At 47.6% G+C, this 125,736-nt stretch overlaps 8 protein-coding genes across 15 annotated transcripts in view; 3 read left to right on the forward strand and 5 right to left on the reverse strand.

The window, feature by feature from the left end:
- Positions 1–4,998: 4,998 nt before the first annotated feature.
- On the reverse strand, positions 4,999–7,320 carry MFSD5 (major facilitator superfamily domain containing 5). Its single transcript, XM_054590756.1, has 2 exons — positions 7,150–7,320; positions 4,999–6,561 (listed from the first exon to the last, which is right to left on the reverse strand). Exon 2 carries the CDS (start codon positions 6,541–6,543, stop codon positions 5,191–5,193), a length of 1,353 nt encoding a protein of 450 aa, XP_054446731.1. The 5' UTR covers positions 6,544–6,561; positions 7,150–7,320; the 3' UTR covers positions 4,999–5,190.
- A 5,055-nt stretch (positions 7,321–12,375) lies between these two features.
- Positions 12,376–12,891, reverse strand: LOC129084559 (sperm mitochondrial-associated cysteine-rich protein). The gene has a single exon (XM_054590757.1). It carries the CDS (start codon positions 12,889–12,891, stop codon positions 12,376–12,378), a length of 516 nt encoding a protein of 171 aa, XP_054446732.1.
- A 12,576-nt stretch (positions 12,892–25,467) lies between these two features.
- RARG (retinoic acid receptor gamma) lies at positions 25,468–41,681 on the forward strand. Its single transcript, XM_054591051.1, has 8 exons — positions 25,468–25,651; positions 36,697–36,845; positions 37,084–37,225; positions 37,879–38,039; positions 38,240–38,416; positions 38,806–39,010; positions 39,444–39,602; positions 40,439–41,681. The coding sequence occupies exons 1-8, from the start codon at positions 25,468–25,470 to the stop codon at positions 40,636–40,638; spliced, it is 1,377 nt and encodes a 458-aa protein (XP_054447026.1). The 3' UTR covers positions 40,639–41,681.
- A 6,956-nt stretch (positions 41,682–48,637) lies between these two features.
- Positions 48,638–57,202, forward strand: ITGB7 (integrin subunit beta 7). Its single transcript, XM_054591052.1, has 15 exons — positions 48,638–48,841; positions 50,500–50,701; positions 50,805–50,975; positions 51,697–51,938; positions 52,317–52,475; positions 52,758–52,853; positions 53,004–53,093; positions 54,124–54,270; positions 54,558–54,751; positions 55,092–55,315; positions 55,542–55,761; positions 55,897–56,105; positions 56,392–56,552; positions 56,820–56,905; positions 57,021–57,202. The coding sequence occupies exons 1-14, from the start codon at positions 48,641–48,643 to the stop codon at positions 56,898–56,900; spliced, it is 2,397 nt and encodes a 798-aa protein (XP_054447027.1). The 5' UTR covers positions 48,638–48,640; the 3' UTR covers positions 56,901–56,905; positions 57,021–57,202.
- Positions 57,203–59,476: 2,274 nt separating this feature from the next.
- On the reverse strand, positions 59,477–67,333 carry ZNF740 (zinc finger protein 740). Of its 4 annotated transcripts, none has more exons than XM_054591058.1 (7): positions 67,197–67,333; positions 65,992–66,306; positions 63,258–63,407; positions 62,855–62,944; positions 62,258–62,381; positions 61,846–61,964; positions 59,477–60,110 (listed from the first exon to the last, which is right to left on the reverse strand). In XM_054591058.1, the coding sequence occupies exons 2-7, from the start codon at positions 65,998–66,000 to the stop codon at positions 60,090–60,092; spliced, it is 513 nt and encodes a 170-aa protein (XP_054447033.1). In that variant the 5' UTR covers positions 66,001–66,306; positions 67,197–67,333; the 3' UTR covers positions 59,477–60,089. The 4 variants fall into 4 exon arrangements, with proteins under 4 accessions (XP_054447033.1, XP_054447031.1, XP_054447034.1 ...); XM_054591056.1 differs by having other exon boundaries at positions 59,477–60,821; XM_054591059.1 differs by having other exon boundaries at positions 59,477–60,821; positions 63,258–63,439.
- CSAD (cysteine sulfinic acid decarboxylase) lies at positions 66,886–92,706 on the forward strand. Of its 3 annotated transcripts, XM_054591054.1 has the most exons (16): positions 66,886–66,941; positions 67,942–68,101; positions 82,696–82,832; positions 83,100–83,226; positions 83,306–83,396; positions 83,748–83,854; positions 84,301–84,416; positions 84,922–85,001; positions 85,302–85,356; positions 89,571–89,687; positions 89,763–89,827; positions 90,114–90,195; positions 90,629–90,828; positions 90,974–91,025; positions 91,159–91,248; positions 92,162–92,706. In XM_054591054.1, exons 3-16 carry the CDS (start codon positions 82,707–82,709, stop codon positions 92,333–92,335), a joined length of 1,482 nt encoding a protein of 493 aa, XP_054447029.1. In that variant the 5' UTR covers positions 66,886–66,941; positions 67,942–68,101; positions 82,696–82,706; the 3' UTR covers positions 92,336–92,706. The 3 variants fall into 3 exon arrangements, with proteins under 3 accessions (XP_054447029.1, XP_054447028.1, XP_054447030.1); XM_054591053.1 differs by lacking the exon at positions 67,942–68,101 and having other exon boundaries at positions 66,893–66,941; positions 92,162–92,705; XM_054591055.1 differs by lacking the exons at positions 66,886–66,941; positions 67,942–68,101 and adding an exon at positions 82,366–82,437.
- An 18,418-nt stretch (positions 92,707–111,124) lies between these two features.
- Positions 111,125–120,978, reverse strand: SOAT2 (sterol O-acyltransferase 2). Of its 3 annotated transcripts, none has more exons than XM_054591060.1 (15): positions 120,671–120,978; positions 120,155–120,210; positions 119,534–119,670; positions 119,173–119,232; positions 118,732–118,839; positions 116,792–117,068; positions 116,285–116,354; positions 115,663–115,747; positions 114,874–114,919; positions 114,544–114,673; positions 113,513–113,610; positions 112,984–113,082; positions 112,342–112,477; positions 111,730–111,875; positions 111,125–111,472 (listed from the first exon to the last, which is right to left on the reverse strand). In XM_054591060.1, exons 1-15 carry the CDS (start codon positions 120,744–120,746, stop codon positions 111,320–111,322), a joined length of 1,677 nt encoding a protein of 558 aa, XP_054447035.1. In that variant the 5' UTR covers positions 120,747–120,978; the 3' UTR covers positions 111,125–111,319. The 3 variants fall into 3 exon arrangements, with proteins under 3 accessions (XP_054447035.1, XP_054447036.1, XP_054447037.1); XM_054591062.1 differs by having other exon boundaries at positions 111,349–111,523; XM_054591061.1 differs by lacking the exon at positions 119,173–119,232.
- Positions 120,979–122,018: 1,040 nt separating this feature from the next.
- IGFBP6 (insulin like growth factor binding protein 6) overlaps positions 122,019–125,736 on the reverse strand; it is a 4,716-nt gene continuing 998 nt past the window's right edge. The window contains exons 2-4 of the mRNA XM_054590758.1: positions 123,188–123,327; positions 122,907–123,026; positions 122,019–122,337 (exon numbers count right to left, since the gene is read on the reverse strand). Of these exons, the coding sequence (XP_054446733.1) occupies positions 122,215–122,337; positions 122,907–123,026; positions 123,188–123,327 (383 nt within the window). The 3' untranslated portion in view covers positions 122,019–122,214. The remainder of the gene's footprint in view (positions 122,338–122,906; positions 123,027–123,187; positions 123,328–125,736) is intronic.

The following is a 125,736-nucleotide window of genomic DNA, read 5'->3' on the forward strand; positions in this document are numbered from 1 at the left end:
CCAATCAGCAAAAGTTGCGCACCTCCGGCGGGCCGCGCGGCGCACTGGGAGTTGTAGTTCATTCGCCGGGCTGCATCGTCACGTGACGCGCCCCAGACGGGGCCCGTTTCTCCCGGCCTTAAGGCCTCTTGGGGGCGCGGGTTTCCCCACTTTTTCCGGTTAGTGTAGAGTGCCTCGGCTACCCATCGGTTAGTAGCTATCGGGAAGACCAGCCCTCCGCCTCCTTTTCACCCTTATCTTCAGAGCTCAGAAAGCATTTAAATTTCAAGGGAGGAGGAATAGGTTCAACAACAACAAAATTGGAAACTCACGCGATTTGGTTTACTAGGGAAAAACGGCATAGCCTTTCATGGAATTCTTTAAAAATGCAGTTTCTTGGGGCGCTGACATGAGTACCTTAGCGACTTACAGCTCTTTGTCTCTTTAAGCCTTCCAACCTTGCTCTTTCCATCAATTGGATTATGTAAGGAAAACAGAGGCTCTAGCGCTCCTTGAGGGAGGCATGGAATGGGGTTGTGGGTGGTGGGAAGAAGTAGGAAAACTCATTCACCGGGATATTTCATAGTTTTTAATGACATATTTGGTTAAGTACTACCTATTCCAAACATATAGAAAAAGCAGTTGGCTCTGCTTTTTCCTTCCTCCACCAAAGAATTCAAAACTAGCCCTCGCAGTTAGCTTTTTCCTGATGAATTCTATTGAATAATTCATCTTTCTCTATCAACGTCTTCCTTCATCGCCATCAACTTCTTTTAGGAGCTGAGGATCTAGTAGGGAAGACTACTTAAACAAACAACTACGACTTTCCCAAAGATTCTCAGCACCGAAATGGTAATATTAATGCAGGTGCTAACCGTGTGTTATAGACATTACACACATATCTCTTGTACAGTAAGGGAACCCAGCAGAGTTCATAAATGATCAATGAATATATCAGTTCTCTCAGTACTCAGTTCCTCTTGCTTACTCTTTAGCAATCAGTGCTTGTTTACATGTTGTATAGCAAGTGTTCTAGGACTTTTTTCCTATGTGTTATATTTGATTCTAAACACCTCAAGGGCACAGAACTTACGCCTTTTTATCCATCTTCTATTTACAAGAATTAGAAAATTCTGTTAAGTATCAGGGCTTTAGACTTGAGTCTGGACAAAGGAGCAGCTTTCTAGTCCCAGCTCAATTTGTTACTCAGTCTGTGAGACGGGGACTCTAACATCAAGCCTCACTACCTCCTAGGGATTTTGCTAGTCTCAAATAGGATAGACTTGCAATGCTTTCCAAAGGCCCTAAAAATGCTTTACAGCTATTTAAAAAGCATGTCTTATATGTACTGACATATAAAGATGTCAGAGATACATGAATGATTGTTATAGTCTTCCTGTGAATTTTAATTGTTTTAAAGAGAAAAACAAGATATACTGTTATATTAAAAAAAAAGTTATGGAACAACATGAATAATTTAATTTTTGTTTTAAAAAAACAAAAACTAGCCCTGGCTGGTGTGGCTCAGTGGATTGAGCACGAGCCTGCAAATAAAAGGGTCGCTGGTTCGATTCCTAGTCAGGGCAGATGCCTGGGTTGTGGGCCAGGTCCCCAGTAGGGGGCGCGCAAGAGGCAACCACACGTTGATGTTTCTCTCCCTCTTTCTCTTTCCCCTCCCCTCTCTCTAAAAATATATAAATAAAATCTTGAAAAATTAACAATAATATTAATATATACCATTTAACAATGGTATGAAGAGTGGAATTAAGGGAACCTGTCATTTTGCATTTTATATTTCTGTATGTATATTTATGTTTATGTCAATATAAATATATGTATTTTGATTTAACATTATATAAACAGATTTACATTTATACAATCTTATTAAATATGTATTTCTATATGTGCATTTAACTATTTTACGATTCCCATATAAATTTATTGTTAAAAAAAAACAAAAAAACTTAGAGCAAATGTGAAGTATTTTTATAACATTAGATCTGATCCCAAGCGTGACAAACTTGTTTTATAATTCTCTTCTGTAGTTCTGTGGGGAAGTGGTGGCAAAAAATAATAAAAGGGACAGGGAGACCCATGGGATTAGGGTTAGGAGAAGAGAGATGGGAAATGGAACCTATAACCAGCCAAAGGGCGATGGCCATTAGCTGGGAAACCCCCTCCTCTCCCTGAGCAAGGACTGAATTTCCAGAAAGAGGTCATCCTCCAAGCTTCAGAATCTAGTACAGTCCTCATGCCCCAGTTCTCCCGCTTCTTGTCCATTGGCTCCTGGTTCTTTGTGATGTTTCTGCCCTCCTCCGGGTCATTTAAAAGCTGCAAATCAAATAATCATGTGTCCAGCTGGATGCAAAGTTAAAAAATCAGGAGCCTCTTAGTGAAAGATGGTGGTGTGTATCAAGTCTGACACCAAAATAGCCTTCCCACTTGAAGAGGAAATGAGTTCAAGTGGAACATACTAACAGTCTATTCAGCTGCTCACATACCCCAAAGCAGAAGGCCTTTCAGATAGCTGGATACTTCTATCTGGACCAGAATCAAGGATAAACACTGCTGAGAATCACCCAACCACTGGGATACATCGGACAGTTATATACACCATTTTATAGCCCCATCCACTCATTCTCACACCCAAATCTGGATGGGCTCAGCTGAATTGAAAAAGTTAAAAAGTAAAATGTAAAAGCAAACACTCATGTAGTGCTTACACTGTGGGCTAAGTACTATTCTAAGCACTTAAATATAGTAATGAATTTAATTTCACAAAAGTGCTATAGGGTAGGTAGAAATGACATTATCATCCCCATTTTACAGATGAGGAAACTGAGGCTCAAATTTGCTCTGGTAGTCAGGCTTTGGCTCCATGTTATTAACTAGTTCCCTATGCTGCCTCTTTGCAGATTGTCCCAAGTAGCATTTTGCAGGCTGCTGAACCAATCCCTCACTTGACCGATATAGACAGAAACCAAAAAGTAGACCAGGTGGCCAGGGCAAAAGGCTCCCACTCTCTTGCCCTTCTTCAGGGACAGGGCTTTGGATAAGGGAGCAGGGCCAGAAGGGGAAAGGCAGGTAGGGGAAGGCCCAGGAGAAAGAAGTAGTGTATATCATAGAAGGGGCACGAGGCAAGCAGTAAAAGGCAAGGTTTAGTTTTGGCTTTACCACTCATTTGCTACATATCCTTTCTTTAAGGGAACGATCCTCTTGGTTAAAAAAAAAAAAAAAAAAAAAAAGTCACCAGCACCTAGTAATATAATGCATGGCATATAGTAGGTGCACAATAAAAAATATACTTAAATCCAAATGGGCAATCTCTAAGATGCCTTTGAGCTCTTAACACCCTGTGAGTCTGATAGGAAAAAACCCTCCCCACTCCATGTCACCAGTCCCTTTGGAGAAAACTCAGCAGGGACAAAGTTAAAGGAACCTCATTAGTCTGCCTTCTCTACCCTCCAACTTCCTTATCGCTTAGGAATATGGGACCCTCTCATACCTACATCAGTAAGTAATTACTGTCATCCAAAACACCAAATCATTAACGAGGCTCTAGATTCTAGTCTAATCGCTGCTACAAGGGCAGCTCTTAAAAAGCCAGGTGTGAGCAAGCCCATCTCCTCTCCAGGCATTCACTGAGCACAGGCAGAGGCAAAGCACCCATTTGTGTATATGCCCAGGGAGACAAAGGCAAATAAGACATCATTTCCTCCTATCCTCAAGGAGATCATAGTATGGTAAAGAGAAACAAAATCTACAAATAACTATAAAATATATCTATGTACAGCTCAACAGGGCAGAAATAGGATGTGGAGTTATTGCAACAGACTCTGTATTAGCCTCAAAATGGGGGAAGACACAGGTATCTGTTTTCCCATACTTAACCTCAACTTCTTTTCCCTGCAGCCTGGGTGAGGAAGTGTGTTTGTGTTTTTTGGTTTTTTTCCCCTAAGTAGGAGCCTGAGACCACCATCCATTCATCCCCCTCAACCTCACCCTACAGAAGCCCATCCCCGCTGCATTCCTCCAGCACCAGCTGATGTTATCTTTCCACACAGGTTGGGACTTGCAGGTCTTGGAACATCTCGCATCTTCCTGTCTGGAAAGTAGTCTGGGACCCAGGGAAAAGTCGTCAATTCCTTTCCAGAACAGGTGGGTCCCCCGTGCCCATCTCAAGCACATTCCAGGACACACCCTTAAGCCTACCCTCCCTCCATCCCCACCCTTCTTAAAGTTGGCTCTGCTTCCCCTGAGAAGCCCAGGTGCTGGTGGGAGGAGTAAAGGCAGATACCATCAGAGGTGAGGCAGGGAGGGACCCACAGAACTGGTGTTCCCACTGGTACTGTTTCCTGCCCTGATGGCTCCCTCACCCTCACTCAGTCTGGGTGGGGGAGTCAGGTGGAGACAAGATGTCCCAGTCCCTCGGCCATTCACTGCTCTCACTCCTTGGCAGCCCTTTATTTAGGTTTCATGCCAGAACACAGGACCTGGTGGTCCCAGATGATGCTAGACAAATAGTGCATTTACAGCCACAGAGGCAGAGGGCAGGTAGCATGCATGTGCTGAGCTGCAGGCTTCTTCCTGTAGGAAGGCCCTGAATTTGCCCCAAGGGGTGGTCACAAAAGCAGCTCAAGCCCCTGGAATCTTTGCTCAGGGGCTTAGGCATTCACCCCACATGCTCCAGAGGTTATCTCACCCTGGACCGTGGAGCAAAGGTTTTACTTGGCAACTAGGGAGGATGTCTGTCCTCAGGGTAACAAGATATGGAGGACCCAGGAGCCTCATGCATTTCCCACCCATTTCTGCTGAGAGAAAATTCCACAACTCTCACTTTAAGCGGGATACAGTCTTAGGCTAGAAATACAGACCTTCTGCTGGTAACCCTCTCTCTATCCTCAAAACCTCCAGCTGCTCACCTACCAGAAACTACTAAGGTGGGTACAGGTCAAGATGAGTAAATCAAATCAATGATCAGTTAAAAGTGTTTATTTTTAAATGAAAAGGGAAAAGGGAGTAACATAGAGGCAACTTTTGGCACCTTCTTTCCTGGCCCCATGTGCTCCCCAACCCAAAGCACTGGCAGGAGAGGCCTCAACGACAAGCTGAGGGGCCAGAGAGTCGCAAAGTCAGTCACAGAGAAATCTGTACAACCCTGGAAAGGTGGGATTCAAGAGTCTGTCCCAGCCCCCTTGTCCTGTAACAGGGTTAGAGCTCAGGGGCGTAGGGCTCCCCAGTCGGTGAGGACACCCGCAGTTCGGCATCATGCCTTACCACAGTGAAGAGCCCCACCACTGCCAGCAGAGCCATCACCATGACAGCGGAGCATATGCTGAACATGTTCCGAGTGCCTGTTTTGCGATCACTGTCATGGAGGACTAGGAGCCCCAGGCAGGCCAGTAAGTGCAGGGGCACCCGGAACCAGTTGAGTACACCAGCTTGTTCTGTCTCAGGGATCACCTTCCTCCGCAGGAAGCTCATGCTGGGAAAGTATAGCCCACAGGCCAATTCGATAAGTAGGAAGGCTATGAAGGACTCCACGGGACTCTCCTGGCCTGGACTGGTGGAGAAAGTCAGCATGAAGAGGGAGAAGACGACGATGAGGACAGCAAGGGAGAGTAGATGCATAGGTTGAAGGTGGTACCTCTTGGAGGTAGCGATGCGATACAAGGAAGAGCCGAGCAGGCTGGCTGCCATGAAGCTGGAGAAGATGATGCCTAGTGGGGCCCCATGTGGGTCCAGCACAGGTGTCCAGAGGAAAACAAAGATGAAGATGACGCTTTCAAACAGGGCCTGTATGGTACCTAGCAGCAGCACACGGCGGTCTGAGAGGAGGCAGCGCAGGCCCGCAGCACAGGTCCTTGAGAAGGCACGCTGCCGATCATAGTTCTCTCCCCAGTTGTGAAGGGCCAAGGCTCCAGCCAGAGCTAAGAGAGGGATGGCAGCCACAAAGGGCGCTACAGGCCCCAGTCCCATCCAGCAGGCCACAGCTTCAGCTGCCACACCTGCCACTACAGCGAGCACGTTGTTCCAGAAGGCAGCTCGGGCAAAGGTAGCTGGGATCCACTCAGCTGGGAAGTCATGGCGCTCCACATGCTCATGGATGTACCAGGCCTCGAAGGCTGAGAAGAGCAGAGCGGTGGACAGCCCACCAAGTGCTCGCCCTACCAGCAACACAAAGTAGTCCCGAGAGAGTTTGGTTAAGCAGCACAGAGAGTAAGTGAGGGAGAAGAGGACACAAGACTTTTTTCGACCCAGCCAGTCCACAAGGGAGGAGGCCACCAGTCCAAACAGGACTGTGGAGGCAAGGCCACAGACATAGAGGATGGCAATTTGACCCTCCAAAAAGTGGTAATGCTGATAGAGTTTATAGAGGTAGGGGGCCTGAAGCCAGTCAGCTGCCAGGGCCAGGAAGTAAACCTCATAAAAGTCCAGTTGAAACCGAAGGAATGACGGATTGCTGCAGGCCCTTCCTGGGGGCTTAGCCCGGCATCTTGACAGTTCCAACCCCAAGCAGGAAAGCAGGAGGACCACAAAGACGAGGTAGGCAGTCACCAGCATGGCGGGCCCCCGGACGACCTGGGAAAGAAGGGGCTTTCAGAGTCATATCCATTGCTCAGGCAGCACTGTCAAGGAGCTGGCTGTTTAAGCAGAAGGCAGCTCCACCCTACCCCCCTGCCAACTGCACTTCCCCACCCCTCAAATCCACTCCCCCAGAACTCAGACCTGAGGGACCAGTTGGGTGGGTGGGAGGAGTGGCCCGCCAGAGCAGTCTCCTACGACACAGTGGGGCAGGGAAAAGGTAAGAGGATCGGGGAGAAGACTGAGCATTCTCCCTAACCTTGCCTGACACGGCAAAGAAGTCCCTTCAATAATCCCATCCCCTTGAATAAAGGGACTTCTGCCCTCTTCCACAACAGCTTCTGCATATTTCCTCCTATTACTTCCCATCCTCTCTGGGGAGCCCGTTTTAGCCCTAAAAGTCACATCTTCTGTACCGGGCATCCCTCCCGCCGGCGCAGGCCTCTAGAGTTGTTTCAGGGTCACGCGCGTTCATCTCAGATTCCCCATCCTCCAGGTCACGGGCACCCCCTTGCGCCCCCTAGCCCTGGCCCAGCGCCCCAGGGCCGCCACGCCCGCTCGCACCTTACCCAGACCTCGTCTCACCTGTTGCCCCGGTCTGCGGGGACGCTCCGGACACGTCCGGCTCCAGGCCGCCCGCTGCCCTGCCCGCTCTACCTCCGGCTCCGGCCCCGGCCTGGGTTCTAGCAGCGTGCCCGCCCCTCACAGCCTGCTTCCGGGAGCCGGGTAGGCCTCCGGTTGCCGCCATGATGGTCGCGTCACGTGATGGGGGCGCGCCGCTCAAGCCCCGCCCCTGCTCCGCCCCTACCCTCAAGCTCCGGATGCCGGCGGCGGCACTAACAGATTGGAAAAAGGCTGCTTTTTTCAGTCCGGCCTTGTCTGCCGCCTTCCCGTGACACCCGCTCCTTTGATTCCTGTATACCTGCGGGGCCAACCCGAAATAAAGGCCCACTTAATCTCTCTTTCAACAGGCTGTAGGTTAGAGAGCGCGGCTCTGACGGGGAAAATGCCCGCAGTCCCGCAGAACCGGGGGCTGCAGCTTCCCGGGGAACACCGCTGCCTTAAGCGGCGATGGGCTCTTCTGTTCTCCCCTCCTTCACTGTAGTGACCTCTAGGCCAGAAGTTAGTATGGTCCAGACACCCGAGGAAGGCTCTGTGGTGTGAAGGACTCCAACTCCGGCTGCAGACAAATGCTCAAATCCCACCCCTGTCACTTAACCACCTGTCTGGCCTCGGGCAAGCCACAAAATTGCTCAATGTCCCAGTTTCTTCATCTGAAGTCAAAGGAGAGCAGTGCACAAGTAAAAAGGCTAAGGTTCAGCAGCAGCAGAGAGTTAAGAACTTCAGCCCTGGAGCGGACCCCTCACCTCCTGCTACCTACCAACTGTTACCTTGGAAAATTTTAGTTTGATTTTCAGACTCTCCCCAATGGCTTCCCATCTCACTAAGCATAAAAGTCAAAATCTTTATAGTGGCCTACAACCCCCCCCCCCCCCCGCCCTCGTCCTGTTCTCTACTACTTCTCTGACCTCATCTCCTACCATTCTCCCTCCTACTCCTACTCTGTCTATACTGGCCACCAGCAGGGCCTTTGCACATTGTGCCCTGTAAGGTTCTAGTTCTCTCAGATACCCACATGGTTCCTGCCCTCAGTGTCCCAATTCTCTGTTCAAATGTCATTTCATCAGAGAGGGCTTTCTTGGCCATCTGTTTAAAAGAGCAACAACACCACCTCCATCCACCACAGTAATCTACCTGCTTTCCTTCTAACTCTCTGTGAGGTCTCCTTGCTGCATTTTCTCCATAGCACTTAACACTATCTGGCATACTATGCATTTTGTTTATTTATTTACTATCTCCTCTCCCTACAGGTTTTTATCTGTTTTGTTCACTTGTATTTCCAATACCTAAAACAGTTACTGGTACATTAAAAAAAAAATTCAATGAATATTTGATGAATAAGTTAATCCATGTAAATTACTCTAAATGTGCTGGCCTGTATTAGCTGTTAACACTTATCAGTTATTAGGTACCTAAGATCTATTTTAAGAAGTCCTGGACCAATGGCTATAGGTGAATTATCTCAGTTAACTGTCAGAACAACTCATAAGGTCAATACTATCCTTATTACCCAGAGTTGGGAAGGTTAGGTATCATGTCCAAAGTCACATGGTAAGAAGTAGAGTCAGAACTGTGACCCAGATCTTTCAAATTCCAAGTTCATATGGTTTCTGAGAAGATTAAGTAAATTCATTTAGTTGCACAGGTGATTGGTACATATTGGTTTTCTTTATACTGAAGTTTGGAAGGTACAGAGACGGTGGGAGGATCCAGGATTACATCTCAAGAAATTCCTATGATAAAGGAAACAGCTGAGATTTATAGGCAAGCTCCAAAGTGCTTTCATCTCTAATTGGCAAACTTCTACAAGAGTAGAAAGTGTTAGTGGTTCCCATGCATTCATGTAGAAACGCTCAGAGTCAAAAATCGTGATTTCGCTGAGGTCATTCAGTGAGTGACAGCATGAATGACCCAAATGCCCTCCGTCCTAGTCTGGGACTGAAGCCCCTTGAAATCATGATATCCAGTCTCTCAATTCTTGGTGGTCTTTTCTTTGAGGGTAGAGGTCACTCTAAAAAGCAGGGAGTGGGACAGGATGGCCTCACATTTCTTGCCTTGTGCTTTCCAGGACTAAGGCCAGTTTTCTCCCATTACTGAGTTGCATTTTGTTTCGAAGCACCTGACAGAGAGACACTTAAAGCAAGATTACATTATTTTGGATTATTTTTGTTTATTTTAAGAACTATTCACGATATGTTTATTCTTTACAGTTCCCTGGCCCTTCATAGCTGTGAGGCACAGCTGAGAAAGAGCTAAAGAGGAGGAATGTGTAAGCAGAGGACTGGAGGGGATACAAGGCATACAAGGCAGCCTGGGAGCACAATGCATCTCTAGTACCTTCTTCCAGTAGAGGGCAGGGAGAGCTGGGGTCTGTGTGAGGAGTCATACTTGGGAAGTCTTTGAGAGCAAATGTGGAGGATGTTCTGGGAGTTACTAGGAACCATGTTTACCAGAGGAGCATCATTTAAAATTTTTACTACAAAAAGGTTCAAACATACACAAAGGAGGAGAACATAATTCTGTGAACCTCTGTATACTTACTTCAACAATATTGATTTTGTAACGTTGTTCCTTTCTTTCTCTTTATTTACCAAAATATTTAAAATTAAATATTTCACTTCACTCCATACTTAAGTATGTATCTCTAGAAAAGAATCTTTCTTTTTTTTTACATGACCCCAAAGCCATTTTTACATCTAGCAAAATCAACACTGATTCCTTGGCATCACAAATATCCCATCCATAATTAACTGTCCCCGACTGTGAAAATGTCTTTTTACAATTGGATTGTCCAAATCAGGAGCCAAACGAGGTCCTTATGTTCCATGTGGTGGTTGTCTTTTTCTGTCACCTCTTACCTTTTCCCCTCAGCCACTGAGAAGTTGAAAAAATTGGGCCAGATTTCCTTTAGAATATCCCACGTTCTGAATGTGTCTTCCTATTTCCTCACTGTGTAATTTAATTTGTTCTTCCATCCCCAGTATTTCCTGTTAAATGGAGATTAGCTCTGGAGTTTTGAATAGAATCACGTTCAGGGTTTTAGTTTGGCAAGAGCCCTTCAGAGGAGGAGCTGAGTGCTTCAGAATGCATCACAATGGGAGCTATACAGTGTGTGCTTGTGCTCCTTTTAGCAATGCTAAGATTCTCCAGGGGGTCAGGTGGTGACAATTCGATCCTTCCATTGTAAAGTTCTCCATCAACCATGATCCTTGTTTCATCCATTGAAGATTCTTGCTTTGATCAATTATTTCATGAAGGGTTGCAAGACAGCGATTTTTCTGATTCCATAGTCCTTCCATATTAGTTGAAATTTTTCTGTAAATAAGAACTTTTCTCCACCACTTACAGTTATTTGGCTATCCTGAAATATTGTTTATACAGGAGAGGCAGTATAAATGCTTAATTTTTTTTCTTTTTAATTGCCAGTTTTCAGGATAGGAAGTTGGGACAAGCATTATTTTTTAAAAATTTGGGGCTTAGAGCTGAATAGGGATGGATAGCCTGGATAGTGGGTGAGGAAAGGAGGGACTATTTTGGCAACTGTATCCAGCCTTCACTCACTCCTTCCAGGGTTTGGGGTGTGTAGGGGACAGACAGATACTATAGTGCTTGGTGTCTTGGCCCTTGGACAGCAATAGGGTGGGCATGAGGCAGGCCTAGTGTGCAGGGTGCTACAGGGGGTGGGAGGAAAGAGATGGGGAGGCAGAGAGAGAGGTAGGAAGTAAAAAAACAGCTAGACACAGAAGACTGGAAGAGAGAGAAAGACAGAAAGGGAAACAAATGAGAGATCATGAATGAAATACACCCAGGAGCAGAGTAGGACAGAAAAGTGGAGCGATGTCAGGTACATTAAAAGACAAAAAACTTAGATATGAAGACACAAATTGAGACAGGAAAGGGGGAAAGAAAAAGATGCATTTTTTAAATTTTAAATTAGTATACTTATTAGTATATTTTCCCCTTCTAATTTAAAATATACTTTGGAGGGAGAAGTATACTTTGGAGGGAAATGGAGGGAGAATTAGAGATATAGAGAGTGAAGAAAACACATGTCAAGACACAAGGCAGGTGAAAGCAGAATGCCCCAGTAATAGAAGAAAACAAATGGAGAGAATGACCTAAAAAGATAGAAGGAAGGATAAACTGAAAGGTGAACAGAGATAGAAAGGGGGAAAAAAATACAGCCCAAAGGGTCTCAGAGAAGGAGGCTGAGAAAGAGAAGATTGAAAAGACTAGTGTTAGAGAACTTGAGAAATGTAGAAGGGGGCTCAGCGGCTCTCAGTTTAGGATCCATTCCTGGGCAGATACTGGATTCTCACTTCCAGCTTTCTTTTGGAGTCTTTTTCAAACCCCTAGGCACACCCCCAGGGACAGGGGACTTATGCCTAGCTATGTGTGGATGGCATCATTGGGAACTTCAGTCAAGGGTTCCTAGCTTCCTTCACCTGCATGCCAGATGAGCACAGAGGTTGCAGATGGGATTAATCCTGGAAGATTGAGGTCAGGAGGCTGGGTGAGCACTCAGAGATCTGCAAGACAAGACATTCAGGCAGAGAGCGCCAGATTCCTAGAAGCAAAAGACCATGTGTGATGCCATAATATCCAAGGGAAGGGAGGAGCCAAAAACACTCTGCTCAGCCTCCTCTTCTGGTCCAAGAAGAACTGATCATCTTTGCCTGACTCAAGAGGAGAGCTAAGGGGTCCAGAGACTCTTGGATCAGTCAGAGATATGGGTGAAAGTCCAAGGGGCAAAAAAAAAAATCGCCCCTGGACAAAGGATTCCCTACCACCTCTAGAGGAAGAATCTATCTTATCTATGTGAACTGCAGAGAAACCAAGAAAGGTCTTCAGAAGAGGTTGAAAAGAGGGGGAAAATGTCCAATTTGCTCACCTTCAGGGGCCTTGGAAGAGGCTCTGAGCAGAAGAGTTTCCATTCCAAAAGTTGCAGAAGAGGAGTTTCTGGAACCAGCAGGAACATGCCCAGAAACTAATTTCAAAGCAGATACCTGCTCTCACCCTCAGGACTGAGGAGGAGGCCAGGGGCTCTGAGCAGCCTTCTGCCTGTACCTGCTGGGGGAGGGGTTTAGGGGAGCCCTCTCACTCCACCTGGTGCCTCTGCCTCCTGCCTGAGGAGGCAGCTACAGAAGTGCTCCGGCAGACTGACAGCCTCTCTAGGGAGCAACAGCCCACCTAGACTATCAGACAGTGCCCCTGAGAGGTGCGCTTTCCCGTGAAGCAGCAACTGCAGTGGCCAAAGGAGCCTGGAGGCCCCCAGGTAGACCCGTGGCCACAGCCACAGTTGTCACTGTAGTCCAAGCAGGAGCTGGGACAGGCAGATCGACCCTTGGAACAAGGGTAAATGGGGCAAGGTGAGGGATGGCAACAGGTCAAATGAGGACCAGAGCATGGGACACAGGAGCTATGGGGACATGTTGAGGGAGGACAGGCAGGGCAGGGAAGGCAGGTGCAAGTGCAGGGTGGGCCAGGGAGCCTGGGACAGGAGGGGCAGGTAGTTGTGTAAGAGGGATAGGCAGTGCAGGAGGAGGTGGGAGGAGGGCAGCCAGGGCAGGGACAGGCGCAGGCAGAGGAAGGACAGGATATACAAAGAGAGGCAGCTGGTGGGCTGTGCACAGAGGGCGCAGGAGGTTGTTGGTGGGTGGCCTTCTTGTTTCGAGGCCCCAAACGTAGGCCCAGAGAGAAGTCCATTCAGCTGCAGGAGCGGCCAAGCTGGGGGTTGGGTAAAGGGGAGGGCATGGGAAGATTAGAAGGGGCAGACTGAAGGGGGCAGAGGTGGGGGCAGGATTAAACCTAAGACACTGCTGAGCCTTGCTGAGCCTTCAGGGAGCTCAGACCTCCGCAATCAGCCCTCCCTTTCCAGGCCTGCCCAGCGATGCTCTCCTGTGGCCCTCCTCTCTGTTGAAAACGCTCCAACTGCACCAGCCCAGAACATGTTCTTCGAACATGACGTGCACTTTCATGCCTTCAGTCCTTTGTTCACGCTGTTCCTTTGGCTTGGAGTGCCTTTTCTCTTTTCTCTACCTGCCTAGGTCCTATAGTGTCTGAAGTCTTCCTCTTTGTTCAAAAAGTATTCCTTGAGTTCCAGGCACCTGACATCTGCCCGGGTAAGGACCCCAGCCTATGACTCTTCAGCCCTGGTGGCCAGAGCGGCTGCTTCAGTCTCCCAAGCAGTCCCCCAGGGGTACTTAGGGAAGCAGCAGCGGCAGCAGCAGTAGGAGTGGCAGCCGAAGCAACGCTCTGAGACTGAGTCAGAGATGCTGGTGGGAGGTGGCATTGGAGGGTTCTGGGTGACTCCAGGAGGGGCAAGTCCCAGGTGTAGGTATGGGGATGCCCAGCTGTCTCTGGGAGAGTGACAAGCAGCCTGAATAAGACAGCTACAGCTAAGTTTCCTCTCTTACGGAGCTCCCATAAAAGTGAGGAGTGACGTGAGATGGAGACTAAAACCAAACAGGTAAACAAAAAAAATACATTAGCTTATTTCAGAGCATGCAAATGGCAATGAAAAAAAAAAAAACCACCACCAGGGTGCTGTGAAAAAAATGTGACTCAGAGAGGTGGATTCATCAGACGGAGTGGCTAGACAGCCCCCAAATAGTCAGGTAGGACAGCCCCTAAGGGTGTAGGGGGAGATAAAGTCTGTCCAGCCCTAGCTGACCATAGGAGAGCTGCCCGAGGCAGAATGGAACTCAACTGTCTGGGCTATGGGGAAATACAAAGCTGAGAAGGAGATAAGCAGTGCTGGAGATCGCAATCTAAAATTGGGTGGTCAGGGAAAGTGCCATTGAGAAATGTCATTTTAGCAAAGACCTGAAGAAAGTGCCGGAGTGAGTCATGGAGACATCTAGTGGAAGAAAATCCCAGAGACGGGAGATAGCGAGAGCAAAGAGCAAAGAGGAGTCATGGCAGAGGTAGAGAGCAAGGCAGAGGCCTTGGGAGTCACAGTGGGGGCTTGGATTTTATTTCAAGAAAGAGGGAAAACCACTGACGGTTTTAGGCAAGAAAGTGTATGGGTCTTCTTGATCCTATGCCTGCTCCCGGTTAAAATGTTTTGCTTCCTGAGAAACTGGCACAATCATTTTGGAAAAATGTTTGGCCTTATCTGATAAAACTGATACTGCCTGTACATATACTTTTAGTTTTACAGCCTTGCAAATCTCTTGCGTGTGTGCACTGGGAAACAGGTACAAAAATGTTCTTAGCAGCATTACGATAGTCCAAACTGAAAACAATTCAAACATCCAATAGTAGAGTAAAAAAATATACTGGCTACTATGGCAAACAGTATGAAGGTTCCTCAAAAAGTAAAGATAGAACTACCATGTGACCCAGCAATCCCACTTCTGAGTATTTATGCAAAGAAATCCAAAATACTAATTTGAAAGGACATATGCACTCCTATGTTCATTACGGTAGGCAAGATGTGGAAGTAACCTTTATCTCCATTGATAAAAGGATGGATAAAAAAATATGTGGTATATATATTTTTATATATACTATATATAAATATATATTCTATATATACTATAGAATATTACTCAGGCATAAAAAATAATGAGATCTTACCATTTGTGACAACATGGATGGACCTAGAGGGTATTAGGCTAAGTGAAATAAGTCAGACAGAGAAGGACAAATGCCATATGATTTCACTTATATGTGCAATCTAAAAAACAAAATAATTACACAAAGCAGAAGCAAACTCAGATACAGAAAACAAACTAAAGGTTGCTAGATGTGAGTGGGGTTGGGGGACTGGGTGAAAAAGAAGAAGGGATTAAGAAGTACAATTTGGTAGTCACAAAATAGTCACAAGGACATAAGTACAGCATAGGGAATACAGTCGATAATACTGTGATAACTATGTATGGTGCCAGGTGGGTACTGGACTTATCAGGGGGACCACTTTGTAAGTTACATAAATGTCTAATCGCTATGTCCTACACCTAAAATTAATATAATAATTAATGTCAACTGTAATCAAAAATTTAAAAATAAATAAATAAGTAGATCGTGGACTCGTAATGCAACTGAATGTTATGCAACAATGCAAAAGAAAATTACATGCAATAACTTGGGTATATCTCACGAACAAAATAAGACACAAAAGAGTAATACAATACCATTCTATCTATATAAACCTCAAAAATAAGTAAAGTTACACAATATTGTTTAGAGAGGTATATACAGATGCTAAAACTATAAAGAAAGGCAAGGAAATAATGATCACAAAAGTTAGGATGATGGTTACTTCTTAGGGGAGGGAAGGAATTATGGAAGGGACACATGGGAGCTTCTGAGGTATAGGAAATACCCTTTCTTGGGTAGCAGTTGAACAGGTATTTATTTTATTCCAATTTATTCTGTACACTGTTCATAATATATTTATATACTCTTTCAGAAAGAGAAAATAAAAGCACCGCTTCCTCTTCTGCTCCATGCCATGTCATTCAAATCGTTATGTTAAAGTTAGATATTCCTAGTCCGTATACCTACCCTTCCCACTTGATCTTGAGGATAGAGACTTTTCCTGTATTTCTGGCATCTGTCATTGCCTGGTATGTAGCAGATGCTCAATAACTGCTGAATTGGATCGAGTTGAATTCCCCCAAATCTCTCATCCGATGGAGAGGCGAGCACCTACAGAAGAGGAGGAAGTCTGCTGTGGTGAAGGAAACACAGGATCCCTAAGACCTGGGTTCCCATCTTAGCTCTGCCACTTCCTAGCTGTGAGATATTGAACAAGTCACTTAACCTCTCTGATTCTCAGCTCCCTCTTCTATGAAGTGGATATGATAATTGCTACCTTTCTGGACTGCTGCATGGTTTAAGCGAATACTGCACATGCCCAGCACAATGCCTGGAACACTTAGGCGCTCAACAAAGGACAGCTTCCTAACCCTCTCCCCGCAACATCACATCTTTTCTTCAAAAGAGTCCACTAGAAGGGGCACACAAATATCAAAAATGATCCCAGAGTGTGGGCCAACATCCTCGGGGCCCTTGGGGCTAAGGCGTAGATGTAGTCTGGTCCAGAGCTGGCAGATAGGGCAATCTGATTGAAGCCGAACAGATCCCAGGCAGCTGGTGGGAGCTTGCAAGGTTGGTAAGACTAGGGTCTGGGAATTTCCATTTGGGGAAGTCCCAGTTATGGGTGCAGGGGTGCCAGACTGGCCCCACCCAACACCCTGGCCTCAGGAGATGTGGGCACAGGGAGGAAAGTGGGTCAGAGCAGGGCTGGAACTTAACCCCATTGGTCCCATGACCTCTTTGCCAGTTATGGAGGAGGCACAGCCACAAAGAAGCCTGTTCCCTCCTCCAAAGAGCCCTCAATTGCTTTTCTTCAGAAAGGAAGAACTTTGGAACCTTGGCATCTGAGCAGAAGCAACTGGAACACCAGCCCCCAGGAGACAGAGGAAAGATAATTCCCTAATCCCTGGATGGAGGTTCTATACAAAATAGACTGTTACACCCACCCACATGGTGACTGGCACACACCTGGAGTGCTCACCTCACTCTCCAGGCAACTATGGAGGCAAATATGCTCCTCATTCCAGGAGGAGAACAGGTTAGGGCTGGATCAGAGAGGGGGGTGGGGTACATGGTAGAACAGCTCAGTGGAGCCTCTGGTAAGACTCCAGCTGGGCAAACTCACCCTGAGGGCTTTGCCAACAACGTGGGGCCTTGTTTTCTGTGTATAATCTCAGGCCTAAACCTAGGGATTCCTTTTCCTTATCTGTGTCTCTGTTTCTGTTTCTGTTTCTGGAGGAGGAGATGAAAGGATGGATGGAACCAGGGCAGGGTCACCAGGTGTTCCAGGGTCCTCCTTTAACCATTAGGAGGTGCTTTGGCCAACCCTCATTTGTAGCATACCAAAGCAAGGTGGGGAGCAGGAATGAAGGGTCCCTTCTCCTTCTGGGGCAGCAGGATGGCTGGGAGCCAGGACCCCAATTCCAGGGCCTTTGTACATACTCTTCTGCTGCCCTCTCTTCTCTCCTCTCTCCCTCTCACTCTTTCCCAGAAACGTTTTCTGATCTCTTTGGCTGGGGGAAAATTCCTGTTACTGTCCATTCTCATAGTACCTTATACTTCTCCATGCTGGTTATCACCTGCAATTTTGTGGATTATTTGGTTGACATCTGACTCCTCCCCCAGCCTAAGAGTATGCAAGGGCAGGGAAGATAGGTTTGCAAGGGCAGGGACCAAGGGCATTGGTATTCCTGGGCTTATACAGTGCTTGTCATACAGTGGATACTTAATGAAGATTTGTTGAATTCACGAAAGGTGCATGTTTGGGGGAGTAAAGGGAGAAGTTTCTAGAGCTGTTTAGTTCTTAAAATCCTGTGTTCCGCAATCAAGGCCTTCTTCTATGTGGGATCTGGGCAGCACTGAGGCTGGTAAGGGCCATCCACGCACAAACTCATTCACCAGCAGAGCCAACAAACTGGCAAGCAGCAGATTAGACTTGGTACAAGAGGTAACACTGAGCAAGTACATCAGCCATGGCACAAAGCAGGCCTTGGGGAGGAGCAGGAAGAAGGGGAGAGGAAGGGAAAGGAGAAGACATGTTATACAAAACATGTTTTCATCACACTCTCCCTGAGTGCCCTGGTCTCCAAGCCCCAGTGGCACTTCCATGCCTTAATGATGTCCTTGGGGGTTGTAACAGAGCTCCCCCAACTTCATCGGCTAGCCGCCTCTGAGCATGGCATAGGACATCTCCCTACCCCCAGCACCAGACTGGGCATAGGAAAATTATCTAAATGGAAAATTATCTATTTAGTGTCTTGATGCTGGCAAGGAGGTAGTGAGGGTGACAATTTGGGGTTGGGCAACATAGCAAAGTCAGGGCAGGTGGGACAGATGTCTGGATCCTTTCCCTCTCACCACCTCTCCTTCTGGTCTTTGGGAAGAGCAGTATAAAGGAAGCCCAGTTCTAGGGCCCCTAATATACCATTTCTCTAATTAGCCAGGGTGACCAAGTGGAGCCACCACAAACAGAACAGCACCTAGACGACTCAACAGAAAGAGAAATAAGGGGAGCTCTCTCCACCAGTTTCTGGAGTGGGAGGCCTTTTTCCCAAGCTTCCTCCTGGAATCCCTGGGTAGATTGGCTCTACTGCAAGACAAAGAGAAGAATCTGAACCCTTCACAATGCCTCTCTTCCTTGTTCCTTAGTTCTGTATAGGGTTTTTCGTTTGACTTCCAGACCGCTGAAGCCGCCAGACAGATCCCAGTCACTGGGCCATGGGGAGGGTGGGGGAGGAGGCAAGGCAGTCCCGAGGGGCGGAACCAGCACAGGGCGGGTCTTCTTGGGCATCGCCCCCTGGCTACGATCCCTGGCTGGGGACTGAGAAGGCTGAAAGAAGGGCGGAGTCATTTTTACCGAGACAGATGGATGGACAAACACCCACCGGAGACAACGACAGGGGCAGACTGACAGACAAACCAGGACAAAGGGGAGAGTAAAGACAGATGGGAATTCCAGATCTGCTCTGTCTTTCCAGGCTACTCCAAGTATTTTGTCCCCCATTTTATCTTCCCTGTCCCCCATCTGCTATGCTAACTGTACAGCCTTAGAACTCTTGGTCTGGGGACCAGGCCCTGAAGCCTTCTAAGAGGTAGAAGGGGAAATGCTGAGGGAGGGGAGACCCGGCAGGGAGAGCGTCATGGGGGTGGCGCCTGGTTCTGTGTTAGGCCGCCTGGCCCGGGCCCTGGGAAGGAGTGGTGCCCTCACCCAGTTCCTGAGGACAGGAGACTCATTCACTGTAAACCAAGTACAGATGTGTCGGGAGGGGGCAGTGGGTGGGGAATCAGGGCCACATTCACAAACCACAGCTAGGCCCGCCCTCTTTCCCCCAGCCGCCACCCCTAGGGCAGGAGGGGTTAAATTTGCAGCCTCCTGGCAAGATCCCTGCCACACAGGCAGGGCGCCATCCCACCCCAGCCTGGACGCCTGGGTCCAACTCCATGACACCCACCCCTCCCACACGCTCAGAGCAGCTCCCAGGGTAACCAAGCAAAGTCAACAGCAGCCAGGCCACCTGGGGACGGGACCCTGGAGTACCTATTCCCAGCTCTTCCCACCCCTGGAGTGAAAGGGAGGGCCTTGTCTGCGCCCCCATTCACGTCTCCTGTTCTCCAGAGATAACTACAGAATGCCCCTTCTTTTCCTCTTTCCTTCTTCTGGCTGTGGCTACCAAAAGTGGTCTCTCTCTGGGAGGGAGGACACCTGGTCCCTAGGGTGGCAGCGAGGACAGAGCAGAGTAATTCCAGTATGGAAAATGTGACATGAGCAAGAGTCTATGTCCCCAGCGCTGTCCACCCTGGGACTGTCGCTGGGGAAGGTCCTTTGGGTGCATCTCTGCAGCCTAACACAGCTCCTGCTACTGCTCCCGTTCTGCACTTTCTCGCTTCTACCCTTAATGCCTGTGGGAGTGAATGGGGTCCATGTACAGAGCTTGGACTCCAGACCCTTTCCTTTCTCTTGCTCTGTCCTCCATTCTAGGAGACTGATACCCTGGGTTCCCTCCCACTCTAGAACTGAGTCTGTGGTGGTCATGATGGAGTCAGAGAATGTCCCCATCAGACACTAACACTGACTCTGGGTGAGCATGCACACACGTGCAAGTGCGCGCGCGCACGCGCACACACACACACACACACACACACAAACCCAGAGTCAACCACATTCGTGGCGCATCTACCGGGCAGGCAGGCACTGGTTAAGGCAGACACACACCCTCTGCTTGGGCTTTCTCTCTCATGCTCAGACCAAGACTCCTCCTACTCCCAGCACAGTTCCTCCTGCCTTCCTCCCTAGCCTCTCCCACTCCAGATCCGAGCCTAAAGGTGGGGATTGGCAGCCAGAGACCCAGTTGCCCCAACTCCCCTAGTTTACTGAAGGCAGGATGAGAGGGAGGCGGTCTTTGAGCCCGGGACTCAGAGCTGCCCCTCCCCACCCTCCCACCTCCCGCCTTCATACTCCCTAGTTAAATCAGTTTGCTCCTTGGTCCCAAGGACCATCTGGGGTAGCCAGGGGGAAGAAGAGACTATTTTGACCTGCAGGAGAAGGCTAAGCAAAGGGCTAAGACTGGCATCTGTTCTAGCACACTCCTGCTCCATCACTCCACCCCTGGGAACACGGGGATACAGCTCCCATTGCCTACCCTGGGGAGGTACCAGAGAGTGGCCTCATTGAACCACAGCCTGGCCAGAAAACTCAACCAGTCCCCCTAGATGGCTGGAAGGGGGAAAGTGCCAGAGAGCAAGGGTGGCATCATGGGCCCAGGACACTGACCTCTTCTGCCAGCCTTGCCCGGCCTCCCGAGGATGGAGCCACGGAAGCCCAGCAAATGGGAGGGGCAGAGACCCAGGCGCTCCGGCCGCCTTCGCCCAGCCCCCCTCCCACCCACCCTCCGCCCCCCAGCCCCAGGGCACCGAGGAGGGAGCTGGGCAGGGGCAGGCGGCAGGGGAGGGAGGAGCGAGGGCGGGAGGAGGAGGAGGGAGCCTGGCTGGGAGGGAGGTGGGGGGGGTGGGGAGGGAGAAAAAGAAAGAAAATATTTTCCGTGTCCCCGCCTGCAGAGTCAGTGTGCGGTTTGGGAGAAAATGTGTCGGATATTTTGGGGCGGTCACGTGGGCGGGCGGGCTCGGAGAGGCCCCGGGACAGTCCCAGCCTAGAGCCGGTGCCCACCCCCCCCAAAGCCCCCCAGTACCGCGCCTCTGACACTGCGACGCTCCAACCCCGCGACCGCCGGACGCCGGGACCTCGGGGCTCCGCGGCCTCCCTTCCTCCTCCCTTCCCCTCCAGGTGAGTCAGTCGGGGGAACAGGCTCGCCCGCTCAGGACGCCCGGTTCCTCCAGTGAGGTGGGCTGGGGGCGGGCGCGCCGAGAAGCGATGCCGGCTCCGTCTGTTCCAGGGCTGGTCAGGCTGTCCCGAAAGGTTTGAGGGGGACTTCCTGCCCCGACTTGGGGGTTAGCCCTGATCTGGGAAGGGAGTGGGGAAGATTTGAGACAGGCTGGGGCTGAGCTAGTCTTTATTGCCCCCTCATCTCGGTGAATAGCGGGGAGAGCATTTGGGGAAATCTTCAGCCAGGGGGCTTCTAGCCTACTTTTATGCTTGGAGTGTGAGGGAAGACAATGTTCCCTCCTGTGGGGAAAGACCACTGCCGGCCCTCCCTAAGGCTTCCCCTGGAGGGTCTGAGGGGTGGATTTTTGGACCAAGCTGGTCTAAGTTGCTCCTTCTCCTGTGGAATGGCACAGCTTGGACATCAGCAGGGCAAGGAAAGGGTCCCTACCAGAGTGATCCTGGCCCTCTGGGTCCAGGAGTTTGGAGGGACAAGTGGACGGGAGAGGGGCCTGTGAACCCCAGTTCAGGATTCCCTCTCTCATATCCCCAGCCAAGGGTGTGAGTCTTGGCTCCCTCCAGCTAAGGTGAGGGGCCTCTTGGGTGTATTCTTGGGGGATGCCAGGCGAAACAAAGGAAGAGCAGGGAGACTGGGGCAAGGACCCAGAAGTCCTAGTCCGGAGCACCATTGACACTGCCTCTCTGTCTTTAGCAGTTACAACCCAGTCCCCTCAACCTGACCCAGTATGTAGGAGGGAACCTCTGCAGGTGGCCAGAGGGTAAGAATGTGCACGGTTGGGAGGGGGGAGGGGACAGGGGAGCCCCAGGAAGGGTCTGTAGGGCAAGAAGTTGAGATGACTGTGCCCCTTCTGGGCCCATGTCTGGGCATTTGCAACCCCAGTCCTCAAGTCTGAGGCTCCTGCCTTTGCTGTCAGTCCTCAGAAGCTGAGTTGAGGTTGAGGACCACATGCAGTGTCCCATATCCATAATACAAGAAGAGAGAGGAGAGGGGAGGGGGCAGGGGGGAGTGTGTCTGCACCGTGGGTATCCCAGTTAGACACAAGCACACACTCACACACACATGCCACACTCTGGCTTACAGACTGGTACGCAGCACAGGGCACACCCCCCCACCCGGCACACCCCCACCCCTGGCTCAGAAAGCCACCTAACTGGCACCTCCAGTTCCCCCCTCTGCCCCACCCTGTCCGTGCCCTCCGTTGCCCACACACATTCCACTGGCATTGCCTGCCTGCCTGCCTCCTGGGCACTGCCCCTCCCTGGGGCCAGTGGGGTGGAGGGAGGGCACCTGGGGATGAGAGGTGGAGACTCAAGGGTCTGCACTCCCCCCCAAGGGTGGCACAAAGCCAGAGAAACCCAGCCCACCACTGCCTCCTGGGGAGCAGGCTGGGGGCCCGGGCTAGAGCAGAGGATGCCTGGGTTCTCCGCCCAGGCTGGGGATGGGGTCATGGAAAAAGGTGGTCGTGTTTATACAGAGGGGAGGGGGGCAGCGGGTGGAGAGCAGCCGACAAGAGCAGCTTTGTTCCAGGCTCTGGAGCCGGTAGGGCAGCAGGGAGACGCTCCCCCCCTCCATCCGGCAGCCCCCTTCATCCATGCCCTCCCCTCAACTCCACCTCAGCTCTAAGAGAAGCAGCTTTTGTATGGGCCCCTTTCCCCTAGTCAGCTCCACCTCCATCTGAGGTGGCATCTTGGGAGGAGAGAAGTGCTCTCTCCTTTCCACAGGTCCCCCAAAGAACCAAGGCACCTAGGTTGCTAGTTTAGGATTTTATTCTCACTATTACTCTCTTCTATTCCTTGGTCCCTTGCTCCACTCTGGACTTAAGACCTTTCCCTTCCCCTTTCAGCCAAGGCAGAGAAACCAAGGCTCAGAAATGGGATGAATCTCTCTCTGTCCCCTTCCTGTTTTCACTCAACTCTCAAGTCCCTTCACTGAGGCAAAATAGAAGGATGGCCAGGTAGAGCTGGGCTCTTCACTCCTTAGAGCTCCTTCCTCACTAAGGACCAAAAGTTAGAGGCATGCCTCACTGGGACCCCCCCCCCACCCTTACCCAAGCCCTCCTGCCACACCCTCAGTTCTCTGTTTATCATCTCTAGGTGGGAAGCAGACTAGGAAGCCTGGAGCACAGAGCATGTCTCAGTCTAAGTCTGTCTGAGTGAAAAAGATGGGGTGGGGGGAGCCTTAGTAGCTTCTCACCCTTGGCATTAGAGAGGTTAATCCACCTGGAATGTGGCCCAGCCTGTTGAGCTATGGCCCAGGGGCCTCAGGGGCCCCGGACTCCTGGCTCTACCTCGGCTTAACTAGGGGTGAGGATTTCTGGGAATAGTGGAGGGAAGAGGACAGGGACCCTGGGGGCTTAGAGCTCAGACTTTTAGAGCCTGGGGGGACACTGGGCTGAAGAGTCTGATGCTGTTGGGGATGTGAGTGGTGCCTAGTGAGGGGCAGAACTGCTTCATGCCTTGGGACTGAGTGAGGTGTGGTGGCGTTGGGGTCTGAGTCCATGGAACCTCCATGACAGCTTACCCTCAGGAGCTTGAAGGCCAAGGGAGATGAGAGATAGGAAGAAAGGAAGGAAGGAAGGAAGGAAAGGAGGGAGGGAGGGAGAAAGGGAGGAAAGAAAGGAAGGAAGGAAGGGAGGAAAGAAAGAGAGAGACGGTTTACAAATTGAGAGATGTTGACCCTTGAGGGAAAGATGCAGAAATTCCTATCACCTACCTCTGGGCCAGACCGCCCTGTGGTTTCCATGTGTGTTCACTTTCTCTTGGTCTTTCTCCACCCATTTGCACCTCAGTTCATTATGGTTCTGGAGGGCAGAGGAGGTACCCAGGCTGGGGAGGCTTTCCTTCCTCAGCCCCTAACTCCCTGGAGAGGTGGATGTTTGGGGGGCTCCAGGGAAAGCCAACATTCCCCTTGTCAGAGCATCAGGAGAGGAACTACCTGCCTAGCCTTAGGATTCCCTTCTCCTCTTTCCTTCCTTCTCCTCCCTCTCCCCTGGTCACAGGTTAAAAATCTCCCAAGAGTGTGGGCAGGCTACATTTGAAGAGGGGAAGATGCGGGGAGGGCTTCCTTGAAGCAGAGGGCTCAGAGAAGAGAAAGAAAAGGAGATTGAGAAGCAAAGTAAGCTGAGGACGAGGAGAGGAGAGGAGGGGAATTCTCTGGCATCATACCTGGTCCACAGTGGGGCTTCCATCAACATCTGTGGATTTGAAGAAGAGGGTGCAAGAATGGTTAAGGAGTGAAGGATAACTGGAAAAAGAGAAAGAATTGGGAGGGAAAACTAAAGAGGGCATATTGAGGAAGATAGAGAAGGAAATGTTAATTAAAAGAGAGGTATGGCCCTGGTTGGGTAGCTCAGTTGGTTAGAGCATTGCCATGATATGCCAAGGTTTCATGTTTGATCCCTGGTCAGATCACCTACAAGAATCAACCAATGAATGCTCCAATAAGTGGAGCAACAAACTGATGTTTCTTTCTCTCTCCCTTCCTCTCTCTAAAATTAATAAATAAAAAATTGAAACAAAAAAAAGAAGTATGGAGGAGGAGAAGAAAATAATGAGACACTTATAAAGCATTTAGCATGTGCCCTGTATTATTCTAAACACTTTACATGTTACATTTTTAACCCTCACAACACCCTTATGAAACAGGTACTATTAGTATCCCAATTGACGAATGAGGAAAATGAGGCACAGAGAGGTTAAAGTAACACACCCAAGGTCCCACAGCTCAGCTAACAAGTTGTGGGGATGTTTCAGGTTGTCTGGCTCCGCAGTCCGTGTTCCCAACCAGGGAGGGGAAAGAACCCCAAAGTTACAACAGAGACATTTGCTTTCTCTAGGATGGCAGAGAGTTTGAGACCTGGCTCTACCCCTTTCAGCCATGTGACCTTAAGCCAGTCACTTAACCTCAGTTTTCTCATGTGTGAAATGAGAATCATAATTCCTACCTCACAGGATTGATGTGAAGGTTGAATTAAGTGCCTGGTGCAGCTGTACTTAATGGTCCCTTCTCAGCTTAGGAGTCTTCCCTGCCAGGAGTCCTAAGACTCTCGTTCACCTTGGAAACTCAGTTTACCCTTCCCTGGAGAGTTTCTCTGAGCCTGCCTAAGCGGCTGCCCTGCCTCCTCCCCTGTGGGCCCTGAGCTAGGGCAGTACAAACCCTAGCAGCACAGACTTCAGCTGAGACAGGTCCATTGGCTTGGAACATCAGAGTGATCATTCTCTCATCCCTTCTTTTCTCCTTCCTCCCTAGGACTCTTGGAGACCCAGTGGGCAGGCCACCAAGGGCGGGCACGGAGGCTCGCAGGCCTTTTAGGCAGTGGGCATGGGCGGGGGCTGTGGCTGAAGACCACCCCCGCCCACTGCAGACCCCAGGGGATTCAGCCTCGCGCACTGCAGCTGCCATGGCCACCAATAAGGAGCGACTCTTTGCCGCTGGAGCCCTGGGGCCTGGATCTGGCTACCCAGGGGCTGGCTTCCCCTTTGCCTTCCCAGGGGCACTCAGAGGGTCTCCACCGTTCGAGATGCTGAGCCCTAGCTTCCGGGGCCTAGGCCAGCCTGACCTTCCCAAGGAGATGGCCTCTCTGTGTGAGTCTCACGGATATTGGGGATGAGGGAAAGTGGAAACAGGAGGACATTTGGAGGGTGGGTGACATAGAAAATTGGCAGGGATGGGGGTTTGATCTAATGGAATAGCTGACAGGGTGGCTAGGAAGGGGTGTTTACAAATGAGTCCTCCTGCCCAAATAGGATGGGAAAGTAACATGCCTAAATTTAGGGGGTCTAACATTGCCTCCTGAGTGAGTCAACTAACAGGGGAGAACACCTTTGTACATGCAGCCAGGGGGGGTTCTGCTGAAGCTTGAGGGTGCTACCAGCATGTAGTAGAGGGTGTGGAAAGTAGAGAGGTCAGGTAGCTGACTTCGTGATCAGGAGGTGAAATTGTTCTGAATTAGGGGAGGCTGCAAAAAGAGGAATGGAATCCAGTGCCAGGTGCCCAAAGATGTGTGGGGTCAGGAAACTTTCCTTGTTGGTCTGGAAAGGGTGAAAACAGTCAAAAAGAAGGTGCTTCTTCACTAGAAGTAATACAGGGGGTGTTCCAGAAGTATCCTGTCTTCCAGCCATATGGGTTCTGGACTCCTCCCCTCCCTCGAGGTCTGGCTTAGTGCCCACATGCTGTGCAGATCCCTACTTGTCCCTCAAACTTGCCCTCTTCAGGTTAAGCCTTTGAGTGCTGACAGCTGGCCAGCCTTAGGCCTCTCCTTTTCTCTCTGGGTCCCCTCTCTCCCCACTGGGTAGTTGTTCTTTCTGACCGGGTCATTGTAGGAGTGGGTGCCCATGAGCTGCAGGGCTGAGATGCTGAACTTTGTGGGTTAAAGGGTCAGCATGTGAGCCGGTGCAGAGGAGGCCTTACCTAGAAAGAAGGGGAGGTGATGGAAGGAGAGACAGAGAGAGGAGCAGTTCCAGAGAGACAGAAACAGAGACAAAAGGAAAAGACAAAAAGGTAAAGATACATCCTTTATAGCTCCACAAGCTTGGGAAGAGAGAAACAGGTGGAAAAGAAGAGGCCGTGCCTTCAGGAGGGGGCAGTTGGAGGGCTGTGTGTATGTGAAAAAGGGTGAATAGACAGGGCCGGCTGGCAGCTCTACTGGAAAGAGTGTGCTCATCTGGAGAAGGCGTATGTGTGCGTGTGTGTGTGTGTGTGTGCGCGCGTGCGTGTGTGTGTGTAGACCATATGCAGTTGTGTGTGCACAGCATATCCCTCAGACTCTGCTCAGATACAGAATTCCAGTGTGTGCAACAAAGAGTCAGTGTGAGGAGTGAGGCTGGATTTAATAGGGCTGCTGACGGTGTGTCTGGTGTTTGGTGAGGCCTGCCGGTGGCAAGTCTGTAGTCCAACAGGGGTTATTTGGGTGGTGTGCAGGTGAACAAGAGAACACAAAGCTCCCCTTTTTGGAAACCTCAGCTGGGCTTCCCCTACCTCATTTACAGCCCATGAATCTGTCCCGAGGCCTGGGGAGGTGGGAAGGAACCACCCTTCCCACATGAATGTACTTCTTACAGAGAACCATACAGCTCAATCCCTTGGTACTTGATTTTCCCAGGTTTTGGGAGAGGCAACTAAAGAAGCAGGGGTGAGGAGGGACAGTAGAAACAGAGTGATAGTGGGGAGAATGCTGAGAGTCATAGCCAGTCACCGGTGAAGTTCGCCTTGTGCCCCTGTGCTCTGGACACATTAAGATCAAGGTCAAGGTTCAAAGTGAGGTCAAGGTAGTGGCAGGGGTCAAACTGGGCTCTATCCCCAAAGGCTACCCTGAGGAGGGAGGCGGAAAGGAAAAATCCAAGGGAGGAGCCAGAACCAGGACAGGTAGCTGGGGAGGGTGTGGCCGGCAGCTGGGGACAGGCCTGGGCAGAGAGGCGTGATGGGGTGGGGAGGAGGTGAAGGCTTGGGTTCAGACAGCTTGCATGGGAGTGGGGCATGGAGCACCTAGGGTAAATGAGAAGGTGGCAGAGGGAAAGGGAAGGCATCCTAGAGTCTGGGAGACCTCCCTCAGTGGCAGATCACCCACAGGGGGAAAGAGAGTGGTCTGCCATTTCTCTGAGCCCTTGTTCCTTTTTGGCTAGGGCCAGTTAATGGAGAGGGATAGGAGGACAAAATCTGATGCCAAAGCTGCGCTCACCTTGAGCCTGTGTCTTTTTCTTCACTCTCTTGCCTCTTAGTCTATGGGAGGGAAGGGTGCTCCATGAAAGAGTCTGGAGCTTCTCCCTGGGGCTGGCTCTGGATCCTATGCTGGGTCCCTAACACCTTGAAGACCTCTTTTTGGTAAGGGAAATCTTGTTCCACCTCTTGGGGTTCTCCAGAGGCTTGAGTGGGTGAGGCAGGCATCTCAGAACCCTGTGGTGCAGGAGGGGAGAGGGAAGGGAGCATGTGCTGCTGAGACAAGCACAGGCCTGTGTGCACGTGAAAGCAGAGGTGGGTGTGCTTGCTCACAGATGTGCGTGAAACTCTGGTGTCTGTGTCCCCACTGTTGCGTTGTATCCTTTATCGAGACGGCAGGGAACAGAGTATGGTAGGAGGGAAAGGAAGCTTTGCCCTCCTCCTCTCGAGGTGGTATCTGTGGTTCTGAACACCTGGCTTTCTTTGTTTGCTGAATCTGGTGACAGTGTCCCTGGGGCAAGGAGCCCAGACTACCACATTAAGTCACATGGAGAAACTGAGGGCAGGTTGGCACAGGAAGTAATCAAATTCTACTGAAAATAAACTGAAAAAGAGAGACTGGGAGACCTAAGCAAGATGAGAGAGAACTACACAGGCCAAAAGGCACAGACACAGAGAGAACCCAGACACTGGGAGAGAAAAGGGGGAACAAGCAGGCAGGTAAGGATGGCAAGCAGGAGGCAGCTAGTCCTTCTCCAGGAAAAAACCCCAGCCGGCTGCCTCTTTCCCCTCCCCTCCCGGTCTCTTCTGCTCAGGCTCGGGCTCCAGCTCCAGGCCGACACAAACGGGGCTTTGATTGCAACAGGAAACCTCTCTGGTGTGTGTGTGGAGGGGGAGCTGGGCAAGCCGCCGCCGCTGGGGCCCAGGCTGCACCCCCCTCTCCTGGCCCCCTACCCAGTCCCAGCCCCCATCTTGCCAGCACTTCTTATATCCCTGCTTTGGGCCTAGTCCCTCATTCACACCTCTATTCCATCCACTCTTCTGCAGCCCCCTCCTCCAGGGACACCTCCCCCGCCCCCCCCCCCGCCCCGCCCCGGCACTGCCCTTCAGGTGGGACTCCTATGTTAGGACTTACCCTTGGGGCTGGAACTTCTTTGCTTTGAGATGCCCCCTCTTCTGTTTTTTTGAGGAAAGATTTTGGAAGAAAAGGCGAATTTAGCATGAGGAATTTAGAACCAGTTATCCTCAAGCCCCATCCAGAAGATGGCAGGAGCGGGGAAAGGAGGGGTGCATAAGAAGTTAGCTGTCCCTCCCTCCACAGTCCCTCGTTGGCTAAACTCATGCTTGTCAGGGTGGTAGAGGCTCTGAGGGGTGACCATGCAAGACTCTGAGTGCTAATGGCCTGGTTAGTGGGGGAGGGATGCCCTTCTCTCGGACTGTGCCTTTGTGGGGCTTGAGCTGGGAGGGGTGTGCCCGCTGTGGTGGTGGGGATCATAGGGAAGGGGGTGAGTCAGGCAGCAGTGTTCCCCCCACCCCATACTCCCACCAGGCTGGTGGAGAACATCTGTTTCCCATGAAATGCTAGAAGGCTAATGGGTCTAATTGCTGCAATAAGGGCTGGGGAGACTTTGGGGAAAAAAGGGGGCACTAGATTCCCCCATTCTCTTACCTTCTCCTCAAGGCCATACTAAGACTGTCTAGAATTGAGGGGGTTGGAGTTGATGGCAAGGATAGGTCTGGCACCTTAAGGCCTGGTCCCTTATAAGGCCCCCTCTCTAAGGCCCCCTTCTCTGTTCAATGCCAGGGAAACACACAGATGGGGTGATGAGAAGTGGGGTGCATCTGGTGAAGAGAAAGGGGGGCTATTCAGGACTCATGACTTCCTGGAGCCCTCCCCCAGCTCCTCCTGTGCCCCACTCCCCCCCCTCCCTGTGGCCTGGCCACTTCTGGTTCTAATTACCAACCAGGCAGGCCTGACTTAATTGGGACCTTTCAGATTTTGGAGGGGGAAGGGTGGGTGGGTGGGGACTGACAGCTTGGAGTTGACTAATCAGGGCTCTTTTCCCCTTGTTTTTGAGGTACTCCTCATTTTGCACTTAATTTTTATTTTATTTATTTTTATATTTATTTATTTTGCCACTGGCCAGATTCTGATTCAGAAATTTCAGTGCAGGGATGGCTGGATTAGAAATGTGGTATTTGGAGTTGGGGGCAAGAACAGGGAGCTCACACTGGGTTGGAAGGAGCACCGCATGCCCCTTCATCCCTGTTTCAATCCCCTCGGTCAGCCCTGCCACCTCGCAACACCCCCATCCGCAGGCCAGGCTCTCCCTCCTGGCCCTGCCCCCCCTACCCCTCAGTCCCTGGCAGCCACCCGGGCCTCTCCTCAGCTCCTGCCTTCCCTTCCTTCGCCTACTCTGGCACCCATTCCTGCTCTTTATTCTTTCAAATTGGCGCCCCCCTCCTGCAACACCCCAGAGCGCCCCCCACCCAGTACAAGAGATTCTTAGAAAAGTGCGCCCCGCCCAGACCCAGCCACAGCCGCCAGGCGAGGAAGGGGTCGGGCCGGGCGCCGCTCCCGCTTCCCCGGCGCTCCCCGTTTGAGCGGCGCTGACAGAGCCGGCTGGGCCGGCCCGCCGGCCGGCCGGCCAGGCGGGCCGCGGGCGGGGCGCGAAGGAGGGGGCGGTTTCCGGGAGTCGCCGCCGCTGGCGCTGTCCCGGGGCCAGGGTTCCCATTCGGCCCGGCCGGACGAGGGCAAACTCTTGACGTGGCCAAGTCTCCGCCCCCTCACCCTCTTCTCCGCCGGGCGAGGGCGCTCAGTGCTTGGCAGGGGCAACCGAGGAAACAGAGAGGCGGTCTTTGGAGATCTGAAGGACACAAAGTGTGGCACTGAGGGGAGAGGGGACGGGTTATTGCCAATGGCGGGGATAGTTAATAGGAATGAGAACAGTTAATGACCAGACTCACAGTTATTGCCGAGAGTGACACTTGGCACTTTGGGTCAGTTGACATACTAGAAACTCTAAGAGAGGGGAATTAGTACTCAGGAGGGCAGCTTCATCTGAGGCGCAGCTGGCTCTGTAGGAACAATGTGGGGTGGTAGTTTTGTGCTCTAAAAGTGAAGTTAGGCACTGATCAGCGTGGCTTAGTTGGTTGAGCATGGTTCTACAAAAGTGAAAGGTCGAAGGTTCGATTCCTAGTCAGGATGCAAGCCTGGCTCGCGGGCCGACCCCCCGTTGGGGTGTGCGCGAGAGGCAGCCGATCGGTGTTTCTGTCTCGCACATTGATGTTTCTTTTTCTCTCTCCCTCCTTTCCCCTCTCTCTAAAAATAAATAAATAAAATCTTTAAAAAAATAAAAGTGAAGTTAGGGTCGAGGAAGGGGCATTGAGTTAGGCAGTGGAGACGTTTAAGGAGTGTCTGCCGCGGGATGGGGCTTCGGGGACTTGGAGGGAGGCGGCCCGGGACGCGGCGGAGGGAGGACAGCCCCGGCTAGAGGAGGGGTAGACTCCAGGCTTCGCTGGAGGGGGCGGGGGGACTCCGCAGCGGCGCAGGCGACTGCTTGGGCGGGGTGGGGCGGGGCCGGGTCAGGAGGAGGTGAGCGCGCCCGGCCACCCGCCCCGAGGGGGGTTCCCTGAGAGTTCAAGGCGGGAGCGCGCTCCGGCCCTTCGATCGGGGGCGGGGAGGACGGGAAGGAAGGAGGCCGAGCAAGCCGTGCCGCAGGAATGTACTGTTGGGCTCAGGAGCGCGCGCGGGCGCGCGCGAAGTAGAGGGAGGAGCCAGGCCTGGGAACCGCGGGGTGGAGGTAGTGCAGGTCCCCAGGCTCTGGAGAACCGCCGGGCGCTGGGAACCTCCGTGTTCGCCGCTTCCCAGTCATCCTTGACACCCTTGCCTGTATTGACTTGTGTGAAAAAGGGAGTGTTGGGGGAGGGGGGAAACTCGGAAGGAAATGCCTTTGCTTGGTTCCTGCACTCCTTCCCCCACCCTCGACCCGGGCACGCGCCTAAGTGCAAATGCCTGCAAAGCCTCCGTGTGAAGAATGCTTGCAAGCATTCTTGCAAGCCAGGTGTGCTTGCACAAACGTGTGCGCATCTATGATTTTATGTGCGTGCAGATATGAATGTGCACTATTGCATATGTGTAAATCGTGTTGCCCGCCAGGATAAATGCATGCACGGATGTGTGTCTAAACAATCAAGCAAGCGCGGTGCGAGTGTGTGTATGTGTATGTGTATGCACTCCACTCCCAGCTCTGCTCTTCTTGGTGCCCGGCCCCTTTCGCTCTCCAAGCCCCACCCCCCACCCCTCAGGCTTCGCTTTTACAAAAGGTCTCCCCAGTGCTAGCCGCCGGGACGCCCAGAGCGAGCCGGACCGCTGCGGGAGCGGCTGCCCCAGCTTTGCGCCCCGCCCAGTCTCTTTCCCCTGCTGGGGATCCCCTTCTTCCCCGCCCACCCCATACCCCCCATGCAGCCCGGCGCCCTATGCTAGCCCACCCCCTCCCCCCCTCTAGGAGCGGGGCGCCGCTGGGGGAGGAGGGGGAATCGGCTGCGGGTTCTTGGTGTTCCTAGCACCCAGCTTCCCTCCAAGCCGGGTCTCGATGTACGACTGCATGGAAACGTTTGCCCCGGGTCCGCGACGGCTGTACGGGGCTGTCGGGCCCGGGGCTGGCTTGCTGCGCAGAGCCACCGGCAGCTCCTGTTTCACCGGACTTGACTCTTTTGCCTGGCCGCAACCCGCCAGTCTGCAATGTAGGTACCCGAGCCCCGGGGCGGGGTGTTGGGGTGTGGGGTGCAGGAAAGGCGGCGGCTCACTCTTCCCTTATGTATAAGGTGGAACTGGGGTGCAAGCGGAGATTGACTCTATGCGAGGGGCGGGTGTGCAGGAGAGATACTGGCCCTTTAAACGTGGGGGCCTCACGACTCCTTTGAGTGAGTGCAGTAGTGTTTTCAGTGTGTGCGGTTTTTATGGTGGGTGTTTAGCTACGACATGTGGCTAATGCCACTCCAGAGTTCCTGGGGATAGGGAGAGACCGAGGTGTGTTGGTAGTTTGTGCCCGCAGGTCCGTGGCTCAGGAGGAATATGGCACCCAGGACCATGGGTGGCGTTTGTAAAAGTTCATGTGGAAAGTTGGGAGTGTAAAACTATTATTCGCAGAGCGTGTGAATTGCAAGAGTGTGCAGCACCCTTGGCTAGGTGGTGTGGGTGTGAGTCTCTCCACGCAGTGTCGCCCACCGACAGCGTTGGCAGGTCCGAATGGCCCTGTATAGTGATGTTTGTGGCGTGAGGCCGGGAGGGCGTGTGCCCTTGCGTGGCTGCGGGGGCGGCTTTGGAAAGTGCTGTGTTCGAGCGTGCATCCTGTGTGTTCTCTGTGCAGGGTGGAAGGGGTGGTGCACACAACCGGGCCAAGGCTGTGTTCTGGCGCCCCCCCCGCCCTGTTTTATAAAGAAATGTTTGGAAATGTGTATAGGGTTGTATGCAGAGAGATGACTTTTCCCTTTGGCTCCAACACATACAACTCCAGTAGAAAGCTAAAAGTTTAGAACAAATTTTGTGTGTGGGGTGGGGGTGGCCTGGAGGTGGCAAAGGCCAGGGTGTGGGGCGGGTAGCGGGTAGTAGGACTACTGGGTCCCCAAATACCCATCTTCCTTCTCTGTGAAATGGGAGATGCCAGACCTGGGGCCCTGGAACCCCTTTCCAGAGCGGTAATAAAAAGCTGGGGACTGAGAGGCAGTAAAAATGAAGTCCAGATGAGAGGCGGCTTTGAAGCCTGGGCCCAAGTGCCTGGCGGGGGTGGGGTATGGGGAGGAGCCGGGAGGGGAGCCTGGAACCCCCCTCCCCCTAAATTTACCGGGGACTGGGATCGCGCTCGTAGCCCGGTGCGGACGCTGGGGCGGGGGTGGGGGGGCGGGAACGAGGAGTTTGGGGCACGCTAGGAACGGGCGGGCGGCGGGCGCTGGGGGAGTGCGCCCGCAGGGTCACGGAGCCCCCGCCAACGCGCCTCGCTCCTTGGCACTCTGCAGCGCTGTTTACGAGTTCGGCTCCCACCCCCCCCCTTTTGGTTCCAGGGCAGAACTGCTGAGATTTAACAACCGGGAGACTGGAAGAGGGAGGTGGCAAACAGGAGACCGTACTTTGGGGTGGGGAGGGAGGAGAATTAAAAGTGTGGCATTCGAAGGGCGGAGAAAGCATGGAACTACTGCTTTGCACCAAATTCTTGTGAATTCTTAATCTTCCTCTCATTGCCCAATAGGATGCCGATTTGGGGTATGCTGGCAGGGGTGTTGAGGTGGAGAAAATCTCCCAGGAAGAGTTTTGTGGGGGCTGTGCAGGGACCCCCGTTTTTTTCAGGCCCCTGAAGGCCCTTTGCACTTGGCTGGCAGTTTGTTTTTGCGTTTCAATTTGGATCAATAATTCTGGCCTCTAGGATTTTGGTGGGCTTCATGCCTGCTCCACACACTTTCAGAGAGAAAGTCTTTTAGACCTGGGTGTGTAAACCAGGGAAGGAAAGAGGTCCTTTGAGGGGAGGGCTGCATGGTATGTTTGTGCATGTTTGGCGGCTTCAGAGTCCTGGTGCTGCATTGGCAGACCAGGGTGTTTGTCTGGTAGCCGAGCTGCTGGCTTGCAAATGTGGAGTGCTGGGTGCTGTGTGTCCGCTTTATGACTTGTGCGTCCACTTGCACAGGATGGCTGGAGTCAGTGTGCCCTTATGCCGCCTATGTCAGGATCCAGCTGTGAGCCCACTGATGCTATGCCTGCTTCAGTGCCCTGTGTGTTGTTGATGTGTGAGTGTGTGTGTCTACAAGGAGGTATGTGGCAGATTGTGAGTTCGGGCTTCTCAGCTCTGGGCCTCGCAGCTGGGAGCGTTTACAGCCGGTTATAAAGAGTTTGTTTGAAGCTCCGCTCAGCCTGGCCAGGAATTTCCTCAATTTCAGCAATTTGGGCTTTAAAAGGAAAAAAACCCAGAGCCCATCCCCTCCTCCCCAGCAGGGGCCCCAGCCTAGCCCAGGAGCAGCATCCCAATGGTGGGGGCTCCGCTCGGGCCGGGAAGGGGATCTGTACCCAGTTGACCCAGTTCACTTTCCGTTGCCCTTCACCCACTGGGTTGTACTCTAGGGTTCAGGGGATGGAGGTGTGCCAGAGGGGTGCCAAGAAGAAGTGACAGTGCCACATAGATGGGAAAGGGCTTGTCTCCCTTCGGCCCCCAGTCTTACAGTTGGCTGGCACTGCTCCATGCCAGTCTGACCACACCCAGGGCCTTTCACAAGAAAGGAAATGAGGCAGCGCTCTGTGGGCTGGGAGCAGTCAGCACCACCCCACACAGTGGCCTGTGGCCTGTGGCAGCACTGGTGCCCTCAGAGGACACCAAGAAGGGTCCTGGAAGGCATTCTAGCCCATCCCACATCTCTCAGCCCCAGGCCCTCCTGGAGTCTCCTGTCCATCTGAGACTCCTCTGTACCCCCTCCCCCCCAATCTGAATAGACTCCAAGCACCCTTCTTTCCTCCCCTCCTCTCTCCTTTTCATTGGGGACTCTTCCTCCGGCAGGATTCTTATGTTAATTGAGTGCCTCTGTGTTGGGGGGCGGAAGGGCTTCCCTCCTGTGGGGTGGGTGGAGAGAGAGCCCAGACTGGCATCCTGGGCCATCCTTTTGCCCTTCTGGGCCATGGGGTGGACTTCTGACCAGGTGGGCTGCCGCAGGTTAGAAGAAGGAAGGTGTTCATGAGGTGGGTGCATGGGATACTCCTTAGGGAGGGTATTAGGATTTTCTTGGATTGCTTGGGCCCTCCAGCTTTGGGCAACAGGTCCTACAAGTTGAGTAATTTATAGATTTTTCCAGCCTCTGAACATCAGCTACACACCCTAAAAAAGGTTTACTTAGCAGCCTGCTGAACAGAGGGTGTTCTCCCCATACACTCTGTGTGGCGTGGGCCGAGACCCACTTTGAGCTGCAGCTGGGTATTTGTGGGGAAGTTTAGGAATGAAGACATAGGCTCAGAGAGGAGCCAAAGATAGCTCCCCTCCCCCATCAGCCCTGTTTACTTAGTGTCACCTGACCTCTTTGGTTTGCTACACCCCCTACAGCTTCTAGACCTGAGAATCTGAGCAAATACCTCAGTCTCTCCTTCCCAATTTCTGTGACCCTCAGCCAGGCCACTAAGAGCTAGTCAGAGGACCTGAGAGTCTTGGCTCCATTGTCATGTGGCAGTGGGGCACTGGGCTGGTCACTTCCCTCCGTTGGCCTCAGTTCCTTCAGGTGTAAAATAAGGTTGTTGCATAGCCTTTAACCTACTTTCCTGATACCTGTGTCCTATTTGCTCCACTGTCTCAGTTGTTTCTGGGGAAAAGGACATTGGCGGTTATTTGTCAGGCAGTTTGAGAGGGGAGAGCCTGAGGATTATCTACCCTCTACTACTTGAAAGGAAGTGAAGTCCTATTCTACCTACTGAGTATCCTAGCAGGTTATTTAGCCAGGTGCCAGCTACAGGTGGTTTGTAATTGCCTATCACCTCCTGATCTATTGCCTCATAAGGAGGAGGATGGTGAGAGGCCTTGACAAGGATCAATTGATGAGACACGGAGTGACAAGGAGAGTTCAGAGCCATGGGCCATAACCCCTCCACCTACTCACTTTATAGCCGGGGAAACCAAAGCCCAGAGAAATTAATTTCCAGGATGGCCTTGACCTGGAATTTGGAGGCTTGAACTGTGTCATGTGAGCCTCTGGCTGGCATTATTGTTGGGGGAGATGGCCAGACTGTGGGAGGTGCAGTAACAGTAGTTGTTTGAGGGTTTCTGGATGTGTTTATTGTGGGGCTGTCTTAGTTTGGGGCACTTTAAATCACTGTGGTGGTGATGATGTTGTCACTGCTGAGCAGGAGGAAGTGGGAATGGGTATATGTATATGATGAGGACACCTGAAGATCTGAGGGATTCTTCTCCCCCAAACCTCATATCACACTGCTTCCCCCCTTCCCCAGCGGTGGAGACGCAGAGCACTAGCTCTGAGGAGATGGTGCCCAGCTCACCCTCACCCCCTCCACCTCCTCGGGTCTACAAGCCATGCTTCGTGTGCAATGACAAGTCCTCTGGCTACCACTATGGGGTCAGCTCTTGTGAAGGCTGCAAGGTTTGTATGTGGTGGGGGTGGTGGGGGTGGATGCATTTGGGCATCTGGAGTTACCTGATGAGATCAGAGACCAGGGCCCAGAGCAGAGGGGTGAGACGCTGTGTGTGAGTAGGCATCCCTGTCTGAGGTGGGAGGAGTTCATAGGGTGGGTCAGGCCTGGGGCAACCTGCAAGGCCTCTGAGAGGCTAGTGTTCCCAGTATCCTGCTTCACTGATGCTCTCCCCACCCCCTACTCCAGGGCTTCTTCCGACGCAGCATCCAGAAGAACATGGTGTACACATGTCACCGAGACAAAAACTGTATCATCAATAAGGTGACCCGGAATCGCTGCCAGTACTGTCGGCTACAGAAGTGCTTTGAAGTGGGCATGTCCAAGGAAGGTAGGCCCCTAGCCCTGGCCTGGGCAGAAGCACTCCTAACCTAGCCTGTGTTTGCTACCCTCTTTCTACTTCTCTGACTTCTGAGGTGTAGCTTTTCCTGGGGTGTTACCTTCTTCCTAGCCTGTCCTATTTGATTAGCTGTATTCGCCAGGGAAGCTCTGCCAATTTTCCCCTCTCAGCTTAAATAACCCTTAAGTACATGGTGGGGCGTTATCATCTCACATTCCCCTGTTTCATGGAGAAATGAGGGGGGCTTGCTGATCCCCTCCCCTGCTCCCAGGACTGAGCCTGAGGTGGATCTGGGGTGCCCCCCCCACCCCCGCCATTGTGCTGCCAAGGCTATAAGTGGATATCCTGCCGCTTGCATATCCTGCCCCCCCCCCACCTCAGCTCCTGCAGGGTGACAGGAAGGGCAGGATGGAGCTGAATGGCCTGGGGAGGGAGCAGGGGCTGTAGGCCCTGGGTGGGGCTGGGGAGGACCAGCTTGGAAATGGGAGCTGATGTAAGAGATGGGGAAACTGAGGCACTGGTTAGGGTTTCAGGGTGAATAGATGTTCATGACCAGGATGAAGTACATTAAATCAGGGTGAGAGGATATATCCAGAGGGAGGTTCTGAGGGTCCTGACCCTCTTCTTGCTCCTCCACCCCCAAGCTGTGCGGAATGACCGGAACAAGAAAAAGAAAGAGGTGAAGGAAGAAGGGTCGCTTGACAGCTATGAGCTGAGCCCCCAGTTAGAAGAGCTCATCACCAAGGTCAGCAAAGCCCATCAGGAGACTTTCCCCTCGCTCTGCCAGCTGGGCAAATACACTACGGTGAGGAGTGGGCAGGGCCTCAGTAAGGGCAGGGGACTATTCACTTTGGGAAATGGGGAGGGGTTGCATTGGAGGCCATGGTCTGATGCGGAGGACAAGGAGGGCATCAAAATGCAGAGGGGAGAGCTTGGGGTATTGGCAGGAAGAAGACGGCTTGCAGAGCAGGTCTTAGCTTGCATTCTCATCTGTCCTCCCTGCAGAACTCCAGTGCAGACCACCGGGTGCAGCTGGATCTGGGGCTGTGGGACAAGTTCAGCGAACTGGCCACCAAGTGCATCATCAAGATTGTGGAATTTGCCAAGCGGCTACCCGGCTTTACAGGGCTCAGCATTGCTGACCAAATCACTCTGCTCAAGGCTGCCTGCCTGGACATCCTGGTAAGTTAATAACCCTATGGCCTGTCTTCCGCCGCAGCCTCACCCTTATATGAAACCAAGGAATTGGTCCACACAAAGATTTTGGTTCTCCTTCCCTCCAATCTGGGACTCCTCAGAACTCCTATAAATTCCAGCCCTTTTTGTCTTAACCACTGACCCTAAGACCTGATCCTAGACTTTGGGATGCCCTCCCTCCTTCTGACTTCTCTTTCCTCCCCAAGCTTCTGATCCTGCACACCTCTCTGCCTTCCTCCCCAGGCTGCTTCAGATTGTCTTCCTTTTGGACCGAACTTTCTCACTTTCCACATGCACCTCATCCCTTCTTTGCCTCACCCCCAGATGTGCCCCTCTCCAGAGACAGCATTAACCCTCCCTTCACCTACCACTAGATGCTTCGGATCTGCACAAGGTACACCCCAGAGCAAGACACCATGACCTTCTCCGACGGGCTGACCCTGAACAGGACTCAGATGCACAATGCTGGCTTTGGACCCCTCACAGACCTCGTCTTTGCCTTTGCTGGGCAGCTCCTGCCGCTGGAGATGGATGACACAGAGACAGGGCTGCTCAGTGCCATCTGCCTCATCTGCGGAGGTATGGGTGCGCCCCCTGGTGTTTTCTTGGGTTTCTTCCCTGCTATACCTCCTAACTGATCTCTCACCAGGCTGGAGACCTTTGTCCCTGCCCTTGGGATTGTTGTACTTGGCCCCATCCACAGACTTCTTAGATCCAGTGTAAGCTCCCTGAAGCCTGGAATATGGGACAAAAAGGGGCAGAGCCAGGGGGAGCTGTGGAGACCCTAGATACTGGTGCTGAGATGGTGGTTGGGCAGGAGTGATTTATCAAAGCAAGCCTCTTACTGAAGGGGAGAAGGTCCAACGAGGCTTGGGTGCGGTTCAGGGATATTAGGGGAAGGGCTGATGGGACAAAGGTTGTCATCTGGAGGCCCATAAGGCAGGCCAGTTGGGGATCAGCCATATGCCACTGTCTGCACCTCTTCCTTACTCCACTGTTTTTGTCCTCATAGACCGCATGGATCTGGAGGAACCTGAAAAAGTGGACAAACTGCAGGAGCCACTGCTGGAAGCCCTGAGACTATATGCTCGGCGGCGGCGGCCCAGCCAGCCCTATATGTTCCCAAGGATGCTCATGAAGATCACTGACCTCCGGGGCATCAGCACCAAGGGTTAGTCACGACTGAACCTCCCCTCTCTCTTCCTAGAGGACCTTGTCTTCCAGGTCACTCAGATGGACAGGTAGAGTACAGGTAGAGGCAGCAACAGAATGGGTGAGAACCAGGGAGCCTACAGTGGAATCTAGATCTGCCACTTGCTGGTGGGAAGTGAGACTTTGAGCAAATACCTTTACTCTGTATGACTTGTTTTCCTGTTTGTAAACTGAGCTATACTTATCCCTACCTCATAAGTTATTGTGAGGTCTAAATGAGTTAACACACAATGGGCTTTAAACTGCACTGAATGAAAAACTCAGTTCCTCAGTGGCAGTAGCCACATTTCAAGTATTCAGTAGCCACATGTGGCTACGCCTACTATACTGGTAGGTCTGTATACTGGTAGGTAGGTATATACTGGGTGGAGTAGATATTTCTGTCACTGCTGACAGTTCTTTTGGACAGTGCTGGGTTAGAAGGATGCCTGGCAGATAGTGTTTGCTAAATAATAAGTATTATTAAGAATAGGTATACATTAGAGGGTGGGATCCCTGGAGAATGGGGCTGGATGTTGGGCACTGTGTGATCTTTGAGAAGCCTGAAAGAATGGGATGAATGGGCAACAGCCTGGCGGAGAAGAAAGGGAGAGGCTCCAGGCAGAAAAGTGGCCCCTAGGAACCTTAAATTAGCGAGAGGATAAGCTGGGACAGAGAGGTGGCAGGCCTGTGCTAGGAGAGCCCCCGGAAGGGAGTCATATGTTAGTCATAGGTCACAGTTAAGAAAGGTTAAAGTGGTGGCCTCAAGGGGCATGCACCTTTGCCCCCCTGGAACTCTTTGCCCCCTCATTGCAGGAGCAGAAAGGGCCATTACCCTGAAAATGGAGATTCCCGGCCCGATGCCTCCCCTGATTCGAGAGATGCTGGAGAATCCTGAAATGTTTGAAGATGACTCACCGCAGACTGGTCCCCACCCTAAGGCCTCTAGCAAGGATGAGGTTCCAGGGGGCCAGGGCAAAGGGGGCCGTAACCCCCAGCCTGACCAGGGCCCCTGACTTCCCTGGCCATGGGGGTTGGGGCTCCAGGCAGCAGACTGACCATCTCCCAGACACCGCCAGTGACTGGGGGAGGACATGCTCTGCCCTCTCCCCACCCCTTCCAATGAGCTCCTTGTTTTTGCCAAAGTTTCCAGGGGTGCCTCTGTGTTCATCCCCTTCCTGCTCTAACTGGCTCCGTTTCCAGTCTTGGGGGCCTGCCCTGCTCCCTCCAGGAGAGAGGACAAAGAGGGTCGAGCCTGGGTTTGGACTGTAAAATCTCAGCACTGCCCCTCAGACTCCAGGGTCCCAGGCTTCCCAGGGTAGGAGGAAGACCCTGCCATTCCACAGCCCCTTCCTCTGCCAGGTGCTTAGGCTTCTGGGAGCAAACAGGAACACTAGAGACCAAAAGGAGGATGTAGGGGGAGGGCTGAGCCCACCCTCTTACCCGCTGTCCTTGGTGCCTAATGCTGCGTAATGCACTTGGTGGGTGCATGCTACCCTCTGTGACCCATCCTGTGCCAGGTCAGGGTGGGGCAGGCCAGGCCCTGCATTTCTGTGGAGGGCCAGAGGGTAAAAGCCACAGATGCAGGCCCGTTCTGCACCTCTTTGCTTGGGCCCAGAGTTTACCTTGTGCCCTCCATTATAAGCCCCTCCCCAACCCTGTCATGTGCCTTGGGCTCCCCCTGCCCCCCATCTCAGCCATGGGGTAGGGACCCTCCTACACTACAGAGGGACCAGGGGACCCCTCTCCCTCTAGTGCCTTTCCCTCTGACCTACCAGAGCAGCTTGGCCCAGGGAGGGGATGGGGGGGGGTGCTGCTTAGCTGATCCTGCCCTGACCCAGAGGAAGCCTCTATTTATTTATTAGCTTTTGTTTACACCCTGGAATTGACCCCTTCCTCTAGGGGTCTTGGGAGGGGAAGCCCAGGGCCCCTGTGACCCCTCCCTTCTTCCTCCAATTCCCAGTTTGTATTTAGCTGCCAAATAAGATTCCCACTGGCTCCCCTTTTTCTCTGGGGGGTCAGGGTGCTGTCCCCTCCCCTCTGTTTACATCTCCCCTCCACCCCGCTGTATCGCATATTGCTGAGTTTTCTATTTTTGCAAAATAAAGTGATGGAAACTCATGAGTTGTGGCTCCCTTGAGGAGGTGTCTGTGGGGGAAAGGACCAGCTGACCTGAAGAGGGGCTAGGTGAAGAGGGCAAGCTCCTAATCTGCTGGATTTTTCAGCTTTCTCAGGGGAACCAAGAAAATAGGATGTAATGTGCCTGGGTGGGAGGGTGGTGGGGAGGACAGCCCACAGAGCCCACCCTGAGTGTCTGGGCCTCCCATAGCCACCAGTGTGGGCCCTCAGATCTGACCCCGTGGACCTCTGAGGAGGCAGAAATGGGCCTCAAAGGTCTTTAAGCTGTCCCCACCCACAGTTACCTATGTGTGCATCTCTGCCCTCAGGGGAGGGGTTTATTGACGTTGTATTTAGTTTTCATGAGGGTCTCTGGCCCCAGAAGAAAAGACCCACAGCCTGTATCTAAGTTACAGTGTTTATTTCATACCCACCCCTCACTCCATGAGCTCTCCCATCCTTTATGACCCCACTCTAATCTTAAGAGTCCCTCCCTCTGTCCCATCTGACCCCATTCTTCACCCCAGGACCTCCACTCAGCCGTCATGGACCCTATGGCTACCCTCTGTCCTAATCCCTCTGCCCCTGCACGTCCCACCCCACTGCCTTGGGCCTCTGCCGCCGCACCCCTGTCCTCCCTCAGCGGCACTCCTCCCACCCTCACCCCACTGTGGCCCACCTTCTCCCCTGGGGCAGAGCCTTGCCTACCTTGTTCCCGGCTTTCTTCCCTGATGACCTGTGCATATGGGAGAGAGAGGTGGAGGGTGTGGGAGTAGGGGAGGAGAGAACAGCGGGGAGAAGCAGAAGAAGGAAGTGAAAGAAGCGCTGGAGGAAACCACAGGACCTATGGGGTCGGGGTGGGGGGGGTCATTGTCATGGTAATCTCTGGCGGTGGGGGAAGGGTAAAATGTCCCACAGCCAGAGGCCGGTGGGAGCCCGCCCAGAGAGGGGGCCCCTTCTCCCCAGTTGCTCCCCCCAAGCAGCTACACTCCTACAATCCACCTGCCATTTACTGGGCAGCACTTTGCTAGGTGCTGTGGCTTCGGTTAGTCCTGCCCGGAAGGGGTGCTCCTTCTGATAAAAGGAGACATACCTGGGAACACAGACCTCTTGTCCAGTTCCTCCTCGAAGCTTCCTCTGGTCAAGTGTGTGTGTGGGAGTGAATATTTTGCACAACCCTGTCTTCCTTCAGGCTTCATCTTTGCCCTGCCTCCAGCTCCAGCCGCCATTCCTGTACTCTGCGACTCTTAGGCGGCTCCTCGCACCCTCTTCCCAGGCTCCAATGCAGTCTTGCCTACTTGGCCCAGTCTGACTCTCTGAGCATAGAATTGTGCCTCTCTCAACTTCCCAGCTGTCTGGGCCTTGAATTTCTCAAAGCCTCTCCACTTTCCCCCCCATTACTTCTCATTCAATGATTCTCTCATCAAGCCCTTGGTATGTGCCAGGTTCTTTTCTAAACAATTGATATGAATTATCTCATTAATTCTCAACAATTCTATGAATTCCACTTGACAGATGAGGAAATAGCCACGGGACGGGTAAATAACTTACCTAAGGTCCCACCACTAACCAGTGAGTGATATAGAGCCAGAATTTGAACTTGGGCAATTTGGTTCCAGAACCAGTGTTGTTAAGCACCCACTAGGAGACAGTGTGCACTGGGTTTTCAAAATGAACAATGGCCACTCATTTCCCCTTCTCTACAGTACTTACTGCCTCCATATTTCTTCCTTCCTATCATGCTCCTATATAAGGAAGTGGAGAGATCATCAACTTGGAGGCAGGCAAACCTGGATTTGAATCCCAGATCAGCCAGTTACTAGCAATGTGACCTTAGGTAGTTTCTCTTTCTTACCTCTAAGCCTCTTCATGTGTAAAACTAGAGAGGTTGGGGAGACAGTAATACCTACGTCTTGAGGTTCCTTTGACAGTTAATTATAACATCATGATACACCCAGCACCTATTAGGTGCTCAATAGATGACCTTCCACATCCCTGTATTATCAACTCCCTTGGCCCCGTTCTCCCCCTATCTGCTCTACTTTCTAGATCAGTCACCCCCACCACCCCCAAGTCTCCCCCACACCAGCGGGCGTGTCACTTCCTCTGCAGTCTCCCAGATCAGTACACAAAGCTGCCTCTGCCGCCGCTGCTGCAAGAGGAAAGACTGCTCTGCTCGCACCTGTGAGTACCAGGGCACCAGCCCTCCTGCTTCTCCTTCCTAGTCCAGGCCCCAGCTGGTCCCAACCTCTCCGGGGAGAGGGTTCTGACCTGAAGACACCCAGGATTCAGCTGAAACTTGACAAATGCTCTGAATTCCTTTCTGCATTCCAATTTCCCATCTTGTTCCCCCCTCCAGTTTCATAAGCTCTCCTCTCAACCTCTCTCTCTTGCATCAGTTTCCCAAGAAGGGGGCTGAGGGAAAGGATAAGTGCTATCATCTGAGTGCCTGCCACTTGCCAAAGATTATGTCAAGATATTCCCCAATGTTACTCCCCAGCCATCCCTGCTGCTTAAGGAGCTCATGTGGGGGTTGGGGGGTGCTGCTCAGCTCAGGCCTCCTCTGTGGCATCTTAGCCACAGATCCCACACTCCCAGGAAACTGTAGCCAGTGGCTCAGTTCTCTTTCCTCCTGAAGACTCCAAGTGGGCAGCAGAGGACTCTGCTTGACTTGGGAAGATCTGAATGGATTGGGAAGCAGCTCTGTCCCTCAGCTGCTGAGGGAATAGTAGGGTGTGTATTGCTGTCAGAATTGAGTCCAGGAATGGGACGACCACGAAGGAGAGGGGGGCTGCCAAAGAAGACCTCCCCTCAAGGACAGAGAAAGGGATTAGGTAGGGGCTACTTTCAAAGATGATGGTGCTCAGGTTGGAGGAAAGGAAGGCAGTCAACCAACCACAGGGCCCTACCTGTCTCAGTCTCTCTTCTACCTCTAGTGCACAGTGTGACTCTGAGCAAGTCACTGACCACTCTGGAATTCAAGTTTCTGTTTGTAAAAAGAGGGAATTGAAGTAGAAGATTCTGCCATTCTGTAGTTAGGATCAGAGAGAAAAAGAAGCAAAATAAAACTTCTAAAAAAGTAGAGAAGAGAAAAGTAGCAGATTAAGAGAAGTGGCAGGTCATGCTTCCATAATGGGGGGAGAGCAAGTAGGAGGGGAGAATTAGGAGAAGGGGGTCGGGGTGGACTGTCCAGGAAGTCCCAGGGCTCCCTTTAGAGGAAATGAGTGGGGCTTGAAATTTCTGTGTTTGTCCTATCCATGGAACCAGTGTGCCATGGGGGGCCCCTACTTGTGAGAGATGAGTCAAAAGTGGGCTTACTGCTAGAGCATCTCCAACCTCCCTGACCACAGGCGTGCAGAGCAGGCAAGGCTGAGGTTACACTGAGGCTGAGCCCTTGGCTGGCCTCTCACAGGAGGGTGGGGCCTCGGTTACATGTACATTCTATGCCTGAGGTCACAGGTGGCGGGGAGCAGGACAGGGTGGTCAACGAATTGGCACCCCACCCCTTCCCGACGCTCTGTGCAGAGTATCAGGATTTGAGTCTAGGTCCAGGCTGAGGAGGAGGCAGATGCTTCATAGCAAAGAGTAAGCTGGCCTTTTTCATTCACCACTAATGGGAATGTAAACTGGCTTAGTCCCTAAAGAGGTTATGTTGGCAATACTCAGCAATATTACAAGCGATACTGATTTATTGATCTTACAAATCCTCTTCTGGGAATTTATCCTGCAGATTCACTTGCACACATGTGAAGTAATGAATATATGAATTTTCACTGCAGCATTATTTACACTAGTGAACAATTAGAAACAATTAAAATCCTGATCATAAAAGACTACAATATATTCATGCAATGGAAAACTATATGGCTGTAAAAATGAATAAAGAAGTTCTTTATTTTCTTGGGTAGCAGTATCTCTAAGAAAAGTAGTTAAAAGAAAAAGCCCTGGCTGGTGTGGCTTAGTGGATTGAATGTCAGCCTGCAAACCAGAGGGTCACCAGTTTGATTCCCAAATAGGGCACATGCTAGGTAGCAGGCCAGGTCCTTAGTGGGGGATGCGTGAGAGGCAACCACACATTGATGTTTCTCTTCCTCTCCTCCCTTCTCCTCTGTCTAAAAAATAAATAAATAAAATCTTTTTTAAAAAAAAGGTAAGATGCAAAACTGTGTCTTCTACCATTTGCAGAATTCTATCATTTGATTCTTCCATTTGAAGAGTACATATACATATACACACGTGTTTGTATATGTTTGTATACGTATAAAACAATCTCTAGAAAGACTAGAAGCAACAAAATATAGTAATAAATGATGGTTATTTATTTGGAAACGGGGATAGGGGCTGGGACTGGGAGATTTCTAATTTACCTTTGATTTTTTTTATTGTGGTACAATACACATAAAATTTGTCATTTTAACCATTTTAAATGTACAATTCAGTGGCATTAAGTACACTAACGCTGTGCAACCACATACTATCTAGTTTCAGAACTTGGTATTCACCCCAAAATGAAATACCCATTAAACAGTTTTTCCCGATCCTTCCCTCCTCTCCCCCATCTGTGAACCACTAAACTATTTTCTGTCTCTTTGAATCTGTCTAGACAGGGTATTTCATATAAATGGACCCATACAATATGTGGTCTTTTGTGACTGGTTTCAGCATGTTTTCAAGGTTCATGAATATTGTAGTATGTGCCAATATTTCGTTCCTTTTTATGGTCAAATGATATTTTATTATATGGATGTACCAAATTTTGTTTATCCATTCATTAGCTGATGGACATTGGGTTGTTTCTCCCTTTTAGCTATGAATATCCATGTGCAAATTTTTGTTTGAAAACCTGTTTTCAATTATTTTAGGAATATACCTAAGAGTAAAATTGTCAGGTCATAGGATAATTCTATGTTTTAACTTATTGAAGAATCACCAAACTGTCTTCCACAGTGGTTATACCATTTTACATTCCCACCAGCAACAATTAAAGGCCCATTTTCTCTGCACCCTCATCAACACTTATTTTCCATTTTTTTGATTATAGCCATCCTAGAGAGTTTAAAGTGTTACCTCATTGTGGCTTTGATTTGCATTTCCCTGCTAATAGTGATGAGCATCTTTTTATGTGCTTGTTGGCCATTTGTCTATCTTCTTTAAAGAAATGTCTATTTAAATCCTATGCCTATTTTAAAAATAGAGTTGTCTTTTTGTTTTGAGTTGTAAGAGTTCTTTATATGTTCTGGATCTTTATTAGATATATGATTTGCAAATACTTTCTTTTTTTTTTTATTTATGGAATTTAGAAAGAGAGAAAGAGGAAGGGAAAGAGAGAAACATTGACTTATTCCACTTATATATGCTGTCACTGGTTGCTTCTTGTTTGTGTCCTGGCCAGGGATCAAACCCACAACCTTAGCATATTAGGACAACACTATAACCGACCTGGCCGGGGCCTGATTTGCAAATATTTTCTCCCATTCTGTGGCCTGTCATTTCACTCACTTGATAGTGTCCTTTGATCTACAAAAGTTTCAAATTTTGATGAAGTCCCACTTATCTATGTTTTTCTTTTGTTGCTTGTGCTTTTGATGTAGCTAAGAATCCATTGTCAAGTCCAAAATCACGAAAATTTACCCCATATTTTCTCCTAAGAGCTTATACGTTAAGCACTTTTTTTAGACCTTTGATTCATTTTCAGTTAATTTTTGTATGTGCTGTGAGGTAGGAGTCCAGCTTCATTATTTTACTTGTGGGTATCCAGTCATCCCAGCCCCATTTGTTGAAGAGTATTTTTTCCTTGTTGAATGATTTGGCACCTTTGCTGAAGATTAACTGGCCATAAATGAATGGGTTTATTTCTAGACTCTCAATTCTATTCTATGAATCTGTGTCTGTCCTTATGCCAGCACCACACTGTCTTGTGACATTGGGAAGTGTGAGTCCTCCTAGTTTGTTCTTTTTCAAGATTGTTTTGGTTATTCATGCAATTCCTATGAATTTTAGAATCAACGGTTCCATTTCTGTTTAAAAAAAAAAAGGCCATTGGCATTTAACTTTTTGATTTTTGAAGCATGGTAATGGATTGCCTATTCAAAATTTTAATTAACAATTTTTTTTTAAATCAGGAATTTCCCTTGTCTTCCCTAGAGGTCAGGCCTTCAGGCTCGCTTGTTTCCTCCCGCTAGGTGCCCTTTGCGTAAAAATTTTACCATCCTCTACTCTTCCTTCCTCCATTATCCCAGACCTTTAGAAAGTTCTTATGATCTAGTCTCTATTCTACATGCTACCATATCAGTCAAGTACAGTTAACCTTCCCTGCCTCTCTCCCCTACTCCCTCATCTGCTCCATCTTTCTTCCTTCCCATTCTCACTCCCTGACTTCCCCCCTTATTTAAAGCCTCTGACCCTCTTCCCTCATATAGAATCCAAGATTATAAAAGCTACAGGAGCTGTCAATTGATTATTCATTGTCCTCACTTTACAGATGTGGAAACTAAGGCCCAGAGAGAGTATGACTTGCCATAGAGCCAATGAGTAACTGAAGCAGGACCAGAATCTGGTCTGTTTCCTATTTGGTTGTATTTCCACTATGGCTTGGAATCTTGGTGAACAGACTTGTGTGTAGACCTTAATACCTTCAGGCCCAGTCCCCAGACTCTTGGTTAGGCCATTTTGCTCACCTTGGCCTCTTGAAGTCTGCATATAGGAGGGACGTGTCTTCTCCAAGGTCCCTACCATGGCTTGGTACTTGCTCTTTCCTGCCATTTTGAATCCACTAGGGGAAGTGAAACTATGAGGGGAGGTAAACAGTTGGGGTAGAGTTTTGAGGGTGACAACCACAGGTTATGTTTAGAGGTCCTCCCTAATGACTTGTGCGTCCCCCTTTATGTCTTATTGCAGACCATGATGGCTTTGTCAATGGTCCTTGTTTTCCTGCTGGTTCTGAGCAGAAGTGAGAGCAAATTGGATGCAAAGATCCCATCCCCAGGGGAGGCCACAGAAAGAAGGGATCCTGATCAGTCCCTGCCAGGACCCTGCCAGCCAGCCCCCTCCTGCCAGAAGTGCATCCTTTCACATCCAAGCTGTGCGTGGTGCAAGCAACTGGTAAAAATGGGCCTGTGGACTTTGAGCCACGTGTAGGTGTATCTGCAGCCTGGATATATATGTATGATTGTGTGGGCACATATGTGATTTTTCCTGGGTGTACTCTGCAGTCCTGTGTGAGACTGACTTTGTGCACATAGGATCCTTGTGTCTGACTATATGTGTGTGTGCCTGTACACTTACGTCCATACTGTGTATTTGTATATATATGGACACAATTTGTGACTATGAATTTGGAGGAAGTATGTTCTTGTTGGAACTCATTCCTGTGTAGAGGCAGAGGGACCTATTATGCATGTATACATGTGAAAAAATGTCAACTTGGGCTGCTGTAACAAAATACCACTGACTGGGTGATTTAAACAACAGGAATTTATTTCTCACAGTTCTTGAGGCTGGAAAGTCCAAGGCCTAAGTGTCAGCAGATTTGGTTTCTGGCGAGAACTCTCTTCCTGGCTTGCAGATAGGCTGCAGATAAACTCTTGTGTCTCTTCTTATAAGGGCACTGATCCCATCATGAGGGTTCTACCCTCACGACCTCATCTAACACTATAATTTCTTCCAAGAGGCGCTATTTCCAAATACCATCACACTAGGGGTTAATTCATAACAGAAAATGCATGACAGGGTCTCTGACTCGATGTTGGGGGTGGTGGGTTTGTTCCTAAGTATGTATCAGCCTGTGCCTAGGAAGGTAGAAGGGAAGGAGTTGGAAACCTGTGGGTTTGGGTGAAAGGCATGAGCTACCTCAGTAGCCAAGAAGGATCTTGGGGAGGAGGTGTCTCTCTAGCTGGTCAAACAAGGCTGTTCTTTATTTACATCTTAAAGAGACAGGGCTCATGGAGTGGCAGAACGTGAGAGGTGTCTGAGATGAGATGAGGTAGATTTAAAAAAATGGAAAGTTAGGTAAGAGTCAAGGGCAAACTCACTAGGAGGCAGAGCAGCAGAGGTTGAGTAGGCCTGGGAGAAGGGCACACAGTGAATCCGAGAGGACTGTCTGCAGTAGGCAGAAACCAGAGGTGCCAGGCAGATGCTCTTGGGACAGTCTGGTATATATCTACATCACCTAATCCACAGACCGGAGGCTGGCACCTGGGCCAGCTAAAAAGCCACTCTAACCATTTCCTTCCCCTGCGGCTTCCCAGCCAGTCCCAGGGGTATCAGACATATTAAGGGGAATGGGGTTTCCTTTTCTGTCCCTATCCTTTCCCCTTCCCAGGAACTGTGGGTCTTCACCTGCTCCTCTTCCCATTTTGGCCTGATCAAGCAGGGGAGGTTGAACTAGGAGACAGGGTTCCCCCTCCCTCCCCTCCCTTCCCCACCTCTCCCCTCCTCTTTTGTGGTAGTGAGGTCCCTGAGATTTTTAAGAGAAAGTCAGTCTGTGGCCCTAGTGGAAGGGAAAGGGTAGGTGGCTGGGGAAAGAGGGGAGTGGAGATAAGGGAGGAGAAGGGAGGGACCTATAGGAAGTAGGCTCTGACAAGGAAGAAAGGGCCAAGGGTTCAGGGATAGCTGTAGAAGGAAGGGGAGGGGAGGAAACCAGGCAGGCTCAAGGAGGGGAAGGGTTAGAAGTGGCTAGTATTGCAGGCTTGGAGCAGGCCTGGGGGGTCTACTCGGTGGTGGAGCGACGTGGGGGGACTACCTCTACCCTTGCGGTGCAGAACTTCACGGCATCTGGCGAGGCGGAAGAGCGACGCTGCGCCACTCGTAAGGAGCTACTGGCTCGGGGTTGCCCCCCCGAGGAGCTGGAGGAGCCCCGAGGCCAGCAGGAGGTGCTGCAGGACAAGCCGCTCAGCCAGGGCATCCGGGGCGAGGGGGCCACGCAGCTGGCCCCGCAGAGGGTGCGGGTCACACTGCGTCCGGGTAAGTGAGGGGAAGCAGGATCGGCGCATAGGTCTAGATGCAGATCGCAGATCAAATTCGCCCTGCTAACCCTTGGCCTCCCCCACCCTTGCCCCGCCCCCAGGGGAGCCCCAGACCCTCCAGGTCCGCTTCCTCCGGGCAGAAGGATACCCTGTGGACCTGTACTACCTTATGGACCTGAGCTACTCCATGAAGGACGACCTGGAGTTCGTGCGCCAGCTCGGGCACGCCCTGCTGGTGCGACTGCAGGAGGTCACCCATTCTGTGCGCATCGGTGAGCGCAGCGCGGCCCCACCACCTGCTAGCTCTCTGCTTCTAATTTCAGCTGCCGCCTTAGCCTCTGTCAGTGAAAGTTCTGGACACACAAGAGCCCCACCTGCCCTCTCCCAGTTTTTAACAGGCCACAGGTTGCTGACGTCTCTCCCCAAAGACATTTTCTAGGTCAGACTTGGAAGGGATTTGAGAGACTGTCCAATAGGACCATTCATTTTATAGGAAGGGCAACTGAGGCCCAGAGTCTGGAAAGACTGTGTTCAGACAGCTCCCAGGAGTCAGGCAGTACCCTGGACCTACCAGCTCAGTTACTGCCCTGATGGCACTGTCTAAGCCCTGTGTCTCTTGGACAAGGTCTAAATGCCACTGTCCCTGGCTGCACATTCTGTGCTCATCTTTTCTATTCACAATCCCTTCCTTTTGAGTTGCTACTACACCCTACCTCCTTCCTCAGCTTTCAGGAAACCCCTGCCTGACCCCCATCATGCCCTCCTCTTAATTCCCTCCATTTCCCACTTCCCTGAGCTGGTGGATTCAGCCCTTTGCCCCTGCCAGGTACTGGGTCCCTGCCCGTTAGCAACAGCTGGCTTCCATGACTCCCTTAGGATCATCCCCCAACTCCCCGTGGTTTCCTCCCCTCCTAGCCCTCAGCAGTGGCCCTGCCATCCCGCTGCTGCTGTCCAGTGACTTCTGGCACAGTTTTCATGCCTCCCTCATCCCAGGCTTTGGCTCCTTCGTGGACAAAACGGTGCTGCCCTTCGTGAGCACAGTGCCCTCCAAGCTTCGCCACCCCTGTCCCACCCGGCTGGAGCGCTGCCAGCCGCCTTTCAGCTTTCACCACGTGCTGTCTCTGACCCGGGACGCTGAGGCCTTTGAGCGGGAGGTGGGGCTCCAGAGTGTGTCTGGCAACTTGGATGCACCTGAAGGTGGCTTTGATGCCATTTTGCAGGCTGCACTCTGCCAGGTGAGGAGGTGGGGCAGGAACCTGAATCTGAAGGACTGTCTGGGGCAATGACTGCCACCTGTGGTTGTGCAGTACACAATTCTAGGCGGTGCCATTTGTGTTATAGTCACTGTAGTCTGCATATTTATTTTGACAATTTCTTAGTAAACTGGAGTGAAATATCTTGAGGAAGAGGCATGTTTTTCTAATTCATATAAGGCTTCCACTAGCAGCAACCCTGCTTGTGGGCAAGGGAAAAGGAGCAGGGGAGCTGGAGGCTGAGGTAGAGGCAAACTGACTCAGAATGAAGCTAAGTCCTTAGCGCCCTTGGCTGGCTGGGGTGGCTCAAGGGCCACGCCCAGGTGCACAGCCTACCTTCCACCCCACCCCGCGCTCCAGGAGCAGATTGGCTGGAGAAATGTGTCTCGTCTGCTAGTGTTCACTTCCGATGACACATTCCACACAGCTGGGGATGGGAAGCTGGGTGGCATTTTCATGCCAAACGATGGGCACTGCCACTTGGACAGCAATGGCCTCTACAGTCGAAGCCCAGACTTTGTGAGTCTCCACCCTCCTCCAAGCCCTCTCCATCTGAGCCACACCTCCTTTCCTCCCAGGATCCCCACCCCCAGCCTCATTCTCCTTACTGGTCACCACCCGGCTGTCTTCCCCAGCAGTTCCACCCCCACTGCTCAGACTCCCTAACTCCTCCCTCCCTTGCCAAGCCCTCAGGGCACCTCTAGCTGGTGGAACCCCAGTTCCTAGATTTCCTGGGCTGAGGTTGCCTTGCATGTTGTGGAGAACCTGTGGTGCTTCCCTTGTTCCCACTCCCTGCTCCAGGACTACCCCTCTGTGGGCCAGGTAGCCCAGGCTCTCTCTGCAGCAAACATCCAGCCCATTTTTGCTGTCACCAGACCCACGCTGCCTGTCTACCAGGTGAGAGCTGTCTGAATGTCAGGCCCTCCCACCCTGAGCCTTCCTCAAAGACCCATTCTTCTCTCCCCTACCTGCCCTCCTTCCAGACCCCCAGAAGCCCGTTTTTCTGAAGTTGTGACCCACCACTTCCCTTAACTTCTTATAATTCAGGAGCTGAGTAAGCTGATTCCTAAGTCCGCAGTGGGGGAGCTGAGTGAGAATTCCAGCAATGTGGTACAGCTCATCATGGATGCTTACAATGTGAGGGGCCAGGGTGGGGGAGAATGGCGAGGGCAGGCATTGGGAAAGGCGGGAAGGGGCCCTCAGAAGGGGTGGCAGAACTAAGAGGGAGCAATCACTTTTTGGGTAATGCTCCACAGCTCCTACCTGCAGTTTGCATATGGCTGTCATTAAAATATTCATTCAGTCTCACATTCATAAATTTTAAGTGTCTGATTTGTGCAGAGACCAGAGCCCAGCTCTGGGCAAGGATGGAGAGTAATGTTCATGGAGCTTTTATTATATGCCCAACACTCTCCTAAGTGCACATACTGTTTGCTATCTCAATTAATTTCACTAAAACCCCTGCTTGGTAACTATTACCATCCTAATTTTAGAGATGCAGACACAGATACATGGAGGCTAAGTGACTTGCCCAAGGTCACTCAGATAAAAGACAGAAGGGCTGGGATTTGTCCCCTAGTCAGGCTGCACATAAAGAACGTAACATCTGGAGTCTGCTTTCATTAAACTTATAAACAATTCAGATATTCTTCACAGGAACCACAGAATTTATAGGTGGAAGGAACCATAAAAATTCCTAGGGTGTTTCTTGGGTTTAGGTCTTATCTCTGTAACAAGACTATAAGCTTCTTGATGACAGGAGCCATGTCCTAAAACCATGGTGAGAAAATCTGAGACAGTACCAAGTTTCCCAGGACAAAGTCTGGGAGAAGTGTCCTTCAGACCTTGTATGTACACAGGCTGCATGTCCTGATTTGGAATTTGAAAACACAGCCACAGCACGTATACAGCTCCTGACCAGCCCCTGACCCCCAGCAGGCCCTTGCTGCAGCTGCATTGAAATACCATTAGAGGCCTTGGATCCCCCTGTATTCCCCTCAAGTTTCTCACAGGTTCTTCCTCCCAAAATACCTCCAGAGTAGGCAGAGTGGAAGGAGAACCAAGGTGGGCTGAGGGCAGGGTTCTGGCAGAATTTGGAATGACTGGAGGGGGCCTGAGGTGGGGTCGGAGTCCTACCTTCATGTGGTTACTCATTCTCTTTCCATAGAGCCTGTCATCTACTGTGACCCTTGAACACTCTACACTCCCTCCTGGGGTCCACGTATCTTACAAATCTTATTGTGGGAGTGATGAAGAGAGGGATGGCGAGGCTGCGGACCGCGGCCAGTGCAACCATGTCCGTATCAACCAGATGGTGAGAGCCAGTCAAGATCAGCAGAAGGAAGTGGGCGTGGGAGTGGGAAATTGTGGCAGGCAGGAAAAAAATAGGGAACAGGCACCGAGAGTAATACAAAAGCATTGGGTAGTCCTTCATCCATCCTTTCGGAAGGGGCTTAGTGAATGGCTTCCTCAAGCATGTTGCTAGGAGGGTGTTAGCATGACCCTGTCCCTTAATTTACTAAGGAGTAGGGTTCTGGATAACGATGGGTTTGGTGTGTGCACGTGTGATCTTAGTCTGATTTCTGCTCATTTTGTCCTCAGGTGAATTTTTTGGTTACTCTCCAAGCTACCAATTGCCTCTCAGAGCCCCATCTTCTGAGGTTCCGCGCTCTTGGCTTCTCAGAGGAGCTGACTGTGGAGCTGCACACTCTGTGTGACTGTAACTGCAGTGACAACCAGCTCCAAGCTCCCCACTGCAGTGGTGGTCAGGGGCACCTACACTGTGGGGTGTGCCGGTGAGGGTCTCTTGCTCCTCTTCACCTATGGGGCTCCCTATAAATACAGCCCCTGTATTCCTCTTCCTTCCATCCTTCCACTGGCATACCTATACAAGTTTTACCTAGACATCCCTAGACTGCATCCTGATTTTCATTTCCTGAAGCTTCTCAAATATGCTGAGACCCCCCCCCCCCCCACCCAGGACTCCCTCTGCTTTTACTCCTTGGTGCTTCACTATATTCCACATCCCTTCAGCCACTCATCTGTCTACAGCTCTTGTGAGATCCTGGAAATGACCAGTCAAGGGACAGTCACACTGTCTGACCCACCTTCCCCACCCCTGCCTTTCCCTCCCAGCTGTGTTCCAGGCCGCCTGGGTCGACTCTGTGAGTGCTCTGAGGCTGAGCTGTCCTCCCCAGATCTGGAATCTGGGTGCCGGGAACCCAATGGAAAGGGGCCCCTGTGCAGTGGGAAGGGGCAGTGCCAGTGCGGACGCTGCAGCTGCAGTGGACACAGTTCTGGGCGCCTGTGCGAGTGTGATGATGCCAGCTGTGAGCGACATGAGGGCATCCTCTGTGGAGGTACTTGGGGACTTTTGGGAGAAGGGTGGGATCAGAGTAGCTCTTCCAAGGGCATTTAGGTTCTAGCACCTTCAAGGCACTAAGGGCGGGTACCAGAGACTCTGGTATGAGTTGGAGCAAGCATCTGGCACACTTACGAGGGAACCGGATGCACAGAACAGGTCAGCTGTGATGTCCATTGTGTGCGGGGAATATGGTTGTCATCCTGTGCACGACTCTGCCCCAGGCTTTGGCCACTGTCAATGTGGCAAGTGTCACTGTCACAGCAACCACACGGGCACAGCATGTGAGTGCAGTGGGGACATGGATGGCTGCATCAGTCCTGATGGAAGGCTCTGCAGTGGGCAGGGACACTGCAAGTGCAACCGCTGCCAGTGCTCGGACGGCTACTATGGTGCGCTGTGTGACCAGTGTCCAGGCTGCAAGACACCATGCGAGAGACACAGGTGAGGCCTCAGGTCTTGCATGTTGGGAGCAGGGACACAGTGGGGCTCACTGAGCTTCTGCCACCTGCTTGCTTTCCTGCATGTGGTATGGGTGACAACTGCCCAGTTGGTAACTTATTGGCATATACTGGACAGGGACTGTGCAGAGTGTGGGGCCTTTGGGACTGGTCCCCTGGCCATCAACTGCAGCATGGCTTGTGCCCATGCCAATGTGACTCTGGTTTTGGACTCTATCCGGGATGATGGCTGGTGCAAAGAGAGGACCCTGGACAACAAGCTGTTCTTTTTCCTGGTGGAGGATGAAGTTGGAGGCAGAGTCACACTGAAAGTGAGACACCAAGAAAGTAAGTGGGCAGGGATGCCTTGGACATGCCAAATGGAGTCCTGGAAGTTTGAAGGGTAGGGGCCTCAGGACTCAGGTTGGGAACCAGGCTAGAGGTTGAAACAAAGCTGTGAATCCAGGCAAAAGTGGAGGTACTAGACCAACTAGACAACTGAAGATAACCCTACTGGTTTCCCTGTTTTGACAGGTAGGGCTGGGGAGGCTGGATGGGGCTGCATGCAGACTGTGGGGAACTGTTGATCTCTATATCCCAGACCCCAAAAATCTGTGTTGTTTCACCACCACAGAGGGAGCAGACCACACCCTGGCCATTGTGCTAGGCTGTGTGGGGGGCATTGTGGCAGTGGGGCTGGGGCTGGTCCTGGCTTACCGGCTCTCAGTGGAAATCTATGATCGCCGAGAATACAATCGCTTTGAAAAGGAGTGGCAGCAGCTCAAGTGGAAGCAGGTAAGACTGCCTCATAGCCCACTGGGCTGCGTTTTCCTTGCTTTTCTTGGTTAGGTCCTCTTTGCTCTCTGTTCTCATTCCACCCTCAACCAATTTCTCCCACTAAAGCCCCATCCCCAACTAGTCATATGGGGCCCGACCCCCCCGCCCCGCACCCTGCTAATGTCCAATGGCTCCTGGGGTCTGGCTCAAGTTCTTGGTTGGCTCTTACAACTAGATAATGGAGTCCTGAGACTTTTCCTCATCATTTCCAACCCTTTTCTCCAGGAGAGCAATCCTCTCTACAAAAGTGCCATCACAACCACTGTCAACCCCCACTTTCAAGTGATGGAAAGTCCCCTTGCCTGAAGGAGGTACGGATACTCACCCAAGGGTTGTTCTTGTTGGGAGGATGGTAGGAATTGGGGGTATGGGGTCTGTCAGGCAGTAGCCTGGCGGGGGACTAATCACCACCTACTTCATTCTCAGTGACACCTGGCTGCCTTCTACTGCAACCTTGGTTACAAGGATTGGGGGTTACCCCACCAGCATGTACAATAAAGTCTTACTTCAGATTGCAGATGTCATTTGCTTTACCCCAAAGCCTTTGCCTTTTGCCACCTAAGGGCAGGGAGAGGTGTTCAACCTTGAATGTGTGGGAGAGCCAGTATGTAGCTGGTAGGCTGGGCTAGTGAATTCCCAGGTACTGCTGGAGAACAGAGCACATTTTAAGAAACACCGTCTATTCTGGTTGCTGTTATCTAACCTCATTCTGCCTTGTTCTGCAGGGTTTTTTCCTTTTAATCAGAATTGGTACCTGTTCTTAATTCTACTTGCTGCTCTCCTACGGAGAAGGGGAGCTTCTAAAGTGGTGATTTATAGAGCACTGGAAGTTGTAGGATGGTTTTATTTGGGGGGAAAGAAAAAGAAGACCTCATTGGCCCCAGCGAAAAAGCTTCCTCAAAGGATATTCTTCTCAAAGATGAGAGAGTATGTAGAAAAGCCCCATTTTCTTTTTATTTAAATATCCTAAATATATCACGAAGGAACATACACTGCACTTTAATGGTAAAAAGATACAAGTTTATAACATCTTATAAAAACTACCATTTAAAAGTGATCTTGTTCATTTGATATCCCCCCCATAGCAAAATAAGTGTATTAAAAAAAAAAAAAAAAGAGAGAGGGAGGGTGTAGAGGAAGGGTAGGAGGAATTGTCAGGATAAAAGCCCCAGAGCTGCAGCAGAGGCAGAGAGCATCTGGGGAGAGGGTTAAAGTTGTGGCAGGACTCTGCGCCTCGTTTAACCCTCTAATGTCAAGCCATGGGGCACGATCAGTAGCTAAGTGATGAAAAGAGGCTGTTGGGGGTGGATGGGTGCTGGGAAGGACAGGGCTGGTAGGGCCTGGTACAGCAGCTCATCCAGGAAATGGCGCTACTCTTCCCCAGGTCCCCAAATTCCTCGTCCTGGTCTCTGAGAACCTGCCCTATCTCCCTTTCCCTTCACTCCGAACACACCTGAGGCATCTTTCCAGTGCTAGACCCCATCCCAGAAAATGAAGGGTGGGGTATTGGGCCCAGGAGCCTTTGCAGCGGTCTTGGTCTGTGGTTTCCCTGGGGTAGAAGTGGGGCTCCTAGGCCCTCTGGATGCTAAATCACCTTTTCACCTCTGCTCCTCTCTCCTTAAACATCCATGGCCCCAGAACCTGGGCAACTGAACCACCTGCTCCTGAGTGTTCCTCACATCCAATCCTTGGCAGGGGTGGTTCTGGTATGGCTCAGCACATCCACTCAGTCTCCTCTCTCCCACCCCCTCAGGCAGAAAGCTGAGGCCTGCTAGAGGCCAGAGCACATTTTGACCTAAACACACACTCACTCACGTGATTCTCTCCACACCCACCCACCCCAACCCACAACAGATTAGCTGCAAGTGGCAGGGAGCAAGACCCCCCATTTTCAAAAGCATTCTTGGGAGGACAGAGTTTTCTAAATGTATCCTCCTCCCCAGAATATATTCCTAGAGGTGAATGATAGACAAATTCCAGCCTGAAGAGCATTCTCACAGGAAGGGAGCCGGCTCACATGCAGAAAGATGCCCTGCTTACAGGGACCACAGGGCAGATCTAAGAACTGAGGTCTAGGTTCTGGGCACAACCAGTGAAGTGCCAGCCTAAAGCTAGAAGAGCAGAGGGCGGCAAATGCATTCCCCAAAGGATCTCAGATGCTGTTAGGGAAAACCGAAAGGGTGCCCTGCCTCTTTTCTCTTTCCCTGAAATCCTCGCACCTCAGAGGTATGAAGGACTGCCCCTACCCGTCCCTGCTGTCTCTGCCAGAACAGGTAACAGCAAGGAGTTTGTTGCTGCTGTTCCCTACAATTTCTGGGGAAAGGAATCACACTTCCTAGTGGTTGCCATCTCAGATCCTCACTGACAGCTTGGTCAGGTTCATCAAGTCTCCATGATTACTTCCCACCCCACTGCTCTGGGCAGGCCACAGAACACAGGGCACAAACCCCAGAACCTTCCATAAGGATCCTTTCCTTAGCAGGAAAAGGGTTTTTTATTTCACTTTAGAAAATTCATGTTCACAAACCCCTGGCTTGGGTTAGAAACACGCTAACCACCAGTCTGTTGAAATCAATCTTAAAAAACAAAAAAACACCCTCCAAAACAAAGCCCTATAGTTCCCTAAACCGAGTTCCTCGGCTCCTGCTGGAACCTTAAGCACCCTTCAAGGTTTGGGCAGGGAAGGCTGTTTTATGCTCATCCTACCCTGCACAGAGGGCCGGAGAAGGGTTTGGCTCAATAATATGCCATCTCCAAGCATACAAACATGAAACTCACATGCCACCCACACACACCCACACACACACACCCCACACACACCCCCCCACACACACCTCCCCCCCCCCCCCCGCAATCATTTCTTTGAGGGCGAGCAGGGTGGTGGTGTTAGAGCAGAGAGGAGCAAAAAAGTATGGTTAAGAATAAAACCTACATTAGGTTTCTTCCTCAGACCTTGCTCTGCAGCACCCCTCCCCCTAATTCTTTCGATGGGTAGGGAAGGCCATCAAAAAGGAAGCCAAGATCTTGTTCTTTGGGACCAAAGGCCAGATCCTTATCTCCTCTATTTAAATACAGTGATAGGACTTGGATAGAGAACAGCTCACACTGCTCTACAGTCATGTCAGGGGACACCAAACTCCTTTGTTTCCTGAACAGTTGTTATTCAACTTAGGAGGAGTCATGGGTGGTTCTTAACAGGGCACAAGGAAGAAGAACCTACTTTGATATCCATGACTCCCCTCTGTCTGGCTTAGGAATCAATGGCAGCGAGGTAGCCACAAACTATTTCCAAGGTTAACTGCCCAAAGAGAGAAGGAAAGGGCTTCGTGAGCCACCCTCACCCAAGTTTCCTCCAAAAGGCACTTAGGCTGACCCCATTAGGTACCTGTGTGGCATGGGCCGTTACAACACCCATGGGCACAACTCTCAGTCTTCCCCAGAGGAAATATCAGGTACCTGTCCACTCTTCTTGGATCCAGCCCTCGTCTGCTCCTCCTACTGGTCTTCCTTTTGTCCCTACAGTGTATAAGGAGGCCAAAGTAAGCTCAGCTGCCATCCCTGATCCTATTCTCCTCCAAACAGGAGGTGAGGTGCAGGGCTGTAGAACACTGAGGATCAAATGCAACTAAAAACTCAATTTCTGGTGGAGGGCTGGACCACCCATAGTCCCTGTGACCATGGCTCTATGCCTCCAGATTACCTGCATCCACAGTGCACCTGCTAAAACTGCTTTTGGATAAATTAAAAACAAGAACAGGACAAACAAACAAACAAATCCCTCTCTCCCAATCTTTTCCATTTTAGCTGCCAGCTGGAGTCCAAGGCTGTGGGAGCCACACTTCAGTCTTGGTCCTGTACCTTGAGTCCCCCACCTATGACCTCAGCCAAGGGTCTAGGGACTAGCTTTCCTACCCAGGAATGCTGTAGGAACTTCCCCGAGATACTCATAGTCTCAGATTATTTACAGAGCTGAGGCTCTGGGGCTGCCATCCCCTGATGCACTCTTCTGGTCTCCTGGGTCCACTCCTCCAGGAGGGGACAGGTACACACGGGGTGGTGGTGGGACCATCAGACCAGAGGGGGGGTGCGTTCTTCGGTATTCTTCTGATCACTCCCACCACCCAGGGCCCCTTGCGCCTATAGAGAAAACTGCCCGTCGGAAGTCTTGGACTGGCACCCTTGGCACATCCGTTTGTGTCTGAGTAATCGATCTGTCCGAGAAAAACACTGAGAAAAAAGAGAAGGTTAAGTGCCTGAGAGGAGAAACTCAGCTACCTGCTGGCTAGATCTGTCTTCCTCATACCGAAGGCACACGACCAATGCCACACTGCCTCGGAATCTACAGAGATGGCCTGAGTGCACAGTGGTTAAGAACGAGATCTGAAGTCTGAATCTTGGTTCTACCACTATGTAGTTGTGTGAGTTTGGGCACGCTATCGAACAGCTCTGAATCTGTAAATTCATCTGTAAAAGGGGGCTAAAAGTACCTACTCACAGTGTGGCTCCTTTGTTCATTGAATTTTTGAGTATCTATCTCAAGGCAGGCACAGCTCTTGGGGCTGCAGATAAGTGGAGAACGAGAGGGACGAAGTCTCTGCCTCATGGAGCTTTCGTTCTATTGTTTTGAAGACTTAATAGAAGAGCATGGAGCAAAGCTTGAGAGTAGTAAGGTATCCAGGAGGTATTGTCATCATTTCTTATCTCTTATTCTTTGTTTTGGCCCTGGCTCTTACATTCTCATCTGATCAGATACTGACCCCCAGAGCAGCAAAGGTTACATTTCTTCAAAGTGTACCAGCTCTGAAATTTGACTGAATCTTGGCTCTGTCCTTAATCTGCAGTGTCCTTGGGAAGCTTAAACTCTCCCAATCTCAATTTTTCCACATGTGAAATGCGGACAACCCAGCTACCTTATAGAGTTAATGTAAGAATAATCTATGTCAAGCAGGCTCTCACAGTACCTGGTATAGAGTAAGGCCTTAAGAAATGCTGCTGTTATTATTATTAGTATTACAATTATTTCAGTGGCCCCTCGCCATGATCAGTTATGTAAAGCCAGAGAAACACACCTCACCTTGGGGTACTAACTTGATCATGGCCAGGAACATCAGGTGATACTTTGTCAGGCTGGGAGTAGGGCCTGGCCCTGGCTCTTTGGGAAAGAAAAGTTTCTGTGTGTGTGTGTGCGCGTGCGCACGTGTGTGCGTGCGTGCGGGGGGAGGGGGGGTGGATGCATGACATGTGAGCTTACCTGATGACACCGTTCACACTGGTAGGGCTTTTCGCCACTGTGCACACGTTTGTGACGTTCCAGGTGGTACTTCTGGATGAAGCGCATATCACATACATCACATTCAAATGGCTTCTCACCTGGACCAGGTGGAGAGAGAAGTTAATATCAGGAGGTATACATGACAGAGACCACATTCTAGGTATTTCCCCAGAAATTTTTATTTTTAGCAATGTGCACACACTTAATGGGGAAGGGTCCACAAAACTGTTGGTCTCAATGACACTAGATACAAAGCCCTGCAAACTCTCTACATCATTCATTTACCTTCTTCCTTTATTCCTAATACCATTTAAAATAAATCCCAAAAGAACTACAGCCTCTCAAAACTATAGACTATTCTCCCCTCCTGGAGTATGAGCAAGAGACTTACCAGTATGAATAAGGATGTGCCTCTTGAGGTGGTAACTGCTCCTAAAGGCTCCAAAGCAGTGCTCACAAACAAAATTTTTGGGAATCTTTACTTGAAAAGAACCATTTTGTTCCACTACCACCACCTGGGGGCAACAATCAGGCATGTCATGAGGCTATCTCTCTGCCCCTTTCTTGCCCTCCACCCGCCCCCATTCTACTCAGGGTCTATTTCCATCTGCTGGTCAAAGTAACCCCTCAGATGCTATAATCTCCCATATCTCTTAGAGTTAAGAGGCCTTCCAAGAAAGAAAGTGGGGTAGGCAGGCTGCCTGCCTTGTCAGACGTAACACTTTTAAAGGGGCCTGAGGGGTAGTCTGCCTATCCCTTTGCCACAGGATCTCATGCTCCCCTAACCTTCCTTCCCTTACCAGGGATGTTCTGCAGAGGACGGAGATCAACTACCAAAGTGGTCTCTGGATGAAATCAGGGAGACACACTCACTAGCTGTGAGGGACCAAAACATCTAAGGAAAGCTCCAGGTTGAGCCACAGAATGAAGAAAGAGGAGGATTACCCCATGACCAAACTACATGTTTGGGGTTAACCCCATTACCTGCCTTTTTAACAGTCTTTTTTGAATGAGAGGCCTCAGCCAAGCTGTCTTCATCTTTGCGGTTCCGGGATTTATCGCTGTCTTTTCGGTGGCCCTTCAAATACAAATCAAATCTAAACTCACAGCCCATCTCAGAACACAAGATAGAAGACGAAATGCTGCTTTTAAGCAACTTGTAAATGACAGTAAATCACGTGCACGAAAGTTGAAAGTATCAGGTCTTAAGGGGTTGCAGACACAGAAGGGACCTTCCTAATCTCTCTACAATACCCATATTCATTCATTCCCCAGCTGGATTCCCTACCCCACTTCCCTCAGAAACATTGAACAATCAAAGCTTGGCATCTCCTGGCTGAGAGCTCGGGCCACCCGACCCCCAGGTGCCACAATGGACTCAAGCGCTGTACCTGACTCGAGCACCTCAGCACATCAGGGCTACCTGCCCGCTCTCCATTCTCGGCCTGCTTGCTGGCAATCTGGCTCAGCATCATCTTCTTGCTGGCTGCAGTGGGAACCAAACTCACACCTGCTAGGCCTTCACAAGCCAGGAGACTTGCCTAAGTTGAAAGGAGATGAGGTGTCAGGTCACCTGGCAGGGCAAAAACAGGGACCCCAGGGGTATTTTTCCTTTATTCCTAACTACAAACTGCTTATGTCTAGGGAATGTCTGTCACGGCAAAACCCTGCTTCCCTCATGAGTCCTTCCTAACTCATCTCACCAGGAACTAGTTACCTATTCTGTCATCCATCATTCAGACATAATAATCAAGTATCATTGACACTTTTATCATTAGCATTGTGCTAGGAACAGTGTGTGTCTACTTATTATTTTGAAGCAATTCTAGGCCTTGTGAATGCGCATGAGGGTCTGTCCCGCTGACCCACTGAAATGGGAGATTTCTAAAGGAACTTCCTCCTTCCTCTCTCAATAGCACTCAGCTTCACAGACTCTACTGGTACCAAATATATATTCTATCAGGTCCCACAAATATGTTTATTAGTAAAATTAGGTATTTCTCTCTTTAGATTTTAAATTCCCTAAGTGCTGTCAATTATAACATAAAAATTAAACCACAAGGAAGGACTCTGGAGTTGAATGTACAAATTCTCTTGACAAACCGCCAGGTCATTTACATGTGTGCACACCCATATTTTTTTCACATTCCCTTCTCTACATATAGGTAAAAATTATACAAGCAAGAAATGTTTAAGAAAATTTCCTCTTTCCACTGTTTCATTCTTCAAATTGCCTATTTAGCCAGCAGTAGAGAATATACTTTTTTTACTAAAGAGATTTTTAAGAAGTAGTTGTCAGCAAACTTCCACAAGTGATTTATGAAGAAATTCCTTTTAGATGATGAGTGTATCCTGGAACCCCTTCTCTCACCTTTAAGGACTTTGGACTGAATGGCCTGGAGGTTAAAAAAACACCCCCTGCCCCCCGCCCAAAAAAAACAGCCTGGCTGGTATGGCTCAGTGGATTGAATGCTGGCCTGCAAAGGGTTGCTGGTTCGATTCCCAGTTGGGGCACATGCCTGGGTTGCAGGCCAGGTTTCCTGCAGGGGGCACACAAGAGGCAACCACACATTGATGTTTCTCTCTCTCTAAAAATAAATAAAATCTTTAAAACCAACCAATCAACCAACCAAAAAAACCAAAAAAAACCCTCCTTAGCTTTACTGTTTGCATTATAGAATCTTAGGCAAATTCCTCTAAGTTTTCTTAAATGCGAAATGTTTATCATAGCATCTATCTTCACAGGGTTAAGAATTAAACTAGGATGTATGCCTAGTACAAAATTAGTGGTTAGCGAAAGGCACGCAGTCTTCTCAGAATGAGAGTGAACATGATGCTGTCAATGGGATGCAAAGAGACTAAAGGAAGACACTAAAGGGCTCCTACTCTGCATGGAAAGGAGGAAGCTATGCATGCAGCTGGAAGAAAACCAATTACACTGTGACCAGGCAACCATCCTGGTGAGACTGGTAGGGAAGGGCCTCTTGAAGAAAGTTGAGATCCCTGTTCATAGCTTTCATATTCAGACAATAAAAATAACCTAACAATAACCTTTCAGGTCATCCTGTCTCTCCAATCCATCCTGTATCCCCACAATGACAATTACCTTCTAAATAAACAGATCCGACGCCACTCTGCTACTTAACATTCTTCAGAATTCCCACTCTCTACAGAATAAAGTCTAATTCTTTATTAATGCCTAAAAGGCCCTTGGGTTACACTCTCCTTAATTCTCTAGGAGAATTAAGAGCTCCCTTAACAACTCCCTCACCCCAATTTTTCCACCCATCACTATCCATCCTATCCCCCTAACTATCCCCCATTTAAATCCTTTCCTCCTTAACTAGCAAGCAATCTGCAATACTCTCAACCTTATCGCATCCTCCCATACCTTTAAGCTTCTGCCCATAAAATTCTCCCAGTCTGAACACCTTGTTCTGATTATTTATCTAGCAAAATCCTATGCACCCTTCAAGAGTGATCTTTTTCCATCCAGGCAGAGGTATCATTCTCTTCTCTGCAATGTATGTATCTCAATTATTGCACATTCCTTCAGCAACAGATTCACTGAGTCTCTACTACAAGTCAGTTGCTATGCAAGGTGGTGTGAATATAAAGATAAATAACACCCTCTCTCCATCTTCCCCACCCCAAACACACCTAGCTTAGAACCTTGCTGGGGCCTGGGATAATCTTATTCATTTTTGTATCCCCAACACAATGCTTTGCATATAACAAGAGCTCAATAAATTCCTGTTGAAAAAACAAATGAAGCATTCACAAGACTGTTCACTTCGTCATGCCCCTCAGCACTTAATATTCATGTATTATGAATACATAATGTAAACTGTAATGTAAACCAAATGTAAACTGAGTAACTGCTACTTTGCAAGTGTCCCATCAGTGCCTGTGATGCAGTATAGCCTACCTCCTTCATTTGACTGGAAGCTCCCTGAAGGCAGGGGCTGTGGCCTGTCTCCTTTCCTTCCTCTAGATCTCCCCCTGGTGCTTAATACAGAGCTTGGCTCACTGGGTTGGTCAATATGTTGACTAAGGCAGCATTCAAGACTGAAACTGCGAACACGCTTCCCAGTGATCTTGAAGGAGGACTCTAGAGCTTTTTACCTGAGCCATGCTGATTTCTCACTTAATGCAACCCAAAAGTCCAGGGGTTTCTTGATCCACCTTTCCTTAAGACACTTTTGTCTGAAGAACTGTCACCAAATCACTCCAACAACTCCTTCATGTCCCTTCAGTCCTGCTGCCATATTGAACTGCCTTTGTCTTCAAATAAAACTCAGAGTCCTCCAAATGGAAGATAGATGATCCAAGAATTCCTGGACTCTGCCTGGCTCCTGCCTACTGTCTGAAGAAAGAGTGTGCCAGTCTTGGTTTTCCAACTGAATCCTCTCGATGAAGTGCACAATCTGTTTCAGAAACCTGAAACCAGAAAGGGAGATGGGGCTGTTAGGTACAACATCCTCAGGCCATACAACCTATAGTGAAGTTTTTGTTTTGTTTTGTTTTGTTTTGTTTGCCAGGCCCTCTAGGTGAAGCTCAAAAAGAGAACATTAGTCAAGTAGAATTATCTTTCTAGGTCGAGAAAAAACTGGTCTGCTGGGCAAAGGTCAGGGAGAAGTCAACAAGAGCAAAAGTAACAGGGGTCTCTTACGGAGGAACTGCAACAAGCCAAATGCTTGAATTTGCCATTTTAGGAATGGGAGAAGGGAGCTGAGGCCCTTCGGAGCTTTTGTACGGAGTAGGCCGTACGCGAAGCTCGTATTCTAGGGAAGTGGCCAGAGCCGGGATGGAGAAAAACTCAGGGCTATCTCTGGGCGCTTGGCTAGCAGGAAGAAACCAAACTAGTAGTGTGCATCCGGACCGGGCCACACGTGTGCCTGCTCCGAGTCTGCCCCATGGTGCAGAAACTCATTGCGGAGGTGGAAGGCTGGCAAACGAAGCCTCGCGCAGCGCGTTCCCTCCCTCCCTCCCTTCCCTCCCTCCCTCCCTCTCTCTTTCCAGCCAGCCGCAGAGCTGGAGAGAGAAGAGACGGAGAACGCCGAAGGCCGTGCAAGGTGCGTGCTCGCGCCCGCGTCCCCTCCAAGCAAGCTCCCCTCGCGCCCCCGTTCCCGGGTCTGTAACTCTGCGGGCGCGCGGGCGGGGTTCGGTGCGCGCGCGGACCCTTCCCCTCCCTAGGGAGCCCCCTCCCTTCGCAATGCGCCCCTCCTCCCTTCCCCTCCCCCTCCCCGCGCGGCGCCCCACGGCCTGCGAGCTGCCGAAGCGCTGGCGTCTGCCCGGACGACGCTGCGATCCCTGGGGCGGGTTCCTACCTGCCAGGCGCGGCCTCTAACTGTCTCACCCGCCGTGCGACGCCTCTTCCAGACCCCCGCACACTGTGCCAACCCCGTGTCCACCGCTGCCCCCGCCGGGACCGAGACAAGTTTACAAACACCAAACCCGGGCCCGCTTCCCCGGAAGCACTTCCCCCTCCCCCTTGTCCTCTCCGCTGATCTGTTATATCCACTTCCGGGCTGAGCAGCCTCGGGCAGCCAGAAAGGGGGCGAGGCCGAGGATGCGAGGAGCGGGGTGCAGCTAAGGAGTGGGCAGTGTCATCGTACGGAAAGACGGGAAGAGGGAGGGCTGGCGGTACCGCGCGTGCGCTCTGATGTGGGCGCGCTCCGGCGGCCATCTTAACTCGGGGCAGGAACGGAGGCCCTAAAACGATTGTGCGCTAGGTGCTTTTTGAAAGGCCTTGCTAAAGACTCCTTGAAAAGGCGCCGTCACTCTATCTATCTTCCTCGAGGACGTTCTTCCTGTCGTTTCTGAACTTAGAGCCCCAGCCAGAATAGTTTATACCGGCCTTTTCACATAACTCGGCCGCCTTTACTTGAACTTTACAATTAGGCCCAGATCTGCAGATTCTGGGGCTGCCCTGTCATCTGGGAGAGGAGTTAACTTCTTTGCACACTCCTCTCATGTACACTCAACTTCTATCTGAAAGTGGGCGCCCCGGCGGTGATGCGGGCACCCCAAGGCCAGTCTGGTTACCTTATACCAATTTCGCCTTTATTCCAGACCTTCCGGCGTCTGACATTGGCTTCGCTTGGGAAAAAACCCTTAGGACTACCCCAAATTGGAAACTCGTTTCAGTGGAAACTGCGATGCAGGATGGCCCATGGGCCTGGATGAAGAAAACGAGCCTTTCTTCAATTTTAGCTATCAGGGATTGCTTAAGGTGGACTATGAAAAGTGTGCTTGATGGAAATGTCCATTCCATTTAGGCCCCAGCTTCTTGTGTTTAGATGCTGTCAGGTTGTGAATTTAGGAGAATTAATGGAAATAGCAAAAGAAAAAGATCTTCATGAAAGAAGATAATTCCCAGCCACTTTTTGTACACAGGCTTCATTTCCCTGAGCATTCTATTATTTGAGCCACTGACAGTAACTTCTTGAATTCTTATAAAATTGAGACAAAGGATAGAGAGAGAGAAACGATCAGAAGTGTCTTTAATTTTTTTTAAAAAACCAGCTCATTTATTTTAACAAGTACACACACTACAAAAGAATAAAAGGCAAAAAATGTTTAATTTTCCCCTCTACTATCCCATGCTCCTGAAGGTATTAATTTTTAACAGTTCGGTATATATACCTCCAGGCTTTTCTATGTCCACATCAAATATTTTTTTCATTTAAAACATGTTTTTTAAGCACCTACAGTCCACCACACAGTATATTTTAGACATCTAAGTCAGTTCACATTTAAAAAATTGTTGCATAGTATTCTAGCTTGTGTTTGTACTTTAATTTGTCTAGACCCATCCTGATGAACATTTAGATTAGTTCCGATTTTTTAAAAATTAAACCTCCATAATGAACATCCTTATATAGTTATTCCTTTGCATTAAATAGATTTGTAGATAGGAAATGTGAATTTTAAATTTTAATAGATGCTGTGCAATTGAATTTCAAAAGTTTGTAACTATGCATTTACTCAGAACCATGTGTGAATGTCCCCATTTCCTACAATGTTCTCAATATTGGATGCTATGAATTTCTTATACAGTTGCTAATTTGATAGGTGAAAAATAGTAATTTTATTGTTTTAATTTGCCTGTCATTAATAGTGAAATTGAGTATCTCTTCTGTTTTGACCATTTTCATTGTTCTTGTAAACTACCTGTTCATCTTTTGCCCCTTAATGAAAAATGTAGGTCATTTGTCTATTTCTTATTGACTAGTAGGAGTCTTCTCTATGTTACATTAACTTTTTGTTTGTCATATGCATTTAAAATACTTTCTCTTGGATTTTTATTTATCTTTAATCTTTTTTTTTCAGAGCAAAAGTTATGCTTTAAGGGAAAATATTTGAAACATTCCTAGAAGGGAACAAGACAAGAATGTTTACCATCTTAACAAATATTCTACTAGAGTTCCTGGCCACCCCCCAAAAATCTCATTATACTCATATGATATATTCATCTACAAAGACAATCAATTGATAAAATAAACTAGTGAGTTCAGTAGCATGGCCAGATGTAAGATTAACAAACAGAAATTATATAATAAAATATAATGGTAACAACCAATCATAAAAACATCATAGAATAATTTCATGCACAATAAAACATATTACATTTATAGAAATAAATTTAACAGAAAACTGCAAGTCATATAGTATTTTTTAAAATTAGACTATTTTAGAGAAAGACTAAAAGGGCTTTGTTAAATGGAGTTTTACCATGTCCATTAGGAGGAAGACTTAATACCAATAGAGACCTAAGTTTTTGCTCTATGTTAAGTTAAATTCTAATTAAAACAGGACTTTTCATGGAACTTAAGCTTATTTTTAAATTTACATGGAAAGAAATGGAAGGAGAGGAAAAATCATTTTGGAATACATTGAGTGGGTAGAAAAATGAGTGGGGAAAAATAAAGTCATCAGTTATTTTTAACTAATTTAATGGTGTCTTTCTTTATACAGAATTTTAAAAGTTTTACCTAGTCAAATCTGCCTGTGGCTTTTGGGTTTTTGTGACATGCTACCTCAAAATTATAAAAATATCCCTGTACTTCCTTCTGGTACTCTTTTCTTTTTTTTTAAATTTAAAGATTTTATTTATTTTTAGAGAGAGGGGAAGCGAGGGAGAGAAACATCAATATGTGGTTGCCTCTCACGCATCCTGTACTCAGGACCTGGCCTGCGACCCAGGCACGTGCCCTGACGGAATCAAACCAGCGACCCTTTGGTTCACAGGCTGCCATTCAATCCACTGAGCCACACCAGGCAGAGCTGGTATTCTTATAGTTGTATATTTTTAGTTTACACATTTGTCTCAGCTGCAGTTTGTTTTTTGTGTATGGTGAGAGGTAGTGAGGAATGCCATACTTAAAAAGGACCCATAATGTAGTGGCAGAGGTATCAGCCTGGAAGTCAGAAAGCAGCAATCTAGGCTCGTTCCCATATTACCTTTGTAATCTTGAACAAGTCAATTTTCTCTCTCTGGCCAAAGAACCCTCATCTTGAAAATAAGGACAAATAGCCCCAGCTGGTGTGGCTCAGTGGACTGAGCGCCAGCCTACAAACCAAAACGTGGCCCTCTGGGTTTCTGGCCAGGGCACGTGCCTGAGTTGCAGGCCAGGTCCCCAGTTGGGGGTGTGGGAGAGGCAACCCATCAATGTTTTTGTCCCTCTCTTTCTGTCTCCCTTCTCCTCTCTAAAAATAAATAAAATCTTTAACAAAATAATGATGAATAAATAAACAAATACCCTTGAGGCTAACTTCTAGCATTACTGTGAGAAAATAATGACATAGATGAGAAGGCTTTGAGAAGAAAAAACCCTTCATAAATCCTTTAAGTTATCATTAATACAGATTTTTGGTTTATGCAAATCAAATTTAAGTGGAATGCAGTATTATTTTTTTTTCTGTACTTGGAAATAGTTGGTTGAGTCCTGACTGGTGTGGCTCAGTTGGTTGTGTGTTGTCTCGCAAAGCGAAAGGTGGTGGGTCGGATTCCTGGTCGGGGCACATGCCTGGGTTGCAAGTTCAGTCCTGGCCGGGGTCAGGGCACACGAGAGGCAACTGATTGAAGTTTCTCACATTGATGTTCTCTCCTCTTTCTCCCTCCCATCCCCTCTCCCTAAAAACTAAGCTTAAAAATTAAAAAAAAAAAAAAAAAAAAGACAAAAAAAGACATATCCTTACTTGATCCGTCATAACAGGCTAAATGAGTTTAAAATAAAAAGTTGGTCGATTCACCAAATGTTTATTGAGTGCCTTTGTGCAAGACCTTGGGGGAAGGGAGTGGAGAGTGGGGAAAATGAAAACTAACTTTTTTTTTTGCATGCTTATTTTGTATTTGGTGCTTTTCTTAAAGAATGATAAAAATTAGTCCTCTCTCCCCAGGGATTTACAATCTAGAGGGGGAGCAAACAGTGGCTGTAAAAAGAATAGGTGCCTCTGTTAAGGTGGATGTTGAATCGGTAAATAGCACAGAATCAGTGTTTTCACTTTCTAACGATAAGCCTGGCTGAAAGTGCTTTAAGAAGCTACTTCCCTAATCTCTTTGTCGAAGGGCAGGCCCCCTCCTGTGAGACCTTCCCTGACTCCCTTGGTACACTCTTTCCTCAGTCCCACCCCATCACTTACTCAAGTGGTATTGTAATGAATACCAATTAGTGTCTTCCTGCACCCGCTCTCTATAGCTTTAAGGAGAGGCTGAGCTGAGTTCACCAGCCTTGCTGTTCCTTCGTAAGCTTCCACTCTATTGTGGTGAACATTCCTTTATTTTACCTGCCCGGCGCCCTTCTGGCCTGTTAGCTGTAGTGCACAGTGCAGACACTACCCAGGGTAGTGACAGAAAACAGAAGTAGATATTCAGCCAATGTTTACTGAACTAACTGAACCCAATCCTTTCTATGAGAGCCAGCTAGGCTGCGTGATAGAAATGAGCAGTATATTGCTACCTTTGTTACTCAGACCTTTTTGATGATAGTTGATTGAGGAATTGGGAAAACACATGATGTACTATGGTCATTCCTTGACCCTTATACGTTGTGTATTTTGGAATTCTTGTTGCCCCTTACATCTTCTTGTTGTTGTTGTTGTTGTTGTTGTTGCTTAAAAATAACCTCTAGTCCTGGCCAGGTAGCTCAGTTGGTTGGAGTGTCATCCCATGCACCAAAATGTTGCAGGTTTGAGTCCCAGTCAGGGCACATACCTAGTTTGCTGGTTGATCATTGGTCAAGATTCACACAGGAGGCAACTAATCATCGTTTTTCTCTCACATCAATGTTCCTCCGTCTCTGTCTCTGTGTCTGTCTCTCTCCCCACCCACCTTCCTCTCTCTAAAATGAATACATATATCTTTGGGTGAGGATTTATAAAAAATAATCTTTACTTTAATTATATAAGTAATATTAACCCTGGCTGGTATGGCTCAGTGGATTTGGTGCTGGCTTGTGAACCAAAAGGTTGCTGGTTTGATTTGCAGTCAGGGCACATGCCTGGGTTGCGGGCTGGTTCCCCAACTGGGGAAGTGCAAGAGGCAATTGATCAATGTTTCTCTCTCACATCGATATTTCTCTCCCTCTCTTTCTCCTTCCCTTCCCCTCTCTCTAAAAATAAATAAATAAAATCTTTAATTATATAAGTAATATTAAATTATTATATAAAATTATAAAAATATAGAAGCATATCAATAAGAAAGTGAAAACTGTAATTCCAATACCCAGAAATAATCACAGTTAATATTTTGAAGACTTTTTCCATCTTTTTCAGCCTTTTTGCATAGGGAGTGACTGCTAGTAGGTATGGGGTTTCTTTTGGGGGGGGGGTAAAAGTGTTCTGAAATTAAATAATGTAATAGATGCACAGCTTTGTGAATATACTAAAAAAGCCCACTGAGTTGTACACTTTAAAAGGGCAAACTTTATAATAGGCTACCATTTTTCTAACAATGCTTGTAGATACAGGTACACAGTATTGTCTTCTTTTGAACTGCAAATTACAGTATTTATGCGCCTTTACTGCTACATATTTCAGCATGTGTTTTCTAAAAATAAGAATTTTCTCTTCTATAACCACAATGCAATGGTCAAGCTCAGGAAATTTAACACTGATAGAATACTAATATTTATGATGCCATTCATAGTCCGGTTCCACCAGTTTTCCAATAACGTTGTTCAAAGCAGGTTTTTTCTTCCTTGTTCAAGAGCAGATCTAAGATCACACATTCCTTTTGGTTATAGTATCTCTAGTTTCCTTCAGGCTGGAACAGTTCCTCAGTCTTTCTTTGATTTTCATGACACTGATATTTTTGAAGAGTATAGGCTAGTTTTATATAATGACCCTCAATTTAGATATATGTTTCCTCATGATTAAATTCAGGTTATGCATTTTTGGCAGAAGTATTACATAAGTGATATTGAGTGTTTTTCAGTGCCTTACATCAGGAGGTCCCTCGTGTCAGTCTGTTCCGTTATTGGCGAGGTTAGCTTTGATCAGTGGGGTAAGGTGGTGCACACCAGGTTTCTCCATTGTAAAGCTATTGTTTTCCCTTTAAAGTGTTTTTAAGAAAAGAATATTACAACATAGTGCAGAGGAAGAAAATGAAGCTTTATCTAGGTTTTAGTGCTCTTCTGAATGAAAGAGAGGAAGATGTAACATTCAAAGATTAAATAAAAATGAAAAACTCAGTCAGGGATGAGGAGGCAGGAGACCAGTTATAATCTTGGTTTGAGCAACCAGTAGGAGATGGTGCCATTCACTGAACTAGGGAACCCAAGAAGAGCTTATTTGAGAGGGCTGATCATGAGTTCAGTTTTAGACACTACTGAGTGTGAAGTACCTGTGACGCTTTCAAGTTAGGCAGGTGACTTCATGGTTCTGGGCTTAGGAAAGAGGTCTGGGACTGAGGAGTCACCAGCATGCAATCCTAAGAATGAATGTGATTGTCTAGGGAGAGTTGCAGAATACTGAAGACAGAGGCTCTGGGATAGATGGTGAGGGGCTCTAGCATTTAAGGGAGGTTCCTAGGAAGGTGAAAATGCAAAGAAAACTAACAGTGAAGGGTAGTCATATGGAAGCCAGGGGATAGGATGGCAAAATGTGTCAGTCACTCCAGAGAAGTCATGTAGGATAAAGATGAGATGTGTCCATTGGACTTGGAGACAGGGAAGTTATTGATGACTTTGAAGGTAGAAGCTACATGGTGGTGGGCTGAGGAAAGAGTGGGAGGAGAGAAAGTGAAGAGAGGTAGCGGAGACAACTCTTTTAAGAAGTTTGGCTGTGAAGAGGAGGTGGCGGGAGTGGGAACATGTTGTGAGAGGTTTAAACAATTTAAAATGCTGTGAGAGTAGGAGGGAGAGTTGAAGAAATGAGAGTGGGTAATCAAGAGGCTATCCTGGAGGGAAAAGGAGAGAAGACTTTAGATCAGTGGTTCCAACTTAGACATCCACAGAGCCAGGCAATGCAAATAAGTGAGATGGGCTGGTGAGGACTGAGGTGAAGCTGCAAAATTCTAAGGGTCTGTACCCCATGATCCTGTGATGGGATTTTACATCCTCACCTATTACCGTGTACTTTGCAGTGCATCTTCACCCCGCTGTCCTAGGGCTTGCTTTGGTCAGCGGGACATGAGCAGGGTGACCTATGCCAGTTCTGAGCAGAAGTTTTAAGAGTCGGTGGACGTTTTTTCTTTTTCCTCTACCATGAGAACACTGTGTCTCAGATAGGAGCTGTTTCTTCAGCCTGGTCCTTGGAATAAAGGCACACAAATCAGAGCTATAGTCAACCACCAATGTAAACCATGAAAGAGAAATACATCTCTTGTCGTAAGCCAGTGGGAATTTGAAGCCATCAGTTACCACAGCAAAACTAATACAGGAGTTCAACTAAAATAAAATTATTAAAATATCATTTTTTACTTGTCAAATTAAAAAGAAGTTTACTTATGCTGAGAACACAACCGCTCTCATACTCTAGGATGTGGGCCATCCCTATCAAATGCAGATGGCTATAATCAAAAAGACAGACAGTAACAAGTCTGGTGAGGATGTGGAAAAATTGGAACCCTCATACCTTACTGTAAGGAATGTGAAATGGTGTGGGCACTTTGGAAAACAGTTTCACAGTTTCTCAAAAAGATAAACATAGAGTTACCATACAACCCAGCAGTTCCACTACCAGGTATGTACCAGGAGAATAGAAAACATATGCCTACAAAAACCCTTGTACATCAGTTGGTGAATGGATTAAACAAAATGTGGTATGTCCATATGATGGGGCATTATTTGTTCAGAAAAGGGAATGACATACTGATATACGCTGCACCCTAGATGAACCTTGAAAACATTATGCTAACAAAAAGCAGCCAGTCACATGTCACATATTGTATGTTTACATTTATATAAAATGTCCTGAATAGGCAAATCTCTAGAGACAGAAAATAGATTAGTGGTTGCTAGAGGTTGGGAAGGGGAGTATATGGGGAATGACTGCTAATGAGTTCCTTTTTTAAAAAGATTTTATTTATTTATTTTGAGAGAGAGAGGAAGGGAGGGAGAGAAACGTTAATGTGTGGTTGCCTCTCGTGTGTCCCCTGTTGGAGACCTGGCCCACAACCCAGGCATGTGCCCTGATTGGGAATCGTCCTGGTGACCCTTTGTTTCACCGGCCGGCACTCAATCCATGGAGCCACACCAGCCAGGGCTAATGAGTTCTTTTTTGGGGTGATGAAAATATTCTGGAACTAGATAGTGATGATTGTTGCCCAATTTTGTTACTATATGAAAAACAACTGAACTGCACAATTTAAAGGAGTATGTTTTATGGTATGTAAATTATACCTCAATAAAGCTGTTATATTAAAAAATTAGGAAGTTCAGATCGTCTGTATATTGTTAACTAAAAAAAAAAGCAAGATACAGAACTGATTATATGCTATCTTTTGTATGAGAAGGGAGAAAATAGGAACATACATTTACATTTGTTAGTATTTGCATTAAAAACTAAAAGGTTACCCAAGAAACTAATAAAAATGGGTTACCTGTGGTGTGAGGGTGGACATATGAAATGGGGTAGAAATTAGACTTTTCTCTATTAATGTATTCTATATATTTTGATTTTTGAACTACCTGAATATGTTGCTTAATTAAAAATTAAAAAAATTGAGAACTTTCAGCCAAGATGGAGGCAGAGGTAGATAGACTTTGTTTCCTCGCACAACCAAAGGAAGGACAACAATCAATTTAAAAACAAAAAAAAAAACAACAACCCAGAACTGCCAGAAAATCAAACTGTATGGAAGTCCAACCACCAAGGAGTTAAAGAAGAAACATTCATCCTGACTGGTAGGAGGGGAAGAGATGGGAAGCCAGGGCAGAGAGTCCGCATGGCCAGGCCGTGGCTGGGGGACCAGGTGGTCCCACATTCGCCTGCAGATAAACCAGGAGGAGCAACTGGGGAGCGAGACAGACCGCATAACCCAGGGTTGCAGCATGGGGAAATAAAGCCTCAAAACCCCTGGCTGTAAAATCCTGTGGGGGATGTGGCTGCGAGAGAAACTCCCAGTCTCACAGGAGGGTCTGTTAGAGGGACCCACAGGGTCCTGGAATGTACACAAACGCACCCACCCGGGAATCAGCACCAGAAGGGCCCAATTTGCTTGTAGGTAGTGGGGGAAGTGACTGAAAGTGGGGCCAGAGCCAAGCAAGTGGCAATGTTCCCTCTCAGACCCCTCCCCCACATACAGTGACACAACACAGCAAAGTGGGTTACCCTGCCCTGGCGAATACCTAAGGCTCCGCCCCTTACAACGTGAAAGGTGTGCGGAGACAAAGAAATATGGCCCAAATGAAAGAAGAGATCAAAACTCCAGAAAGGGACCTAAGCGACAAGGAGATGGCCAACCTATCAGGTGCGGAGTTCTGAACACCGGTAATCTGGATGCTCACAGAAATGATTGAGTACAGATGCAAAATAAAGGAAGAAGTGAAGGCTGTAGAAAGTAAAATAAAGAAAAATATACAGGGAACCATCAGTGAAGGGAAGGAAATGATCACTTGTAATTTCAGTTGCCTCTTTAATGTTATTACAGTTTTGCATTCATTATGTTTTCAAGTTTTTAATTTCTCTAAAAGATATTATTATATATTTTAAAAGAGGAGAACTTGAAAACAGAATGAATGCGAAATTGTAATAACATCAAAGATGTAATTGAACTCACAAGCGCCTCTACTTCCTGTCCTTTCACTGATGGTTCCCTGTATATTTTTCTTTATTTTACTTTCTACAGCCTTCACTTCTTCCTTTATTTTGCATCTGTACTCAATCATTTCTGTGAGCATCCATATTACCGGTGTTTAGAACTCCGCACCTGATAGGTTGGCCATCTCCTCGTCGCTTAGGTCTCTTTCTGGAGTTTTGATCTCTTCTTTCATTTGGGCCATATTTCTTTGTCTCCGCACACCTTTCACGTTGTAAGGGGCGGAGCCTTAGGTATTCGCCAGGGCAGGGTAACCCACTTTGCTGTGTTGTGTCACTGTATGTGGGGGAGGGGTCTGAGAGGGAACATTGCCACTTGCTTGGCTCTGGCCCCACTTTCAGTCACTTCCCCCACTACCTACAAGCAAATTGGGCCCTTCTGGTGCTGATTCCCGGGTGGGTGCGTTTGTGTACATTCCAGGACCCTGTGGGTCCCTCTAACAGACCCTCCTGTGAGACTGGGAGTTTCTCTCGCAGCCACATCCCCCACAGGATTTTACAGCCAGGGGTTTTGAGGCTTTATTTCCCCATGCTGCAACCCTGGGTTATGCGGTCTGTCTCGCTCCCCAGTTGCTCCTCCTGGTTTATCTGCACGCGAATGTGGGACCACCTGGTCCCCCAGCCACGGCCTGGCCATGCGGACTCTCTGCCCTGGCTTCCCATCTCTTCCCCTCCTACCAGTCAGGATGAATGTTTCTTCTTTAACTCCTTGGTGGTTGGACTTCCATACAGTTTGATTTTCTGGCAGTTCTGGGTTGTTTTTTTTTGTTTTTAAATTGATTGTTGTCCTTCCTTTGGTTGTGCGAGGAAACAAAGTCTATCTACCTCTGCCTCCATCTTGGCTAAAGTCTGAAACTTCTGTTAGTTGACTATTGGGCCTTTTGGATCGATCTTCTAAAATTCTTTTTATTATTTATTTCTATATTTTTATCTTTATGATTTTCTTGACTTTGTTTTCTTCTTTTAACTTTTATTTATTGATTTTTAAAGAGAGAGCTATAAAAAGAAATGTCGATTTGTTGTTCCACTTGTTTATGCATTCATTGATTGATTCTTGTATGTGCTCTGACCGGGGATCAAACCTGCAACCTTGGTGTGTTAGGATGATGCTCCAACTAACTGAACTATCTGTTCAGGGCCCCATTTTATTTCCAATTTTTTTTTATTTCAGTTGTCATGTTTTCAAAATCCTAGAGCTTCTTCTTGTTCTCTGAGTATTCCTTTTGGAAAGCAATCTGTTCTTTGCTTTTTGGGGTTTTTTTTTTTTTTTTTCATGGATGCAATGCCTTCTTGAATTTCTGAGGCTTGCTTCTTCTCCCAGCATTTCTCTTCTTCCACCAAATGCCTTTTTTCAGTTTGTCTGTTTTTACCTCTGTAGTTCATGTTAGGAGTTTTCCTTAAGTGTGTGATAATCTTTGGTTCTCTATCTGCTTATATTTAAGAAGGAGGTACTAGGCATATTGGAGGGCCCAAGTGCATGGATAGGCAGTATTGACTGGTGGTCCACACTGACTAGGTGACTGAATGAGAACTGAAATAAGAGTTTCAGTAGGTTTATTCTCTGGGGCTATTGAGGTCAGTTTCTCTAGAGAGGAATCCTCCAGTCTTCTGATCCTGGAGGGTTTACCTTTGGCCACTGGTTCTGAATGCTGATTGGGAGAAAGGAGTTGATTCAATATATAACTTCCTCCTAATCCTTCCATTTTTAGTACAGTGCCTCATCCTCATCTCCTGCTGTGCCTGGTGTCCCTAAACCCAAGGCTCCCTCTTTCAGTTTCTCTAGAAAACAAACCTCATGCTTCTTTGGAAGTAGGTGGAGGGGAGTCATTTGGCTGAATGGGCAGGGGGAGAGGAGTGAGGGTCTGAATATTCCTTATACAATTTTTCATCTAATTTCTATATTTTAACCTGTGCCCATTCCTCCTGCCTTCCAAGTTAGCTAGTGTTTCTAATTCCTGAGCCTCTTTGGGCCACTGTCCCGAGAACCAGGTAGTTTCCCATTACTGCAGACATACTGGTTTTGACTCTGTGTCATTTGCTTAACCAGTTATCACTTTTTATCTGCGTTCTATCTTCTACCATTATTGACATCTCTTGCCTCTTGTCTCTTTTCTTATTTGTTTTATCCTTCCAGAATTAAAATTTGACTGATGTAATTTTAGTGGGATTTCAGGAAGGAGGAGTGGTAAACATATGTGTTTAATCTGCTGTGTTTAATTGGAATGATCACAGACACCATGAATTTATAGCGATACCAATTTGAATGGTTGGGTGGTTTTCACTAGCAGAACCCAGCAATCTTGGTGCATTTGGTAAGAGGAGAACTGGTCAGTTGGATTGGGGTTTTGCCAGGTGGGTTTGGTGGAAGGACAGTAGGCCTGGGAGTTGAGGATTTTGGACAAAGTGTAGTTGAAATGATTAACTGTACAATCTAGGTTGTATTAGTGAAGGAAAGAAAGATATGGAGTTGATGGTTACACGGAGCTTATGGACTAGAGATCCCATGAAGTCAGAACAAAACTTGTGACTTGTGAAAAAAAGCAACATCTCAGCCAGGGGCTAAAGTGCTGTTTCTAGCCCTATTCATGTCTTTTTTGCTTTATCATTCTGTATTGCAGATTAGTGTCCTTCTTGCTTTTAAAAAGAAAAATTCTCTGCGGGCAGGGTTCTTCCCTCTCTCAGGTACCCAGGGCAGGGTTCTGTATGGGGAATGAAGGAGTGGTGCCTCACCTTCTGTTTACCCCTGGAGGCAACTGGAGGTGTCCAGAGCCTTTGCCTCCAGATTTCATTTCTGAGAGGTGACTGACATGGAATGGACAAAGAAGGTGCCAAGTGGAGGGAGCCATGGTCTTCTCTGCAGACGTTCTCTTCAGAGCTATGGGGAAAGGCCTCCCTCCAGCCAGGGGTTTCTCTTTCTTCAATAGTTGTTTCCCCCTGCCAAGCCCCTTGCAACCCGTTTTCCACCCAGACAGAGACTGGAATGTCTTCCCTGGCCTGCTTGCCATATCAAGGGCCTGAGCTCCTATGAACACCAGCACATACCTTGGAGAATCTCTCTTTAAGTCCTTTATTTTACAGAAACTGAGGTCCTGATGTATCCTCATTCCTGGCCCATGACCTTGACATCACAGCAAACTCTGCCTGAGAGAGCTGTGCATGAGGAAAGCGAGCATGATGGTTAAAGAGCAGAGACTTCAGAGCCTGACACACCTGGGTTCAAACCCAGCTTGGCCACATACCGGCTGTGTGATCTGGACAAGTTAAACACATAGTGTCTTTGAAATCTCAGTTTCCTCATCTTCAATTGTTGGTAACAATCTTATCCCAAACAGTTGTGAAGATTAGAATAATAAATATTGAGTACAGAGTGTGGCAAATAGTAAGTACCTACTTCAGTGGTACCTACTTTGATTAGACTCTCTCCCTTAAGCCTCTCAACCTAAACATCTCACTGCTACCACCCAACAGGAGGGCTAGTGTGAGGCCAGAGGAAGGATTGACTCTCATTCTTAAGGCCTGGGTCAGCTTACTTATTTGCTCCAAACTCAATCTACTTAGGAAAGTTTAAGCGTAAGACCACCAGGGACCCTTGAACCTTTCTTTTTAACTAGTGTGGAGTCCAGTGGCTGTTGACAGTGGATTACGTTAGAGCAGCCCACCTTGAGGAAGGTTCCTCCCTTTCCACAGTTTTTTGATCCTCTTGTCCCCTCACTTGGGGGATTTCCCAGGCCTTGGTGTTTGCTCCTCTTTCCTTGGCCATCTCTCTGAACCTTCTCTCCCAGGGACAGTGGAGTTGGTCACAAGGCTTCAGCTGCACCCTGACTCTCAAATCTGCTTTCTGTTCTAGCATCTTAGCAGAGCTCTGGGCCTGACTGCCTCCCAAATGTGTACCTGTAGTTCCAGGACACCTCCACTTGGATGAGTATTTCCAAGAAATAACCATTTTATTTTCCATCCGGCTTCCCTTTTCTACATTCAGTTTCTTTCAGGGGCACAGTTATTCTTCCAGCCACCCATGCTTGAAACCCCAGGGTTACCTTTGACTCTTCCTTCTCCTCCAACGTAGATTCCATAAGTGTTGAACTCTGTGTAATCTAGTGAGTGCCAAGCCTGCATATTCCGCTCTCTGTCCTTTCCTACTGACATCATCCTCTTCAAGTGTGGATCACCTCTTGCCTGGCTTATGGCAACAGCCTGTTACTTCTGCGTCCTGCTGCTATACACTAGTCTTCTGAGAGCATCGATTTCATACATTATTCCTTGACACAAAATCTTTCAGTGACTTCCTGTTTTCTGCGGGACAAAATTTAGATTCCTTGGCCTGGCTGGCACTCCCAGCTCCCCGTAAGCTCATGCAGCTGTGCTCCAGTATCACTCTCGCAGACTCTCCCTCCAGCCAGCTGGGCCTTCGCTGACCTTAGAACAAGCCACACTCATTCCCCATGTAAGCTCATGGCATTCCTCCCCTCTTCCTCCTCTTTCACTTAGAAGATTCAGCTCCAGTCCCCTCTCATCTTCACCAGTCTTCTGCCTTCATCGATCCCTTCTCCTCTTGTCCTGAATAGCACTTGGGGTCAGCATCCAGCCAAGCCCTGGGCTATAACTGTTGCGGGTGTGTCTGTGTCTTCCCAGTGGGACAGGGAGGCTTTCTGAGTCCCAGCACTCTGTCCTGAACACAGCTGGTGTTCACTTCAAACAGCCACTCCCTGCTTATTGAGCACTCTCAGCCCGAAAGGCATAGGGTTACACTTACTTAACAAGATCCTTCCTCAATGTAACCTCCTTTCCTTCCTGCCCTGTTGGAGATTGGGACAGTTCTGAAAAGTCTCTGGGGGTTGGGACGCAGAGATCAGGCTCTGAGGTTTGCCTTAGTAAACCATTTCACCTCCATTGGTCTTTCTCAGGCTCCCCTACCCGCTCTGCCTCCCCTCCCTTTGCCCTTCTCTCCCTGCCAAACATCTTCCAGGAACCCCATTCTGGACCCTTTGCTTCAGGGTGGGAAGCCCCTCTTCCTGCTGGCTCTCTGCTCCTCTTAACTCTGATGTTAACTTGGCATTTTTTTTTTTTTGCCTTTTATCTCATTTTCCACCTTTTCCCTGTCAGCTAATGATTATTCAGGGAACTTAACCTATTGTCCCTATCCCAAATCTGTGTACATTTTCTTAAGGGCAAGGTCAGGAGGGTGATGTCACGGTCATGTGACTGCTGCTTATACCTCACCCCCTCTACAGCCCTGGTCTTATCATTCTGAAAAGCAATTGGGTACCCTGCTTCCAGCTTGTCTGAACAAGAGCCTCGAACAGAAAGGTACGCTGCTTGTTGTTGCCTTAGATGGGCAGTGGCCACTAGGTTTCACATGCTCAGTGCTAACTGCCTTTTCCCCTCTCATTTGTTTCAACTGGCTTTCTCCCTAGACGCTCTCATTTGCCCTTGTCTGTACAGTGAAGGCTGGGACTGAGCTGCAGGACTGGAGCCTTAGGCCCATTAAGGCATTGGGCTTCTTGCTGGTTCGGTCCAGATGAGGCACACAGGCTGAGTAGGGAGTAACTCCTGCTCTGTCCACAGATTTTATCCTGATGGCTGACTCCCAACCACTCTTCTCCCTTGACTGGGACCCCGTGGCTGCAGAAGCCTTGCTCCGGGACGTGTTTGGGATTGTTGTGGATGAAGTCATTTGGAAAGGGACCAGTGCCACTGAGAAGGTGAGTCCTTTCTTCCTTTTCTTCTTGCCCATCAACCTGGCTCAGAACTTTCCACCTCCCACGGCCTTCTCCCCAGACTTTGTGACTGCCTCACTGTGTGCCTCAGGGATTGTGTACTGGGTCTCACTGTGTTTATTTACCTTTGTTCATGTGTGGCTTTGAAAATAATCCTCACTTGCTGCTTTAAGTGCACGTTGGTGGTGTCCTGTGTATATTGAGATGTGGTTTGGACAGCCAGTTGATAGAATGTTCCGCTTGTCCTCCGAGGTCTGCGAGTGGAAGGAGCCAGAGGAGCTGAAGCAGCTGCTGGATTTGGAGCTGCAGAGCCAGGGGGAGTCACAGGAGCAAATCCTGGAGCGGTGCCGGGCTGTGATCCGCTACAGTGTGAAGACCTGTGGGTCCTGGGTGCTGGTGGGAAAAGCATCTGGAGTTCGTGCCCAGCTCCACTCTGAGCTCCCTGCCCACTTCTCCAGGTCACCCTCGTTTCTTCAACCAGCTCTTCTCCGGGTTGGATCCTCATGCTCTGGCCGGGCGCATCGTCACTGAGAGCCTGAACACCAGCCAGTGAGCCACGCCAAGAGTCCCTCCTACCGCTCCACGGAGGGCAGGGGTTTGCAGGAGACTGCCCTAGGGGGAGGGGAAGAAATGGTTTTTGCCCCCTCCTCCATTTTCTGAGAATCTCTGCTGCATAGTCTTTCCCTTTGTGCCCTTTGGGCTCCCTTTCTCTAAGCCTTCTCCTGCCTCCTGATCCTAGTTTGTTCTCATTCTTGCTTCCTTGGTTCTTTGTCACCAACTCCGTCCTGTCTTTGAGCCCTTCCCTTGTTCGTTCTCACTGCCTGCTCTGACTCCTCTGAGACTCTCAGCTGGTGTCCCTCCCTGTCCCTTCCCTTTTCTCGTTGTTCCTTCTCCTGGCAGGTACACTTATGAAATCGCCCCTGTGTTTGTACTCATGGAAGAAGAAGTGCTAAAGAAACTTCGGGTGCTGGTGGGCTGGAGCTCTGGGGATGGGGTCTTCTGCCCTGGTATGTGAGAAGGAGGGGGGTCTTTTTTGGCCTTTTAAAGGGTTCCTCCTTCTCCACAATTCTCTTGCTCTAAGCTGGCAGGGAGGGGGCATTCCTCTTCATTTTCTCTCCAGCTGGGCTCTGGCCAAACCAGAAAGAGGCTGCCCAATATCCTGTATCCCTGTGTTTGCCAAACAGTCCTTGGGGTCAGTGCTCCTGTGCCTGCTGTCTCTGGGCAGGGGCTGTTTTGGATGCAGCCCAGGATACGCTGGGGGACAGTCAGGGGATCTAGATCCCTGCGCTGTTCTTAGCTATCAGGCCATTTGTAGAGCCCTGGGAATCCGTGACTTGGGGGCCAAGCAGTTGTGTTTCTTTGATCAGTTCTTCTGGGTGGAGAGGTCAAGAGAGGCAGGCTCCAGTTTTGACCCACTGCCTCTATCTCTTGCCACCATCTCCCTCTGTGACAGGTGGCTCCATCGCCAACATGTATGCCATGAACCTGGCCCGCTATCAGCGCTACCCGGATTGCAAGCAGAAGGGCCTCCGGGCACTGCCACCCCTGGCCCTCTTTGCAACAAAGGAGGTGGGGAAGAGGCACAGGCCTACCCCAGGCTCTTGATTCTAATCTCTAGCCAGCGGAATCTGAGATCTGTCAGGTTCACCGCCTGCCCAGACTCATCCCCTCCAAGACCAGCCTGCTCCCAAGCATATGTGCTTCCTTCCAATCAAGGGGGCCTCCCATTCAGCTTGCCTTCAGTCTGGGGTTGGGGAGAGGGAGGGGCAACGGGTGAGGCAGACACAGTCCACACTTTTCCCACCCAGAGTGTAGTCAGTCCATAGACCAGCAGCATAGATCGCTGGGGCATTTCTTAGAAATGCAGAATCTCAGCCTCCATCCCAGATTTACTGTATATGGCCCTGCATTTTGATCAGATACCCTGGCAATTCGAAGGCTCATGAATGCTTAAAAAGCCCAGGTCTACAGGGACTCATCTATTACAGCTCACACTTGACTTTTACTAGTTTCTTTCTTTCCCATCCTCCTGCCCTCCCACCTCTAGCCTAACGTGCTCTGCCTTCCTCCGCAGTGTCACTACTCCATCAAAAAAGGAGCTGCTTTCCTGGGACTTGGCACTGACAGTGTCCGAGTGGTCAAGGCAGATGAGAGGTGACGGTCCTGTCCTTGTGGCCCTGGCTGGGCTTGGTGCTGCATACTTTTCTGCTGTCAGGAGCTCTGGCTGCAACCCCACACCTCTTGTAGACTTCTGTCCCCTCTCTGTTCCTGCAGAATTGTCTCTTCTGTCTCTTCGTGCTAGAGTCTCCTATCCTGTCCCCTGAGATGTGTACCCTTCTTAGAGAAAAATCAACACTGTGGCCTTTGTATTGCTAACCCTGTATTACCCTGTTCTCCACACTTCCTAGCCTAGAGAACCAATCATGTCTTTACCCACTCAACTTTATTTTCCAGAGGGAAGATGATCCCTGAGGATCTGGAGAGGCAGATCTGTCTGGCCAAGGCTGAGGTGAGTGTGTGAGGTGAGTGTGTGAAGCCTGGGGTGTGCAGCAGGGTGTGGAGCTGGGTCACACCCCTTTCTTGGCGGCTCTTTGGGCTCTTCCTACTCAAGGCTGCCCTCATCCCTCTTCTTGACCTCTGTGCCTGCCCCCCACCCCCCCGGCTCTGTGAGCTGAAATGATCTATGGGGAGTCTGAGGGGTGAGCAGTCTCCAGTCCTCTCAGGGACTCTGCTGAGACCCACAGGCAGGATCTGACCCCAAGAGGAAGGAGCAGGACTGAGTTACTGAGTAGAACCCCAAGGTGGCACCTCAGAGAGGGTGCTGGGGGCCTGAGGTGTGCTGTGGAAGGTTTGTGTGAGCAGGGAAGGCCTGGCAGAGGGAGCTTTGAGAAGATGTGCGGGCCAGTGCTGAGTGCAGACTATGAGTGGTGGGAAATGTGGAGGCCCAGCACCCCCTCCACCCTGGGGGGCTACATGAACCACTGCAGCCATCATGGAGGGCATTTTGATACTGCATATAAATTTTAAATGTATCTGTTCACTGATTCAGAGTTCCACTGCTAAGGTTTATTTTGTAAATCATCATCATAGTACTTTGAATTCTGTGCACTGGGGCAAAGTGTAAAATTTTTTTAAATTTAGTGTCTATCAGTAGATAAATTATGATACCATATTTGTGTCTTGGTTTCTTCTTTTGTAAAATGAGCATAATGTAGAAGTTACCACATAGGACTGTTATAAGGATTAAATGAATTATATGTGAAGCACTTAAAACCCATGAAGCACTGTATAAATGTTAGCTACTATTACTGTTGTTATTGTTATTATTAGAGTACTATGTAGACATTTAAAAGAGTAAAGTGGAAACATATGTACTAACATGAAAATACCTCCACTATAGCCCTGACTGGTGCGCCTCAGTGTGTTGGGTGTTGTTCCACAAAGCGAGGGGACCCTGCTTTGATCCCCAGAGCACATGCCTGGGTTGCAATTCGGTCCCTGGTTGGGTACATGTGAGGCTCAGTGGATCCATGTTTCTCTCTCACGCTGGTGTTTCTCTCCTTCTCTTTCTCCCTCCCTTCCCCACTCTCTAAAAATAAATAAATAAATAAAATCTTTTTTATAAAAAAGAAAATACCTCCACTATATATTTAAGTCTATATATATATAAAGTATATACAGCAAATTGCAGTATAGGAAGGGCAGTTTGAGCTTATTATTATTTAGAACAATATGAATTTATTGACATAGGGATGTTACTGCTGAGGAGCAGAATGAGTAGCAATTAGAACAGTGGAGTATCACTGTTTATTGTATAAACTTTTTTTTAAGAGCTTTATTAAGATATAATTCCATTTACATGACATACAATTCACCCATTCATAGTGTACAATTCAGTGGTTTTTTAACATATTTACGGAATTGTGCAACCATCACTGCAATAAATATCAGAATATTTTCATCACCCCCAAAATAAACCCCATACCTTCTAGCTATCAATCTGCAATACTCCCATACTTCCGATTAGGCAACCACTAATCTACTTGGTGTCTCTATGGATTTGCCTATCCTGGATTTTTCATAGGAATGGAATCATACTACACACGGTCTTGTGTGATGAACTTCTTTTCTTTAGCATAACGTTTTTAAGGGTCATTCATGTTGTAGCACATACCAGTTCTTCATTCTTTCTTATTGCTGAATAATATTCCATTGTGTGGGTATGCCATATTTTATTTATTAATTTCTCAGTTGATGGACATTTGGGTTGTTTCCAGTTTGGGGCTATTATGAATAATGTTACTCTGAATATTTGTGTAGAAGTTTTTATGTGAACATGTGTTTTTCATTTCTCTTGGTTATATACCTGGTGGTGGAATTGCTGGCTCATCTGGTAATTCTATGTTTAACCTTGGAGGAGCCATCAGACCATTTTTCAAAGTGACTGCATCTGCCCTGGCCAGTGTGGCTCATTTGGTTGGAGCATTGTACCATAACCAAAAGGTTGTGGGTTTGATGTTTGATTCCTAGTCAGTGTGCATGCCTGGATTGCGGGTCTGATCTGCAATCCAGGTGTGAATGAGAAGCAACCAGTTGATGTTTCTTTCTCACACCGATGTTTCTTTCTCTCCCTTCCTCTCTCAGTGGCTCTTTCTATAAATCAATGAAAAAAAAATGTCCTCAGGTGAGGATTAAGAAAAAAGTGACTGCACCAGTTTAGAATTCCACCAGCAATGTATGAGGGTTCCAATTTCTCCACATCCTCACTGACACCTGTTATTTCTTTTTGGTTATAGCCATTTAAGTGGGTGTAAAGTGCTATCTTGCTGTGGTTTTGATTTGCATTTCCCTGATGACTAATGATGTTGCGCATCCTGTCATGTGCTTACTCTGTTCTGTTCAAGATATAAGTAAGTCCCTTATCAGATACATGATTTGTTTGATTTGTAACATCTTCCTCTATTCTCCAGTTTGTCTTTTCACATTCTTGATGGTGGCCTTTGAAGCACGAAAGTTTTACATTTTGATGAGTCCCAATTTATTTTTTTCTTTGATTACTTGTGCTTTTGATGGCGTATCTAGGCAGTCTTTGCCTAATCCAAGCTCCTATGTCTTCATATAAGATATTCGTAGTTCTGGTTTTTACATTTAGTTCTATGGCTCATTGTGAGTTAATTTTTGCATTTGACATGAGAAAGGGGTTCAAGCTTCATTTTTTAAATGGTTTTTAAAATTGAATTTATTGGGATGATATTGGCTAATAAAATTATATAGGTTTCAGGTGAACAGTTCTATAATACATCATCTGTATATTGTATTGTGTTTTCATTACCCCATGAAAGTCTCCACCCATCACCATTTGTCCCCCCACACCCTCTTCTACCTCCCCCACTCCCCTTTCCCTCTGGTAATCACTACACTGTTGTCTGTGTCTATGAGGGTTTTTTGGTTTGTTTGTTTTTTGCTTAATCCTTTCACCTTTCTTACCCAACCCTAAAAAGCCCTCTCCTCTCTGACAGCTGTCAATAATTTCATTTTTTTTCCCCCTGTATGTGGATATCTAGTTGTCCCAGGACCATTTGTGAAAAGACTCTTCTTTCCCCCAGTGAATTGTCTTGTTGGAAATCAATTAATTGTGAATGTGAGAGTTTATTTCTGGATTTTCAATTCCATTTCATTGATCTGCATTCTATACCATAGACCACATTGTCTTCATTAATGTAGCTTTGTGGTAAGTTTTGAAATCAGGAAATGTGAGCCCTCCAAGTTTGTTCTTTTTTTTTCAGATAGTTTAGGTCCGCTTGTCAATTTCTGTCTGCAAAGAAGCCAATTGGGTTTTTTTTTAAAAAAGGATTTTAAATATTTATTTATTTTTACACAGAAGGAAAGGGAGGGAGGGAGAAAGAGAGAGACATCAATATTGGTTGCCTCCAATATGTGCCCCAATCAGGGACGGAACCTACAAGCCAGGCATGTGCCCTGATGGGGAATCAAACTGGCACATTTTGCTTTGCAGGATGGTGCACAAGGGACTGAGGCACACTTGGTAAGGGCACCTCTTTTTTTTTTAGAAGTTTGTAAAGAACTGGTATCAATTCTTTTTTATTAATTTTTTTATTGATTAATTGATTTTAGAGAGGGAGAGAAAAGGGAGAAAGAGAGAAACATTGATTTTTGTTGTTCCACTTATTTATGCATTCATTGGTTGATTCCTGTATGTGTCCTGACCAGGGATCAAACCCACAACCTTGGCATATAGGGATGATGCTCTAACCAACTGAGCTACCTGCTCAGGGCTATCAATTCTTTTTTAAATGTTTAATAGAATTCATCAGTGAAGCCATCTGGGCCCGGGATTTCTTTGTGACTTTAAAAAAAAATGCTAATTCAATTTCTTTATAAACTTTTATACTACTAGAAATTTTTAAATAGCATTTGATCCTCTAGTAAGGCATTGAAATTTGAAAGAGTATGAGCTTTGGAGATAGACTATCAGACAGACCTAGGTTTGGATTCCATCTCTGGAGCTTCATCTTGGGAACAAGTTTCTTCGCACCTCTGAGTCTCAGTGTTTTACTTGTAAATTAAAGGAGATAGTAGTACTTTGTTGAAAGGGCCCAGGTCAGGCATGCAGAGAGTGTAGCAGTAGAGCCTGACAGCAGTCTCTGGGTTGCCTTTTAGATGACATCACAGCCTCTTCCTCCCTCTGCGTTTTTGCATTAGGGTGCTGTGCCATTTCTGGTCAGTGCCACTTCTGGCACTACTGTTCTGGGAGCTTTTGACCCCCTGGAAGCAGTTGCTGACGTGTGCCAGCGTCATGGGCTGTGGCTGCACGTGGACGTGAGTGGGATGTGGGACTGAGGGTGGGCTGGGCTGAACCAAGGCCAAACCCATGCTGTTCCTTCTGCTCCGCAGGCTGCCTGGGGTGGAAGTGTCCTGCTATCGCAGACACATAGACATCTCCTGGATGGGATCCAGAGGTACCTGCAGCTCCTGCTCCCTGAACCCCGCCATTCAAATTCTTGACCCATAGAATAGTCATGGTCTGAGCTTTGGATGGCAGTAGGGGGAAAGAGGTTGGTGGCGGGGAGATTGAGAGATGGTTGATTGGGACTGGGAGTTCGGATGGCAGGCATGCCAGTTCTTCCCGACTGCTGTGCTAGTGTGAGACTAAATCCCCTTTACTGAGGTCCAGGAAGGGAGAGGAGCTTGGCTGGACAACGTAAGGGGGAACCAGCTGACCCAGCTTTGCTGCACCTACCCTAGGGCTGACTCGGTGGCCTGGAATCCCCACAAGCTCCTCACAGCAGGCCTGCAGTGCTCAGTTCTTCTTCTCCGGGATACCACGGTGGGTCTGCCCACGCCCCTGGCCTTGTCCCATCTCTCACCTTAGACATCTGTCTTCTTTTCTCTCTCACCTTAGAGGGGGTCCTGGCCTTACTGTGTTCTCTTTACCATCCCATCTGAAGCTGAATATCTGCGACCACCCTAATTCCCTGTACTGGGCTCTCTCACTGCCCCCATGGCCTGTCTTCATGCAAAGGAAAAAGTTTCCAGCTTGAAGTTGTAATTGAAGGGACCCTGGGTTAAGTTTGGGAAGAACTCTGGGTGTTAGGAGAAAACCCAGGCAAAGGGGCCGGAGTCGGATGGCAGCCATTCCATCACTACCACCTGGTTCCAGGGAAAGGAATGGGTGGGCTGAGCTAAGGGGTCCTCTAATAAAGTGCTAGAGGAAACCTGGGTGGAGACGGTGGGTCTGACAGCCTCCCACCCACCCACAGAATCTGCTCAAGCGCTGCCACGGGTCCCAGGCCAGCTACCTCTTCCAGCAGGACAAATTCTATGATGTGGCCCTGGACACGGGAGACAAGGTGGTGCAGTGTGGCCGCCATGTGGACTGTCTGAAGCTGTGGCTCATGTGGAAGGCACAGGGGGCGCAAGGGCTGGAGCGGCGAGTCGACCAGGCCTTTGCCCTTGCCCGGTAGGAGTCGGCGCGGTTCCAGCTCCCCTCCTCAATTCCCTTTCCTGAAACCTTTTACTGCTCTCAGGTCTTCTCCAGCCCATTCTCTGGGTCTGTTTTATTTTCTTTCCTCCCGCACCTGTGATTTCTCACTCTCTGTTCGAAGTTACCTGGTGGAGGAAATGAAGAAGCGGGAAGGATTTGAATTGGTCATGGAGGTATGACCTACCCTGTGCTCTTTGTTCCTGTACCCCTAGCCTATCCTACAGGCAAACCCTGACAAAGAGGGGCAGTGAGGGGGGACAGTCCCCGCTCCTCAGCTCACACCTTTCTCTTCCGCATTCCTCCCAGCCTGAGTTTGTCAATGTGTGTTTCTGGTTCCTGCCCCCGAGCCTGCGGGGCAAGAAGGAGAGTCTGGATTACAGTGAGAGGCTGGCTAAGGTAGGCTTTTTCTTCGCCACAGCTCTGGTAAAACCCAGTAGAGGGAACGCAGCTGGTGCATTTACGCCCCCTGCTGGCTATGGGTGGCATGGCTGTCCCTTTGCTGGTCTATTGCTTCTGAGGTGGGGACAGGAACTGGAAAACAACTTGTCCTCGTTTCTGTGGGGATGGGGATGGAAAATAAGGTATGTTTCTGGAAAGTCAGAAGAAGACAGGGAGGAGTATTACAGGGTAAGTCACCAGTGCATATAGACCCCTGTGCTGGGAGTTCTGCAGGGAGCTCAGGTCTAGGACAGGGATGTGAGGCAAGAAGATCACTGAAGAGCTTTACTCACTGATACTGGGGACAGACAACCCAGTAAGGCCAGTCCAGACATGCCTCCTACATGTGAGGAAATATGTCATAGATCCCTAAGTATAGGTTAGTGGGTGCTGCAAATGGTCTGAAAGGACAAGAATGTTCTTGCCTTTAAGGAGTAATATTTAGAAAACAAGACTTACCGATTTGAAACCAATGCGTTTAAGGAAATCTCGTAAATATACATGTTAGATCACAGGGTACAGATTAAAAGTATTACAGGAATTCAGAAAGGGGGAGAAGATGTTAAGAATGACTGAGGCTTGAAGTTAGACTAAAGCAGCGTTGTGAATCAGGGAAGCTGGGATTTGACAGAAAATGGCCCATGTGACAACCTGGAGATAGGCAAGATAGGGAATAAAGCAGACGGTAGAGAAGGCCAAGCGGGTTGGCCATGGCATAAAAGGTAAACTGGGGCCATGGTCAGGACCAGAGCAATGAGAGCTGCCTAGGGAAGGTGCCTAGGTGGAAGGGAAATGCATCTTGGATAACTCATTGACAGGTACCCTCTCCTGACCCCAGACTGCAGCTGAACATTCTGCACCCCTTCCACAGGTGGCCCCAGTACTCAAGGAGCGCATGGTGAAGGAGGGCTCCATGATGATTGGTTACCAGCCCCATGGGACCCGGGGCAACTTTTTCCGCATGATCGTGGCCAACCCTGCACTGACCCGGGCTGATATGGACTTCCTCCTCAATGAGCTGGAACGGCTAGGCCAGGACCTCTGAGTTTCCGCTTTCTCATGGTTGGCCTTGGCAGCCCCCTCACCCTCACTGGCTTCGTGTATTCCCTCCCTGTGTTCTCAAGACCAATCTTTTTAGAAAACAGAATGGCTGTAACAATGTTTATATCCTTTGACCCACTGACTCTCCTATTAAGTATTTGATATTAGGAGAATGTTTAATAAACTATAGTATATCCTTATGATGGAATTTTAGTCTGCCTTTAGAATTATGTTTAAAAAGAGAATTTTTATTGCTATGAGAAAAATAATTTTAATAAAATATGTTGAAAAATCTGGATATAGTACTTTATATAGAGTAATATCTGAACTATATTTAAAAATACGTAGAAAAAGAGCGATGAAATATGCCAAAATGGTAATAGCTTTTTCCCTGGAATGGGATTATAGGCAATTTAAAAATTAATTTCTTGATGCCTTTTGTGCTCTCTCCTTTTATTATATAATGAATAGGCATTACTTTTATAATAGAAAAATAATAAAGTTGAAATTTCAACTATATTATTGTGGTATGTTTTGAAGTTTCTTACCTTTCAACCTAAAAGTGGAGAATGCAAATTAATTTTTTAAAAAAGGCAGATGAAAGAGAAAAATTTTATCCACAAAATAGTTTAGCGGCAGGGGTAAGACCAAAACTGGAGTCACACTAAAATTCATTGTACTTTAGTGACATTGAAACAAAATGGGCTCTGACTGTATCTTGAGACCAGAGACTTCTCATCTTATTCTTTTTTTTAGAAGATTTTATTTATTTATTTTTAGAGAGGGGGGAGGGAAAGAGAAAGAGAAGGAGGGAAACATCAATGTGTGGTTGCCTCTAGTGTGCCCCCCAATAGGGAACCTGGTCTGCAACCCAGGCATGTGCCCTGGCTGGGAATTGAACCAGTGACTTTTTGGTTCGCAGGCTGACACTCAATCCACTGAGCCACCCCAACCAGGGCTCCACTTATTCTTGAAAAATTCTAACAAAAACAGCAACAAGAACAACAACAACAAAAAACCCAGAAAGAAAGAATTTTCCTTTTGTAATTTAAACAGAAACCAAGTTACAAGAAAAAAACAAACAAATCAGCAAGCAAACCACTGTTGTGTCTTCTGTTATTGCTACTGTCTTACATAAAAACATTCATTTTACACTTACAATTCTGGGATGGTGTTCCTCAGTCACTTTTTGGGAAAGAGGCAGTTAGTTACACAAGTTACTAAGGACAAGTGGCAAGTCTACCACAACTTTGTTATTTCCAATTCTTAAAAATACCATTTATGAAACCAATATTGTGGTCATGTAAAAGTCACCCAAAGTTATTTGCAGAGGCAAATACAAACTATCCAAACCATTACAAGAGACCATCCAAATCTCAGACCCAATTCTCTTGGCCATTTTTTTTTGGGGGGGGAAGCTTTCTGTTTATATTTATTAATAATTCTCCTATAAATTGTTATTCTTGTTATAAATGGTATTTTAATTTCTTCTAAATAATAAAGTCATTTTGAGAGTATTAATAATTGAATTCCAAGCTTTCATCTTAAAGAGATGTAAATATCTACAAAATATCCTAAATTTAGTAAAAAGAAAAAACTATATAAAATCCTTATTTCCGACTCAAACCAAAGCCAGAAAGCAAAAATAAAAACAAAATCTTCAAGTTTCTTGAGCCATCTCTATTTGAGAAATATTTTTAAGAGAAGGCCTGAAAGACTGGACATAAAATCAGTTAATCACCTATTCTCCATTTTTGTAAAACTGATGCTTCTTTTTCTCTGTTCCCAAAATTCAACCTCAAAATCTCGGTACAGTACTGCAGTCCCTCTTTTGCTCCCTGTCTCCCATTGGCATTTACTGAGCTCCTGCTCTGTGTAATTCCTTTCTCTGCCTTCAAAGAGTTTAAGACTTAAGCAGTTATCACTCAGCCTGGGCACATCCCTGCTCCAGGGCTTTTGCACACGCTGTCCGTCCCCTTTTGCCTCAGTGTTCGTTTGTCTTCAGGGTTTGCTCTCTCATTGTTTTTACATTTTTGTTCCGACATCACTTCCTTAGTGAAGCGTTCTTTGCGTATGCTATTTAAAATTTCATTTTTACTCTCTATTCTTTTTTAAATTACATTTCATTGTTTATACTATTACAGTTGTTCCCATTTTCGCCCCTTTGTCCCCCTCCACTCAGCGCCCCCACTCCCTCAGGCAAACCCCCACACTGTTGTCCGTGTCCATGGGTCATGCATGTATGTTCTTTGGCTGCTTTTTTCACTATGTTGTACTTTACATCCTCATGACTATTCTGTAACTACCAATTTGTACTTCTTAATCCCTTCACCTTTTTTGCCCATTCCCCCAACACCCCTCCCATCTTGGTGCTTGGTTGATTCATCTCTTTTTTTAGAGATTTTTTTTTTTTTTAATGTGAAATAGAAACTTTTCTGGTTGGATTTCATATGCGGTGGGGCAAATGTAGGTTTACAGTTGTTCGTATGGAAAATAATACAATAATTAATAAAGAATAATATAAGGTTAAACTCTGCATTTTGTGTACCTACAATTGTAAACCTACTTTTGCCCCACCCTGTATAAAGATGGCAATGTTCGTACGACTCCTGGTTTAGTGTTAGCATTACAAATTTCATAGAATTACAGATCTTGGAGCCAAAAGGCCAGCGCAAATATTCATCTGACACAACCTTGGTCTTTAGGTCTTTATTTTATTAAAGATTTTATTTACCTATTTTTAGAGAGTGGGGAAAGGAGGGAGAGAAACATTGATGTACAAGAGAAACATGGATTGGCTGCTTCCCATATGCTCCCAACTGGGGACCCAGCCTGAAACCCAAACATGTGTCCTGGCTGGGAATCAAACCTGAGAACTTTAGGTTTGTGGACTGACACCCAGCCCACTGAGCCACACCAGTCAGGGCTAGGCAGCTTTTATTTTAATCTGTATTTTACAAATAAGGAGGCTGAGGCTGGGCTAAGCTAAGGTTCTTGACAATGTCACCAAAGCATTTATCTCTGAAGCAGAAGATGTATTTTATTCCAAAGAGGGATGCCATTTGTATGGACAGGCATCATCCCTTTAATTTTATCTCCCCAAAATATAATAATACTGTGCTTTCTTTTCTAGACTGATATTATGTCAGTTTTTTGAGATCCCATTTCCACATGTTAGAGGAGTCCAGTAATCTGATGGCCTAGTTTTGAAAATGTTCATGAAGTTCATTTTTAGCAAATTCTCTGGGGCCAACAATTAGCTTTCACATTTCCTTGATTTAGTAACATGTTATTTTTAGCTTTTTCTTATAACCACATACATTTTAAAGTTGGCTCAGAGGTTTAAGTGCTTTTAATGTCACCTGGAGTTGTGTTGGTGCTATTCCCTTTCGCTACTGAAAACGGACTTGAGGTATTGTACCAGGTATTGACACTGGCATTTCTTTGCGTGGGGAGATTTTAAACTACATATTCAACTTCTTTGATAAGGAGGCTCTTCAGGGCTATTTCTTCTTGAGTAAACTTAGGTACTTTTTGTCTTTCAAGAAATTATGTATTTCATCTAAGTTGTTGGGTTTATTGATATAAACTTGATTCCTTATTATCTTTTTAGTATCTGCAGACTCTGCAGTATTGTTACCTTTCTCATTTCTGATATTGGTGATTTGTGTTTTCTCTATTTTTTTTCCCTATTCACTTTATTTAGAGATTTATTGCTATTGATCTTCTCAAAGAACCTGGTTTGTTTCTCTGTTTCTTACTTGTTTTCTACTTAATTGATTTCTGCTTTACCAGTAATTGTTACTATGCCTTTCTTCAGTTTCTTTGGGTATAATTTACTCTTCTTTCTCTAGTTTCTTTCTTTCTTTTTTTAAGATCTATTTATTTACTTTTAAAGGGAGGGGAAGGGAGAAACATCGATCAGTTGCCTCTTGCATGCCCCCAACCATGGACCTGGTCAGCAACCCAGGCAGGTACCCTGACTGGGAATCAAATCGGCAACATTTTGGCTTGCAGGACACACCCAACCCACTGAGCTACACCAGTCAGGGTTTCTGTGTCTAGTTTCTTGAGGTGGAAGCTGAGGACATTGATTTTAGATTTTTCTTTTTTTCTAATATAGGTTTTCAGTACTATAAATTACCAAGTACCACTTCAGCTTCATCTCATAAATGTTGATATATTGTGTTTTAATTTTCATTTGGTTCAAAATACATTCTAGTTTCTCTTTTTTTAATTTATTTTTATTTTTTATTGACATTTACTTTTTTCTTTCCAATCTTTACTTTTTTTATTTTCTTGCCTTATTGCCCAGCTAAAACCTCTAATACAATATTAATTAGTTACATTCACATAACTTTTATTACAGTGTATGGTTATAGTGTTCTATTTTATTGTTAGTTACTATTGTTAATCTCTTATTGTGTCTAAGTTTAAAATTAAACTTTATCATAGGTATGTATAAACAGGAAAAAAAAAAAACATAGTATATAGGGTTTGGTACTAACCATGGTTTCAGGAATCCACTGATCTTGGAATGTATGCCCTGTGGATAAGGGGGAGGACTACTATAAATGGCATCTGAAGAACACACTTCTAAATAACGCATGAATCAAAGAATAAATTAAAAGAGAAACTGCCCTGGCTGGTGTGGCTCAGTGGATTGAGTGCTGGCCTGCGAACCAGAGGGTCTCCGGTTTGATTCCCAGTCAAGACACATGCCTGGGTTGCAGGCCAAGTTCTGCGTCGGGGGTGTGAGGCAACTACACATTGATGTTTCTTTCCCTCTCTTTCTCCCTCCCTTCTCCTCTCTCTAAAACTAAATAAATAAAATATTAAAAAAATAAAATTCATAAGGAAATGCAAGTGATCTAGAATAGCTAAAACCAACATTTAAAAAGAAAAATGTTGGCGGACTTACGCTACCTGACTTTACTACTTAATATAATCAAGACAGTGTGGTGTTAGCGTAATGGTAGACAAATAGATCACTGAAACAGATATGAGAGTCCAGAAATAGATCCACACATATACAATCAATTGATTTTTACCAAAGATGCAAAGGCAATTCAGTAGAGAAAGGAGAATCTTTTCAACAAAGAATGGTGGAACAACTGGCTGTTTATATGCAAAGTTAAGTTAGACACCATGCTCTGAAACTGTGAGGAAACAGGAAACCTCATGCACTTATGGTGAAAATGTAAATCTCCAGTTCTAGTCATTCTGGAAAACATCTGGTAGTTTTTAGGGTAACTTAGTATGTCTTAAGAACTAGTTCATAGAAAATCTCACAAAGAACTACTGTCCCCTCAGGCCCATTCTAAATGCCCACTCCTAGGTTAAGGCATATATAAAATGTGGTGTGTGCATATGATGGAATACTACACAGTTATCAGCAGAAATGAATTAACTTTATCTGTTCTATCATTGATACATCTTTAAAAACAGAATTATAGTATAAATTACTTTAATAAATTTAAAAGATACAGTACAACACTATGTTTTTCAAGAATACATGTAGATTTGCCAGGTATTAGAGTAGATCCCTAAAATATGAAGGGAAATGACAGGAAGGGATGGGTACTTGAGTAAATAACCCATACGAAAATATGGAGAGGCACCTTTGTAGACCCATGATTAACACAAAAGTGAATGGACATGAGAAACCAGCAACAGTGAGCACAGAGAACTTTTTCCAGAAGTTTGGTTATGACAGAAAGCTGACAGATGGGACAGCTTGATGAAGATGTGGGGAGAAGAGAGGGACAATGAAAGAGATCACTTTAGAGAAGCACACTGGATGCTGATGGGAGCAATTTGGTAGAGAGGAGATAGGAGTGGGTGGTGCCTGGAGCTCCTCAAAGGGGCTAAGTGTTTAAGATGAAGAGAGGAGTGGGGGGGGGGGGGGGGGGGGCCGTTGATGGGAGGAGGGCTAAGTCCTCAGCGCACAGGAAGGAACTGGAGTAGAGGAGAGCTGAGGTGTGTGTTGGGTGGCGATCTGCAGACTTGGAGATGGATGATGGGAGGAGAGAAGGAATGAAATACTTTTTTGGAGAATGGGATGGGAGTCCTCCAGATAAATAGTAGGATTATGGGACATTGCGGAAATGCCCATTTGAGGTCTGTGCTCTAGAACAGTGGAGTGTGTGATATGGGAAGGGGCCTCCAAAGAGTAGAGAAAAGAAGGAATAATGTGGGAGGACAGAGCTCCAGATAGTGGAGTAGGAAGTGTTATGGATGTCAGAGACCACTGAGCCACATAGAAAGGGGCGCACAGAGGAGTGGAATGGGTGCTTTTTGAGGGGTGGGGGGAGTCCCAGGATAGGAAAGAATTTTGGAGAGAAAACTGGACAAAACCACCAAAGGGCTGAAGAGAAGGTGTTTGAAGCAGGAGGGTGGGTGCAGAGTTTGGGGGACACAGAAGGGGCAACAGTAAAAAGACCTGACAGGAAGACAAGGTGGTTCCTGGCCAAGGAGGAGAATCCAGTGGTGCAAGAAGGTGGCCCCAGTGCTGTCCCTGCCTTGAACACACCCCCTGATTCCAGGCACTTTCTACCCCACATCCCCACTGACCTCAGACGGTGTTTGAGGGAGGGCTGGGACAGTCCCACGGCCGTCCTGTGGGTACAAGGGTACAACAAGGGTACCACAAGGTGAAAGGGGTCTTGAGCCTGTGTAAAGAAGGCGCTTTCTAGTCTAACTCATCTCTACCTAAGAGCACCCTGCTCTGAGCACCTTTGACCTCTGCCAGCCCCCTTCTAGGACAAGGAATTAGGGCAGCAAAATACCCATGAGAGCTCTGGTGGGAGAGGGGACCTGGACGGAGCTCAGGGCTGTTTAATCCTCAGTACAATGAACAAGTTGAATGACCCAACATAAAATGAGGAGGCAACACCTTCCTGACATGAGGTGAATTTCCTTAACATGAGAAAGGTATAATATTGAAGAAGAAGGAGAGGGCTTGGTTTGGTGTATTCTAATGTGTGGTTTCTAGATCACAGCATTAGCATTCCTTGGGAACTGTTAGCGATGCAAATTCTCAGGCCCCAACCTGGACCTAGTGAGTCAGAAACTTCTGGGATGGGGTTCAACTATCTATATTAACATGCCCTGGAGGTGCTTCAAATGAATGCTCAAGTTTGAGAACTACATTCTAAGGGAATTTCCACTCCATCTTCAAAAACCTACCTCTCCTTAGCGATATTGCTGCTGGGGTCAGCAGTCAGGGTGCACAAGCGAAGGCATGAGCTGGGGGTTGGTAAGGGGAAGGCCTTGTCTGGAGACCTGGTGGGAGCTTCCTCATTCTCACCACACAGAAGCATGGAGACCAGCTTTGGAGAGCCCCTGAGCGGAGGTCAGGACCATGAGGCTACTGGAACAGTGTGACTCAGAGGGCCTTGGCTCAATGGGGATGAGGTCATTATAGCTTTTCCTGCTGACCGGACAGCACAGGAATGGAACCACTGAAGAGGTATGTGGAAACTTAAGAAAATATTAGGAACGCTTAAAGAAATTCAAGTAGTATACCAGAAAAATATTTTCTGGAACTAAAAACCATTATTTTCAACAATAAAAAAACCAGTATATGTATTGAAAGAGAGAAGTGTGGTAACTGCCAAGATTCAAATTGGTGGCTTGGAACAACACATGGAAAAAATATTTCAAAGCAGAGAGCAAATGATATGAAGAGATGGAAATAATGAGGAAAATATGAGACTTGGAGAATAAATCCAGTAGTCTTAACGTTCAAATATATTAGTTCCAAAAAAAGGAAAAGGCATAGAGGGAGAAGAGGCAGCAATTTAAAAATAGAATATTTTGTCAACCTGAAGAAAGATCTGAGCTTGCAGACCAAAAGGGCAGAGGAAGATACAAAATTAAAAAAAACATATACATAAGCATGAAACTCCTGAATTCCAGATTAAAGAAAAACAATTTGAAGTTTGTAGACAGAAAGAGCAAGTTACCTAAAAGGGAAAATAATCAGATAAAGGGAAAAGGCATAGGATTTTCATTTGCAACATTGGAAACTAAAAGTGGGAGGCACACTGAGAGAAAAGGATGGCTCTCCAGGAGTCTCACACCCAGCCAGTGTGAAAAAATGTCAGTGTGAAAAAAAGACATTTGAAAATATAAAGAATTCCCATGGGGGGGGGGGGAAGAAAGAAAAGAAAAAGGAATTCCCATGTCTCACCTGAAGAAAATATTCATGAAAAATTCAGCTAGAGGACAGAGAAGTCAAGATTGAGAAAGATGGCCCTGGCCAATTGATGTTTGTTTTTTTTCCTCTCAAATCAGTTTTAAAAAAGATCCCACTCAGATATTACTTCTTAAGAAAAAAAGAAAAGAAAAAAGATAGAGGATGATGAAGAGGAGAAAGAACAAGCAGTGAGCAACAAATCTGGCAAAATATTATATTGTTAAATGTTCATGGAAATGGATAGATGTGTAATTATATCTAGAACCATAGTAGTATATTATTTCAGCAACACTTAGGAATTGGGAGGGGGGCAGAAAGTGGCAGGAAATGAAACATCTTAATGGAAGAAATAAGTGATATACTTGTATTTTCTAATAATGGTAAAAAAAACTATGTAGTTTATTTTTTAATATATTTTATTGGTTATGCTATTATAGTTGTCCCATTCCCCTCCCCCCTTATTCCCTTCTACTTTGCACCACCCCTCCCCCCAGCATTCCCTGTCTGCCTTAGTTCATGTCCATGGGTCATACATATAAGTTCTTTGGCTTCTCCATTTCCTATACTATTCATAACCGCCTCCTGTCTATTTTGTACCTACTATTTATGCTGCTTATTCCCTAACCTTGCCCCCCATTCTTCCATCTCCCCTCTGATCACCATTTCTATGATTCTGTTCCTGTTCTAGTTGTTTGCTTAACTTGTTTTTTATATTTTTAGGTTCAGTTGTTGATAGTTGTGAGTTTGTTGTCATTTTACTGTTCATATTTTCTTAGATAAGTCCCTTTAACATTTCATATAATAAGGGCTTGGTGATGAGGAACTCCTTTACCTTGACCTTATCTGGGAAACACTTTATCTGCCCTTCCATTCTAAATGATAGCTTTGCTGGATAGAGTAATCTTGGATGTAGGTCCTTGTCTTTCATGATTTTGAATTCTTGCCAGCTTCTTCTTGCCTGGCAAGATTTCTTTTGAGGAATCAGCTGATAGTCTTATGGGAACTCCTTTGTAGGTAACTTGTCTCCTTTTCTCTTGCTGCTTTTAAGATTCCTTATTTTTATCCTGGGTAATTTAATTATGATGTGCTTTGGTGTGTGCTTCCTTTGGTCCAACTTCTTTGGGACTCTCTGAGCTTCCTGGATCACCTGGAAGTCTATTTCCTTGGCCATATTTGGGGAGTCCTCCTTCATTATTTTTTCAAATAAGTTTTCAATTTCTTGCTCTTCCTATTCTCCTTCTGGCACCCCTATGATTTGGATGTTGGAATGTTTAAAGTTGTCTCAGAGATTCCTAAGCCTTTCCTCATTTTTCTGAATTCTTGTTTCTTCATTCTGTTCTGGTTGAATGTTTATCTCTTCTTTCTGCTCCCAATTGTTGATTTAAGTCCTGGTTTCCTTCCCTTTACTGTTGGTTCCCTGTATATTTTTCTTTATTTCACTTTGCGTAGCCTTCACTTTTTCCTCCATTTTGCGACCATACTCAATCAATTCAGTGAGCATCCTGATCACCAGTGTTTTGAACTGTGCCTCTGATAGGTTGGCTATCTCTTCATCGCTTAGTTCTGTTTTGGGAGCTTTGATCTGTTTTTTCATTTGGGTGATATTTCTTTGTCTTGACACAGCTTGGAAATCATTGGAAGTGGTGGAGCCTTAGGTAGTCACCAGGGCAGGGCAACCCAGGTCCCTGCCTTGTGATGCTGTATGTCGGGGAGGAGTCTGAGAGGGAACAATGCCTCTTGCTTGGCTCTGGTGGCATTCAGTCACTTCCCCTGCTACCCACAAGTAAATCAGGCCCTTCTGGTGCTGATTCCCAGATGGGTGGGTTTGTGTACATTCTAGAACGCTTTGGGTCTCTTCAATGGACTCTCCTGTGGGGCTGGGAGTTTCTCCTGTTGCCACACCCCCACAGGTTTTTACCTCCAGAGGTTTTCAGGCTTTCCTTTCCCCGCACTGGAACCCTGGGTTGTGTGGATTGTCTCGCTCCCCAGCTGTTCCTCCCCGTTTATCTGCAGGCAAATGTGGGACTGCCCCGTCCTCCAGCCTCCGCCTTGCTGAGCGTTCCTTTCTGCCCTGCTGCCTGTCTTCGCCCCTCCTACTGGTCTGGATGAATGTTTCCTCTTTAACTCCTTGGTTGTCAGACTTCCATACAGTTCGATTTTCTGGCAGTTCTGGTTATTTTTTGTTTTTAAATTTGTTGTTGTCCTTTTGATTTGCAAGGAGGCAAGGTGTATTTACCTACACCTCCATCTTGGCCAGCAGAAGCAAAAAAAAAACTACATGTTTTATTATTAGTGCTGAGAAGGAAGGTAACTATCAAGAGAATGGAAAAATAGAGCAGAACTTCCAAAATGACAGCAAAAACATGAAATGTTTAAAGAACAAACAATAAAATAGAGGAGGTAATCATATCATGGGATCATAATTTTTTAAAAAGAAGGAACAAAGAAAAGTAGGACAAGTAGAAAATAATGAAAAGATGGTAGATTTAAATCATATCATTAATCATATTAAATAGAAATGGTCGAAACAGCTCAATTAAAAGGCATGTATTATCACATGGGATAAAAAAGCAAGGCCCAACTATATTCTGCTTATAAGAAATTCATTTTAAATATAAAGACATATAGGTTAAAAATAAAACAATTGAACTAAGTCATGAAACTTGCCAAGATCTCTGGTCGTAAGAGAGCTCTGTTAAGAAACAAAATATAGTGCTGGCTGGTGTGGCTCAGTGGATTGAGCACTGGCCTGTGAACCAAAAGGTTGCTGGTTTGATTTCCAGTCAAGGCCTGGCTTGCGGGCCAAGTCCCTAGTTAGAGTCTTGCACATTGAAGTTTCTCTCCCTCTTTTTCTCCCTCCTTTCCTATCTCTCTAGAAATAAATAAATAAATAAATACAATCTTTAAAAAAAAAAAGGAAACAAAACTTTGCTCTGGCTGGGTATCTCCGTTGGTTGGAGCATTGTCCCATGCACCAAAATGTTAAGGGTTTGATCCCTGGTAGGGGCGCATACGTGAGGCAACCCATTGATGCTTTTTTTTTTTTTCCTCTCTTCCCTTTCTTCTCTAAGAAACAAACCAAATAAATGAAAAAAAAAACCCCACAAAAACCATATCCTTGGGTGAGGATTAAAAATATATACATATATAACAAACATAAACAAAATTTAACTGAGTAAATTTTAAAATCTGAAAAAAATTGAAGAAGATATAGGATACTACCACTTTCAAAAGAAAGATGGAGTAGCTATATTAATATCAGACAAAGTAGATTTCAAAGCAAAGTATTTTTATAAAAAGGGCTGTTTTATAATAATAAAGAGATCAATTCATTAAATCCTAAATGTTTATGTACATAAAAAAGAGCTTCAAAATATGTGGAACTTGCCTTGGCTGGTATGTCTCAGTGGGCTAAGTGCTGGCCTGTGAACCCAAAGATCCCCAGTTTGATTCTCAGCTGGGGCACATGCCTGAGTTGTGGGCCAGGTCCCCAGTTGTGGGTGTACAAGAGGCAACCCATTGATGTTTCTCTCCCTCTCTTTCTTCCTCCCTTCCCCTCTCTCTAAAAATAAATTAATGAAATCTTTAAAACAAAATATAAAGGTGAATAACTAAATAAATAACTTTCAGGCTAATTTCTAGCACTACTGTGAGAAAATAATTACATCATAGATGGGAAGGCTTTGAGAAGAAGAACCCTTTGCAAATCTTTTAAGTTATTGTTAATACAGATTTTTGGTTTACACAAATAAAATGTAAGTGGAATGCAGTATTATTTTTCTGTACTTAAAAATACTTAGTTGATCCTGACCAGTGTGGCTCAGTTGGTTGGGTGTTGTCCAGCAAACTGAAAGCTCCCTGGTTCAATTCCTGGTCAGGACACATGCCTGGGTTGTGGGCCAGGTCCCTGGTTGGGGGTATGCGAGAGTCAACTGGTCACACATTGTATGTTTCACTCCCTCTTTTACTCCCTCCCTGCCCCTCTCTCTAAAAATAAATAGAATCTTTAAAAAAAACCCCACATGCACACAAATATTCATGGACAGGTAAATAGGTAAATTAATTGTGATACAATGGACTACTTACTACTCAATAATAAAAGAGGATAAGTGTAATAACATGAATGAATCTAAAAATAATTATGTAGAACAAAAGAAGCCAGATAAAAAGAGTACATACTGTATGATTCAATTTATATAAAATTCTAGAAAATGCAAACTAATCAAATGTGATAGAAAGCAGATCAGTAATTGCCTGGGATGCAGATGGACAGAAGAGATTGTAAAATGGATAGGAGAAAACTTTCCAGGGTGATTGATATATTCATTATCTTGATTGTAGTTGATGATTTCATAGATGTATACATATTTAAAACTTATCAAAATGTACACTTTATTTTTTAAATTGATTTGAGAGAGAGAAAAACATCAGTTTGTTATTCTGCTTACTTATGTGTTCATTAGTTGATTGTTGTATGTGCCCTGACCAGGATTGAACAGGTGACCTTGGTGTATGAGGATGATGCTCTAGCCTACTGAGCTACCTTGCCAGGGCTCAAATTTTACACTTTAAATTATTCAGCTTACATATATTAGTTTGCATCAATAAAATGGTTAAAATTTATTACTCAATAACTAAATTATATATAAACATACATTGTTAAATCCATTTTTTAAAGGGACAATCACAATTAGTTGTATGATCTTGCAAATACTCAATACACACCCTGGTTACATGAGAAACATCAGTCCTGAAGTCTTAAGTTATCCAAACTCTTTAAGCTTGTTGTTAATACAAACACCAGGCATCATGTGTTTCTTCATTTCCTCAAGGTTATAAGGAAAAGGTCAATAGCATTTAAAGGAAAAAAGGATCAAATGATTTTAAACTTCATATGAAGAACATGTTACTAAGCATATCAACAAAAAAATACAAAAAAATAGTAAAGAGAGATTCAGCATACCAGATATCAGAACATTCTCTAAAGCTTCTGTAATTAAACACTATGGCTTTGACCTAATAGATCAGTGCATATAATATAGAATCCCTTAGTATAGACGTCAACACATGTGAGCATTATTTTAAGGTAAAGAACTTCTCCAAGTCTACAAAGCTAAAAATGCCTAAGCAGGCAGTGGACCCAGGTCTCTCTAACTCCTAAACTCTTTCATTTTTATTATTTTCTTTTTTGAGTAGGTAATACTCAAAATACCATCTTGCACATTACAAACTACAAAAGGGTGAAAGCTTTTACTGTTAAACTTTCTTGTTCCCCAGCAAACTTGTGTCCATCTATGGAGGTGAACAATGGAATAAGGCTCTTGTCTGTCCTTTGAAGAATATACAAATAAGCGTATCTATGAAAAGATACCATTAAGAAAATAAAAAGCACAAGCTAGGAAAAATATTTATACTACATATATCTGATAAAGGATTCATAACATGAATATATAAATATATAATTCCTACAAATCAACAACAGAAAGACAACACAGTTTTTTAAATGGGTAAAGGACTTAAATAGATTCTTTATAAAAGAGGGTACACTAATGGACAATAAGCACACAAAAAAGTGTTCAATGCCATTAGTCATCAGGGAAGTGCAAATTAAAATCACACTCCACTAAAATGACTAAAATAAAAATAGACTAGCAAGATAAAAACCTTGGCGAGGAGTCCTGTGGGTCCAACTAGAATTCTCATACATTGCTGGTTGGAGTGTAAAATGGTAAAACCATATTAGAAAAAAAGTTTTGCAGCTTCTTATATATTGAAGCATACATTATCTCTATGACCACGCTTCTTGGTATTTACCCAAAAGAAATGAAAAAATGTATGCATAAAACAATTTGTGCATGAATCTTAATAGCAGCCTTATTGGTAATAACCCAAAATGGGAAGTAATCCAAATATCCATCACCAGGCCAATGAATAAACAACTAAGGAATTTTCAGAAGTGGGATACTACTGAGCAACAGAAGGTACAAATAATTGATACATGCAACACATGGATTAATCTTAAGAACATATTCAGTGAAACAAGCCATTCATAAAGGAGTACATAGTGTAGAGTTCTATTTTTATGAAGTTGTAAAACAAACAAAACTACTATAGGAGAGTAGAAATCAGAAAGTGATTGCCTCTTATTGAGGAGTTGACTAGACATGAATGTAAGAGAACTTTCTGGGGGCACGGGAAGTTTTGAGGATTATGCGGGAATATACGAAGTTCATTAAATGAAACAGTTAAGATCTGCACATTTTACTGTGTGTAAAAAAAAGTGAAACTAAAAGATGGAGTAAGGACCTGCAGATGAGAAGAAATGTACCTAATTGCAAAGTATAGAGCTTATTTGGATTCTGATTCAAACAAGCAAACAAAAAAAAAAAGAGAGAGAGAGAATTGAAAATTTGGACACTGCTTATTTGATGAGATAAAGAACTTGTTACATTTTAAGGATATGATTATGTTTAAAAAATAAAGCTTGGGAAATGGTAAAACTATAGAAATGGAGAACAGATTAGGGGTTCACAAGGCCTAAGGAAGAGGTGAGGTGGGAGAGAGTTGGGTAGGTGTGGCTTAAAAGAGCAACATGAAGTTATCCTGCTGTGGTGGAAATGTTCTGAATATTGACTAAATTGTGATATTGCATACAAATGTGTACAGTTTTGCATGTTGTTACTATGGAAGGAAGTACATAAAGGGCCCACAGAATTTCTCTGTATTATTTCTTACAACTGCATGTGAATCTATTATATCTTGAAATAAAAAGCTTATTTAAAAGAAAATAAAAATTAAAAATGTGTAAAGTTTGGATAGCCAGTCAAAATAAACACGCAAATAAACAAAATAAAAAATAAAACATTCAGCAGAGCACAGAGGATTTTTTAGAGCAATGGAACTACTCTGTTTATTATAATGGTGTATATATGTTATAAATTTGCCCACAGCCCCTTGAGGGCATTATGTTAAGTGAAATAAATCAGACACAGAAAGACAAACACTGTATGATCTTCCTCATATTCACAATCTAAAAAGGCCAAACTCGAGGAGAATCAAGATGGCGGAGGAGTGAGTGGAAGTCACACTAACCTCCTCCCAGGACCAACCTGGAATTACAACTAAATTGTGGAGAAATCACCTGGAACAGACAAATGAACAATAGCGAGAGAGGAGCCTTGTAACTTCAGAGACAGAAGAATCGGCTTTAGCACAATCTAATCGGTAAGGAGTGCAGTAGAGACTTGAGAAGGTGGGCAGGGCGCCCAAGGGGGACAGCATCAGAAGGATACTGAAAAGGCCAGTTGGATCCCCCGAGAAGAACGGGATCTAAGCCAAAAGTGTGGATCTCTAGCCCGCACCACCAGAGCCCAAAAAATACACAGAAAACAGCCATCTGCGAAAAGCAGCAGCATTGCTCTCTGCCAGAGAAGGGTGGCTGGAGACGCAAAGAACCGTTTAAAGGGCCAATGCATAAATTTTTATTTGCAGCCACTTACCCTGGTCTCCGGCAAAGGCAAGGCAGAGTGGGCTAGAGACACCTGAGGAGACACTGGGGAAGGAGGCTTTGAGGAGAGAACTGAGAGAGTAGCTGGCAGGATGTCGGTGCTGACTCATCCCCCACTGGGCAGCAGCCAACTTGGTCAGGGAGAGACTACTCCCCCTGAGTGGCACCAGTGTCAAAGGACCCAATAGCCCCACCCCCAGGTGGGATTCAACCCTGCCGTGTGCTGACTAAGCTGCCTGCTGAGTGCAGAGTGGCAGGCACAGATAGATCGCTCGCTAAAGGGGGTGCACAGAGGTCTGGAGACCCTTGAGGAGAGACTGGGGATGGAGGCTTTGGGAAGAGAAGAGAGAGAGTAGCTGGCGGGATCCCAGTGCTGACTCCTCCCCCATACAGCTGCAGATAGAAAGGACCCAATAACCTTGCCCCGAGGAGGGACTCTGTCCTGCCCTGAGCTGTCTAAGGCACCCTTCTAAGTACAGAGTAAATAGATTAACAGCTGAAGGAGAAAGCCACAAACAGTAGATTACTGGAAGTTTCAAACAGACTGCCTAAGGTCAGACAGGGACGACATCTGACATCATCAGAGGCAGATTCAGAAAGTAAAAACAGCGGTCTCCAACCATAGAAGTTCACACCACAAAGTCAGGAAATCAAGACAGATCAATTTAAGAATCAGAAGCAAAAGAGAAGAGTCTCACAAATAATGGGAAGACAAAGAAATGTGTCCCACTCGAAGGGAAAGGAGGAATTGCTGAGACTTTATAATGGTTTTAAATTTTTTAAATATTTTATAATTAACTTTGACATTTAAAAAAATAAATAAAATCAATCTGCATTTAAGAAAGAAAGAAAGAGAGATGGAACTCCTACCTTTTGCGACAACATGGATGGAACTGGAGAATATTAAGCTAAGTGAAATAAGCCAGTCGATAAAAGACAAATACCATATGATCTCACCTATAAGTGGACTCTATTCAACAAAATAAACTAATGAACAAAATAAACCACAGGCACGGAGACATGGAGCAAACTGAAAGTGACCAGAGGGGATGGGGAAAGAGGACAGTTGTGGAAGGAAGGGGAAGGGACTAGACAAAGAACATGTATGAATGACTCATGGACATGGACAACAGAGTGGGAATCAACTGGGAGTGGGGGGTGGGGGTGGGACGGGTGGAGGGGGGTAAAGGGGTAAAAACTGAGACAACTGTAATAGAATAAACATGATTTATAAATTAAAAAAATTAAATTAAATTAAATAAAGAAAAAAGAAAAAGGCCAAACTCATAGAAATAAAGAGTAGAATGTGGTTGCCTGGGGCAGAGGGTGGAGGAAACAAGGGGAAGGTCAAAGAGTACAAACTCCTAGTTACAAGATGAAAAAATTATGGGATGTAGTGTACAGCATGCTGACAATAACTAACAATACTGTAATCAATTACTTGAAACTTGTTAAGACATACTTGCACATACTTGAAAGTTGTTAAGACAAAAGATCATAAATGTTATCATCATAAATACAAAGAAAAGGTCATTACGTGAGGTGATAGAGGTGTTAACTAACCTTATTGTGGTAATCAAATCATACATTTTTATACCTTAAATTTATGTTATACCTCAATAAAGTCTCAATAAGGCTGGAAAAAATTAAAAATAGAAATAAATTAATTTCTTAACATCAATTGAATGTGCAATAAAAAAGAGTGTACCCTTATGTCAGTAATGGACTCTGGGTGATAAGGTCGTGTCAAAGTAGGTTCATCAGTTGTAACGAGTATACCACTCTGGTGGGGAATGGTGGGAATGGGGCAGGGAAGATAGGTGTGGAGGCAGGGAATGTATGGGAAATCTCCATCTTTGCTCAATTTTGCTATAAACTTAAATTCTGCTCTAAAAAAAAAGTCTATCAAAAATAAAATATTAAATAAAAATGTTGGTACACATAGGAAAATATATTCAATTTTTTAAAGTAGTAAGCATAATGCAAAATAAAAATGATAGAAATAATTTTCTGCTTATCAGATTGGTAAAAATAAATAAGTTGACAAAACCCCATATTGGCAAGGGGGTGGGAAATAGGCAGGCAATATCATGCACTGTAAATTCGTGTAAACATTCTAGAGGGAAGTTGGGCAATGTGTATAAAAATTTGAATAAGCCCACCCAATGTTCCAGTAATTTTGCCTCTGGAACATTTCCCTAGAAAAATGCACCAGATGTATATATACACAAGAAAGTTCATCATAGAATTGTTTTAAAGAGCAAAATATCAGAAACAATTGAAATATATGTAATTAGTTAAATAAATTATAGTATACACATGCCATGTAATGCCATGCAGTAATTAAAAATGATAAAATATATCTATATTATTGACATGAAAAGATATTCTATAGACACAAATGTTTTCAGAAGTGCTCCCCTCCTCGGGCATCTCGGTTTGTTTGGTCCTCAGTGCCCTGGAGCCACTGACGTTGCCCCTTTCCTAATGCAGATTCTCCCCACCTCCAGGCTAGGCAAGAGATCTGTGTAGCAAAGACAGAGATACCCCCTCCTTAGAGTGACCACACAGTCTGAGTTCCGGAATGGCTCTGAATATGAATATTTTGACCTGCTGTCCTCATACAGTTAAGACGCTCCTAAATTTAATGTCCACTTCATAGCTGTGGAAGCCAAGGCTCACAAGGCTGAAAAATTTGCCTAAGGTCTGTACAGGAGGTTCCTCTCCTGAGTCTGCTGAAGGAAAGACCTGCTATGTGCCCTCTCAAAATGCACTAGAGGTTGCCATGAGCAGAAGGATTAAAGGGGTGTGGAAATGTGAGCTGAAGAGGAATCAAGGTGGAAGAGGGGGCGAGGCCAGGCTTTGGGGAGAGAGGAATGTCAGAGAGAAGGTAAGGCAGGACGTCACCCAAGACTCTCAGCTCCTTCTGCCACAAAGTCTTGCCCTGCAGACACAACTCTCTAATAATGCCTGTCAAAAGTGGGCCTTCAGCAAATGATGAATGAATAAATAACGAATGAATAAAAAGAATCACAGAGTTTATTATTGTATTGGAAGTACAAAAACAAAAACAAAAAAACCCCCAAACCCTTCTCAGACCTTGGTGGTCCCAGGTTTCTCTAAATCCCCTCACATTCACCAAATACATGAGGTCCTTCAAGAGTCTCAAGTCCGGACAGCCATGGAGTGGGAGGGGGCCCTGTGTCCAGTCTATGGGGATGGAGGATCAAGAGCCAGCACCATTCTGGGTCTATGTTCAGCTGCCTACAGGCCCACAGATCTCAGTCTTGGAGTTCTCTGGCAGGGTCATGCATGCTGGGTGCCCTTGCCTCAGAGCTAGGTCTTGGAGTGCAGAGAGATGAGCCCTGGTCCCAGGTTTGGCAGGCAGAGAAGAACTTGGTGGTATCATCAGGACAGTGAGGGTGCCCAGAACTCTAAGTATGGCAGGACCAAGATCGAGGTGTCACCAGCCCCCAGAAGGTTGTCTGTGCCAGAGAAAGGTGAGTTGTGAATGAGGTCCCTCCCGGTGCCCATTCTGTGCACTCAAGACATGGGAGCCCATCACCCCCAAACCAGGCCCTGGCCCCTGGTCCTAGCTGTTGAACTGGGCAAAAATAGGGGGCTAGCTGTTGGGAAGGGGAAGCATATACTCCTGAATAGAGAGTTGAGTGTGGGTATCATGGTCCCTTACCTGGGATAGGGGGCAGTGCCGCCGTGCATACCACTCCTGGCAGTACAGGCTGACCTGGATGCCCTGACCCAGAAAGAGCATGGTCCACATTAGCACATTCCACGCTGGACCTGTGTGCCGGTCATGCATCATGAAGTTCATTGGTCCTGAAGAAGGAGAAAAGATTGTCACCCCAACCCCAGATATCTGTGCCTTGTATCCTTGGCTGCTCTCCCACCCCAGGGCACTGGGAAGGGATGAAATAGGGAGGTCCCACTAGGAAAGATCTTGAACCCAGCTCCAGAAACCCATGGAGGTCTCAGGTGACTCATGGAAAACCAGGATCCCTGTTTACCCTTCAATAACCTGGATCATACTGAATCTCGAAACCTCCACAAGTTTTTTCCCCCTTTGTCTCCCTCCATATATGTCCTGTTCGGATGCTCCTCGCGAGCCAGAAATCTTCTCCCACACCCCCGTGGAAACCTGATGCTGCCTCCCTCCCTGCTCCCAAGTCCCTTCTGTCTTGGGAGTATGGCCTCCTCTATCAGTCTAGATTCTCCGGGAGCAGGAGCACAGGCCTCCTCCCTCCGGATGAATCCCCCTCCAGAGGCACACAGAAGCCAAGCTCACCTCCAATGACAAGGAAGAGTATCAGCATGACAGGGTAGAAGAAGCCCAGGACAAAGCAGAAGATGTACTCATGGACGACTGCAGAGACCAGGAACACGCCCAGCATGGCTGCCCCTCGGGCCTGACCACCAAGGAGCTGGTAGGGGCAGCGGGAGGAATGTGGAGTGACTCTCCTTAGGTCCCCGCTATAAAAAGCCCCCTCCATAAGAAAACGAGGAAAGTATGTGGTGCAATGAAAAGAATACGGGGATTTGGGGTCAGAAAGGCTGACATGCCTTATTTAAGAGCATTTTATTAGCCTATTGGGCTTTATATGCAATTTTAAAAAGAGGATATAATAATATTCACTTCACAGGGTTATTGTGGAGATTAAATGTATGTAACAACTCTTGGTAACTGAACATTGATACATTCATGTTCCTTAGTAGGGCAGAAAGGTCCTGTGGAGGGGGTGGATTTAGGGACAAGGAAGAAAGGAAGTTAGATCACAAGAAGAATTTTCTATCCATTGGATTGCATAGAACGAGGCAAATGGAAGTCAAGGGGACCTTAGCCTGAATGGTGCAGAGGGAGGAAAAGAGAAGATGTCCCAGAGAGGCTCCTTTAACTATGGGAGCTGAGGAAGGTCTGCAGAGCCCATACCCACAGCCCGTCTTGATATACATAGCTGTACAGCCAGTCATGGACCACCACGTTCCAAGTGCGGTAGTAGTTGGAGAAGGAAGTGGAGTTCCACCAGTCCTGGGGAAGGGGAGGGGTCAGAGTGGAGAAAGGAGGTGAGCATCAGGGCCCTGTCTCTCCCCAGCCCAGCTTATCAGCTTCTCACCCTGCCTCCTGCCCCCATCCCAATGTTCTCCCACAAGAGCTGACTCCAGGCAAAATAGAGACAGCAAGCACTCTCTCAGTTCCCTCTTCTGGACCTGGGGTCTCTGCCTTTCCTGCTACTTCCTCTCTTTCTGAAACTCCCTCTCCATCTGCACAAAAGCAGTTAGCTCTGACTGGTTGGGAGGTGGAGGGGTAGCATTTTAACCACACCAACAAGGACGCATTTCCCATTGTGGGAGATCAACAGCACAGCTGAGGCAACACCCAACATAGCCACCATCCTCCGCAGATCTGTTTCTATCTCTCCCTTCCTCTAGCTCCCCAGTGGCCCAGGTCCAGGCCTCACCCGGTAGAACATCCTGTCTCCAAATCGAAGCATCTCTGCAAAAGCGTTGAGCCAGCAGTGAAGGAAGGCAAAGAAGATGAGCAGCAGCATGAAGATGCCTGGTGAGTGAGGAAAAGGGATTGCAGGTTAGACTGGCCTACCTGGAGCCTCTAGGAAAATCTGCGGAGCCCTTGCCCAGCATCTAGGGCCTCTATCCTACCCATTATTTATTAGTGATTTACTAATTTATGCATTTATTAATTCACCCATTTGCCATGAACTCCATGCCAGATATTGGGGATATGAGATGATTCTCAAAGCCCCTGGCCATTGAGAGTTCACAGAGTGGTGAGAGAGAGAAAGAGAGAGAGAGAGAGAGAGAGAAGGAGAGAGATGTCTAACCACACATCAAGGTGAAATGTACTGGGAATTAAGCATGGTGGCCACAGATGAGCTTGGGAATGCAGAGCACAGGGTAGGCCATGATAAATGATGGCTAAGAAAGGGAAGGTTTCCTAAAGGAGGGCCTCTCACATGGGTCTCCAACAAGGAACTGGATTTCACAGCTGGACGGCAGTGAAAAGGCATTCCAAGCTGAGAGACTAGTGTGAGCAGAGGCCTGGAGGCATAAAAGTGCGTGCCATTCAGTGAATGACCGGACTTATGGTGGGATGTTATGCACAGCAAAGGCCTGGAATGCCAGGCCAAGGTTCAATCCTATCGGGAGATCCCAGCAACGGGGAGTTGGGGGAGCTTTTGAAGCAGGATCAGGAATGATTAATCTGCGGGAGGGAAGTTCATTCGGGCAGCAATGTCCTCAGGAGCAGATGGGAGAGGAAAGATTCGGGTGGCAGGGACACAGGCTGGGAGGCTAATGTAGAAAGGGGGAGCCGAGACCCTGACAATGAGCAGTGACAGGAGGGGACAGAAATGAAGGGGGATTCAGAGGGAGGTGTTGAAACTGACTGAAGGTAAAGATCAAGGATAGTGAGAAATTCCCAACGAACCTTCCCACAGCACAGCCTTCTCCAGTCCTGCTTTAGTGGGCATACCTGGCAATGTGGCGTGCATGACAGAGAGCACCAGGGCACGGGTGCTGAAGGGCTCCCGGCTCATGTTGGCAAACACAGGAACACAGAGGCGGCCCAGGATGAAACAGGCATAGAGGATACAGCCCAGTGCCTGGAGAGGGAGTGATGGACACCTAACTTTGAGAAGGGGTACTGGCAGCTGTGCCCTCACCCTGGAATCGGACTCTAGCCCACCATCTGCCTCTCCTTTCCTTTGACTGGCTCCCCAGGCTTTCTCCACCCCACTCCCAGAAATCCCCCCTCAGCCACCACGAGTCACAAGTGGTCCACCCTTCTATCCCATCTTCTGACCTGGGCAAAGTTCTTGGCCACATAATTCCACCTGATGTTGGGTGTCCTGCAGGAGAAATGGGGATTATATGTTTCTTGTTCCCTGTTCAGGTCAGGACCCAGGTTCTGGAGCTCTCTCTCCATAGTCCCTCAATTGCTCAGGCCTGGAAGGATTTTCAGGGGAGGTAGGAGTCTAGAACACTTTTTGCACCTTCCATAATAGAGACGGCAAATGGAATTTTAGCTTGGGTGTCAACTAAGGTGACCAGCCATCTGGAGTTTGCTCTGGATTGAGAGATTTCTCAAGACCTAGAATTTTCTTTTTTTCTTTCTTTTTTTAGGATTTTATTCATTTATTTTTAGAGAGCGGGGGAAGGAAGGGAGAAAGAGAAGAGAGAAACATAGATGCAAGAGAGAAACATCTATCAGGTACCACTTGCACACACCCTGACCAGAACTGACCTCGCATCTTAGGCATGTGCCCTGACAAACAGGGAATCGAACCGGCGACCTTTTGTTTTGTGGAACAATGCCCAACCAACTGAGCCACACTGGCCAGGGCAGGACCTAGGGTTTTCAGTGCTAAAACAGGGACAATCCTGAGCAAACCAGGACAGTTGATCATTGTTGTGTCACCATGGATGGGGCAAAGAGAAGGCGAAGCCTACTTGTTGTTTCTTTCTCATCTCTGTGATGTGATGCTTCCTGAGAAAGTGTCTGGGGTGAGGGTAGGGACCTTGAGGAAAGGAGAGGAAGCGGGCAAGGTCCCTAATGGGCCTGGGCATCTGGGGAGAGGGTGCAGGGTCTTACCTGGGGTAAGTCTCCCTGTAGATGAGTGTGGGGCAGAAGAGGAAATAGAGGTAGCTGGAGAAACTGGGGGCCCGGACCCCCTCACCTGGGGAGGAGTGAGAAAGATCCATCAGTGATGGGGGAAGGGAGAGAGGGCGGAGGTGAGGGGGACTGGGACTAGGGTGTGGAGAACTACATAGGACAGAGGTGAAGGGATGGGTGAGAGATTGGATATTGGATTGGGAGGTGGGGTGGCGGAGGTGAAACTGGGCAGGAGCTGAACCTGCTCTCTAATACCTCTCTCTTAGGTCCATTCCAGATGCCCCATTTTGTGGGGCAGAACCTGCTATCGCTGAAGCTTTATTTGGCACCCAGAAGTTCTACTACCCATTCTTCCTGTCTTCAGGCTAGGCCTGGAAATGGGAAAGCACCAAAAGCACTGGGCAACAAAGGTGCCATCTCTCAGAGTGGGACCTGCGGCCTAATGTCTAAGGCTCACAGAGGCCAGTGGGGGTCCAGACATGGGCCCAGTGGGCAAGGTGGGCTTAGGAAGTAAGAGCTTTTATGAGGATCCTGCCACTGCTGGCTTTATTCAACCAGCTGAGAAACCTGAGTTCACAGTAGCCCCAGCTGAAGGCCTCACCTCCTTTGGCACGAAAGATACCAGGCATAGTCTCTCTCAGGAAGGAATAGCTTTTCATCAGGAGTCTGACCTGAGATCGAGTGGAAGGAAGGTTAAGATGCTGTGTGGTTTTAGGCATATCCCAATCTCTGTCCGCTCAGTTGAGAGGGGGAAGGGGAGAGAGCATAAAGGGGAGAAGAGAGAGAATGAGGCAGGCAGTTCATAAAATATGTATGGTCAGAGGACATACTTTATCTTTTTGTCGGATTTCCTTATTGCTAGGATGAATCAAGGGTAAGGGGTTACTAAAAAGACCCAGGGCCGGCATTCGGCCAATCCCCTGTGACTCTGCGGAGCCAGATTACGTTTGCCTAGCCGGGTCCTTAAGGTTTACACTTCTTTGGGGCCAGCCAGTGGCTCAAATCCCTCGCAACCAACTCCGCCCCTAGTAACTAGCTCCACCCCGCCAATTCTGTTGCAAGTGCCCTCCCTCACCAGACCCGCGCCAAGGCGGGCCCCACCCATCACCTGCTCAAAGACGAGGATACAGCTGGAGGCTGGAGGGAGCTGATACTTGGCAGCCACGTGGACCGGGAGTAGGCCAAGCACTGCTGTGTGAGCGGCCAGCAGCACGCAGCCCAGGCCTGCCCCTAGCGTCCAGGCCCCTGCGGCCTGGGGCCTTGCCCACAGCCGGAGGGACTGGTAGGGCCCCAGCAGAGTGGACAGGAACATGGGGACCCATGCCATAAGAGCCAAGGGCAGCTGTCCGAAGCTGAAGATCAATAGATCAAACTCCAACAGGAGCCTTGGAATGGGAAATGAGACACAAAGTAGATTAAGTGTGAAGCCCACCCTTTTCCTCTTCATCTGCAGCCAGAGCTCCTGGAAGATAAACTGAGATATCTTGCGAAGCTTGTGAGCTCCTCATCTCTGAAAGTGTTCCCCTCTGTTGGTTAGACTTCTAGTGCAGGGTGTTGCCTGAGGAGACTCTATTGGGAAATGGGTTTGCTTCGAAATTGCTGTTAGAGCCCTCTGTGAATGTTATGGTGCTGCAGAAGGGCTCTGTACTTTGCATGCTACAGGTGTTAGGATAGAAGGTATTTAGTGTTTAACTTTGATTTTGGTTAGTGCTGTTCTTTTGGAGTGCCAGCAGGTTGCTGAGTGTTTCATTTGCTTAGATAGAGAGTACACAGTTTTGCTCCGGCTTGGGGGTTGAGTTAGTTGGAGTGAAATCCTACACAGTAAAAGAAAAAAGTTGTGGGTTTGATCCCTGGTCAGGGCCCATACCTAGGTTGTGGGTTCAATCCCAGGTCGGAGCGTGTACAGGAGGCAATGGATTGATGTTTCTCCCTCTCTCCCTTACACTCTCTCTAAAATCAATAAACATATCCTCGGGTGAGGATTTTTTTAAAAAAAGGTTAAACAGTTTTAATCGTGAAAAGTTGGGAACAACCCACATGGCCACTAGGAAAGGACTAAATGAACAAAATCAGGCATCTTCAGACACTGCAGTCATTAAAAACAATGGATTGACATGGAAAGATCTTTAAACTAGGTTGTTAGGGAGTGAAAGCAAAACAATAGGTACTGTAAGTGTCTTATTTATATAAATGACCACAAAATACATCTTTTTGGTTTTTATATAAATATGGATGGAATGCGTGGAAACTGCTTTGGACAGAAACTCAAAAATGGTTGAAAATGTTACTTTTGGAGAGTGGTCTGGGATTGAGGGCTTGGTCAAGAAGGACTATCTGACTTTGAACTTTTGAACTGCGTATTTGAACTTTTTACTGAGATTTGATCCTTATAATACTCATATAATTAGCAGCAATTTTACCAAAAGGAAGTGCTGTTGCTGAATTTTCAGACCCTTGGTCCTCTTCCTTTTACTGCTTCCTAAGCTCCCTACTTAGCAAGGGTTGGCCTGCAAATACAGACCCCAGGGGTGTAAAGCCTTCTGAAGGGGTGTAAAGCTCATCCCTCAGAGGGGGAGAGGTACTCTCTGGGGGAAAAAACCCACCAAGGCACTTGTGTGTGCGTGTCTGTCTTCCTCTCAAAATTGCCTCATAGATAGGGATGAGGTCTGCCCCTCCTCTCTCTGGTCCCCAGGGCTGGTCTCTGGATGCTGCTCAAAGGAGGTTACTTGAATTGAACAACATTGACTTGGAAAAAGAGTGGGATGGGAAGTGTGTATATGTACACACACATGTGTATCTATCTACCTCAAGACAAGTTTCCTACTGAGAATTATTTGAGTGGCTATCCCCAGAGGGGCTGACCCTGGGAAGACAGACTAAGGGCCATCCAAGGCTGTGGAAGGAAGAAGCTACGAGTATGTTTTAGGTGGGAATGTTGTTGGAAAGCAACACTGATATGTGCGCAATAATCAATGGTAGGTGGATCCCTGAGGACCCCGGGGCTCTGATCTGATCTGCGTGCCTATCCTGGGCAGGAGAGGGGCCTACCTGCCCTCATCAATGAAGTCAATGGCCAGCGTGCTGATAATGAAGACACACAGGCCCGCGATGAACATGTGGTAGATGGTCCGGAAATGCTGCACCTGCATCAGCTCACTGGAGAGAGAGGGTCCTGAATGTCAGTGTGGAAGCGTCCTCAAGGTCATGCGGACTAGCTCTGGCACTGTACACATGTGGGGATGGGGCCTAGTGATTGGATTTTTAAGGGCTGGGATGTGACTGAGACCATGATCCAAAATCCTTTCCAATCCAGACACTGCTTATCCTGGTGGCCTTTCTTTCACAGTCACACCCCGGGCAAACGGGGAAACTGAACCTTAAAAATCCTTTCCAAGTCCTCTCCCAAACCACCTACAGCCTGAGGATGAGAACTGAGGTATCCTGGACCCCCAACCAAAGCCCTTTCTTTTCCTCCCACCCCTGACTTACTCAAGCAGGGACTTGCGGATGATAAAAACTTTCCGTTTTCTCAGGGATGGCTCCCGGGTCCTGAATTGAGACAGTTCTGGGTCAGGACCCAAAAGAAGAAGGTGGTGGGCTGAAGGCAGGGCCTTGCAGAAGATCAATACTTGGGAGCCAAGGGCAATAGTAACAAAAGGTCAAGGCTAGGGCCAGAGGGCAGGACCAGGAAGAAGGTCAGGGCTAGGGCAGAACAAGGCTAGAGGTGGAAGTCTGTGCCAGGAAGACAGAGGCAATAGAAGGCACATGAGATGGTGCTTATTGCTCATCATCTTAGGATGGAGGAGTCTGCTCCAGCCATTCCTCCACCCCTGGCTCCTCAGGCTCTTACGTGCTCAAAGAATCTGGAGGAACAGAAGGCAGAGGTCTGCCTTGTGATGGATAGGATTGTACGGCCTCTGATATGGCCTGATCCAGCAGCTCCAGCAGCTGTCTCTGTGCTTGCTCCAGCAGTTGCATCTTTACAACCTGTAGGACAAGCAGGGCCCCTTGTCCGTCTATCCAGTCTGCCATCCTCTTTCACCCAACATTTACTGAGCTCCTCTCCATGTGCACTAAGTGCAAGGGATAGAAAGCATAGTTCCTGCCCACAGATTCCCCAATAATCTGTCTCCCTCTGGCTTCCCAGGGCAGCAGTGATGATCAAGAAGAAACAGCAGGAATGACATTTCTGGTCCCAACCACCTTGTCATCTCTGACTTGACTGTCCTCTCCCTGACTCCAGCCTTCCATCTCCTGACCTCTAGCCTCACTAACATAAGGCTACTCACTGGCTAACTTTTAGCCCATGCCCTGTGTTTCAAATCCCTTCATCTTAACCCTTAGCTCTAATTTGAACTGAGGGGTTTGAACCCAAGAACAAATTGTCTTTATCACCAAACTGGTCCTCACCCCTACCTCCCTCCACTCTAGGGCCTGTCCATCTTGACCTCTGACCTTTGAGGTCCCTCACCTCCATATGTTGGGTCCATTGCACCAAGTCAAGGCCTCCAAGCACCTCCGTGTTTCCTAGGAGGAGGGGTCAAAGGGCACACCCAAGGGGGAGGAGTTAGCGTTCTGCTGCTTTGTGCAAGCCCAGAGGCATCCTCTGCCAGGAAACACTTTCTGTGTGCTCAGCAGCCTCCCAGCCCCCCAATCAGAAGATATCTAGTCAGAAGAGGAAGTTATTTTGTCAGAGGGTGAGAAGGACATTGGTAAGCAGGGAGCCTGATGACATTACAGGAAACAGGGTACTCAGGGAGCCTCTCATTCACCCCCTGCGGTTAGAGAGTCAGAAAGACAAGGAAAAGCCAGGGCTTTGAATGTCCCTTTTCTCCTCCGTCTCCCAGCTGGGTGTTTAAGGGCAGAGGCCAGAGTCTGCCTTCTCTTGCCTCCCAGGACAGCAGAAAGGGTTACAGGTAGACAGCGGAGCCCCCTCTCAACAAGTTATACTCATCTGAGCTTTCTGCACTCCCAGAGGGTGGCTCACCTTCTCTGGAGGGTGGGTCCTCCTGCCCTCTTCTCGACCCTGCTCTCTTCCGCAACTGGGCTGCCCTTGGCTCCATGATGAATCTTGACTGGGCAGCAGGTGGCCTCTGCGGTGTTTCCTCCTTTCTTTCACGGCCTGCCAACCTGCTGAGCTCCCATGACACAGAGCAAGTGACAGCTCCAAAGGCTAAAGTCCTTTCATGAGGGGGCGTCCAGGAACACGACAGGTGACCTGATCTGGAGGGCAGTGCTTCTCAGCTACAGGCTCTGTAGACTGTTGCAGGGATGGACTGGACTCAGCCCCCAACAGACCAACTACCACCCAGATGCCTAGTTCTGAGCAAGTGTGCTCTCCTTCCGGGAACGGTGACTACGCATGCGGTTGGAAGGGGGACTTTGCCTCTCTAAGGTTTATCGCCTAGCCTGGCTCACCTTCCCAGCAGGCTGAAGGTCTAGGTGGAGTCAGAAACCTCTTTAGACATCAGTACACTTAGCTCCCTTAAGATCATGAGGTATATGTGTGTTAACTTGAAAGGACTGTATGCATGTGATAAATACTCTGATGGGGTTGACACCTTTGACAATTTTGATGCTGTGGTGCCTCAAGGAAGTGCTGGGTGCAAGGGTCCCTGAATGTCAGCTCTTCCTTGCATCTGCTTGGGTTAGCGTGTAGGCAAAATAAACACATATTCAGCACCTAAGGAACACCAGGCATGGTCATATACGGAAGAACTAGATTTAAATCCTCCCTTTATCATTTCCTGGCTGTGTAATTTCAGGCAAGTGACATAAATACTTTAAGCCACAGTTTCCTTCTCTGAGAAACAGGAGCAAAAGTCCCTCCCTGACAAGGTTACTGTAAGCACAAAATGAGGTAGTCCAGATAAAAGCACATGGTCCAAGGCTCAGCCCTTGAGGGGAACTCAACAGATGATAATATCCTTCCCTTTTTAGTAGGATGTAACAGAAGGGTAAGTGCTTCGAGAGTTCCTCTTTGTTAAATTCCTGCTGGGGATTAACTATTAATTCTTTCTCTTCCCTGTGTCCAAAGTTCAGTGTTAGAAAAAAGATCACAACCTCTGTCTAAGGTTATAGGCTCACTTTCTCCCCACCTCTATCTGCTCCACCCCCCAACTCCCTGGTGGGTAGTTGGGTGAGGCTTCAGGGCTTGAAGCCTCTGCCAGCGGCTGTCTCCTTTATTCCAAGGGCAGCCAGAAAGACCAAAAGTAGTCCACAGGAAAAGAGAACTATTATGGGGTGGGGGTTGGCTTTAAAGGGGGTAGAGAGAAGGACCAGGGGCTCCAGAAATGTGAGAGGTGGACACAGAGACATAGACCAGAGACCTCCAACACAGCTTTATTAATACCCCAAACCAATACCAACAATCTTTCCATGTGTGAGGTCCCAGGGGTGAGGGGGACAATGGGGCAGAGCCTGGAGGTGGAGTATGTGACTCATGGCCCCTGAGTAGCTCATTACTCAACAAATGACCCAAGGTGACAGCCTCATGCTCCTGACAGTGGCCCTGCCAGCCCCCACCCAGCCTTAGCCACTGCTCCCAGCAGAGCAGGGGGAGCCTCCATCGCTGTCCGAGGACGCAGGCAGGAGCTGGCCCATCCGATCCACACACCAGCAGGGACCTCGGCGCTGCCCCTGGGAGGAGCGGCACTGCGGAGAGAGGCATGCAGATTAGAGGTGCGGCCAAAGCTCGGACAGGAGAGACGGGAGGGGTCGTGTGGGTTGGGGATGGGCTGTGGCCTCCTGAGTCTGAGCACACAGAAACATCTAAGACTTCTCAGGACCATGAGGCCTGCTGGGTTTCCTTCCCTTGCTTCTCCTCTTCTCCACCACAAAATTGTGCTGGTTCTTCTATGTCAGAACAGTAGTTCTCAAAGTATGGTTCCAGAACCAACAGCAACATCATCATTGCCAGGGACAGCGTTAGAAATGCAAATGTTTCAGGCTTTGCAGGAGGAGCAAGACTGCCTGTGTGTTCACAGCCCTCTAGGTGATTTTGATGTGCCTCACATATGTGTTCCTCTGAGTTAGGCGTGGCTTAGGCAGTCTGACTCCTCTCTTACAGTGTGTGGCTCGTTATTTTGTTTATAGGGGCCCGGAAGTTGGGAGATACTGAAAAGCAGGGACAGTGTCTTATTTATGCAACTGTTTAAGCCCTACCCCATCCCCGGTAGGAGCCTTGCACTGATGGACCAAGGGGAGGAGAGGAGTGGCCTCACCTGCCGCTTCCGATAGAAGCCCCGATGGTCACAATTAGGCACGTAGAGGGTGTGGGATCCTCGGAAGACCTCGGTCTGGAGCTGCTGTAGCACTGAGTCCAGATGTCTGCGGCACGGGCCCTGGGGGAAGGAAGAGCAAGCAACTCAGAACCACTCCTGCTGAGCTCCACTGCACAGTCCCCTGGCCCCACCAGCCAGGCAGGTGCCCAGGGCTAACATGGGAGACTTCTCTGAGCCCAGGGCTCCTCACCCCTCCTCCTCCCTGCCAGCCCCAAACGCACCATCTCAGTGTCTTGGACACCCCCAGCGCTGAGCCTGGCAGGGGTGGTAGAGGTCCCTGGGTTCCTTTGTTGGTCTCTGTGGTTCGTGTCCTGTTGGCGAGTGGTCCCCACTTGGGGTTTACTCTCCTTAGGATTCTCCCCTACAGCCACAAAGGACGGGGAAGAAGAGGCCAGAAATCAGACAGATGTCAAAGACCAGAGCCAAGTGGAAAAGAGCCTTTCTCACCTCTACCCACTGAAGTGAGAGAAACAGAGGGCCTTTTGGAGCAGTAGAAGCAAGGGGGTTAGAATCTAGCTCCACCCTTATTCTCCTGGCCTCGGCTTCTTTCTCTGGCAGATGGTATTATTACCTTTCCTGACAACGTCCCCAGACTAGTTGTAAGGCTTGTAAAGGAGAAACACTTTGGAAAGCAAAAACTGTTGAACAAATACAAATATAATAGTAGCTCCTTAGCTGTGGTTTCACTTTCTGGGGTTTCAGTTACCTTCAGTCAATTGTAATCTGAAAACATTAAATAGAAAATTCCAGAAATAAACAGTTCATGAGTTTTAAATTGTAGCTAGTGTGATGAAATCTCTTGCCCTCTTGTTCTTTCCTGCCTAGGAAGTGAACCATCCCTTTGTCCAGCGTCTCCACGCTGTATGCGCTCCCCATTTGATAGTCATTTATTAGCTGTCTCTGTTATCAGATTAACAGTCCTGGTATCGTAGTGCTTGTGCTCAAGTAACCCTATCTTACTTATTAGGGGCCCCAAAGTGCAAGAGTAGTGATGCTAGCGATTCAGATATGCCAAAGGAGCCAAAAAGTGCTGCCTTTAAGTGAGAAGGTGAAAGATCTCAACTTAATACTAAAGGAATAAAAATGGCATGCTGAGGTTGCTAAAATCTACAATAAAACAAATCTTCTTTACATGAAGTTGTGACGAAGGAAAAAGAAATTCTTGCTAGTTTTGCTGTCGCACCTCAAAGTGGAAAAGGTATGGCCGCTGTATGTGGTAAGTGCTTAGTTAAGATGGAGAAGACAAGCCCTGGTGGATGTCATCCTGCAAAGCAAAAGGTCACCTGTTCGATTCCCAGCCAGGGCACATGGCTAGGTTTTGGATTTGGTCCCTGGTCGCGGGGCATAAGAGAGACAACTAATTGATGTTTCTCTCTCACATTGATGTTCCCCTCCCTCTCGTTCTCCCTCCCTTCCCCTCTCTCTAAAAAAAAATAAAGTTTTGACTGATGGCAATGTGTTGCAACAAAAAACACTGAACCTATACAGAGACTTGAGCAAGGGATCCCTCAAATGAGTGACACCAACACATTTACTGCAAGTAAGGTATGGTTACACAGATTCAGGAATAGGTTTGAATTAAAAAATATACAAATTATTGGAGAGGCTGCGTCTGCTGATGTAGAAGCTGTTGTCACATTTCCAGCAGAGTTGAAGAAGTTGATTAGGGCTTGGTACTATCTTCAGCTCAGTCACCCACCGGGGGTCTTGGAACATATTCTTCGGTGCATAAGCCGGGACTCCTGTACATTGGGAGGCCTTGGGCTTGGGGTGAAAGATCTGGCTGTTCCACCAGTGGCCAGGAGGGGGTGCACCGAGCCAGGGAGATGGGGCAGAAGAACAACGGATGTGGGAGGGGTCAGCAGCTAGCAAGTGGAATGCGTGTCCGTACTGTGACCCTGCTGTGACTCAACCCACCTCTCCCAGGCCTGAGATGTGGTTACTTTTAGGGCAGTAGGGGCCTCTCCCTCCTGGTCACCTGTAGCTCAGCCCAGCTCAACCCCAGTGGTTTCAGGAGCATATGTGATTCCATCTTTAACCAAGAAGGGCAGAGGGCAGGTTGCAAAGGTGCAGGAATGGGGGGCTTCCAACCTGAAGGCCACTCATGGTTCTGGGGGTTTCCCATATGGTGTCTGGGGAGCCTGGGGTGAGTTCAGGATGGAATGAGATGAGGAAGTAAGTCAGAGGAACAGGGCAAGGGAAAGGCAGGAAGGGGAGCATGAACTGCTTGGAATCGCCTATCTCTAAAATTTGATGCTATGACCCCAGAAGGGATTATCTCTCTCTCTCCTTGCCCAAAGCAAGCCCTGCTTAGGTGTCCAACCCTCAAACCTAGAGAGTGCCCTCATCTGCCTACTACTCACAACTGGAGCCACTTCACCCGCAGTCCCGAGTCTGATAATCCTTCCTCCATACTCCTCAGCCCTTGCTCCCCCCACCCCCGCCCTCCCTTTCCTTCATTTAACACCCTACTATAACTATGCTCCTACTGTCTCCTTTGATCCACTTGGACCACCACTTTTAGTAGGACCCCTAGCAGCCTGGTTGTATGCATTTGCCACTGAAAGGAACTTCAAGTTAATTTCCCATCCCTTCCCTTGGAAGAAACCAGGACCTCAGATGCCCTGGGGTGGGGGATGTTTGCATTTCTTGCCCTCCCCATCTTTCTGCTGCCCCCTGTCTTTCAGGTTCTGACTCACTTCTGTCCTGCCCACCCACTGACTCAGCCTTTTATTCTCCACACAGGGGTAGGATGGACTGGGGTGGATGG

This window comes from Pteronotus mesoamericanus, unplaced genomic scaffold, assembly GCF_021234165.1.
Source record: "Pteronotus mesoamericanus isolate MK-2021 breed Mesoamerican mustached bat unplaced genomic scaffold, CSHL_Meso_final scaffold_21, whole genome shotgun sequence".
Classification (NCBI taxonomy): domain Eukaryota; kingdom Metazoa; phylum Chordata; class Mammalia; order Chiroptera; family Mormoopidae; genus Pteronotus; species Pteronotus mesoamericanus.

Coding starts and splice junctions, on each gene's coding strand:
- MFSD5 (XM_054590756.1), bottom strand. CDS start 6,543: ATGCTGGTGACTGCCTACCTCGTCTTTGTGGTCCTCCTGCTTTCCTGC.
- LOC129084559 (XM_054590757.1), bottom strand. CDS start 12,891: ATGGACTTCTCTCTGGGCCTACGTTTGGGGCCTCGAAACAAGAAGGCC.
- RARG (XM_054591051.1), top strand. CDS start 25,468: ATGGCCACCAATAAGGAGCGACTCTTTGCCGCTGGAGCCCTGGGGCCT. Junction 38,417..38,805: donor CTGCCTGCCTGGACATCCTG/GTAAGTTAATAA, acceptor ACCTACCACTAG/ATGCTTCGGATCTGCACAAG. Junction 39,603..40,438: donor CCGGGGCATCAGCACCAAGG/GTTAGTCACGAC, acceptor CCCTCATTGCAG/GAGCAGAAAGGGCCATTACC.
- ITGB7 (XM_054591052.1), top strand. CDS start 48,641: ATGATGGCTTTGTCAATGGTCCTTGTTTTCCTGCTGGTTCTGAGCAGA. Junction 52,854..53,003: donor CCACGCTGCCTGTCTACCAG/GTGAGAGCTGTC, acceptor CTTATAATTCAG/GAGCTGAGTAAGCTGATTCC. Junction 55,762..55,896: donor ACACCATGCGAGAGACACAG/GTGAGGCCTCAG, acceptor TATACTGGACAG/GGACTGTGCAGAGTGTGGGG.
- ZNF740 (XM_054591056.1), bottom strand. Junction 62,945..63,257: donor TGCTGAGGTGCTCGAGTCAG/GTACAGCGCTTG, acceptor TTGTATTTGAAG/GGCCACCGAAAAGACAGCGA. Junction 61,965..62,257: donor GCACATCCTTATTCATACTG/GTAAGTCTCTTG, acceptor CACCTGGTCCAG/GTGAGAAGCCATTTGAATGT.
- CSAD (XM_054591054.1), top strand. CDS start 82,707: ATGGCTGACTCCCAACCACTCTTCTCCCTTGACTGGGACCCCGTGGCT. Junction 84,417..84,921: donor CCCTCTTTGCAACAAAGGAG/GTGGGGAAGAGG, acceptor CTTCCTCCGCAG/TGTCACTACTCCATCAAAAA. Junction 85,357..89,570: donor TCTGTCTGGCCAAGGCTGAG/GTGAGTGTGTGA, acceptor TTTTTGCATTAG/GGTGCTGTGCCATTTCTGGT.
- SOAT2 (XM_054591060.1), bottom strand. CDS start 120,746: ATGGAGCCAAGGGCAGCCCAGTTGCGGAAGAGAGCAGGGTCGAGAAGA. Junction 116,355..116,791: donor GTATCCTCGTCTTTGAGCAG/GTGATGGGTGGG, acceptor ACTCGATCTCAG/GTCAGACTCCTGATGAAAAG. Junction 114,674..114,873: donor TGGCCAAGAACTTTGCCCAG/GTCAGAAGATGG, acceptor CTCCCTCTCCAG/GCACTGGGCTGTATCCTCTA.